The sequence below is a fragment of the Netta rufina genome (genome assembly GCF_964035555.1).
Source record: "Netta rufina genome assembly, chromosome: 11".
Lineage (NCBI taxonomy): Eukaryota > Metazoa > Chordata > Aves > Anseriformes > Anatidae > Netta > Netta rufina.
The window spans coordinates 8,803,919-8,938,941 of NC_140134.1; the positions used below are offsets into that span (position 1 = coordinate 8,803,919).

General features: G+C 41.3%; 7 protein-coding genes across 14 annotated transcripts; 5 read left to right on the plus strand and 2 right to left on the minus strand.

The window, feature by feature from the left end:
• Positions 1-825: 825 nt before the first annotated feature.
• Positions 826-12,524, plus strand: CRABP1 (cellular retinoic acid binding protein 1; the record flags this gene model as incomplete). Its single annotated transcript, XM_084293678.1, has 4 exons — positions 826-895; positions 1,029-1,207; positions 3,991-4,104; positions 12,474-12,524. 4 exons carry the CDS (start codon positions 826-828, stop codon positions 12,522-12,524), a joined length of 414 nt encoding a protein of 137 aa, XP_084149804.1.
• Positions 12,525-34,143: 21,619 nt separating this feature from the next.
• IREB2 (iron responsive element binding protein 2) lies at positions 34,144-58,784 on the plus strand. Of its 5 annotated transcripts, XR_014618743.1 has the most exons (24): positions 34,150-34,206; positions 35,196-35,285; positions 38,479-38,644; positions 39,795-39,932; positions 41,731-41,952; positions 43,534-43,603; positions 44,803-44,986; positions 45,470-45,609; positions 46,342-46,513; positions 47,734-47,834; positions 48,402-48,518; positions 49,655-49,814; positions 50,640-50,775; positions 51,476-51,560; positions 52,137-52,293; positions 52,578-52,702; positions 52,969-53,073; positions 53,346-53,488; positions 54,606-54,753; positions 54,841-54,963; positions 55,647-55,832; positions 56,474-57,643; positions 58,273-58,317; positions 58,458-58,784. XR_014618743.1 is itself a non-coding variant. In XM_084293194.1 (22 exons), the coding sequence occupies exons 2-22, from the start codon at positions 35,256-35,258 to the stop codon at positions 56,582-56,584; spliced, it is 2,814 nt and encodes a 937-aa protein (XP_084149320.1). In that variant the 5' UTR covers positions 34,144-34,206; positions 35,196-35,255; the 3' UTR covers positions 56,585-58,784. The 5 variants fall into 5 exon arrangements, 2 of the variants coding, with proteins under 2 accessions (XP_084149320.1, XP_084149319.1); XR_014618741.1 differs by having other exon boundaries at positions 56,474-58,317; XR_014618742.1 differs by having other exon boundaries at positions 58,273-58,784.
• A 3,471-nt stretch (positions 58,785-62,255) lies between these two features.
• Positions 62,256-67,951, plus strand: HYKK (hydroxylysine kinase). Of its 2 annotated transcripts, none has more exons than XM_084293594.1 (5): positions 62,256-62,721; positions 62,845-63,197; positions 63,838-63,992; positions 66,492-66,675; positions 67,354-67,951. In XM_084293594.1, the coding sequence occupies exons 2-5, from the start codon at positions 62,852-62,854 to the stop codon at positions 67,815-67,817; spliced, it is 1,149 nt and encodes a 382-aa protein (XP_084149720.1). In that variant the 5' UTR covers positions 62,256-62,721; positions 62,845-62,851; the 3' UTR covers positions 67,818-67,951. The 2 variants fall into 2 exon arrangements, with proteins under 2 accessions (XP_084149720.1, XP_084149721.1); XM_084293595.1 differs by having other exon boundaries at positions 62,256-62,488.
• PSMA4 (proteasome 20S subunit alpha 4) lies at positions 67,951-73,461 on the plus strand. Of its 2 annotated transcripts, none has more exons than XM_084293598.1 (9): positions 67,951-68,005; positions 68,359-68,403; positions 68,510-68,552; positions 69,339-69,501; positions 70,849-70,926; positions 71,146-71,234; positions 72,101-72,231; positions 72,442-72,565; positions 73,050-73,461. In XM_084293598.1, exons 2-9 carry the CDS (start codon positions 68,401-68,403, stop codon positions 73,202-73,204), a joined length of 786 nt encoding a protein of 261 aa, XP_084149724.1. In that variant the 5' UTR covers positions 67,951-68,005; positions 68,359-68,400; the 3' UTR covers positions 73,205-73,461. The 2 variants fall into 2 exon arrangements, with proteins under 2 accessions (XP_084149724.1, XP_084149723.1); XM_084293597.1 differs by having other exon boundaries at positions 67,953-68,096.
• Positions 73,462-79,620: 6,159 nt separating this feature from the next.
• CHRNA5 (cholinergic receptor nicotinic alpha 5 subunit) lies at positions 79,621-94,361 on the plus strand (the record flags this gene model as incomplete). Of its 2 annotated transcripts, none has more annotated exons than XM_084293105.1 (6): positions 79,621-79,738; positions 87,764-87,915; positions 88,785-88,829; positions 90,244-90,353; positions 91,343-92,174; positions 94,200-94,361. In XM_084293105.1, the coding sequence occupies 6 exons, from the start codon at positions 79,621-79,623 to the stop codon at positions 94,359-94,361; spliced, it is 1,419 nt and encodes a 472-aa protein (XP_084149231.1). The 2 variants fall into 2 exon arrangements, with proteins under 2 accessions (XP_084149231.1, XP_084149232.1); XM_084293106.1 differs by having other exon boundaries at positions 79,621-79,723.
• A 3,516-nt stretch (positions 94,362-97,877) lies between these two features.
• On the minus strand, positions 97,878-104,846 carry CHRNA3 (cholinergic receptor nicotinic alpha 3 subunit; the record flags this gene model as incomplete). Its single annotated transcript, XM_084293383.1, has 6 exons — positions 104,741-104,846; positions 102,830-102,969; positions 102,708-102,752; positions 101,430-101,539; positions 99,449-100,460; positions 97,878-98,006 (listed from the first exon to the last, which is right to left on the minus strand). The coding sequence occupies exons 1-6, from the start codon at positions 104,793-104,795 to the stop codon at positions 97,878-97,880; spliced, it is 1,491 nt and encodes a 496-aa protein (XP_084149509.1). The 5' UTR covers positions 104,796-104,846.
• A 5,859-nt stretch (positions 104,847-110,705) lies between these two features.
• Positions 110,706-122,719, minus strand: CHRNB4 (cholinergic receptor nicotinic beta 4 subunit; the record flags this gene model as incomplete). Its single annotated transcript, XM_084293382.1, has 6 exons — positions 110,706-110,875; positions 112,944-113,916; positions 116,990-117,099; positions 117,226-117,270; positions 118,125-118,270; positions 122,665-122,719. The coding sequence occupies 6 exons, from the start codon at positions 122,717-122,719 to the stop codon at positions 110,735-110,737; spliced, it is 1,470 nt and encodes a 489-aa protein (XP_084149508.1). The 3' UTR covers positions 110,706-110,734.
• Positions 122,720-135,023: the final 12,304 nt, after the last annotated feature.

Sequence of the window (135,023 nt, forward strand, 5' to 3'; positions counted from 1 at the left end):
AGTACAACTCCTCCTGGGGTGACAAGCAGAGGAAGAGGAGAATGCTGCCTAACCTCTGGCTGACGAAACTCCTAGATCTGTACATTGTCCAGGAGTGAACACATTTTATACATACCTCAAGCAACCAACTCGTCCATTTTACAGAGTGAGGCTAACAAGTGGAGGACGGTTGTGGACGTACCGTGAAGCCGGTTCAGCAGAGCTTTTCCTATAATTACAATACATCTGGCTCTGGTCTGAGTGGGGAATCACAGACCTCTGAGCGTCTGGAGCATTTCCTTATGCACAACAGCAGCAGCAAAACTGCCTTAACCCGCCAAACTCCGCTCCCCTTCAACCAGCCGGGTGGGTAAATCAGCTGCAGTCCAGCATCCCGGACCTGACACCGGGACACTCGAGGCCAGGCACTGGAGGTGCTGCTGATACCGGGCGAGGCGCTCCCCCCGTAGCACACCGCTGGGGGCTGCAGCAGGCGGGGAACACACCTCGGGGGGCTTCCCCAGGGGCCTCGGTAACGACCCGGGGGCGCCTTCCAGCCGGGCAGCCCCACCCCGGCCCCCCTCCGGCGCCCCCAGCCGCGGGCCGATCGATCCCCCCCCCCCTTCCCGGGGAGCCCCCCGGCAGGGCAGGGGGTGGCGCTGGCCGGGGGCTGCGGGGCCGGGCCGGGCCGGGGGGGCTGCCCCTGGCGGGGGCCGGGCCGGGGGCCGGGGGCGTGTGCCCCGTTGTGCTGCCGCCGCCGCGGCCCGCCCCGCTCACAAGGTGCCCGAGCCGCAGCCCGAGCAGCAGCGCCGCGACCCCGCCGCCGTCCGCAGCGCCCGCCCAGCCATGCCCAACTTCGCCGGCACTTGGAAGATGAGGAGCAGCGAGAATTTCGACGAGCTCCTCAAGGCGCTGGGTGAGCCGGGGGACGGGACGGGACGGGGCCCCGGCCCCGGGGGAAGGGGGTAAGGGGCAGCCGCGCTCCGGTGCCCGGTGCTGGGCGAGCTGGAGGCTGAATTCAGGCTCTGCTTCCCCTCCTCTCCGCCCAGGTGTCAACGCCATGCTCAGGAAGGTGGCGGTGGCCGCCGCCTCCAAGCCCCACGTGGAGATCCGCCAGGACGGGGACCAGTTCTACATTAAAACTTCCACCACCGTCCGCACCACCGAGATCAACTTCAAAATCGGAGAGAGCTTCGAGGAGGAGACGGTGGATGGCCGAAAGTGCAGGGTAGGAGGAGAGCGCGCGTGTGTGTGCGTGCGTGGGGTGTCTGTGTGCACACTTACAGACACACAACTGCTGCCCTAGCCATGAGGGATGCTGTGCCCATCCAACAGCGTTACCAATCTCTTCTTAGATAGGACAAACACTCCTGGTGCCAGCATCTCCAAACGGTGCCATCGCTGCCGTCCAACCACTTCATCCTGGGAAACACTCTGGGGGGGTTCATGGTGGTCGCAGCACACTTTTTCCCTCTTCCAGCATTCTCCCTCATGCAGGACAGGGTAGAAATGAAATCTGAAGGCAACAGAGCGTTGCAGGTCCTGAAGGCACAGCTCAGTTCCTTGGCTGGCAGGGTTTTGTACAGTTCTCTTTGCCTCCCTCTGCCTTGGACACCTCAGCTGCGGTGAAAGATCTCCTGTGTCTCCCTCCGTGATGGGAACACAGGGAATGGTGGAATGAGAGAGACCTTAAGAGTCAGGATTTAGTGCACAAGCCTGACATAACTTTTGTACTAAAATCAATCGGACATCTTCACAAGCAGGACCACAGACTATTGGTAGTTTTGGGCTGGAATCATCTCTCGAGTGCATGTCTTCAGTTTGCTGATCAGATAAATCTTTAACAGTGTAAGACAGACTTTCAGCCAGAGTTATAACAGACATAATTACACCATCTCCTTGTGCAGAAGTGCATCAGAGGGCGTTCACTGGAGTGTTTTGGGTTTGATTCTGAGTGTGTGAGCCCCTGCTCCTCTGCCCTTTGTAACCACTTTTGTGGCTGTCGAGGGGATATAATAGTGGTGCTGTCAGTCAGCAGCATCTGACACCGGCTTCTTGCTGGTGTAGATACATGGGATCAGGAGTACTGGAGAAAATCATAGCTGTCTTTGAAAAAAGTTAACAAAGACATGCGTTTGTAATCCTTTGCCCAATTGCTTTGCTCTCACTGACATTTATAAGATTGCCTGAGAGAGAAGAATTTGTAAAGAGTACCAGAACGTAGTCCCAGATAAAGAGTATGGGTTTTAAAATATCTTGTGATATTGAAATAATCTTCTTGCCAAGCTGTAATCTCTGTTGATTCTTGGGCCAGCTTCTGAGACCATTTGAACAATTAAAAATTCAGCATAAATTTGCTATCTTCAGTGCAATTGCTATGACTTTAAACTTACGAAAAAGGGAGACAGATCTTGGGAGATGGTGAAGATTTAGAACATCCACTTCATCTCTAGGATGAGTTATCGTATATTTAACAGTTTGTTCAGGAAATGTTGCTGGCTTTGGTAGTTTATCTTGTTCAGCAAAAGTAGTATTTTAGTGTCTTAGTGCATAATGTGCACACAATAAATGTGACCCGCTTTCTGGAGAAGGATTTATTGCTGCAGATGGAAAAACAATAATTACGGCTGTAAGCTTTGAAAGTTGGAAAAATCTGAAAGAAATGTGTTTTCTGAAGTAGTAAATTTTTTCCATGTGTTGTGAAATTGTTTACAGTCCAGTCTCAGGAATGAGTTGTACGGTTGTGTATATATAATCAAGATGTGGCCACAGTGCAGAAACTGAGAGATAATAAAATAATACTTCAGAATATAATTTGCAATACCTGGCAAAATTGTGAACTGGTGATAGATTGTGATATACTTTATGGAGTGGAGGGTTTTGTTCTGCCAACTAACTTAATCCATTGTTCAGACAGACAAAGAAGAGTCCTACGCAGTTGCACTGAAAGGCATAGCTTCTATAACTGCTGCTTGAGATGGCTTGTCGGCCTAAAAAAAAAGTACTGTTTTGAAAAAAGTATTTATAAAGTGAACAGCTAATTCTAAATCAAAGGAAAGGGGTTTTATTTATTTAATTAATTTCCCCTTGCAAAGTCTGGGATGTGTTAACTTGGATTTATGCATACATATGTGTGCACACAGTATTTGTATATAATCACAGACTAATGAATGTCTCCCATGTGCTAGTTGTAAAGCAATTACTTGCACATTCATTATAGGGCATCCTTCTGCACAGCTGTTCCATTGCACTATAGAATAATAGTTCAATGCTAGAATGAAAAGCAACAGAAAGTCAGGGCTTGCCTATTTGTGAAAGCTAAACAAAATCCTATGTTTTCTTAAATTATTTTTCTGTAGTTTCATAGTCATTATTCAAATGCTTTGAAAAACGCCTGAGGGTGTTTCAATCTCCAGACCCACAGCCTTAAAAAAGAAATATTGCAAACAATAGAATCCTAACAAAGTTTCTTTAATTTAATTGTGATTTATTCTGGTTTGTTAGCACAATATGTGCTTAACATACTGTTAACTTGGCAGAGTGCCATATAGCATGAAAGGTTATAAGAGGCAGATACTGCATTATTTATGACCATAAAATGATACATACAATTCTTGATGCTTTTACACTAAGGGGACGCAGTAGTGATAAATAACATGTCACATCAAACATGTGTTTGGGAATGTGAACACTACATCACATTTTTAAAATATTTTTCACCATTAGGCATTTTATGAAAATGGCTTTTAATTTAGAAACAAATGCTGATCTACACTGAAAAGATACATCTACAATTACTTTGCTATTAATATATACTTACTTCCAGGAAGCCCACTTACACCTTAAGTTTGATTTCACCACTTTCCACTGATGCCTTTTTCCCTTTGCCTTTATCTATGTGTTGCTCCTTTACTGCAGCAATTATTCTCACTACTGCTCATTGCTGTCTCTCTGCCTCATGCTGCTAGAGAATATAATTAATGTTATTCCTAATGGTTTTCTTACCCGCAGAGTTTGGCCACTTGGGAGAATGAAAACAAGATCTATTGCAAACAAACTCTTATTGAGGGAGATGGTCCTAAAACATACTGGACTCGAGAATTAGCTAATGATGAGCTGATTTTGGTAAGAACCTTGAACCCACCCAATGCATGCACCATATTAACAGCTTTCATTACTGTGTAGCATGATGTAGTATTTTTCCTTACCCAAATCTGTCTGGAAAACTGCTGTTTTCAAAATTCTCTGTAGTATAGTTCACACATCAATCTTTCCTTTCTTTTTGATTTTTTAAAGAATGAATGAAAATATATGCAGGTTCTCACTTGCATTTTATTGTTATAGCTTTCATCATACTTTTACTGGTAAAATAATCACAAGTGGGCCACTTCTGCTCCACAATAACGCCAAAGAATTTGCTTGATTTATTGCAGATTTTCTCTGGTGAAAGTGAGATCAAAGCGTTTGACCTCATTTCTGAAGAACCTTCTTCTCCAGAAGGCATGCGTTTAATGTGTTGCTTCTTAAACACAGTCACATGGTGTATAGGAGCGATGTGGCATGTTGTTAGTATGCTCTAATCTCATTTTGTTTATGAAGAACACACAGTTACTCCCTTTCTTTGCCACCCTCCCCAATTCCTTGATCATCTCTGAATGCAGTTCAAAATTGCCCTCATGAGCTTGTCAGAAATCCACCCATTTGCATGTTTGCTGTCAGCCAACATCCCCCCACTCCTGTGTAACTTTACATGTGGCAGCAGGGTTACTTTGAGCATTCTGAGCAGCACCTCTGCAACTGCCTCTCAATTTATGCCATAAATCATATGCAGTTTCTTTATTTATATTGCACTTATTTCTGTTAGAGCTGAGTTCTCTTTACTGAGTATTTCCTCAGTCATCAATTGACTTTAATGCAACAGTATCCAGAACTGGATGCAGACAACAGTTTCTCTGGGTTGCAAGTAGCACAGTTCAGCTAGAGTTCAGAATCATTTTATTCCATGTGTTCTTACAAGTTAATTCTGGGTAAATCAGTAGGTTGAACTCCTGTGCCTCATCAGTTTGGTCACGGAAGGCAAGCTGCTGGAGTGACACGTAAGACATCAAAGCAGGAAGTTTTTATTTTGAACTATCCAACTAATGAAACCCCTGCACTTTAAAAAACAAAAAACAAACCAAAAAAAAACTCACAGATGCTTCTCTAAAGCAGTTGGAGCTCTGTTTTAAAGATTGTATCTAAAACAAAAACAAGACCCAAACCTAACCAAGTATAAATAAAAAGCTTTTAAGGTGTTAATGTTATTCCAGACATCTTGGAACTGTTCACCCACCCCTTAGGAGGAGGTGTATGCTGTTAATGAAATCAGACTGGTTTCCTTTGAATTACTACTGTCATTCTGGATCTTTTTTTTAAATTTTTTTTTTTTATTATTATTATTATTTTTTTCTCCCACTCAACCACTGAAATTCTTTATATTATCCAAAAAGTTTAGGAGACAAAGTACTTTGATCTCTGCTTCATCTTCATATATAGTGGAATGAACAAAATGTATTCTCAGCTATCATTTTTTCAGCCTTCTAACAATTAATTTTTGTAGTTTATTACTTAAACAACAAACTAGTGAGGTAGCTGTTAAACTAAGTGAATTGTTCCCAAGCAAAGCAGGAAAGCCAGTTATAATACTACTGCCTCCTGCAATCAGCAACATGAACTTATCCAGATGGCGAAGGGGAATGATGTTGGTTAAGAAACAAGAGCAATTCAAAGATTATAAAGCCTCCAGCCTTTTTTCTTGCATAATAGAGCCTGTTGAGCTTTTCTGAATGAATTGTTTTTCAAATTAGGATATAAATTAGAAAAACCTCCTTCTTATTAAAATATTTCAAGTTATAGGAACACAAACATAACTTCTGATAAGTTGTTTTACTGGTTAATTGCCTTGCCACTAAAATATACACATTACTTCTAATCTGTACATGTCTAGATTCAACTTCCTGCTGTTACATACCGTGTTCATTAGAAGCTAAATATTATTCCTAATGTTCATTATTGCAAATAATTTTCTTATTATCACCAATGAAGCCACCTCCTAGAAAAACCTTATTTTTGTTAGGCTAAATCACTAGAAGACCTTGATCCCTTCAATGTAAAACAAACTTTCTTTGAATCATTCTTCCAGCCCCTACAATTTATCAATTCACTTTCTAAACTGTGAAGAGTAGAACTGCACATGCCACTTTGCCAGCAACCACACTAGCATCTGATGCAGTAGTGACCCCATCTCCCCACTCTTAGCTGAAATTCTTCTGATTTATATGTAAATACTTTTTTTTCTTTTTTTTTTTTCTTTTTTTCTTTTTTTTTTTTTTTTTCTGGAAACTCTTGCTTAGCTGATCATGATCCCAAGTGATTTTCCTAGTTTCTGATTCCCCAGACCAATCATCTTCCCCTTTTCTGCAAGTTAAGACCATGTTCATTGGTTGCTAAATAGGATTTTACTGTGGCCATTATAAAAACATAGTGTATGTTTCCAAGTGATTGAGATCATTCTTCCTGTTTTTCACTATTTAATATGATTCTGTGATTCCATTTTTCTTTTCTGAAGCCTATTTTATTTTATTAAATATTAGGGCATTGCTAGATCCTCAAGACAAAGTTTCAAGCTCCTTGATGAGACATTTGATGAGATTGAATGTCCAAGTCTTTTAAATGCGCGGGTCAACATGTTCAAAATCTTCTGTCACCCTGGAGCTCGGTAATGAGGTTTTTCTGAGAGTAATGGTGGTAAGTGTGAGGGTCCATTTGGAGAACTTAAGATGGACAAAATTAATCCTTTTGGCAGACCTTCTCTTTAGTGGAAGACAGAAAGGATTAAAGGATGCTATATTTATTGTCTGTAGCTTCTAATCGTAGAACCCCAGAATATTCCTTGCAATCTGTTCTTTGGGCTTTAAAAGGTAAACTACCCAAAGGGTTTGGCTGAGGTGCATCCCTTGACCATGACAGGGAGCAAAGTAGGAATAGGAGCTCTTAGTGGAAAGACTGGGGAATCCCTTTTGATCTCTTGTGTCTCAGCTGTGTTTGGATTTTTCATCACTCCAGTGAAGAAACGTTCAGCTTGGAATTTTATTTTATTATTTTATGTCTTGCTTGGAAATCTGTCTTGTGTCTGAGTCTGCAACCCCTCTTTTTTGTCTTACTTCTTCCAATCTAAGATCATGGTGAGAAGATGTACTGTCTCTGTCTTCCCCCCTTTTCTCCTTCCATCATCCCAGCTTGTTGAGGGTTCTTTAGGACCTGAAATTCACTCTCGTGCAGTTTTGCTGCCCATATCAGTTCAAACGTTTAATGGTTCCCATCTTCACACTTTTCAAACCTTCTTACTTACCTAAGAAATACTTTCTGGTCCTTCACTTTTCCTGAGATACTTTGGTAAAATTTCCACATTTCTATTCTGGCAAAGCTCCCAAAGCTCCCTAAGCAGAAGGAAACCACATTCCTATGAACTTCTAGATGTCTGCAGCTGGGAAAATGTCCTTTATGGAGCAGACCCTGTGATGTAGCAGTTCAGGAACTCTGTAAGGCTGATACTTCTCACACTCCGCTCTTGCTTCTCCAGCCAAATAAATCTTTCAAGAAGTCCTGTCTCCTTCCTAGCTATTACATGCATTTGTAGAGGAAATCAATAAAACTCATATACCATGTGCAAAAAGTTGCAAGAAGGAATCTAAACTGTGTTAGACTGAGGCATTAATGGGAAATAGGCTTGGGGCAACAGGCAGGGGGTGAGGAATGAGTTTTACTCTGCTAATAGTGTCTATATAAATCTTGGAGGTTTGCCACATAATTTTTGATCTAATGTGCCACGTTGCTTAGGGGGTCCATTAAATTATGACATTTCCCTAGTGGAAGGATATATTTTTCTTTCCAACACAGCATGTTAAATAAAATGCATTTTTTAATCCATATTTTAAAAAAAAAAAAAAAATCAGTGTTGAATTGTCATGACTACCACAGAGCTAAAATAAAAACTTTATTACTATATAATTATCAATCTTTTTTGCATCCTGGCAGAAGAATTTCCTTGTGTTCTTCAAAGATACACCCTTGGAGCAATATGATGTTCTTTCATGGCACCTCTGTTCCTCTGGTACACAGATGCTGGGAACAAGCTATTTAGTTAGGGAAGGTTTTCTTTACCTTCAGGTGCTAGTTATGTTTGCCTTTAGTTCTTAGTTCCTTGCAGCATGGAGAGTGAGATTCCTCTTTCTAGTAGCATAAATAATATTTGGCTCACAGTATGGCAGATGTATGTCTGAAGTTCCATTAGAAAAGAGACCTTTCAGCTAAGTGAGGGATTCAGGATCGAGCTCTGCTTTATAAAAAAAAAGGTGCTGCAAATGTGCTAGATCATTGCATCTACTTTAATCAGTGCTGTTAATTATAATCTTGTGGGATGCTCTTGCTGAGATTTCAGCATTTCTGATTTTCAGAAGGACTGAATAATCTAGATGAAAAAGATTACATGGAATATGTAAACAAAGGAGGGTGGAAAGGATAGATCCCCATCAAAGTCCACATCTGCTTGTCTTGACTGTATTCTTGAGTCAGCATATCCTTGTCTACAATTCCACTCTGAAGCCACTTGGATTAGAGCTTGGGCAATCAAAATTGGAATCTAATACAAAAGTACGTTTTTCATTTACTTGTCTAAAAATTAAGACCTGGTATTTAGGCTGTTGTAACATGCTTTTTCATCACTTAACTTTGCTTTTATAGTCTGTAGAGTTTTTGCTCTTGCTGTGTGTTTTTGTCAAGGAAATTAATGAGCTATCAATCACTTGGGTAAGTCAGAAGAACAAAAGGTCTGCTCTTACAAAGTTAAAGGATACTGCTTCCGAAAGTTTGCTATTCAAATGAGAAACATCTATATATTCTGACTTTATCTGCCTTGCTGCTTTCATAGCTGCTCATGCCTCTGTAGAAGTTTAATCTATAAAACAAATATTTTAAAGTGGATGGTTACTGAAGGCTTTAAAAACAGCCTCAGACCACATTTTGCACAGTTGATGTATCACACAGGGGTTCTCAGAATCAATTATAGCAAGGGTCAAAGATCAGAACATTAAGGGGGCAGAGGGGTTCAGGCATGGTTTATATCCTCCTTTCCCTTCCCAGAAAAATCATGGCATAGTTGATTAAAACTGGTGAACTGTGGAACTTAGATGAGTGAGTGAACATTTTTTAAATTATATTGCTGGCTTCTAAAATTAAACATAGCAGGTAAGAAAAGTCAATGAGGATTGGGAAAGATATTTTGCAGCCAAATGCTGAGATTTGTGACGTTCCTAAACCTTGTACAGAACAATGGTAAACTACCTAAGCATTTAACTTTTCTATAGTTCTTGAAGAGTGATCATAGAATCATAGCATGGTTTGGATTGGAAGGGACCTTAAAGATCATGTAGTTCCCACTCCCCTACCATGGGCAGGGATGCCACCCATTAGATCAGTGTATTTAAGTGATGTTAAATTCAACCAGTTAACAAAAGGAGGCTCGCCTCATATGGAAGTCAGCGTGGGACGGTGTAAAGTAATGTCTGCTTTATAGTATGCACGTGTACATATGGAAGTCTGCACATGGATCCATGTAAAGCCTTTTCTGAGAATGGAAAGATACTAATCATTTAAGTAGTATCTTTTCTTTTTCATTTATTTGCTGATGTCTTATGTCTTCCTTTTGAGAGTTGGCTCTGCAAGTTGGTCAGTCATGAACAGATAACATGATTTTTGCATATGGTGGCAGAAGTGATCTTAGCCAGTGATTGTTTCAGTGACAGTTTTCCTGATTATACTGTTCCACTTATCACAAAGGCTCCTTAGCAAATGTTTATAAAGAAGGCCTTATAAAAGCAATTTACTCATACAATTATATACTACTGCTCTGTAATTCTCATTTTATCTGTAATGATATCAGTTGTCATCAGATCTTGAGGGAACTGAGACACGGCAGTTTGTTGGATTATCCCCTTGTGCAGGGCTTTCTTTGCAGTGTGCATTTGGACTCTTAGCCACAGATTATATCAAGCTAAATGAAGAAAACTCTTCCGTAATTGGCAGTCATTGCACATTAAAAACCCTATTTTAGATTCAGATAGAAGTCTGATCTTGTAGCAATTTGTAAATGAGTGGGTCCTTTGCAAGCTGGTGGGAGTGTGGTGTTTGAAAATCCTGCATCTTCTTGTTAGATTTGAATTCAGCTTGGTAGTGTTGCACTCTTTTGAGTTGCAACTTCACCACCAAGTAGCCAGGATTTTTCTCTCTCTTTATTAAAAAGTTCTACTCCCTGAGTCATGGGAACCCCTAAAGTCTGCTTGTTCTGACAGGTACTAGCACTTTTTGCCAGTCTAGAATTAGAACCCTAGATATTAGGCTGCTCCATCCTACCCCTGAATACAAAGATTTAAGTGTGAAGGATATAAGAGTAACAGCCTTTTGATTTGGATCTTCCCCTGAGCTTGGGCCCAGCTGTACAGTAGATGCTTCTGCGATTAACCACAAGAAAAGGAATGCAGCACGTTTGAACGTGTTCCTCCTTGCTTGGTTTAGCAACGTGTAGTGGAGTTTGATCAACACTACTAGTAAGTTACAGTAAGGTAGGGAAACACCTTTTACCTAAGTCCACATTTAAACCATGTACATAACAACAACAATCACAGCTATTTCTTTATGTGCTTCAGCATGGAAGTAAGAGCAGCAGGGACCAAAACTTCAGTGTGCTTAGCAGAATTTGAATGTGCCACAGAAAGACTATCACTGTCAGTGACCTTCTAGTTTATACAGACAATCTCAAGCCCTACATGGTCTTGATTCTGACTTCCTTTCTCTGGCAGAGCTCCTGCTGAAGCAATTTCACATTTGTGTATAATTTTGGAAATGCTGAAGGAAACCATAGTGGGGGTGTTTGCAGCTGGTGCTGCGGGCAGTAGGAAACTAGCCGCATCCTTGAATATTCCTTTTCAAATATTTTCATGTTTAAGTTAAAAATCTTACCATCCAAAATTTTAACAGGTCTTTTTCTTCAGTAAAGTGAACAAAACACATGCCAGAGGTGGTTTTAAAGCCAAATCCCTTCAAAGTGGTGTTGGCCAAAGCAAGCGTAGGAAGCGTTAAAACAAATAAAGTCCAGCTGAATTTTCCTAACACACCGGGGTAGGTCTTAATTATATTTTCAGTGAGACCTTGGCAGTTATTACAGCCAAGCACCCCACCTCACAGCTCATTAGTAGTGAGCTTGAAACTGTCCATGTCAGTGTAGCTGGACATCTACTGTGCATGTAGTCAGTATTTCCTCATTCTTGCACACATATTTCCTTTATGTTTAATTGTTTACTTCAATTTTAGCCTGCCAGACTTGAAATCACATACAAACACTTTGGGTTTAGGTAGCTTTCTCAGGCCGCTGCCACAATCTCTCTCATGCCTAAAGGCCCTGATAACCTCTACTGCAATATTGCTGTCATTGAATTGCCTTTTACTTACAGGACTAGGAGGTGATTTGAAAGCAAGCAAGCAAGCAAACAAAAATGAACCAACAACACCAAAAACAACTCAGGTTTCAGATACATGTGAAACCCTATCTCAGTCAGTATAACATGATATAAGACCAACTCTAGGTACCTGGAAAATCAAGGCACCCTGAGATACTGAATCTGGCATGAGAAATGGGGTGGTAATGGGACATTGTATTAAGTCAGTGACTCTCAGATGTGTAGTGATCAAATATTTACGAGATATCATAATTTTTTCTTAACATGAAATGAGTTTGATCTCCACTACATTTTTTCCATTATGTGACCTCATTTCAGACTCTTTCTGTAGTTAACTAATTCACTGGTTAAGGTCAACATATCCTGAAAGAAGGCTGTGATTGACACTGTCCACATCACAGCTTGGGAGCAAAGGTTTCAATATCTTGGTATGTTGTGTCAACATCTTGCAGCATCATGTTCACAGATCATACATACATATTCACCAACTCTTCAACATTGCTCTACTGACTTCATTTGAACTACTCTGATTTATACCTGCAAATACTAGAGAAGGTGTTTTGAACATGCCTTCTGATCTGAATTCCACCCCCACCATTTCCAGTTCAAAGTGTTGCAAATGTGTCTAAATATAACAGCACTACATTCCAAATTGTCTTTCTTTTCTCATGTTTATTTATAAATGCATGCCATGGAACTATAGAAAAAGGGAATTTCTGGGTCATTTATCATTCTGACAAAATTCATGGTGCCTGGGAAAGAAGGTCACCTACAGTGCATTCCTCTTCTAAAATGACTCCTTTCTTTGCTCTCGTCTGTCAAAAGGCATAGGAAATTGCATTTCTGCTGTAGGACTAGCTACTATAGTAAAAGTAACATTAAAAATGGTGTTAAGCGTTTGCTGATTCTGTCTCTTCTGATTGATTTCTATTTCTTTTCCAGACCTTCGGTGCTGATGATGTTGTGTGCACGAGAATTTATGTAAGAGAGTAAAAAAATCCATTTACTTGTCATCTGGGATGAAGTGGAGAACTGTGAAAAGCCCCAGTGTAATGAGTATCCATGTGTGCTGTTACTAATGCGGTGTTGTATGTGACCGTGTGTGTTATATATGAATCCATATCCTGTTAAGTGTATTTCACTTTATTTTTCATCACAGACACTACTCCTTCTCATTTTTATGCCATCATTTTTTTTGTGTCTGCTTTGTATTCTGTAGTTGTCATTTGCTATGGTTTCATCTATTATTAAACTTATTGGGCATAACTCAGAGCTGTTTCGGGGTGTTTTTAATAGAAGTGCTTTGATTAGGATTGAAACACTTTTTAACCTCTGTTGAAGTCAGTGTGGAGTTTCACTGCTGCTGGCTAGACTTTTGTAAGGCCTTTTGCAGAGCTGCAAGCTGCTTTCTCAAACTGGGATCTCTGCCTCTTCTTTTTTCTGACCTGTCTCCTTTGGAGAGTCACTGAGGAACAATTCCTGTGATTGCTGGGGCTGTGATTCAGTGGAACCAGACAAGGAGAGCTCATTGCCCTCTTTCCAGCTGCATCTGTAAAGAATGACCGAGTAGAGCAACCATTTTTCTTTTTGAATCATCATTGGTTCGCTTTCTGGGTGGAAACACTCATTAACCAAATACAAAACCCAGCTGTATCTACAGGACAAATAACATTGTGATCATGACTAATACTTACTGTCATCACACCCAAGCATCTCAGACATGGTTAGAGAGCCAGAAGAATCTGGTAGACTTTACTTATTTTGGTCACAAAAAAGATAATGCTGGGCAAAGCTGCTTTTCTCCTACCTTCTCACCTATGATGGGGAAAATTTCTGATGGCTTCACTCCCATTCTCAGTATTACAGCTCTCAATTTTGTCAATTCAGTATTTCTTTTGTTGAACAACTGAGTAAATTCACAAATCAGAGCCATAGCTCAGTAATGAAACACCGAATTTAATGTACTTATTCTGGTGCAAAGTTCCAGCCACAGCACTATCAAATGTTAGATTCACTCTGAACAGGCATTCCTATGATGAACCAAGAACTTTCTTGTTCTTCAGTGTGTGAGATATCTAGACATACATGCTAGGAGCACTACTTCGTTCTGTGCAGTCTCCAATCTTATCTGACCAATTTTTAGCTTTGCAAAATCATTTATCAGCTTTGCATTACCCAATCATAGCAGATTTTGAAGAGGTTCAGAGTTAGCAGAGTGTATGTCCTGTTCACTGGGCTGTACTCAGTATTCATAGCAGTAAAATAGGTCCAACTCTTGATCATCTTTGGACATCTGTGGCAAAAAATTACTTTGTCTCTTTGTAGCTCTGCAAAAGAATCCCATTGACGTGATTCTTAAACTGCTGTGGAGAAAATAGCCACCTGTCCTATGTGTCACACAGTGAGCTACAGCAGCACAACAGGAGAGAAACAGGATGTTTTCCATCTACTCTGCTCTCTGACAGGTCACACCTTCTTCATCCAGGATCAGCATTCAAGATGATTTAAGTTCAAGATTATTCAGATTCACATATTGCAGTTGAAGAGAGGGATCTTTTCCTTCCACACTCTAACCTTAAGCCAAGCCCCATTTTCACAATCTTGGTTCAGTTGGTACCAATTAAATATACTGCGTGTCAGCTTGCACTGAAGCATCAACTGCAATGAGTTCACTTTGGTTTGGATTTAGGTCATGCTGCCCACTGATGAGAATGAAACCATAAGGGGGGGAAACAGTGATCTATCTTTATTTTTTATCTTATTTTAAGATACAAATTGTAATTTTTCCCCACATAAATTCCATTTATGGAGTATCTGGACCTGCTTGTGCAATCAGCTATACCAAAGGGACTCCACAAAAAGTGCCAAGCAGAACTAGCTCAAAGCGTCTCAGTGATGTGGACAAAACTGTGTATTGCCACATCAAGGCTGAGAAGAAAAGAGTTCTGTGTTGTAGAGCGTGCTGGCTCATGCCATATCTCTGCATCAGCAGGAGCCTGCCAGCACTGTAGGGTGGGTGCTTTGCTTCCAACTCCTGGGGTGGGTGAGAAGGTGGACGGTGGAGGCTGGTACAAGCAAGAGGGGGCAAGTACCAGAGTCAAGGCTGGTAGGTTCAGGACCCTTTTGCCTTTCCAGAAAATTGGCAACTACCTTTTCTGCCTGTATCTAAAGTAGCCCTCGTGTACACTCTGTGAGGACTCAGCAAAGTATTGGTATGAACCTCACTCACACTGTCTAGAGCCTGTGAGTGCACTTAATGGAAGCAGTGATGTCTATGTCTCATTTCGAGGAAGGATCATGCTAAGCTGTTGTGCCGCTCCAGCAAATATCCTTCAGAAAGCTTTACCACCAATTGGAAAATACCAACTTACGTTTCCATCCAGTTGGCAACTGCTGTCCATGCAGTAAAGCACGAGCTGTGAAACTGGGTTGTAGAGGTTATGATTAAAAACAGACTCTTGAGATATGAGCTGCTCAGCGTAACTGGGAACTTTCCTCTTCCAGGATTTAAACTGTTCCCCCAAGCTCTGTTTACAGTCTGGCAAGAAAGAAGTTCCTTTCTTTAGTAATTTCAGTGTGGAACCTTCACCACTTGATTACCTTTCATGGAGTTACATTAGAGTTACTGGTGCGTGGGTAAATTTGTATGAACAGAATTGGTCCAGAGTTAGTTTTATGGCTCATTCTTGAAACTTTGCAAAGGCCAAATTGCATTTTGTGAGTCCTCCTGGATTTTAAAGCTCTTCCAATCTAGGCACACAAGGATTTGGAATGATTTTGCTGGCCAAAAGCCTTGCAGTCATCTCCTGCCCTTTCTTTCTTTGCTGAGATTAGGCCCCTTGGGAAACATGGGAGTTGAGCAATGCCAGGGTGGCCAACAGAGACAGTTTTATACACTTTTTGGGAAAAAAAAAAAAAAGAATTCACTTCTCTCCAGATGAGGTGATGGAAGCAGAGTGGGGTGGCTGTAGCCAGCATGCACAAAAGCTTGGTGTCACAGTGTCTGAGTGTTAAACAGTTGCTTAGCAGAGTAGGATCCTCAAAGCTTCAGGCGGCCATTCTGTGCACATGGGAGTGAGGGACTTCTATAGACGAAGATGCCAGGACAATGGAGCACCTAAGGATTTACACAGAGGGTTTGTTGCCTACTTGATATCACTTGGCTACCTGAAAAGGGTCCACAGCATTTATGGATACTGTTTTCCACATCCAGATCAAACCGACTGTCTACATCTCTAGGTGTTGAATCAAGCATGTGAGCAAGCAGTAGGGTCTGCTCACAGCTGTGTGTATCAGCAAGCAAGCTGTGCTCCTCCAGAGATGCAGAAACTTCCTTCCCTTCGTGCTGCTGTGTTCTAGATAGCGTGTTGGCCCTTGGCCTGGAAGCAGCCGGTGGTTACAAGCATGTCGTGGTGACAAACAGCTCACCTCTGTCCAGCTGGTGGCTGCTCAGTTGCTGTACAGAAACCACTCACGGCATGTCTGCTGTCTCGCATGTCTCTCTGCCCAAGGAGCTCAACTTCTGAGGTCTGCTGGTGGCCAGTCGTGATGGCCAAATGCCCTTAGGGCTTTGTTGTTGTGAACCGTACAAGTGAGTGTGCTCAGGAACTCTTCTCCGTCATTTTATTCCATCTTGTTATTTATGGTTAAGAGTATCTCTCCACACAAAGCCAGCAGGTTACAGATAACTAAGAAGGTGGGAAGACTTCCTCCCTGGAAGACACTAAAATAGAAATGCCCTGACTTCAGTTGCCTCAGCAGTCCTGCTGCTTTAAGGGGCCAAGGGAGTATTCCATCGCCTAAACATAGGTGCCTGTAGCTGTTTTAGATAACCTGTGTATCCACAAGATCTGCACCAGGCTAGCGTATAACACAGCCTGTGCATGAAATCTGTGCCTTTTTTTGGAGAGGCAGGAGCAGACTGGGGACAAAACGTGAGAGCATTACAACGTAGGTGGCTGTGATTAGGCAGCTGACTCCCAGCCAATGTGTCTGCGGGCTTGGGGCCGTGCTGTGCACTGCACGACTGATGGCAACTGCCTGCCACGGTAAGACAAAGAAGGGGCTATACAGCTATCTGCAGCAACTTGGAGCATGTGTAACATTTCACAAAAACAAAGCTTCTCCACATGAGTGGAATACTAGGATAGAGCAGCCATGTTCTCTTCCCTAGGCAAGAAGAGTTCATTTTAGGATTTTCCTTTGGTTTTCCATACTTTGTTCTCATGCCGCTCTCATAAAACATGTATTGTTTTTCTTTTCTCCATGAAAAATAAACATCCTAACCAGTAAACAGATCAGGCAATGAAGTTGAATTCAAAATAATCCACTGTGGGAAACCCAGCATAGGGAAAAAAAGTCTTAGCCAGAAATGTGATACTGCTTTGAATTGTTCAGTTTGCACATATCTGTCCCAGCAGCTGCTATTGTATGAGAACAGAGCTGTCCCCCTGCATGCCCTGAAGAGCTAGTGCTGCGTTAGCTCAAGGGATCACTTATTGCACTCGTAGTGCAAAGGGATCTGTTCCTGCTGGCAGGAAACTCCAAACGCCACAGGGCTGCAGAATCCGGAGTCTCTGAGTCCTGTTAAAATATGGGCTGTCTGGATATTGTCCTGTCAGAAGTGGAACAACGTAGAGTTTTCTCTTTGATAATACAGATGGCTGGCTGGCTGAGGAGAGTGGTGAAAAAATGCTGGTTTTAATAGTGAAGGCATAGGTGGGAACAGATGTCATAGTCCTTTCTGCTAGTCCCTTCATTTCAACATTCCCCATGTTACCTCCCAGATCACGAAGCCAGTTTGGATCAGAGGCAAAAAAGCCGCACCAGGATTCTTGAACTTTTAATTCACTCTTCCCTGACTCTTGCTGCACTCTGATAAATCCAAGTTCTGAAAGTTCTGAAACTGAAAACTCGTCCTCTGTCTGTCATCCTGCTTCCATCTGAGGCCTGCTGGGGATGCTCCACCAACGTAATCTGTGGCAGGCTCTCAGTTGTTTCTCCATGTTCTCAAAACAAAGAGGAATCTGGCAGCCCCTTGGTTTTATGAGCTTGAGTACAATTCACTGTTAGAATTTGCTGTATGATCACACTGTGACTGGAGAGGAAGATGGCAAGGCTTGAGATGGTTTCCGTGGCAGGCAATGCTTCAATCTAGTACTAGATACTGCAACCTCCTGCACAAACCAGCTGCTCGCTGGGAGACAGCTCACCTGCTCAGGGGGAAAGGAGGTGAGAGTCTCGGTGACTGACTGAATTACAAATTTCTTAAAAGCTCTGTAGATACGTATCTCAGTGTTAATCTTCACAAGATTTCATCATACGTCTGATGAATTCACAAAGTTTTCGAAGGGCTAAAGCTTTCATGTCTAAGTAGCTGCCAGTGCTGGGAGGTAAAGGTGCATCTGGAAATTGAGCGATCCCATGGAAACTGCAGAGAGGAATAGCTGCAGTGGGTAAGAGCAAAGATTCTCTCTCCCTGTGTGTCCACTGCCTAAGGCCCTTCCCTGACACCCTGATGAGCCTGCATATCACTTCAGCAGGCTGGGAGACATACAGCTAGCCTGCCTCTAAACCAGGCCTTGGAAATCTGCATGCTTGTGTCCCATTCTCTCAATTTCCTCACTTTTGCGTGCCACCTACACAGAAAAATGCAGGACCCATCAAAAAGTCAAAGTGGTTTTCCACTGAAACCACCTTTTTAAAAGCACTGAGAATTTTGGGCATCTCAGGCTGGGCTGAGACAAACAGCATCACTGAAATCTGCAATAGTTTTGATGACCAATGACTTACAGCTTTTACCTAATGTGAGTAAAATATAAGCTTTGGTATCCTTTTGTGTTTGGCTTCTGTTCTGCCCCGTGACACAAACCTAGAACATACACCTATGGGGTAAGAGTTTATCTTAGTGTCTCTGGAGAAAGATGAGTAATTTAAAGCAATCTTGATAGAAAGCAGTGTTATCAGCGTGAGTCAGGGAGACCTTTTGAGCAATAATTCATTGTCCATGTAAAAGCTGAGATTCTGGTGCTATTAGGAGGTTACTGATTGCTGAAACTGTTCCTTTCAATTTCTCCTGCTGCAGCTGGGAGATTTTTAAAATGTTCCATATGTGGAAATTTATGCAAAATTGACACTGTGTGACTCTGGTGCACAGTGTGTCTGGAACATCTAAATAATGATTTTAATTTGCAGACGATCCTGCACAGGGTGTGCCAGGACATCAGCAATGACTGCAGTGAGAAGTCTGTGTCTGAAACAAGCACCTAATAACTCTTTTTGCAGCAGTTTTTAACACTGAGCTTATGCAGTCTGTGGCAAGGCTGGAGACTGAGAACATATTGCAGTTATTACAGACCCTGAAGTCCAAGTTCCTTTTTAGACACGTCACCAGTAATGCGTTTTAATCAAAAGTATTTTAGTGAAGGAAATTGGAATCATCTGGACGTGGCTGGCATCGTGTTCTCTCAAGTGTGATTTATTTCCTAATTCCCTTAATGATCTTGATATCAATACTTTGTGATGAGCATGAAGAACACTAAAGGCCTGTAATGTGACCATTAGCTCGGTTTATACAGCAGTGTTACTGTCCTTGGCTTTATTACAGCAGCAGAATCTTTAAAATGGGTCATGAAGCCATAGGGCAGCTATGAGAATGGTCAGAATGCTGTGAAAAGATCATTCTGGGGACACAGCTTTCTTCTTTGCTAGTGTCTAAGTAACAGCAGGGTGAATTAATTCACTGCTTTACTGCCCTCAGTTCATCCTGCTGGAAAAAATACCTAGGACGATACTTTGGGACATGGGGTGGGGAACATAGTGCAATATTTCCCCTCACCCTGTAGCCAGAGTCAGAAGCAGGATGAACACAAAATTACATTTTCAAGGAAGGGAAAAAGTAGGTGAGAAAGGTGTAGTGTGTGCCTGCATGTCTGTGAAACAGCTGTCATGCCAGAGGAACTGGTTTTCACACAGCTCTGGCAGTCATAGCTAAAGCTGAATGCAGTACCTTTTTGCCTTTCTTCCAGTTTGTTAAAAAGTGACCAAATTTGTTTAAAAGTTATTTCAAAAGACAGGCTAAAATGCAGAAGGAGATGTGCAGCTGACACAGCTGCAGTGACAGAAGGGAATGCGATATGCTCCCGTAGGCAGCGCTGTGGTACGGATCATTACCTTGTTGCTCCCAGAGCTCTGTGATTTGAGCACGTCGATCGATGCCGTGGCATACAAGATTTCCTGTACAAAACTCAAACAGCTCTTTCTCCTCTCACCCCAGAGAGCATTCTGTGTGTTATGTCAATAGATAAAAGCGATAAAAATCTAAAGTGTAGTATTTGGAGGCGTAGACAGACCTCAGAATAAAGCCCTGAATCTGTTCCAAGGTAGGGAGGAGGAGAGAGGGAGTTTATAACTTTCTCCATCATTTTTTTTTCTTCTTGTTTTTGGCTGAGGAACAGAATTTAAGGGAGAGATTGAATTCTCTGTCGTAATTAAAAGCCTGGGAAGAGCTTCTTTGTATGCTTTTAAAATTTGATGCAGTTGAACAAATTGCTGTTTAGGTCCCTAAATTGTTTGGCGTTTGCTCATGTTAAGGCAAATTGTGGTTGCATTTACTTTTGACCCCAATACCTTGTGAAAGAGTATGTTGCTCTCTACCAAGTTTAAACATTTGCATGTGATAAATTTGTGTAGTAAGTATAATGGTCTGTTAAATTAAGCTTGAATGTATTCAGAATATGTTAATTTACTTGGAATAAGTAATTGTCGTTTTGCCTGAAGCCTATCATTTGGATGCTGCAATAATTAGGGCGCCCCTTAGCCAGATTTTATCACAGAATAACACAAAGCAAGTAGGTAAGAAAATTGCTGGGTGAGAAGAATAAGCTTATACCTTGAAGAAGACGATACTGGGTTAAATGTAAAAGATTTGTCTCCATAAGCAGACAGGATTTAAATAAATTTTTGGAGCTGATTCAACAGTGGCAGAGTGACAGAGCTCCTCTCAGAGAGCAGCAGCCACAGCTGGGTGGCTGGAGGCAGCAGTGGGCAATGGCCCATGGAGACAGTTGGGGGCAGCCGCTCGTTGCGGCGGATGGAGCAGAAGAATCTGATGGCAGCCTGCTAATGTGCCTCTGGTGAAGAGAACAGTGCACATAAATGGGTCATAAATAGATGAGATCAGCCCCAAATAAATGATGCAAACGTACAAACATCCTGGTGTCTGCTGGCTGGGAACGGTGCGAGTCTCCCTCCTGTTTACCCGGTGCGGGAGGCGTGCAGTCACTGTGAGGCACTGAGGTCTGGGCAGCAGCTTCCTACAGAAGTGCATTAAGGCCTGGCAAGCAGTTTATGAGCATAGTTACCCACACATATAGTAGAGGTGCTTTTTAAAATAACCTTTTCACTCTGTAGATGTGGCTTATGTTCCCACTGGAGCCCAATGAGTCTCTGCAGAAGATGGAAGGAGTTAGCTGGCTTTAGAGGGATATCCGCAGAAACACAATGTGAGGAGACGTATGTCACACCAACGTGAGGCACCGTGGAACAGCAGGGTAGGGAACGCTGTGCGTGGAGCCAGTGCAAATCAGCAGACCAAAACAAGTTGCCTTTGGGCAAGGAAGCAGCTCTTGTTCCTCCTCTGCCCCTGCTTGCGAAAGTCAGGATGTGCCTTTCCCACTATGTCCAGGGGTAAGGCACAGGAATGCAGGAAATGACAGGAAGGTGGGTGGTCAGGGACTGCAGCCATGAGCTGCTAAAATGGAAGGTGTTTGTGTGGGACACATGTTTATCCTTTGGAAATAGATGCAACAGTCTCCTTCGAGTTCCAGGTGCCTTGCCCAGCCCGTTCCCTCCCCTAGTTAAGGCCTCAGACCTGCCGTCAGGATGCTGGATGCTGCTCACTTGAAAGCAAAGGGTGTTACGTGCTCAGAGGCTGCTCAGCACGTGTGGGCCATGTGTGCACACTTCTGCACCGGGAGATCGTGGGGCAAGGTTTGAGGAAAACTACTGGCATGGGCATAGGGAATTTCTTTTAAGGTTCGTCTGTAAAGTACCAACTGCATTTCTGACTATAAAAATAGCAACAGTGCCCTTTGTATACGTGACTTTAAGGGCAGCATTTGTCTTACATTAGTATAATAACTACTGTCTTTGCATTCTTAGTGTTGCAAGAATAGCCAGAAGGCATTCAGCCTGCATGAGGCCTGCGTGAGAGATGCTGTGTTCTCCATAACATGTGGTAAAGTCCGCTATTGTTTCTGGAAATCTTTGTACTTTGAACGCATCATTTAGCTGCCTGATCATTTGTGTGCATGATAAACTGTGTGCTTTGACTACTCTTTTATAAAACTGTGGCTATGAAAATGCAATGGCCTTTTATTTTATTTGGGCAACAAAGTGGTGTACTGCGAGACGCACCCATTTCCCTGCTGGGAAATTACCGGGTGCTTTATGCCCCGGAGCTGACTGTGGGCTGTGTCTGTGCCTTTGCCATTGTTACTCACCATGGGCAGAGGGCACAGGAGGACTAAGCCCTTCTGTTGCCCTGGACTGTGCTGTGCCAGGTGCTCTACAAAGGCAGTTTGAGGATCTCCCAAACTTCAGCGTCTGTATAGGTGCCCGAGGGCACACTCCTTGTCCCTACAGAGTTCCACTGATCTACGTGTGGGTTGCCAGCTCGTATTTTAGTGGAGAGCTGGCGGGACAGGAGCAGGATTAGGGCAGCGCAGAAAAGAAGCCATTCACACAGCCTCATTTCAGGGCCTCCCCTCTGAGCACTCTGCACAGCAAGTCTTTCCTCCAGAGCCACACCATTTCCACTTTGCTGGGTTTTTGGCACAACCTGGGCCTGGTGGAAGAGGCATGGCAGCACTGCCCCATCTGTGCAGTCTGCAGGGTGGGTCTCAGGACAACCTGCACTTGTGTGAAATGAAGCCCTGCTCAGCGTTAATCTGGTGTCACAGCCGAGCGCCTCCAACTTGCTTTGCTCAGCCACGATAGCTGGCTGAGCCCACTAGGCTTCATCTGGTGAAGGATACATGGCTGAAAGATGAAAACAGGGCTTGTTAATTGCCAAGCCACCTGAATCAATAGGGAGCTCTGCACGCTACTTCGCGTGGTCTCCATGGACCCCGTATGAAAGATGAAGGCAGCTGTGACCTCGCTTCACCACCCTTGCCTCAATCAATAGCAACCAGCTTTTAAAGTCCCAAAAGGTGTGATTAAGCCTCTGCTGCATGAAGTTAGCATTTCTTACCATACAGCCCATTGTCCAGAATGAAAGGGCCTAAAAGCCCTTATACCGTGAGGGTTAATGACCAGATGTCCCTGGAAGGAAGCCCATCAGCCCCGGCCCTCAGTGCCAGGAATTACCACAACAGATCTCGTTCCTCTTTGCGTCTGTATCTTAGCTTCAGTGGGCACTCCACTTGAGTAAACAAGTGTATGTGTGCAGGACTAGACCCAGAGGTGTCCTGGAGAGCACTGGAAGGAGAGTTGTGTTCCTCATTTCTGTGGCGTGGAGGATGCTCCTAGTCAATGATAGGAAACATCAGAGGGTTGCAAGTTCAAACCCTTCCATACCTGGGAGGAGGGTGGGGTGTATTTCTAGTCCATATAGCCAGCACTTTCTCTGGACTAGTCCCTCTTACGAAGTGAGTGCTTGCATGAATGTAATAGTGGCCAGCGAGGCTTAAATCAGACTGTCCCCTTGTAAAAGCAAGGCTTTAATAATGCACAAACAGGACGATGTCTGGGGGAAAACACTAAGGACAGGTTTGTGGTTTGCAAGAGCAGATGCACAAGCACCTTTAACAGGAAGGCAACGGGCAGCATTGTTTGGAGAAATGAATGAGGAAGGCAAAAGTTTTTTCATATATGATCTACGTAGCGTGCAGATTTGGCGGTGCTGATACAGACACACCACTCTCCAAGGGCCGTACCGATGTCGCTGTTTTCAGGCAGCAAGCCACCAGTACATTATGCCAACATAAAAGGATCCTTTGAGCAGCTGGCCTTCCTACTTGCATTTTTCTTTCCCCCCCTGTCATTATTGATCCCAGAGCTCAAGAGGCAGTGAGGACATCTCACTCCAATGCTAATACTGATATCTTGTTGTCCACATGGGGTATTATTGACTGGATGTTACTCCACACAATGGGACAGGGAATTTGGTTAGCACAGTGTAACCGGGGTTTGTGGTGATTGCTGAGGTGTCCTTATCAGTCTTCTGTCATTCTCTTGCAGTTGCTAATTAAGGCTTTAATTTTACCTTAGCTGTTTAGCATGTTAAAATTCTGAAAACCTCTGAAAAATATGGATAAACCTCTGGTGCCTATAGCCAGCAGCAGTTTTGCTTTTGGAGAAAGAAAAGCCCTGTAAGGCTGCTTCTCTGCAGTCTGTGCCTTTGCAGGTGAGCTTGTGTGTAAGAACAGGTCGTTAGGGATTTGCTGCTCAAGGATGGAGGCAGAAATAAACTTTTTTCAGGCACAGATGAAGCTGTTCATAATTCAGTTTGAGTGTGAGATTAGTTTCCTCTGAAACACCATCAGAAAGCACTTGTTCACAATCTAGGTCACAGCAATGAAAGCTGTTGGAGAGGCTGACTGAAGGCAATGGGAGTGAGGCTGCAATTACCTGTGTTCAACAGCAGCCTGAGTCTCAGCTGGATGCTTGCAAGGATAAATATTGTGTGGGAACAGAGGTCTGTACCCGTGTAGACTCTTTAGTGGGAAGAAACCGAATTGCGTGTTTAATCAAGTCCACACAATGACTTCGTAATTGTTTTACCTGTGCTATTGCAAATAATCTCTGCTTCTGCTCTTGCTAAAAGTATGCTGAATGCTCATTTTCACAGCTAGCTCGTACTGTGTTTTTCCTACAGTTTTACTTCTTTACCCTGAATAATAGATTTGTGCTTTGAGCTCAGTACCATGAACAAAACCTTGGTACGGATTAACATGACCAGCAGATGATGTGAACAGAAAATCCAGCTAGACTCATTCAGCATAAACAAATATTTTGAGGTGCATTGCTCAGACAGTGATTAGTTTGCCATCTGTAAGTAGAGCTACAGAGGAAATGAAAAAGATGGAGTATGCTGAAAACTGCAGTGGGAAAGAAACTACATCAGGGTACTGATTCATAATGCAGCCGGGAAACGGTGGGGTTTAGACTAGGATCTGCTGGGTTTTAAGATTCTTGCCTCTTTGAGAGTCAGCCCATCTGTGAGATGCTTTTCATGTTGTCAAGTCAGCAGTGGAGTGGAAACTTTTTTTTTTTTTTTTTTTTTTTTTCAAATAGGCAGGAGGAGGGGGAAAACCCTGCATAAAAAAGAAGCTCCCATGAGAGGAAAATATTGCATGTACCTTTTCAAAATCCTTCAGGATGCAGCTGCAGATATTGAAGACAAATGGTTGCTTGAAAATGCCAATAAAGAGAGTAATGGAAACAAGCTATGCCTAAAATTCACCTCAGCCTTAGATTCTGAGAGCAACAAAGATAACAGCATAATTTAGGGCATTGAGTGCACCCTCAGTAAGTTCACAGATGACACCAAGTTAGGTGCGTGTGTCGATCTGCTCGAGGGTAGGAAGGCTCTGCAGGAGGATCTGGATAGGCTGCACCGATGGGCTGAGGTCAACTGCATGAAGTTCAACAAGGCCAAGTGCCGGGTCCTGCACCTGGGGCGCAATAACCCCAAGCAGAGCTACAGGCTGGGAGAGGAATGGTTGGAGAGCTGCCAGGCAGAGAAGGACCTGGGAGTGATGGTGGATAGTTGGCTGAATATGAGCCAGCAGTGTGCTCAGGTGGCCAAGAAGGCCAATGGCATCTGGGCTTGTATAAGAAGCAGTATGACCAGCAGGGCTAGGGAGGTGATCGTCCCCCTGTACTCGGCTCTGGTGAGGCCGCACCTCGAGTACTGTGTTCAGTTTTGGGCCCCTCGCTACAAGGACATCGAGGTGCTTGAGCGGGTGCAGAGAAGGGCGACGAAGCTGGTGAGGGGCCTGGAGAACAAGTCCTACGAGGAGCGGCTGAGGGAGCTGGGCTTGTTCAGCCTGGAGAAGAGGAGGCTCAGGGGCGACCTTATCGCTCTCTACAGATACCTTAAAGGAGGCTGCAGCGAGGTGGGGGTTGTCCTGTTCTCCCACGTGCCTGGTGACAGGACGAGGGGAAATGGGCTAAAGTTGCGCCAGGGGAGGTTCAGGTTGGATGTTAGGAAGAACTTCTTTACCGAAAGGGTTGTGAGGCATTGGAACAGGCTGCCCAGGGAAGTGGTGGAGTCACCATCCCTGGAGGTCTTCAAAAGACTTTTAGATGTAGAGCTTAGCGATACAGTTTAGTGGTGGACTTGTTAGTGTTAGGTCAGAGGTTGGACTCCATGATCTTGAGGTCTCTTCCAACCTAGAGATTCTGTGATTCTGTGATTCTGTGATAATGGAGCCTGTTGATGCACTAGGAGGCTGAAATATACAACAGCTAGAAAGGTAAAGAGTTATTTAGAATCTGAAAGTAATGTGTACAAAAGTCTGAGGTGGCAGATCATTGCTGAGATCATCAACACACAAACAGGAGGTGCTGAATAATGGAAGTACACTATGGCCTCCCGGCCTTCTCTTGCAGGCAGTATGAGGAGCGTCTCCAGTGCCCTCTCCCAAATGAGATATCTCAGCAAACTGTATTAGGTGGAAGATAGTCACAACATTTTCAGAAATACAATTCTTTTTGCCAAGGAACATCAAATAGGGGCCAAACCTTTCTTGTCAGTGATGGAACTTTAGCCAGGAAAATTCCGTAGCGTTAGCGCAGGGTTTTAACTGTAAAAGCAACCACTTATAGAAAACATCCCAGTAATTTGGGCACTCAACAGTATTGCAAGAAAACTGGTTCTAAATTGCTATTTTAGATGATGCTGTGAGCTTCAATCTGATGGTATGGAAGGTGCCTGCTGATGGTAAGAGCTTTTTGATGGCATGGAGATTTCTCCTAAGGCCTAAGAAATGAAGAAAAAATCTGAGAGAAATTAGTCTAAACTCTTCTGAAACAGAATAGAATATGAGTATCACTTCACATCTATGCATCTGATATGTGGCAGGGCAGGAAAGTGTCCAGTTGTCCCACTTCCTCTGCTTTTGAAGGATCCTTGGGACACAAATTCCCTGCAAAGGAATAGAAAGAATATATTCTGAGCTAGCAGTTCTAGAGAGGGGACTGAGAAGATTGAAGGATGGGACACAACAGATAGGAAAACAGAAAGGCCGGTTCATTTCTGTCAAATTCATCACAGGTTTCTTGGATGCTAATGGGGGCACTATCTGAGTCTGGGTAGGCCTGTTCTACATACAACAAATACAGGTGGTCACTGAGCTCTGCTGAGAGCAAGGCTGTAAGTGTACGGGGCACACACCACTGGAGCAGTGGCACTTACAGGCTGCAAACACAGCTAGCAGCCTGTATTAAGTAGGTTAGATCCGTTATCCAAGGAGACCATAGATATATCATGGGAGTCTGTGACCTCCCGGAGAGACATCAACTACTGACCTCGCAAGGATGGCTTAGAAATGATCCTCTAGCCCTTCACGGCCTCTCCTCTCATGTGTTATTGAGAATCTACCTCACACCTGCCCTTGAAACCTCAGCCTGCTCCTTTTGAACTTTCCCTGGTCGCTCACTTAGACTTTCTAACTACACATCTGCAAAACTCCCCAGAGGCACAGCACCGTCCCTCCTCAGGGAACCACCCGTGCCAGGGAGTCTGCAACACACTGGGCAGTGCTGCGGCAGCAGCAGGTCTGTGCTGTGCCACTGCTACTGGCGGCCGCTGGTACTCGGGGCTTCCCCTGCCGTCTGTCACCTCTCAGATGCTAAGGCTGTTGCAGCAGGAGCAGCCTCTGTCCCACACGCACATCCATTTTACAGCGGGGCCTCTGGTTGGAGGCAGCACTCCATTACCTCTAAACAGAAAAATACCACTACCAAGAGAACAAAGGCTTTCAGCTGAGATTAACATTTTATTGCATAGGCGGTAGGTATCAAAGGGCTTTATGGCTCTTCTGGAGGCACTTCAGTCCAGTTGGATTAAAATCAGCACAGCTGTTCCCCAACTGGTTATGAGAATGCTTCCAGCAAGCGCCACATCCTGCTGTCACTGTCCCTCTTCTGGAGGATGCGCCATCCGCTCTGCTTGCTCTTCCTCCTCCTCCCCCTCCTCCTCCTTGCCCCGGGTTTGGTTCAAGCCTAGCAGCCTTCATCCCAGCGTCTTCATCCCAGCGTCCTCCCCATACTTCCCAGCAACAACCTTCAGCACGAAACTGATGAGCAGGGAGCAGGACGTGGGGTTACCAGTGAACAGAATGAAATTGCCCAAAGAAAGCGACGCCATGAGGATGGGAGATGTCAGCCTCCTCTTGCACTCCTCTCCCCTGGACATTGGGCTTGTAGCCAGCGACTCCTCACTTGCCTCAGGGCTGCTCAGCAGAGGCAGCAGGGCAGGCACTGCTTCGTGTGGGCTGCTCTGGAGGTGGGGTGGTGAGGACTGAACAGCCACCACCGACGAACAATTGATTCTGCCTCTGCAGAAAACTTTAGTAGCAATGCAGCAAAGAAGAGGGGCTGAAGACTCAGGCCTCTGACCGCACCTGGAAGCGGGCAGTAGAGCGTGTACATTTAAAAGGGAATACACGAGAGGCCCTGTGCCAAAGAGGCCAGGACAGCAGGGCTGGAGCAGCTCCTCTTCTGCTACAGAGCTGCAGACGGAGGATGCCAGTGGGAAGCAGTGACAGAAGGAGGGTTCGGAGTTTGTCTAAGCTTCTTTGATTGCTCTGCGATGCGCTGCATCAAGTGAGATTCTTGCTGTGCTCTAGCCTGGATTTCACTCCATCTCTAGGATGCAGATGCCATCTGCAGGAGCCACTCGATCCAGCCTCCTGGAGGCCACAATAGCCATGAAGGGAAGCTTTAATTCTAGCAGCTGAAGAGGCGTTAGAGAGGAGACTGCCTGCATCCCGAGAAGGAAGCACAACCTTGTTTGTGGCGTGAGCTGCAATGGCAGATGGCAGCAAAACTGACCTCAGCCAGGGCCTGGGAGTGAGACCGCTTGGCTCAGGCACGCTCTTGTTTTAGGTCATAGATTGTAGATTGCAGGTCTCTCCTGGAAAAGCTTTGGGTTTCCTGCCTCCAGCAAACATGTTTGATAGCATTTAGACAGGAAGACTGTAGTCCCCCAGCTGACTTCCACCCCTGAATACCTCTTGGGTTCTCCTAAATGCACAGGTCTCTGGGACTCTTACCTAAACATGACTCGAGGACCATTTTCTAACATGGATGATATGGTGTTCTTATCTCAAACTAATACTCGGTCTCTGCTAAAGATGGGTATGGTTTTGATTGGTCGCTAGCTTTATGAATTGGATTTTATCTTGCTAAAAGCCTCATTCACTTGCTCTGAATGAGCCAGGTCCCACTAATCAGAAGACAAAATGCAGATAGTGGCTTGTCCTGCTGTGGAGGTTTTGGTGAATGACTGAGGATTGTCAGGTGGGCATAAACTGTCTTCATATTAGAAGTGTTTAATAACAATCAGTAGTTAAAAAGATCTTTAATTCTGTCCATACTCCCCTTGTGCACTAGGGAATTGCAGTGCCTGGTGCTGCAGGGCACAACTTTGCAACCATTCCTGCCAACTGTCTCACTAAATAAACCAATTTTCTCTGTTGTGGGTGTATGAAATGTCTTTCCTGCTGGTGTCCCTCTCTGAAGGCATGGAGCTGTGGCTCTCTGTGGCCCAGATGTGCCCAGCAGCAGTGCCCACTTTTTTCCCTCCAGCTGTGAGAATGCACATGGTGGTACTTGTGAAACTAAGAGCCCTCCTGCAGTGAGTGAGGAAAGCAAGCGATTTGGCTCTCCAGCATACAAGGGAGCAGATGGCAGGTGAGCCCTACCTTCCTGGGGGGGGGGAAATACTTGTGCCCCAAGGTTTTGGGGTGAAAGCTCTGCCAGCAATGTCCAGGCTTGTGAAGCTCCTGAGGTAAGAAAGCCGAACTGTGCCTCCCCCCACAGTTTCCAGCAGCATTTAGGAGAAGGCAACAGATGCCATCCATTTAAAACAAGCATGTCAGTAATAACCACAGCCTGAACCAAAACAGATGTCATCTCTATGGCTGTTAAGCCTGATATTTCACAGACTGCCACAAGCACTGGACAGTGTAGCTTGAGGTTCCCCAGTTGCTTGTACTTCCTGAAATGAAGACCTTGTGCTCACAACTCAGAATCCAGTTAATCTGCCAGCAGCACAGAATATCCCTTCTTCTTCCTGACATCTCTGGGAAAAGACTTTGCATGTTTAGACTCTAATGAGCAACTAGAAAAAGAGATTTTCAAACTCCCAACAATACAGCAGGACCAACAGTACTGTAACCTGAAAATAGATGTCTGCTGATGGAATAATAAAAGTTCATCATCTTATTCTTTTATTACATGATTTATTTGGAAGTAAGCATGTTTACCTTGCTGAATTTCCCCTTTGGTGCTAATAAGCTCTTCACAGCAAGGCTATTTTCCCAGACACCATTTAGACCATGAAATATACTGAGCCCCAGAATTAAGTTTTGAAAAGCAGCTTCCAGAATACTTAAACCACTCTTATACTCAGCCTGAACTTGAGAACAATTCATGTGCTATCTGCAGATATTTATAAGACAGCATTATCATCTGATTTACTGAGAGTCTGCTGAATGTTTGGGAGGGACTTTTAGAGGGGTTTTAGCATTGTGTACATCTGTGTAAATGGCAGCTCCTGCAAGAGATTAAAACAAACTTTTTGACTTCCTGAGTGCCATGATTTCAGAGGAGAATTTACTGAGGCAAATGGAATTGCTATCAGTGAATCAAGTGATAAACACCAGTCTGAGATAATTAATATCCCAGGGGATGAGAAATCAAAGGAGTGTTATTTCTCAGTGGAGCCTAAACATGGGTGAGGAACTCGATTTTCAGTGTCCTTTGTGAAGCTGGCTCATGCAACACAGATTCGTTGCCACACAGTTAGTGTTAGCAGTAAATGCTTTTTCCTCTGGAATTTATTTATTTACTCGTTTTAATACTGGGGATTTTGTGTAGGGATTATTAAACAAAATGCAATTGAAAGTAAAGCTTAAATTCATATTCTTGAAAACTACATGGCAGCACTGAAGATACTGCAATACAAACAAATTACAAAAGCTAAGATGTATCTCAAATCATGTGGTATCAAAACAAAATATTCGGTCGGGTTCTTGCTGAAACATTCAACCTGCCTACGTGTCAGGAAGCTACATTCTTTGTTCGTTTACAGCTAACCTAATTCCTGCAACTTTGCTGGAATTTTATATATATATATATACGGCATGTTCCCATGCCGTATATATATATATATATAATTATAATTATAATTATTTTTTTTTCTTACAGGCTGTCCAATAAAAATTGTATAAACCTTTTCTTTATTTTTTTGTTACTAAAAATATGCTAATGTCAAAAGAGCTTTATGATCCTATTAATTAGCTGCCCCAAGCTACAACTTCAACACAGTCTGTGCATAGATTACTCTATGTTCTACCCATCTCTGTAGATTTACTTGTGCATTTTAGATTCCTGATTGATTGGTCTGACCTCAATTTCCTACACAAGTTTCTCAGGTTTTCATTTTTAAACTCCTACATTCTTGCATATAGAAAATAAACGTCAGTTGTTCTGGTTTTCAATCTACTACAGCTAGATATGGAAATTAAACATTATGCTCTTCCCCTAAATATCCCTTACTGCTTTAGACGGGAGAACTGTGTAAGGTTCACTGCATTCAAGCACTAAATACAGCAGTCACATGAAGCCTGTATGTAGCCAGGATTAAAAGAGATTTGATTCAGAGGCCTCTACTTCAAACTGCTGGACTGATCTGCTTCTCGAGTGGAACGTATGGGAATGGTGTGGCTGCTGCATGGCTGCTCCTACTATTGCCTTTCATCTAGCTTTATAGAAAGGGGAGAAAGGCACAAGCAGAAAAGTGTCTTGCATTACACTGGGTTTTCTCTTTCTTAGCATGATCTCTCTTCTTTATTATACTACTCTGGGACACAGAACTGAAAGCATTATTTAGCTCAGCTTTTCCTGCAACAAAACTACTTTATCCATTTGAAGGTTGAAATACGATGAAGGAGAGCGCTGACATTCTCTGTGTGCACTGGCTGCCTTTTGCAAAAGTAGCACAAAGTGCTTCCTTCTATTTGGATTCTCTTCTTCACTAAGACATTTACATTTAGCCTGCTTCTGTCAGATCCAATTAACTCTAAACCAGCAGTATCTATCCCCATTTTTCTTCTGGGCAAGTCCTTCCTTGAATTTGACTTATTTGGGATGTTAGACTCCAGCTGGGAAATGGAGAAAACATTTTGGAAACTGCAAAAACACCTTTCTTTTTAGACGGTCACATAACACCTTAAAGGACACCCTAATTCTCAAAGAATCACACAGAATGCAGAACAGTGGGGTAACCCAACTGCTACTAAGCAAAGAGAAAGAAAAAAATTCAGTACAAATTAAGACCATGACCAAGTGGCAAAACATTGTGTTAAATCAAAATATATATGGGATTTGCTGTCCAAAAATCCATCTGATTTAATGGATTTGATATTCCTTTCATCTGAGAACGGAACTTAAAAACTAAGCATTTGATAATAAAGGATTTAGCACATGAACAAGAAATAGAGCAAAGTCAGACTTCAGTCAACAGTGGAAGAAAAACAGAAGTCATTTTGCCACTGGCACCCTGTAGACTCAGCCCTGTGAGACTAGAGGTTTCCCTCAGAAAGGAAAACAAGTGGGTCAGCGATGGCGCAGAGCATCCCTGGAGATGCATCTTATCTGAATTTGTCAAGAGACAAAGCTGCCATCATTTGTCTGCCAACGCTTCATCTGCCCCTCGTGTCCCTCCCAGCACTGCCCCCCGAGGCTCCTGCCCACGTCCCCATTCCCACGAGCCAGTGCGTGGCCAGCACGTGTCACAGCCGCCTGCGCCGGGGAGCAGAGGGTGGCCAGCTGCTGTGTGCCAAGGAACAAGGCTGCAGCCCTCCCTGTTTGAGCTTTTAATGAAAAATGACTGCACTGATCCTACAAGGGCAAAAGCTGTAAACAAGATGCCGCACATAAACAATCTGTCTGAAGAACCAGACAGCTTTTGGCATCATGAACTCGCTTTATGTAGCGGAATTGGCGGAGCTCCCCTGGGCAGACGTCTCAGCCAGATCCTCCGCCGTCTTCCCTCCTGCTGATCAGAGCCTGCCCCCTCCCTCAGCAATAATGCAGACAGCACTGCGACCCGGGACAGACAAAAGGATGCCAGAATCATGGTTGCTCAGGTGACTTTGAATAAAACTTTTGCAATCAGTGCCTCAAGCCATTCTGTTACAGCTCAGGATGTCAGTGTCAGCTGAGGTAAAAAGGGATGCAGACAAAAGGTAGTTTGCAATCAGTCAGCGGCCAAGTCACAGACTCTCCTCGGCAGCCTTCCTGGGGGCCTGAGCCCGGTGACAGCCTGCGGGGGGGCTTCGTGCCCCCAGCACTGCCTGGGCCTCGCGGCCGGGAGAAACCAGCACTGCGCCATGGGGCCCACTGTGCTGCCACCTCAGGCACCAGCACCGTTGCGCTGAAGGTCAAGACAAAAATATTCCAGCCCCCAGCTATGGAGGAAGATTGTAATCTGAATGCAAGGAAAGAAGAAATCACGGGGTATGGCAGGAAGAAAACCTCCGCAGCAAGGCTAACATCAGCGGGCGGTGCGGCTGCACCTTGCGCCTGCCTTCCCAGGCGGGCTGCGGGAGCACCTGCGCTTTGTGAGGCGGGTCGATGGGCTGGCACCCACCAGGAGGGTTTGTCACGTCCCTGTTCATTAAAGAACGGGGATGAAAACAACGAGACAGCGGCTGTCTGAAAATGACTTGCCAGAGCTGCCACTGTACATCAATTTCATCCCTGGAGCTCTTCAAAAGACGTTTAGATGTAGAGCTTAGGGATATGGTTTAGTGGGGACTGCTAGCGTTAGGTCAGAGGTTGGACTCGATGATCTTGAGGTCTCTTCCAACCTAGAAATTCTGTGATTCTGTGATTCTGTGATCAGTCGTTCTGGCTTGATTTCACGAGTACTGGTCAAATGCACAGTTCCAAAAATATTTTGGGGATATTCACATTGCTGCTGCTTTTCTCCCTTTCTCCCTGCGGCCGTTAGCCGTTAACCGTTAGCCCTCGGCCGTTAACCGTTACCGCCGGCCGCCAGACAGACCGAGGGTGAGGTGAGGCCGAGCCCCGCCCCCTGCCGGGCAGCCCCGCCCCACCCCGCCCCGCCCCGCCCCGCCCCTCCGCTACCGTCACCGGCCCCACGGGTCCCGCGAGAGCTCGCTGCCCGCCCTCCCCTTTCCCTTCGCTTGCCCACTTCCGCCCGCTTCGCGACATCTCGCGAGACCCCGCGCCCGTTTCCCTGCTGCGCGGCGGCGGCTCTCGCGAGCGGCAGGCGGCCTGGCGGGGCGGGGCGGGGCGGGGCACGGCGTAGTCTCGCGAGAGCTGCGCGGCCCCGCCCGGGCCCGCTCCCCCCGGCGCCGCGCTCCCCCCGCCGCGCTAATATGGTCGCCGGCGATGGACCCTGCCAGGACAGGTCAGTGCGGCGCCCACACGGCCGGGGCCGGCCTCGCCTCCGCCCTCCGCACCGGCGGCACGGGCCCGAGCGCGGGGCTGCGCGGCTGCTCGGCTCCTCGGCCGGGCCGCCCCCTGGCTCCCTGTGTCAGGCCGGGCTGCGGCAGCGCTGCCTCAGGCCTGCGGCGGGCCGGGGGCGGCAGCGCCGGGCCCCGCACCCCCCCCCCCCCCCCCCTTCTCCCCCCCACCTCCCGTTGCCCGCCGCCACCATCTTGGGCCCCGCGGTGCTGCTCGCGGGGCCGGGGCCTGGCGGCGGGGCCCGTTTGGTGCCCGGCCTCTGCCGAGACAAAGGGGCGGCGGCGGCGGGGCCGGCGATGGGTGCTGGGTGCCGGTGCCCCCCGGAGCAGCCCGGTCCCGTCCTGGCCGCAGCCTCTCTCCCCTGCCCCGCGTTGCGGCTCCTCCCGCTCTCGCTGTTCGCAGCCCAAGGGGCTCGGAGGAGCGGCAGTGCTGCGGGCCCTTCGGCTCACTGCCGGTTGAACGAGCCCCAGCCCCTCTGTGAGCCCCCGGCCTTCTCCAGGAGGCGTTTTTCTCCTCTCTTAACGTCTGCCAGGAGGTTTATTTCGGGCTCTTGCTCGCCTGTCATTAGCCAAGCGCTTAATGATTTATGCTTTGTAGTGTATCTGGCTCTTATCTAGGCTGGTAAGGTGCGTTTGTTCTGTCCTGTAGATGGTAAACTGAGACAATAAAGGTCAGACGTGCATGTAGGCTTCTGACTATGCTGATGACTTGCATGACCTGTACATACCTAGTAATATTAAAATTCCTGTTAGTCACATCTCCATCATTAGATGTCTTAATCCACTCGGAAGCTTTTCCATTCATGATTTACTTACAGTCCAAGAGGAACAATTGTTTTGGAAAAACTAGAAATAAAAATCTGGCCTTCTGTCAGTTATCACACCTTCCATTCTTTTGTATCTGCAACTTTTTTTTTTTTTTTTTTTTTTCCAGGAAGCCCTTACCAGCCCGTAATTGAAGCATTAACAAACTATCCACAAAAGAGGTTCTACAATGTCTCGAAGCTTGGAGGCTCCAAGTATGGTAATGATGACTTTTAACAGTTGGCAATTAGAACAGTACCAGTAATAAACATGCACCACTTACTGCTGTAAAACGTTAGGAGATGCAATCGTGAATATGTGGGCTCTTAATAGGTATAGTTGAATGCTTATAATTTTATACTCTATTACTGCCTTGTGAAGCTGATTAATAGCTTAGGGCAGGGGGGATAATATTTCATGCAGCTTTTTTTCATCGAGGGAGAAAGCGCAGCAGGTATCACCAGAGTCTTACTCTAATACTACAGATCCAAATAATTTATCTTTTGTTAAAAAGTACTGAAGTAACTTGAGAACTGGAGTGTAGTGCTTCCAAAAACCTTTTTTTTTTAATTACACCTTTGTCCTGTTTGTTGGTGTGCTAATTTCACCTTAACAGTATTTTCAGATAGTGGATAACTGTGTTTACTGGAATGTAGCTTTTACTGCAGTTGCTGCGGAAGGATGAGTTCTGGTGGTGTACAAACAAATGCTTAGTCTCAGCATGTCATTAGTATGCTATGTGTCACTAAGTGATATGTGCCAAAAAGGTTTTTATTGGGCGTCTGTCTGGTTGCCTCCTAAAAAATAGAAAGCATTTGTGTGTGTGATGGGGGGACGGTTAGAACTGCAGATGGGGAGAGCTATAGATCACTGTCAGCTGGAATAGGTTTTAATCTTGCAGATAATCAAAGCTTACTTTCATTATTTTCTTAAGCTTTCATGTTAAACTCATAAAATACTTAAACAAATAATATATTATTAGAGTTATTTGGGATTTTTTTTCACTTTTACTTTTTTTTTTTTAAATCTGCGTTCCTTAACTAAAAAATTACCAGTGGATATTTCATTTTAAACCTGTATTTGACAGCAGTAATTACTTGCCTGTCCTTAAAAGGGAATAGATGGGAGCTTTTTCCAGGGCAACAATGGCTGCTGCAAATTTTGTGCAACAGCTTTGTGCTCTTGCAAATTCCGACTAATGTAATGCTGCAGTTAATCTTTCAGATAAGCACGTGAGAAGGAGGTAGAATGCTTCTGTTCATGGCTTTGTCTGAGAAGCAGCAGTAGTGTGGTAGCAACAAAGCCAGTCAGTTCTGCTCTAGTTTTTCTGAGCGTCCTTGTGGCTGGAGTGAGAATTTAAACAGAAGATACTGCTTTCTGTCTGGATGAGTGAGTAAAGCTTGGAGCAGTACTGAAAGTAGTTGGAGAAATGTAGAGAAGTAATGTAAACAGAATAGGATAAGAAGGCCTTTCTCTTCCGATGGAGGCTGATGTGCAGGAGGTGGAGGCTTCACATTAATTGCATATTGAAAGCATTTAATTGCAGTGTGGGACAACAACTAATAAGGAATCCATTATCTGGAATTGTTCATTGAATTTATTGCTAGAACATTCATTTTGGCTATTGCTTGTTTGTTCTCTGCCTTGGGGCTTCTGACTATAATCTGACAATAAGTTAATCAGATTTCTAATGTAAATGTTAATTGAATTATTTGCCAATTTGTAAGAAAAATCCGATTTTTCTAGTGTTGAAAACATGAATGAGTTATGGGTAAAATAGTAGCTATGAAGACCTCAGGATGATGTAGGACAGGAGGGACATTGGAGATCTAGGCCCATATCCCTGCTGGCACTAGTGCTAACTGGGAGAGCCTTTCTCACTTGAGCTCCACCAATCTGTGAGGATGGAGATTCCACTGCCTCTCTTGACCCTGTGCTTTGCCATCCTCCCTGTCACATCATCTTCGCTGTATCCTATCACAGTATCCATTCCTGCACCTTCTGACTTTTTTGTGCTTTCAGTGGGCACATCTCAGAGACTTCTCCTTCTCTGCAGTTCCTGTTAGGCTGTAGAAGACAACAGTTGGTTTGCTTTGCTTTCTCCTCTCAGAGTGAGCAAACCAGGTCTCTTACCTGCTCCTGTGTGACAGGAGCTGCAGCTCCATAACAGCCCTAGGAGGCTCTTCTCTGGCTATGCTTGGGGATGTGGCAGATCTCAACAAAACAGAGGCCCAAAGCTGCACACGGCTTTGCAGATAGGACCTTACTGCTGTCTGGTGGGAAGTAATCCCTCCATGGCTGCTACCTGGCCCAACATGCAGTTAGCTCTTACTGCTGCAAGGGCGCCTTGTTTATTGTTTGCAATCCAGGCAAAAGCAAAAGAGTTTGGTTCTGGTTATTTGGCTTTTAAGTGAAGTGGTGGCATTACAGCTGCTTCAGAATAGGTTTGGTGACACTTCTATATTATTTTGATTGACTTGTCTAATTAGACAACAGTAGATGCATGATGAGAACAGTCAGCAAATCCTGTACTGATAGTCCAGAAGTTCATCCGCAAGTTAGGTTGAGACCACCAAATCTTAACTCTCTTGACTAAAACTTGAACTTAACTGTTTAACCCTCTTCTTCCAACTATTTAATATTTCTCACTCTTACCAAGTCATTTGTTTCCTTGAATTATACTGAGAAATATGGTATCTGGAGGAAAATGTGAATTCATCTTTTTTGTTGTTTGTGGGGAATAGTGACACATACTTTTTTTCTACTTCTGCTTTTTTCATTTCCATTTCCAGTTCCCTGGACTTCACCATGCTAGAAAGCTGTTTCTTTCAATACCTTAATCCAGATCATAAACAAAGTAACTGAATAGTGAAATGTTAGCTGTAATGTTTTATGAAATATTTTTATGGCACGTGTGAGGATGGTTTCTGTTCTTTATATCACTGTTTATCAAAGACAAAGAAAATGATGTGACATTAGTTGCTTTTGGCTTGATGTCTCAAGTAATGATGAAATTTACAGGTCGGAAATATTTTTTGGCATATTCTCATTGCTGTTGCCTGTCACCCATTCTGTTTGGTAATCCCGGCTCTAGATGCCTTGCATGCATCTCCTGCTGGCATAGCATACCTCTTAAGTGTCAGTGACTTAACACAGTGCAGTCAAGACATTGGTATCTTCTGTTCAAATTCTGTATGGTAATTCCTCTTCTGCAACGTACACACTCTGCAGCTCGCCTTTCCACATCTTACAACGAAGATCAAACCCAAAAGCAACTGGACAATTGGGTTCCCATAGCTCTCATTCTTCTAATTCCTAGCAAACTGGACCTCTTTAGAAATGTGAAACTGTAACTTAGCAAAACACAGAAGCTTAAGGCTGTTGCACTAACTAAGTCACTTTGCCTACCCTAGATGTTCTGCCTTATTCTATACGAGTGTTGTTTGAATCCAGTATCCGTAATTGTGATGGCTTCTTAGTGAAAGAAACAGATGCTATGAACATTTTAGACTGGAAGACAAAACAGAATAATGTTGAAGTGCCCTTCTGTCCTGCCAGAGTTGTTCTTCAAGATTTTACGTAAGTGGAGTGTGTACTTACATGTGTGCATGAAATACTGTGAAATATCTGTGCAAGCTCACTGAGTAGTAGGTGTACTTCAGCTTGAAAATAGAAGTAGCAGTTAGCCTTTTGATACTGAAATAGCTCTTTCTAAATAGCTCATACGCTGCTGCTGCTGTTCAGCAGATATAACGTAATTGCATGTGATGGAAGAATAGGAGTCGTTCGTATGCTACCCTGGTTTTAGCACAGGTTGGTGAGGACGAAGCTGTTGGCCTACAAGGAACACTTTACAGGATAAGTGCCAAAACACAGATGGAAGTGACAGCATTTTGACTGTAGCCAGATGGCTGGCAGTTCATTGAAATACATAGTTTGTGCTTGAGACAACTGGAGATAACTATTGCTTGCTCCACAAGAATATGTAACCCAGTTCAAAGCATGAAAAATAGATATTTAATAAGTCTCTTAATATATTAACTTTATGTGATTTGAGTATGGCCAAGCTGAAAGGACAGTCCTTCAGCAACTTGCAAATATTAAGTGCAGGATGTCTTGGTGAATCATTATCTAAGTGTTTATGAAAAAGTGAGGAAATTAAAAAAAAATAATAATAATAATAATAATTTTATTAATTTTGTTTAGCAAGCAAAATTAAGAAGACTGATCTAGTACTGTGTTCTCCCTTCAGTTCTGTACTTCAGCTACTCTTACCTATGTAGTAACCAGGGTATCAGCTTCAATAAAATGCCGAGCTTCAGAAATGACAGGTTTTGTAAGAACATTAATACATGCTAACATATTAAAATGTATAGTGTGAGCATTGTTTGCAATACAAGATTTTATAAAGTAATAAGCATCTGAAAATTATGTACATCACATTTCAGAAGCTTAGCAGGACAAAAGAGCAAATATAATTATTTTCTTTAAGGTGTTCTTATACTTTCTGGTATGTTAACTTAAAGCATGCTGTTTGTTGTGAATTAGTACCAACTCCATTAAATTATAAAAATATTTGGACTTCTTTAAAACTTAGAGAATAGAAAAACAGGGTTATATTGTCTGAAACAGAACTCAAATAGGTAGATATAGACTTAGAAAGAAGTTTCTATATTTTAGAGCATTAATGTCTGATGTTACTGTACTACTTTGTTTTTTCTTCTCTAAGTGGAATTCCAGCAATGGTGGATTTTGCTGCCATGAGGGAAGCAGTGAGAAATGCTGGAGGAGATCCTGTGAAAGTCAATCCTGCCTGCCCAACTGATCTCACTGTTGACCATTCTCTGCAGATTGATTTCAGCAAATGGTAACACCTTATTTTTTTGAGGAAATACACGCTTCTATCTGATGCTGAATTGTGGGTTTACTCTGGTCTTTGTATTGTCCCATCCCATTAAATCACTTGTTGTGTCTGGATCCCTGAAAGTAGACTTGCTGGTAGCTGAAAGAGGACCAGATAAAAGTAGCAAAAATAATACTTTAGAAGGAGAAAGAGAATGGTTCTGAGGGATTATAGATGGAGCTGACAGAATATAAATTCTGGGCAGGAGATTGCTGAAGTAAACTAGGTCTGTCATGTTTTCCAGAAGATGATGTCTCAAAAATGAGGTAGAGTGTTTGTCATTTTTGCTTTGCTCTGTTCTTACTGGTAAAACCTTTTGGTAGGTTAACATAATTGTAAGTCCCTTGTCGCAGCTCTGGAGGAACGGCTTTGCAGTTGGATGTATTGAAGGACTGTAATTTCAGCTCGTAAGTTATGACTGTGACTTCATGTAGGTCTTGATTTTGCTACAGATGAAAAACAGTTGTATAGATTTAGGGGAAGAGTGTACTTGGAGTCTGGAAAAGTATTAGGACTAGAAAACTGTCAGCCTGGTTTTCTTCTGACACACACACTGATGTGATGAAAACAGCTTGGGGTTGCCTTGTGGTAGAAACATAATGCTGCAGAAAAGGAAAACCTGATTCAGTGTGTGCTGAAGTTCCCTTCTAGTACCCTCCACCCCTAATCCTCCTTCATCATGGAGCCTTCCCAAAGGTGTGCAGAACCGTGAATTCTTTGCTCCAGGCCTTTTCCCCTGAATTAATAGAATTCACAAACTGGGTATGGTTAATTTGGTTAATGTCTTAGGAGAGTGGAAAGCATGTTGCATATGCAGTGTCAGTCCTGTGGTCTGCCTCCTTGTGTCTGAAGAGACAGTGGACTCAATTACATTTGGGCTAGCCTGAAATTATCAGCAAGACCAAGTACTGACAAGAGGTCTCAGTGTGCTGCTTTGTAATGATAAATCAGGTTTCTGTAGTTTCACTTCTGGAAAGCTTGCAGGAACTCAGCAGCTGCTGGCCTAAGATAAGAAACCCTTCCCTGCAGGTTGGTTTGTGCTGCTTTTTACAGCTTGTATCTCCTGCTGATCAGAGGCTCATGGACTAAGTTGGGATTTAGACAAGGTATCCTCTAAGGCCATGCAGTATTCTGCAGTTAGATAACTACCTATCTTTCTGTGTTAAAGCTGCAGAAAGCAGTGGCTTTACAAATCAATGGTTTCGTAAATAATAATATGTAAGAAGTCATCCATCTTTCACAGCTGGTTTCTTGACTCTCATGGGGAAACTGAATATCCAATAAATAGTGGGTAGTGTGCCATATGGACTTCATTTCAAAAAAAAGCACGACTTTTGTCTTCTGACAGAGTTGATTAGAGCATAAAATGTATCTGAGCTTTTGAGAATTTGTATCAAAAAGCTTAATTAAATAGTAAGTTACATTTCTTTACTTGAAAAAGCTTTGTCATCTTCCTTAATGGATTGTATGAAACATGTATAGTACTACTGTAGAATAAGAAACATGCCAGTCCACTGCTTGCGTGAGGCGCTGCCCACCCATTCCAAGTGTAATGCCCTAAGTTTAGCCTTTGCAACATGTTCTTTTTTTAAACATGATCTTTGATGAACGAATTGATGGAGTTACTTGTCTGGTGTTAATCTTTCAGGAAATTCATTGCAGTTCACTTAACTAGTATAGCGGGGTAATAACTAAGTGAGCTTAAGTGGTTAGGAACAAAACAAACCTCATGTTTAAATGATTCTTCTATTTTATATTACAGTGCAATACAGAATACTCCAAATCCCGGAGGTGGTGAGTCACAGAAGCCAACGGCAAAGCTTTCTCCACTTAAAGTACAGCCTCGGAAGTTACCTTGCAGGGGTCAGACTGGCTGCAAGGGGCCATGTAGTGCTGGAGATTCAAGTCGCAGCTCAGGACAGTTCTCTGCGCAGATTGAAAACACGCCAATCCTCTGTCCTTTTCACCTTCAGCCGGTGCCTGAGTATGAAAACTTACTATTTTAATTACTTGCATCTTTCTGTGTTAGGTACTGCCAGGGACAGTTTAGAGAGACACGTCTTTCTAAACATACTTCTGTACTTCTAGTCACACATTCTGTAGACTGGTTCCAGCATCTAGAAGGTCTGATGTAGCAGGTTTCAGTTAGTCTAAATTAGTCTAATTAGTCTAAATTTTTTAGAAGGATTTCAGTAAACAGTGCAGATGGCCATTTGTGTGACTCATGACTGTCATTTTAAATGACGTTTTGAGACTTAGCTCCTTTCCGTACAAGGACAATAAAGCACAGGAGCGATCCTGTGTAAGTTAGAAAGTAAATGTCAATGAAACATTGTTTCATGGCTCAAAGTAAATTTTCATTTCCCTATGGGAGCTTTGCAGGAGTTTTTGGCTCTCAGCCTACACATTACTTCTCTCTCTGTAGTCTCGCAGTCTTTCTGTCACTGAGTTGAAAGTCAGCATACATCCTGCCTTTGTGTAATGGCACAGAGGAACCTCATCTGTTTGTCTTTTCCAGATTTTCAATATTAACAGATCATTGTGTACTGTTCCATCTATGACAATTACATGTAATCATCCTTCTTTCAGCTGCCACCTCTTTTCTCTGATAGACTATTCAGATGTCTGTCACCTTGTGCCTGACAGGTGTAGAATTTAAAAGCTGATTGTCTTTGTTATTTTATAGATATGCAAATGTTCCTGCTCAGTGCAGGTGCAGTAACACAGAATTAGTGATGTTTTCAGCAATATTGATGTCTCTGGCAGGAAACCAGCAGTAGCATTTGTTAAGCTGAAGGTTGAATGATGACTGTCCCTAAGGGCTTTGCAAAACAATATACCTGCTGACCTTCTGACGCTGCAAAGAAGAAAGGAGGAAGGGTCATGATGTAAAATCAGCCTCTGGAGAACTGAGGATTTTTTTTCCTTCCTGCTGTAAAACAAGTGTATTCCTTCCTTGTCCACCTTCTCAAAGCAGAGGTTATTGCTCTTAAGTTGTGGGTTATTCCATAATGGATAGCAGTATCTTAATTAATATAACTTACAAAAGATAGTTCATGTTAAGAGACTGTACTAATGAGTAATCATGAACAAAAAGTAGTGCCATAGAGGAAAAATATGTGGAGGATAGTTACAATGTCTTAACGTTCTACCCAGTTGCTAAAGGGCTAGTACTGAACATGGAGGGTGTTTTCCACATGAACTAGTGAACACCTTGATTCTTTACAATAGTTGAAATTTGATGTGTGCAACTCAGCAGAACATTAATTAGAGGAAAAAGATTCCTTATACTGTAGTATGTGCTGGGAATAGATCTTATTTTTTGAGATTAAATGCTTGAGGCAAACTACACCTAAAACTATATCTGTTCTCGGCACAGATTAAATCAGTTATTTTTGACTGTTTACAGACACTTTGCTGTAAGGAAGGAATTACCTTTTGTTTTAATAATCCACTTCAAATTTTGCTTTAGGCTTAAACGAGTCTTTTGTCAAACAAGCAGAAATAACTTGTTCTTTTGTACTTTGAAATTATGGTAGTGCTTGTAAACTTACTGTCTTCCTAGGCCTGAGACAGTATTGAAGAATCAAGAGATGGAATTCGGCAGAAATAGAGAGAGACTTCAATTTTTTAAGGTATGTCTGTGAACTTCAAGCTTTGCATGGTGTGTGTTTTGGTTGTTTTGAGATCTTGCTCTGTTCTCTGCTGGTGGTCAGGTTTAGATGATAAAAGAAATGTAGTAATTTGGAAATATCAGATGCTAATTAAATCCGAATTTAATATGTGAACAGAAAATTAGCTAATAATAGGTTTATGGCTTGAAATTTAAAATTGTTTAAAATTGTTAGACTGCAGAGGTTCTAAACATAGGTGTCACTTAAAGGGGAGAAAATATTTCTAATTCTGATTTGAAAAAGTTCACTATTTGATTGGTCTCGCAAATGTGAAGGTAATGGACAGACAAAGTAGATATTTATGAAGCATTAATCTTTTAATGTGTTTTAATGAGCTCTGTGCTGTAGATCTCAATGAGCTTTTGAATAAAAGTTTGCTTTATCCTGTTGAAAATCTCATTGAAGTTAAAGTGTTGAACAGAAGCTGGTATTGAGGCATTGCTACTCTCCAGCTAGGCAGCCGTGCTAGTAGGCATTGTGTTTAATACAAGTCTTCTGTGGCATCAGCATCTTTTTAGTCACGGATCTGCAGGATTGGTATTTGATCCTCATCCACTAATGTTGTTTATGAATTCAATGCAGTGATCCAAAAATCTTTTCATACAAGGAAACTAGGATATTTTTCAGAAAAGCTGCAAATTAGCTTGAATGTTATTGAAAAGGGGAAACTGCCAAGCTGAATTTTGTTACAAGTCTCCGTGGCGGTTTCTTTTATATCTAGCATGCTGAGTTTAAGTGTAGCAAGACACTTCTCTAAATTGCCTGTTCAGTATTATACACAGATGTAAATCCTGAACTGCAATCTGCTAAATATTAATGGTCAGGTTCTGTTGTCCAAATATTAGTCTTAGTTGTGCTTGAAAATTAGTTGCATCAACTGGAAGTTAAGACTTTTGCCCGAAGCCCTGTTTTGGGAAGGCAAGTATGAATTATTGATGCAGCCTTTAACAGGAATTGAATTAATCGATTCAATTGCTAATCATTAAGAATATGTAGAATCCAGGGGGCTCGTGTAACTCATTGACAACTGAGCCACTTATGCAATATAACAGTACTTGCTGTTTATCTATTATCTTTGTCATTTTAGTTGTTTAGTTCTAGTGAGAATTGAATAAGCCTTTGGAAAAAAAAAAATCTTTCTCATTTTGTAAAAATCACAGTGGAGTTCAAAGGTTTTCAAGAATATTTCCATAATTCCACCGGAGACTGGAATGGCGCACCAAGTTAACTTGGAGTATCTGTCAAGAGTTGTTTTTGAAGTTAAAGATTTCCTGTATCCAGATAGTGTGGTTGGCACAGATTCTCATACGACCATGGTAAATGGCTTGGGTATCTTGGGCTGGGGTAAGTATGCGAAGAGTAACTTGATAGCACTTTGAAAGTCATACTAAACTGTTTCCTACTGAATATTTCTGTCTCAAGCATGACAAATTGTCTTGAATTGTTCTTCAAAATGTTTCTTGTTTAATAGTAATCTCAGTTAATCTCATCAATAACTTGATGTAATTTAAAAAGAAAATAGCAAAAAAAAACTGTTGATACTGAAGTGCTTCTTGGACATGCAGTAAAAAAATCTAGAGAAAGGTTTCCTTCCTTATGGGAAATAAATTTAGATGCAGAGGGTTTTGTATTAGGTTGTGAAGTCCAGGAACTTCAGCAGTAGTCTTGCTCAATGTCTTCCATGTACAAATATTTATTGGAAAATATCTGCATTTCTTGCTGTAGCCTTTAGGCTTAACAGGAAGAGCTTTATTAGATTTTTAGAACTTAAAAATATTTAGTCTGTTACTTAAACTGATGAAAACCAACATAATATTCACCTTACAGGTGTTGGGGGGATTGAAACAGAAGCAGTGATGCTGGGGATGCCAGTTACTCTAACTCTGCCAGAGGTGGTTGGGTGCGAACTGACAGGCACAGCCAGCCCACTTGCTACATCCATAGATATTGTTCTAAGCATTACAAAGGTAAGAGTTCAATGCCTTCTCAAAGCAAGTAAAATGTGTTGTGAGTTCCACCATGGGAGAGGTTGAGAAGAAAATAAAATGCTGGGAGGAGTATTTGTGGTATACCTTTAAACATTCCAGTGTTTTTTCTCTGTAGTGGCTTATTTCTAAGTCCTTAAAAAAAAAAAAGTCTGTGCAGTACAGAGGAACACAGAGAAGCCTTAATTCCCTTTTTTCTTCTATTTACAGCATGTAGGCTTCTTCCCTAGCTCAAACTTCTTCTGGATACATTTTTTCTTCTAAAATCCTACTAGACACAAGGCCAATCTATAGTTATAATCTGGTATGACTGAAGAATGTATTTTCTGAAGCCAGGGTTTTGCCAGGTGGCGCAGACTATCCAGATTTAGTAAATGAAAAGCTAGTGTCAAAGCATTTAAGAACTTTGATTGCTTTGAAAATATATTCTGGCATAGTGCTTTGAGAAGCATCTGTATGTTCTTGACTAAGAAATATGAAGAAATCTGCTGCAAATGGAGGTGTGTGTAATCATGTCAAGTTCCAGTCTAGAGAACTTAGTATCTTAATGGGGTTTGGAGGTTGTTTTTTTTTTTTTTTTTTTTTTTTTTTTTCATATGTGGGACTTTGTTTTATTTCAGACAATCATGACTTGCTAATTGCATACTGTTGCAAGAAGTATTGCTTACATTATCTCTTGAGATAACAAATGTTGTTGTGTGTTCTTTTAAACAGCATCTTAGGCAAGCTGATGTTGCCGGAAAATTTGTTGAGTTCTTTGGGAGTGGCGTTTCCCAGCTGTCTGTAGCAGACCGAACCACAATAGCAAATATGTGTCCTGAATATGGTGCTATTCTGAGCTTTTTCCCTGTTGATAATGTGACATTGAAGCACTTAAAGCATACAGGTAAAGATGAAATTTCAGGTACTGGTTCATAGTAATAGTTTCAGATGTGTTAATGCACTTGCAGGAAGCTCCATACTTAGAACCCTGCAGAAGACCACTCTTTGTCTTGGATTTAACATACAAAATCCTGCCATACAATTACGATCCGTGTTGTGGGATATACTAGGATAAAATTTCTATCCTGTAGAATCTCATGGCTTATTTTGTCTCCATGTATTCCCCATATTTAAGTGAGGCTGTAACTTTTGCACATAGAACACTGGGGCATGGCAAACTGACTTGTCCTTGAGGTTTGCATCCAGTCTGGTTCATTTATCTGATACCTAATTTATTAATATTGTGTTGTTTTTGCTGAACTATTCTTTTGACTTTCAGAATCCTTGTTTTTGAAAGCATGTGTAAACTTTAAAGTATAAGAAAATTCTCATTTATATTTTCAAGAATATATGGAACATAAAATGGCTTGGGTTGGAAGGGACATCTGTATATGGAATTAATCCCTTAACCACCTGTAGAATCCTTACGAAATCAACATCTAAAATACTTCTTAAGAAGTGAAACAGCAAAAAACCCACAACATGTTTCTGACTTTCACAGTGATTTTTTTTCCTCTGAAAAGCATTATTTCAGTGACATTTGAAGCTAAGGTAGAAGGATGCCCATTCCTTATCAACATAGAGCAAATGCAGAAAGCCACAGGGTAACAAGCAGCAAAAGCTTATTGACATTAGTAAGCCTCTCTGAAACTGAAGTCTGTTGTTTTTAAGTACTAGTTAGAACATCTTTAATACCAAATATGCTTTGTCTGGTCAGCATAGATCAAACAAAACAGATTTTCTAGTCATTGTCAGTAATATGGAATATTATTGACTAAATACGTGATCTATCTAAAGTCTCAATAGGGGAAGAAATTAATGAACTTAAGGGAAAAATCTGTAAGTGTAGAGCTACAATTGCTAGTGTCGAGACAGCTTATTTTGTTCCTTGATCTAAGAGGGAAAGTTAAATTAATTTGAAAACAAATAAAGAACAAACAAAATGTGTTTTAATTCGTATGTCATTCTTGATATCTCCTAGATGGTGTGATACAGAAGTGGTGTGCCTTGGAAAAAGGACTACTTTGGATGTTTAGGGATAATTTTAGATTGAAACAGTCTCAATTTCTGAGAGCTGTGTTTTGTTTTTATATATTTGACCTTCTCATGTTTGTATTTACTAAGGTTTTGACAAGGCCAAGCTTGAAGTCATGGAAGCATATCTTAAAGCTGTGAAGTTATTTAGAAATGATGAGAGTTCTTCCAGAGAACCTGAGTATTCCCAGGTACGCTTGAAATGATTTGTTTTCTATTCGTTTGTTTCTCTAACAAGTAACAGCGGCTGATTTATGTATCTCCTGCTGTAACTTGTATTGGTTTAATGAAGTTGCATTTAACTCACAATTCTAAACAGGGCATGTTTGCAAAATTTGGGTGGGGGTAGGAGAAAGGGGAAATGATGTTCATTCCAATGAAGAGGTACGTATTTTAATTCCTGTCACTCCCAAGTAACTGTGCAAGTCTTAGGGATGGTAGAAAGTTAGGGGATAATGTTTAAAGCAGTTTGAAGAAGAACCTTTTAAGGTTTGGCTAGACAACATGTTTTTACCCCAAAAGGTTGGACCAGATGATCTCAGAGGTTCCTTCTAACCTGGGCTATGATTTTGTGATTTCTATGATTTTGTGATTGATAGCCTTGTACAGTGAACCATCTTGAAAATGGAAGGCTAGAGTTTTAATGTCTCAGAACACTGGTATTTTAAACAAAACATGTCCTGGGTGTCTCAAAGGAGTGTATTAAATAACGTGGAGCTGGGATTGATTAATGCATGCTTCTTTTCTTTCTTTTTCAGATAGTGCAAATTAGTTTAAGTTCTATAATTCCATATGTCAGTGGCCCCAAGAGATCCCAAGATAGAGTGGCTGTTAATAACATGAAAAGTGACTTCCAAGCCTGCTTAAATGAAAAGGTTTGTACGACAGATGTACTCTTCGAAAGGTACTATAATCCACACAAGTAAATGTTGTTTACTACTTGCACACCTACTGAGCCCTAGTTATTACTATGTGAACAGATAATCTAAAGATATTATTTTCTTGCTTGACAAACATCCCCAGGGTAGAAGCTGGTAAATTGTAGGCATGTTCATCACGAACATAATATTCAAAAATCCTTATTTTCACGATTTATACCATACAGAGGGAAACTTTAGTAATGAATAGTGTAAGCCGGGGAAATGTTTTAATTTCTGTTTTTTTAAAGAGCTGCATTTTACTTGATTTCCTAAGCAGAATTACAAGAGGAAGAAGTCCATCTTGTGTTAAAGGAGATGCAGAAAGACTTAGAAGATTTGAAGCTACCTAGTGGTCTAGGTTTTAAAATTCTGTTTCATCCATCTTAACTTAGCACGGAACTTTTTGCTTGCAGCGTAATTTGACGTCAGAGGAAGTTATTTCACTCTTAAATTGGTATTTTTGGTTTGCAGTAAGCATAAGCATCTAAGAACGTAGATAATACAGAAATGCATGGTCACTTTTAATATTGCTCATTCAAGTTAAGGGCTAGCAACGATATTTGATCAGAAACATTTCCACTTAGAAGTTCCATCAAAATTCTTTGGCTTTAGCATTTCTGGCTTGTAATGAGGTATATAAAATGGAATCATCAGTTGTGGTGGGGAGAGAAATCAGAACAGATTATGGATGACGATGCTGCAGAGCTGGAGGAGCTAGTTAGCATTTAGTTATCCTTTTCAAATTAGTCTTAAGTAGGCATCTAATTCAGAAACAAGCATTATATCAAATGAGATATATTCTTAATATACTCCTAAGAAACTTAAGGAACTGTTCTTTTGTGTGTAGCAAGAAATATGTGACATCAACCATACTTTGACTGGCATTTGTTCACAATTGTTGAAAAGTTAATGTATCTACAAAGAAAGGTTAAGACTGTTATATGTATGGCAAGTGAGGTGTGTGAACTGATCCAAAATCTGCGTAAGGGTTCCTAATGGGACAGCTGATTATTAGTCTGAAATGGGTGTTCACTTGGTCAGGCTGTAATGTCATAATATATAATATTTGCTAACATATTTTTGTTATCTAGACTGGTGTTAAAGGGTTTCAGATTGCAGTTGAGAAACAGAATGACATTGTACCTGTTCAGTATGAAGGAAATGAATACAAGCTATCTCACGGCTGCATTGTCATTGCTGCAGTAATCAGCTGTACCAATAATTGCAATCCATCTGTCATGCTTGCTGCAGGTATGTTGTCTGGTAGCAACCTGATCTTAATGTTGTGCCCATGTTTACACAGCCTTTACCTTCATTTTCGCAAGTTTTCTGTAATGACTTGAAGGTTTCAAATGGTACACTTCTAGCCTTAAAATTCTACGTTCAAGAAGTTAGATAATGCGAGATTTTCTTCAGTAGTATGATCTCAAAATTTGTCATAAAGTAGTTGTAATAATAGTAATTCAAAAATATTTCTATTTGGTAGCATTTCAACAGGTAACCAGGTTTAGTGCTACCTTCAGGCAGATGCCCATTTTGACACAAGTTGGTGCAGAAGGTGGGCTTTGTCATAGATAGTAATAGCTTGAACTGCATGCTTAGCAGCAGAGTCTGGAAGGTAAATCCAGTTTGCTGAACAATTGCTCTGTGCCTTAACAGTTAGGTACTATGTGTTATGTCTTTATAAGATGCATGTAATTTTCCTAGAACGGTTACATCTTCTCAGACCTTGCTTTGTTTCCTTTAAGATCCCTTGTGGCTAAGGCAAGTTTCACTTTGAAGCTGTGTGACCTTTATCAGTAGAAGAGTTCTGTACTGATGGCCAGCTAGAACATGGGAAATATTTTTGTTATAGAAGAGAAAATGGACATCTACAGAGCAGGAATGAGAGCTAAAACCTGAATGATATTGTTACAAATAAAGTAACTTCATTCAGACAAGTAGTTACTTTAATAAATTGGAGGGCCCCATGGCCTTTTTTATGCTTGGTTTAAATAAGCTAGCATCGTGTAAATGTTATTTTAAGGGGTATACAAAACATAAACTGTCTTTTTTTTTTTTTTTTTTGTCTTGTAGGACTTCTGGCCAAAAAAGCTGTTGAAGCTGGCCTAGTGGTAAAGCCCTACATAAGAACAAGTTTATCACCAGGCAGTGGAATGGTTACGCATTACCTCAGTTCAAGTGGAGTATTACCATACCTCAGTAAGCTTGGGTATGTTTTGATTCCTGTTCCATTTGTAATTTCAGAGAAATAGTTCACATGGGTTCTTGTACAGGTTGATAACCATGCTTGTTAGTCACTTTGGGATGGCTAAGTCTTAAGCTTGCTAGTCTGTCATTTTAGCTATGTGTTTATTTAGGGTTGTTTCACTCAATTTTATTCCCACCTTAGAATTGTGTAAAGTTTTACTGTAGCTGAGCTCTGACTTTCAGTAACAATCTACATATGTGTGAGTATCTTTCTCGGGATGTACTAGTTCGTGTATTTTGAAAGTGGAAGCTGGACGTATATTCTTCAGGGCAGTCTGTTAATATTCAGCCTGAATTGGCCTTTTCATACTTTCGTGGGGTGTTTAGCATGCTTTTGGCTACTTGGTAGAAATAATAGTTAGATTAGGTTCATATTTCTCTAATAGTGCCCAGCTGTGCGCTAAGAGGAACATAACTGCCTTTGCTTTGCCAGTATTTAAGGAACTGAAACCTTTTGAGGTATTTTATTTGATTAACCTTGATTGGTTACAAAAATTTTCTTGCGTCAATGAGATGCAATGTCTGCCATTAAATTCCTAAAATGCCTAATTAATAAAGGGGAAGAAAAATCCTCTTAGGGACGACTAATAAAAAGATGCTTTTTGCTAACAAACTGCTCTTAATGATTTAATGTACTTCTTGATTTTTTTTTTTTATTGTAGGTTTGAGGTTGTCGGTTATGGGTGTTCAACCTGTGTTGGAAACACTGCTCCCCTTCCAGAAGCCATCAGGAATGCAATAAAACAGGTAGAGGTCCAAGGCTTGTTGAATACAGAACTTGTTACAGTGTTGAATGACTAAGAAATACAGGAATCTGTAAAGAAAACTTTGTTCTTGGTTTGGACTTAGTAATATTCTCAAGCCTCTGCATTTCAGAGGGAGACCATTGATTGGTGTGTAAAATAAATGTAACGTGGTCTTCATAGCATACAGATACAAACTGTAAGATAAATACATAGGAGCTAACCTTAGGAAGAATGTAATGTGCAAGGAGTTTTAGGAGTTATGTCCTGGATTGATTTGAACCAGTGGTGTCCAAATAGCTGCAGCACTTTTCTCCTGTGAAATAGAAGGAAGAGGTAACAAATTAGACAGGAGTTCACTGAAATGACTGGAGGACACATGAGAGTTGAGAAGAATCCTTTTGATGGTAGGAGGAAGAGAAGGGGTAGCACTGGAGAACAAAGTGCCTTTGTGTTCAAGAATTAGGAAATCTTTTTGAAGTGGAATGCTAAAAGCACATCTTAGTCATGAAAAAAAATAACACAAGCTGTTGTAGTACTATGAAGTCCTGAAAAAGTTACATCTGGATCTGACTTTCAGGGTGATATAATTGCCTGTGGAGTGCTGTCTGGAACAAAGAACTTTGAAGGACGGCTCTGCGACTGTGTCCGTGCCAACTACCTTGCTTCTCCACCGCTAGTAGTTGCTTATGCTATTGCAGGCACTGTTAGAATAGACTTCGAGACTGAGCCTTTGGGTAAGTATTTCCATATGTCTCATATTTCTAATGCATATCTAGAAGAAGTTTCCTCCTGTGCATTTCAGCATAATACAACAGGATATTTGAAGAGAATGCACAGTTACATTTGATGTTGCTAGCAGCTAAAACAAAACATCCACTTAACTGTTTCTTAAATTCCTAAGATTTTTAAATTCTTCGTCTCTGAAGAGCTGAGTGTATGTACATATATGAATATAATGTGTATTAATAATCTAAGTATTTTGCTTCAAAATTGCTTTTCTGTTTAAAACCGTCCTCAGGCACTGGCTTTAATGGCAAAAGTATCTACCTACGAGATATTTGGCCCACCCGAAAAGAGCTACACACAGTGGAGGAAGAGTGTGTGATATCATCCATGTTTAAGGAATTGAAAGAAAAAATGGAGGTAAGAATGGTCTTTTGTTCTAAATAACTTAGAGGGCATTTCATTATAGTTTTATATTCCAGTTGAATGTGATTGGATTGTCAGTTATTTCTATTATGCTAAAGGAGGATTTGACTGATATGGTTACCTATATACTACAAGTTACCTTATTGATATTATTTCACATAACTTAAAAAAAAAAAAAAAAAATCACCGAAAGGTCTTTGCTTTCAGAATGCAAAAAGACTGTAGACAAATTCCTGTTCATTTTGGTTACTTTTATATAGAAGGGAAACAAACGATGGAATTCACTGGAAGCGCCTGAGTCAGCTTTATTTCCCTGGGATTTGAAATCTACTTATATCAGATGTCCTTCCTTTTTCGATAAACTTGTAAGTACATTGGATCTACCCACCAGACTATATGCATTAGATTTAAGTAAGGGAATAGCTGTTCCAGTAAAGCTTTGATGTGTAAGTATCAAATTTGATCATCGCTAATACTTGTCTTCTAAATATTGTTTGTATGTTTGGAACGAGGGGAGCCTGTGCTTTCTCTTCATATGTTGCAGATGCCTGTTATTTCTAAAAGGCTCTTAGAAGAAAAATGGGAGTTATCCATCTTGTTCAGTTCCCCCTCATCACATTTCCCCCTTCTCTTTTAGGCCAAAGAACCAGTTTCACCACAAGCAATTGAAAATGCCCATGTCTTGTTGTATTTGGGAGATTCTGTAACTACAGATCACATATCCCCTGCTGGAAGCATTGCAAGGAGTAGTGCTGCTGCGAAGTATCTGACCAACAAAGGGTATGTTTTTTCATATTAAACAGCTCTGATTATATCAGAGGATTGCTTTACAAGTCAAATAACTGATCATCATTGTTGCTTGTCAATATAAATACCTATCTGCATCAAGCGGAGATTGTACATGGTTAAGCAAAATAGTAATTGCTGCTGGGATTTATAAGTAATCACTTATCTCGTGGTCCTGTCTAGCGTTATATCAAACAACTGAGACCTACTGCAAGAGCTCTTTGTTATAACTGTTGAGGTAACACCTGCTGCCAAATACAGGTCAAAGCAAAAATGACTTCTTAATTTACAAAGTGTGATCTTATGTGAATGTGAGGTTAGAGACTACTCCTGTTATCAGCCTCAGGAAGAGTCGGATAGATGTGTAGAACAGATCAGAAGTTCAAGAAGCATGTATCATTTGAGAAAGTGAAGCCTTGTCTTAGAAATGTAAATTTGGTGCTTTAGCTTATTTCTGCATCAAACAGCATCTTGCAGTGGTAGTACTGGGTGCCTTTCATCTCTTCTGAAATTCTGAAGAGTCCATGTAATGATATCTATTCAGTGTCGCAACTCCACTGAGTATTTTGGAAATTGTTTTGTACTATATTGCGAAGATATATTATTAGTATCAGTGGAGCATGACAAAATAGTACCCTGTGGTGTGGACTCCGTTTTTAACTTGTATTCAGTCTGAATGAGTAGTATTAAAAGAGAATGGATGTTTGCTCCTAAGATGGTGGTTTGATTTAAGAGTAAAGCTGTCATTCTGGTGCAATATTTATTGCTAAACATGCTGTTAGAGGTGAGAGGATAAGTAACCATGCTTTTTGTAAGATAACTCCTGTTTTAAATACCATACTGTTTGTAACACTTGATAATGAAGTTACAGAAAATGCATTTAAAATTTCAGCTTTCATGTAACAATGATTTGCATGTTCATTATATTATTATAATAGTATCATAATTATAATAAAATTAAAACAATTGCATTTGTCAGATAAATAGGTCTTTACCTCTTGTGCTGATAACTTAATGTTTTTGAGATGTTGTGATACTTAAAATCTTAATATCGTTCTAAATAAGGTAATCTTTGAAATGACTGATTCCCTTTTAAATGTTTTTATTGTAGACTCACACCTCGTGAATTCAACTCTTATGGAGCTCGAAGAGGTAATGATGCTGTGATGACAAGAGGTACCTTTGCAAATATCAAGCTTCTGAATAAGTTCATAGGAAAACCAGCTCCTAAAACAATTCATTTTCCATCTGGACAAACGGTAAAAATATTTGTTTTTATAGATACTTTAAAAAATGCGATACGAATTTAGAACTCACTCAAATTATTTCATTTTGTTATTCCACAGCTAGATGTGTTTGAAGCAGCAGAGTTGTACCAGAAAGAAGGCGTTCCTGTAATTATTTTAGCAGGAAAGAAGTATGGACTAGGTAGCTCAAGAGACTGGGCGGCAAAAGGACCTTTTCTACTGGTACTGCTGGTTGTTTTTTGACAGCTGTGTTTTTTGGTGTTTTTTTGGTACCTTAAAAGGAAAAAATAGCTTTGGGTATAAATTTGTTTAGAAACTGTCTCCAACCTCAAATATAATGCCACATTTTGTTTGTAAAAATGTAAGTAATTTCTTTGCTAGAACTTTTGTAGAAGATACTTTGTGGAAGAGTGACTGGTCAGAGGAGTAAATCTGAATTTCATAAACATGTAGCTTACAAACATGTAACTTAGCATCCTAGACTCCAGACATTGAGGTAGAATATTTATCTAGTGTTGGACTCTGTTTGGTTTCTATAGGGATTTTACCATCTAGCTATTATAGACTAATTCCTTGTAATATTCGTAATATATTCGGAGTTAGTCATTCTTGCACAAGTCCGGAGTAATAGAAGCAACTACATTGCATGTGGGACTTTCTCCCTGATAACTACAGCATCGTCACTTCATTCTAAAACTGTTTCATACTGTATAGGCCTGCTCCAGCTTATTTGCTTTTGGCTAGCTATAAAGCTAAAAGATGTTACCTACATACAGGACTCGTACAAAGCACTCTTCTTCACCTTGTATTGCAAGATTTTTTACATAAATTATTTGAAGCTTGCTTTTGTATTTAACTTTAACTCACTACTGTACTGAAATACTAAATTTTGTGTGTTTTTGCAGGGTGTTAAAGCTGTCCTGGCTGAAAGCTACGAGAAGGTCCATAAAAGCCAATTGATTGGAATAGGCATAGCTCCACTTCAGTTTCTTCCTGGGGAAAATCCAAATACTTTGGGTCTCACTGGCAGAGAGCAGTTTTCTATATTGTTCCCTCCAGAGCTGTCGCCTGGAATGACTTTGGATATTAAGGTATTTCTGCAGTATTTTTTCAATTAATTTCTTACTGAACGTGCTCATGATTAATTACTTTCTGTGCTTTCAGTCCTGATGATTGGAGCAGGAAAGAGTATTTGATCTTTGAAAGTAAACTGATACTCTGGCCTAAAGTTTGACCTAGTTATTGAAGTTTACCGAAGTACATATAAACATATTAGGTAACAAGCCTTCCTTCTATGCACTCCTTATGCAGCCTGAAATCCTTGATTTTTAATTTTTTAGCATTGCTTTCCCCCTTTATGGGCACTTTGTTAGGGTAGAATTGAGTCTTAGCTCATTCAGGTTCTTTGAAAGACAAGAGTGAAACTATTTGAGGAGGATTCAGCTTTCCATCCTGTGTAAAGGATCTTTATGGTAAATATAATCTGTCATTTTAAGGAAGTGGCTCTTTGTTGTTATGGGTAGTGTAGTAACAATATATAGCATGTCCCCAACTGGATGGAAGCTGCTAGAGTAGGCTTTGTTCTATTCCCAGAAGTCTCTGTTCTGCAGTGACAGATAATCAAATTGAATTTGCTTGTGTTAGACAAAACTTGGGGTTAGAATACTAAGAATAAGCAAGGGGAGGTGAAAGGAAAACTCTTGATTGTGGTCTCTTTGTTTTTATTTTGAAGACAAGCACTGGAAAAGTGTTCAGCGTGATTGCCTTGTTTGAAAACGACGTGGAGATAACTTTATACAAATATGGTGGAAGTCTAAACTTTGTGGCTCGAAGATTCTTATAGTAACTACTGACTCTATGGGTACCTTGCATTAACTGGTAATCCTGAAAATGCCTTGTGTGAACCCAGGAATCTGTACTGTGGAACTGAAAACAGTCCTAGTGTGCTCAAAGTTACTTCGTCCATGGATGTAAAAGATTGTGAATCATTGTAACTGCAACAAGATCCTTCCTGATTTTAAATAATATTCTAATGGTGCTATTAAACATTGCTAAAATCAACATGTGTGTTGTGGCAGAGAGCTGTAAGTATGGAGGGGATGTTTTATGAGACCATTTTGTAAATAAACTACACGAAATCCGAAACTGATTGTGCTGAAGATTATTATGTAAGTTTTTCTGCAGTTGTTTCCACTTAGTTTTTGCACCTGTAAATCTGTGTACTGCTGTTTGTTGGTTTAAGGGTAGCAGATGGTATGAAATGGTAAAGGCCAGACATTTTTTGGCATCGAAATCTTAGAACAGATCTTCAGTTTTGAATTATCTGCTCTTTAAATTATGGGCTGAGCAAAAGGCAGTCCACAAGGCGCACGGTGTCCTGTATGATAGATCATGATTTACCTTATGGCATTATATCCCTTACGGATTTTAAACTGCTCACACCATGAAGTACTGTGTGCTGGAAATATGAAGTTTGCATGGGCAACATCTCTGCATTTAAGAAAATGCCCACGATGTATTTTGTTCATGCTGATCAAATATAGCACCCTGGCCTTTTGGTAAGCTGCAATTTGTCATGTCTACCTTAAGGTGTGCAGTTTGTCCTTTATGCCATCAGGTTTTTACTGTAATGTTTGATATCATTACCCAAAGTACTTCCCTTTAGAATTTTAACCTTTAAAAAAGTTTATTATGACTGTTTAAATTCCTCTGCTATAAACACAGCATATGTCTAATAAATTCTACTTGTCAAATGTTAACTAGCTGAGATAGCCATACAGCCTTTTACTGCTTTCTAATATGCTGTTAGTTTGCAGCTCTTCTGAACAAGTATCATATTCCCCAGCTGAAGATCTCTGGATACCGAACAAATTGGCTCTTAGCCACTGCAACTCCAATAAATGTAATTATCAGTGTATTGGTGATTAAAAAAATAATCCACTGTGTTTAATAATGTTAACGAAAGATGCACAGTTTCTGCATAAGCGTGTTTGTTTTTATCACTGCAATAATCATTGATTTTTCTAATCGGTGCAAATGAGTCTTTACAGATAGCTTCAAGATAGCTATTTCTGTGCTCCTATATCTTGAACAGCTTCATAGTACCACTTATTATTATGCAGAGAGAACTTCTTTTGAAGGGCAAAGCTGCAATAACTTGCCTATAACTTGTCGAGATTTTGCTTTTAGGTTTTTGCTCTTGATAAACATTGTCTTAAATGTCAAAACTTGTAAGAGGAGTACATTAGCTTTACTCCATGTGCTTTATTTAAATTTATAACCAGACGCTAAGCCAGCTGACTTGCAGACTAAGATGCTATTTAAGGATTTGAATGGTGTAGGTGTGACATGCCTAAAAATATAAAGTAAAAAACCTGACAATTATATCAATACAGTATAATTTCTGGACAGTTCAAATGCTATGTTCCATTTCTTTGGCATAATTCTGATATATCTTCTTATTTTACTAGCCAAAATTCCTTAAGGTTTGAAATTCTATATGCTTCACTAATTTGGCTGTTTTTCTTTTAGTTGAAATGAAAAAAACAACCAATATTCCAGTGACTCATACCATTGGTGGGTACTAAATCAATGCATTTTTGAATACTGTATTCAACTGAATGCTGAATGAGTGTTCTGCGGTATGCTTTTGGCTAATTTTATCAAGAGTTAAGATCTTATTTCTTGTATAACAGCGTCTAATACTTCTTTTTCAGCTCAAGGATATATTCTTAATTGAAGAAAATGCATGTTCATTATTGAGGAGCAAATAAGACTTTAGAGCTGCCAGGTAATGATGCCTCATGCAGATGATAAATGAAAATACATCTACCAAACTCTTGAAAAATTTTTTCTGTAACTGCTTATGCTTGAGTGGGATGCAGCTCCCACCCTCTCTAGTGCAGTAACACTCATTGCTTCAGACGGAGATAGTGATCCAAGCCATTTTAAGGTAAACCAATATTGTGAAGTTATGTGCAATTTCAAGGGCTGTGACTTATCCATGAGTTATTGTCACCAATAAAAGTAGTCATCTCTTTTAAGAGACTTGATGGCTTCATTTATCATAGCAACTACTTGAAATCTGCTGCACTCCTATGCCTTAACATCAATGAACAACAGCTCAAAGCAGAGATGCTGTTAACCTTGAGGCTTATGCTGATAGCATCTCAGTCTCTTGTGCAGACTGATTCCTACCCTTAGGATCTGTACGTATGAAGTGTAGCAGGTGCTGAGAGGAACAGTGCTGCTTGCGTAGCCATCTCCTGCTTCTTGCGTGGTAGTGAACTGCCAGTGAAGAACCCTTGTGTGATTATCCATGGCAACGTGCCTGTCCCTTCTCCCCATGTGCAGCAGTGAACATAACGAAGTCCAGGTCAATAGCTCAGCAGTGAAGGAGGGACATTTGACTTTGAACATAGTGCTAGGAGCCTGTGAGCAACAGTGAAGTTTGCCTTCTGGCAGTGGCAGTATACAATACAGTCTGAGGATTGCTGTGATCACACAAAAAAGCATTGTTCAATCAGACTTCATAGCATCTTAAAACATAGGAGGAAGTGCTCCTTTTTGAGGAAGTGACTGTGTTAGATGTATTTAACCTAGAATTCTGTCTCCAGTTTGATTTGGAGAAGAATCTATTACAGTTTTTCTAAACATTTACTCTGTGCCCTTCCCCCCCTCCAAATGACAAAACTTTGGGATAGTGTTGATGTTTATACACTTTACACTGAAGTTTAAGGACATGAAATTATGTATATTGATAATATTTAAGCGACTGCAAATCTGTCTGCTGTTTAAAGCCAACAAAACAGTCATAAGTTTTAAGTTCAGTAAGTATTGTATAGCTGTATCTTACAAGAAGTTCAGTTGATGACAATTGTGCATAAAATGTTACTGATGCTGTAAATTATTTTTAATAAAGAAAATTGTATCACAGTTCTTGTAGTTACCATCTATTTTTAATAGATCATGTAGAATAAAGTTTAAATGACACTAAGTCTGAAAGTGTAGGGTGAATAAGGAAAAGGGTATCATTATGCATCAGTGTAGTTTTCTCTTTAGGAGTGTCTCGTGGTTTTCCAAAGCATGCTTAATCAGTTTAGAAGAAGGCTTCCTCTGTCAGCTGAGCTCCAGATATCCCTCTGGTTATTAAATCAAATGACTAATGAATAATCTGCTTATTTTTCTTAAGGTAAATATCTACTTCAATTTAGAATGTAGATCAACCCATGTATTAAAGCAGACTGCTGACTAAGGTTACATTTATGGCATGTAGAGCTCACGTATGTGACAAGTTTTTCCAAAGTTGACTTGGGGCTATCTGACATGAGCCTGTCCTCAAAGACTTGCATTCAGAAGAGGCAATTAAACTGGTATCCAATGCAGATGGTAATTTATTTTTTTTTTCTTACAGATAATGGTAGGAGAGGCTGAAGTACAGCTTTAGCCCTGGGGGTTGCCTTATGAATGCAGCATGCTTTCCACCAGAATACCAGGCAGGCAAGAAGCATGCATAACAGTCTTAAATGTTGGCCCTGCTGTCTGGAGACTAAGGCAGGACTAACTGTAAAAGGCACTGTAGTTATTGTTTACAGAGAGAGCGAGGACCTTCTGATTACATACCTTAGTCACAAGCATAGCAAGAATGCTTTCCTGTTATCTCTGTTGCCCTTCTGTCTCAGAAATTGAGAGAGAACCTTCAGTCTTCTAGAGCACCTCTAATCTTAAAAAGCTCATTTGTGATTTCATGGGGCTGGGAGGAAAGGGGAGGCCCCTTGCTGGAAAGCAGCTGTGCATTATGGGGAATCATAGGAACAAAGACTATCCTGGTAACCTTACAGCTTATTCTCTTTATTAACAATCAGACAGTTTATGATTCTGAAATACGGGACCAAATTGAGGTCAGGGTGTGGGACTCTGCAACTAAAAACGACAAGGTTGCAGTGGGATTGCTCGGCACCTGGCGAGCAGTCTCTGAGGCCTTAAAGAGCCGTGTGGGACCACAGTCAGACACGTGTGGTTTGCCAGACGGTGAGGGAGCTGCGGGGTCGTCCACCGATACTTCTGCTACACCATCGCCCCCCCGCCGCTACAGCCATCGCAGGCCTTTGCTGTTCCGCCCCCTGCTGACCTGGACGTGCCTTTTGACCCAGGCCCTATTGGCCCTGAAAAGGAGATGGGTCTGTTTCCCTTCGATCCGGGAAGAATGGAATACATAAAGCCCGAAGGCTGATTGCTTAACAACTTAAAGCAAGACATACTGTTCTGGTGTCTGTAATCAAGAAAAGGAATGGCAAATGGAGACTTAGATGATCTGAGAAAAAATAATGATGTCATGGAATATATGGGAGCACTTCATCCAGGGTTACCAACTCGACTATGCTCCCCCACTCATGGACATTAATAGTAATAGACTTAAAGGATTGTTTGTTAATCAAAAATGGTTGTTTCAATTGATACCTTTTCTGATTGCACATATGTATAGGCGTACTCAGGTTTCTTATGTATATGTAAAAGCAATGTTCTATATATATTTAGAAAGTTTGATGTTTGTGTGTGCGTGATGGTAGAGCATAGACTCCACTTGCACCCAGCGCTGTTTACTTGCCTTTTATAAATATTACTAAATTTGGATTGAGTTGTATCTTCATGTTTAACAGTAGAAACATCTGCTCTAAAATGGGGTGGGAGGAAAAAAGAAAGGACCTTGTCTTTGTTACTTGGAAGAAGTTTCTATCATCTGAATTCCTAAATGCATTAAAATATTCTCAAATGTATTTAACCTTATTCATAACACCGAACTACTGAGACAAGCTTTTTAAACTGATCTACTTAAAAACATTAGGATATTGGCCTTTTCTTCAGATTCCCAGTGCTGTGATTGTTGAACTTTGTTTTTGTCAGGAGGGATTCAGAGGAGGATTCTATACTGAAGGTGTGTATGTGTGGGGGAAGTGAGCTTTGTCAGCAGGAACAAAGTCTTAAAATTCTCTGAGACCGCTCAAGTGTTGCCAGCCTGAGTTCTGGTGCAGTCCAAAGGTCAGAGTCGGCTGATGCATCAAGTTTGTTTTAGGTAAATGATTATAGGTCAAGCCACGACTTTTCCAAATCTTGTGTACTTCTAAAATGATTTAAACACGAACGTGGACCTGTTTCTGGGGCTAGAAGGGACACGTTTGGACAATGTTTGCGGGTTCTGACAGGAAGCTGCAGCTTTCCGCGCTGCTCGAGAGCAACCCCAGGAGGCTGGCAGCGTACGGCCTCGTGCCTGGGAGCTGTGTCCTGGCTGAGGGTTCAGCAGAGGGGCGGCCTGAGGCAGCCCCTCCGCCCCAAGGCCCCGCGGGGCCTCCCCCGACCCGCAGCCCGTGAGGCGCGGCCCCGGCCCGGCGGCTCCAGCGCAGGCGCGGCGGCGGCGGCGCCTCCGTGCTCGGCGGGGCTGCGCTGCCCCGGGGCGGGGGCGCTGCTGCGGGCGGCCACGCGGGGAGGGGAGCGGGGGCAGGCCAGAGGGCCCCGGGCTGAGCCCCCCGGCGTCTGCTCGCTTCGCGGAGCGGAGGCTGCGGCTCGGCGCTTCCAGCAGCCGGGCGGGCGCCGAGAGCTGCGGCTGGAGCGGGCGAGACTCCGCCGTGCGCTCTGCGCCCCCGAGCGCTGGAGCTGGTGGTGGCCGGGCTGAGCGAGCAGGCCTGCTCTGCCGCCAAGTATCCGCAAAAGTCTTGCTTACCTTTCGCGGCTGCGAATCGAGAACTCTCTGGTTAGGAAATCAGTAACTCTGTGCCTTAGGAAGTCGTGCCTGGTTAGCGATGCGCCGGGTTAGGCTGCGACTGGAAAGCAGCCGATAAAAGCGCTGATCGTTAACAATTCTGTGCTGTCTGCTTGCTGAGAACAGATTGGGTGCAGCTCACTTGGGAGGCTGACTTCTGGGGGGCAACAGATAAAGCAGTTGGCAAGGAGCTGTGATATAAGAAACGCGGACTTGCTTAGCGCGTTAGTTTTTTTCCTTGTTTAACACACTCGTCTCCCTTATCTGAACGCAGTTTGTCACAGTAACTGCTGCTTCCGATGTCAGAATGCAGATTGTGTCTTCCAGCATCTCTTTTTTTTTCCTAGAGACACGATGTCGTCTGAAAGCGAGCGCCAACCACAGACGTTGAGCAAACCAGCATTTGATGAAAAGGAAGCAACAGAATTGGTTGACAGGGTGTTTGGATTAAAGGTGTCCTGGATCAGGCCTCTCCCCAGCTATGATGATCAGAATTTCCATGTGCGTGTCTTAAGAAGCAAAGGTGAGGCTGAAGGTGCAGATGAATATGTCCTTAAAATCACCAATTCGGAAGACAGCCAGGAGCCTGACCTCATTGAAGCACAGACACAGGCCATGATATTTCTCAGTGCTGAAGGCTTTCCTTCAGCTACACCTTACCTCACAAAAGACGGTAACATCATGTCTCTGGAGCCAAGAGGTGAGCAATTACAAGGACCTTTACTGCCCTGTTATCACCCTTAACTCAGTGGTAGCTTTGTGACGCACTTGTTGCAATACAGCAGAGGGTTTGGATCAGTGACAGCCCGCATTCTGCTCTGTTGCACTGATGCGAATGTGGAGTAATCTTGGATGATTACTTGCTCGTACGTGAGCGAGCCGGAGCAAGTTGCATGAGAGCCAGTGGTTTTCACCAGGCACTCCATGCTCAGCTTCCACCTCTAGCGGTTCTTGTGCTTGCAGTAGCGGTCTGGTACTTTCTCAAGCCTGTAGCTCCTGATCGATCTCGCCTTTATCTTTTGAACAAGAACTTCCCTGATGAAATATTTACTTTGGGGTGCAGGAATATCATGGTGAGAACATCAGGGTTGAGCTGCCTGTTTAATTCAGAGTGATAATATAGAAAAACCTATAGAGACACCGGAGAACCTTGATCAGAGTAAGAGCAGCGCTGCAAGTGTCAGTAGGTGTGGGCTTGAGGTATGGCACAAGATCTTTGAATGAAATCTGTTTTTTCAGCTACACCTGATTCCTGCACTGGGAGAAACCATTTTGCCTCTTGTGTTAACTAATGCTCAATAGCATGTATTGAAGTGACTGTATTTCTGCTTGCTTGTTAGGTAGCGAGCCTGACAACAAAAAGTACATGGTCAGGCTGCTGACTTACCTGCCGGGTACACCAGTAGCAAAAGTTGCTGCAAAACTTGCTACAAATCCTCAGATTTTCTATGAGATTGGTAAACTAGCTGCCAGTTTGGATAAAGCTCTCACAGAGGTGAGTTTTTGTTGCTCAGGCTTGACAAACTTCAATAGATTTTTCCTCTGTTTCTTCTTGTGTTTGCTGTCAACTTTCCTGACTGTAAAAGTGAAGTTGGTGAATGCAGACTTGAATTCAACTTCCAGGTGCCGGCCCCCATGCTGTAACTGGGGAAGCTGGCTGTTACTATAGCATTTCCCCAGGTAACACAACCAGCCAGTGCTTATGACAGAGTCTCAGGGATCCTTTTGCAATGCATTTTTGTACCTTGAACAGGGATGTAAGTTTTTTGTTTTGTTTTGTTTTGTTTTGCAAAGCTAACCTGTCAGCTATTTCAAGTCTGGCAAATAACAAGACCGAATCCTAGACTGCCTGAACTAAAGCACGTACAGCTTGTTTTGAAGCATTTTTGTAAAAAATGGTGCTCACAACTGGGTGAGCTTTTAATTTGAATTCATTTTGACTTGCTCTCCTGGTCATTAGAACCATGACCAGTTATTGCAGTGGTAGCAGTTGGTTCCTTTTCTATAATGCCACTTGTGCTAGTGAAGAGAGATTTGGGACACTTCTGTCAGTTTCTCTGCTTCCAGTCAAATAATCTGAATGCATAGTAAGTTCTTTCTTTACTCTGTAACTATGCAGAATAATAAAGCTGATAAATCATCCAGTGATTGTTTGATACATCAAAGAACTCTTGAATTATTTATTGCCTTTCATTAACCTTTCCTTCTCATGTTCTGGCTACCAGCTTCAGACAATTATGCGATGTGAATTGCTAGCTTTACCAACCGCATTCCTAAGTCACAGCAGCATTTTTCCATTGGGAAGGATAATTTACTGTTGGCTTTTAAAATTCTGCTCGTGCTCTTATAATGTGATTAAAATAATTTATAAAGACCAGCTGGTCTCAAAAAATGCCTGTGACTTCTCCTGCCCAGTAGGAAGCAGTAGATGTGAGTGCAAATTTTGAAGGGAAATGCTCCTCATGCCCTTAACATAAGGGTTATTATTTACCAAGTTTTGTCATTTAAAAGAAAGAAAATTGCAGTTGTTACTGTCAAAACTCCCAGGTATCATTGACACCAAAAGTAATACCTAAGGTACTGTATTTTCTGATGGCAGATCAGGACGTACAGCCTTTTCTGTCCAGTTAATTGCTTGGTCAGTTGGATAGCAAAGGAATGTCCCATGCTTTGTTTTGTGCACAAAATAATAATTCCACCTTCTCTTGTTGGTGTCTTCTTTTGCCTGGATGCGTCTTTCATTTCCTAAGTGGAAAAAAAGTGGCTGTTGATGGCTTCACAGTGATGAGGGCTCATGAGATTGAGATCTCTGCCTTTTTATTACCTTTCATGCATCTGGTATCTCATAGTTGGCTGGAATATCTGACTTGTGCTGGGGAAATTGCAGTGGTTGCTCACCAGATGGCACCAGATAGCACCAGTGTGGTGCTTTATACAGGGTTAGGGACCCTCTGCAGTGATTTACTTTTTAGGCTTGGTATTGCTCCTTAAATTTTCATATAGCTCTAGTTTTAACTATCATTTAGCTATCTTTAAGTAATAGCCTTAATTCAAAACATTAATTTCTTTTTAAGAGGAAGGCAGCAGCTGTAATGGGAAGTGTTTATATGTGCCCTGTGCAGTGGCAGAATCTGGTTCGCAGGTACCTTAATGAGCGTTAAAGGGTTCAAGGATAAGAGTGGTGTGCAGTGAGAGAGAAGCTTTTCCTCCCAAAAGGTCACTTTCCAAACCACCTTTTTTTACTTCTAGTGAGAGAGAGAGAGAGAGATCCTGTTTGTTTAAAATATTTAGGGTACCTGGATGCACGAAGGCAAAGTCATATACAGCCAATTTGGCTGAACTTCCTTTCCAAACAAGTCAAGTGAGATGCGCATAGCCTACTGCACGTGGGTCAATTTGTTGGGGTCTTTGTGTACTGCAGATCCTGTAGACATTTTCATAAGAATAAACCTGTCAGCAGCTCTGTAAAGTCCTGTCTTCAGGATTTATCATGTGCCAGTGGGTTCTAAGGTTCAACCCCAAAAGCTGCCACCTTTAAGTGCACAGAGTGTTCAGCGTGTGTTCTGACACGCTGGCACAGTTTGTGTCTCTAATCCTTTGGCAGCTTTTTGCAGTGCCAGCTCAGCTGCACAATCCAAACTCTGCCCGTGTGCAGCTCCAGCCTTGGCAAGGCCTCAGAACTGCTAGAAAGTCAGTATCACTTGCAGAAACATTGCAGAAAGTATCAATTTTAAATGAGTTCAGCGACAAAGGACTTAAGATAACTTATGTACCTAAAGAATAGGGGGAAAAAATGTTTTGTGTAGATATTAAGATGCTTGTCTGAAATAATCCGTCAGATTATTCTTTTGCTGGTTGATATAAATGGTCAGTGGTGTGGTGCTTTTCAGCAAGTCTTGCTTGGAACCTGTTAAAAGGGGCTTTGAATCAAGGTGTTTAATCACAGGAACAGGTTTTTAATTATGGCCTATTTTCTCTTGTGCTTTTTCTAAAGAAATTCCATCATCCATCAGTAAAAAGTCTGCACCGAGGCCAGTTCATTTGGAACCTGGCAAACGTCCCTCTTCTAGATCGGTACATTTATGCCCTGGGCCAGAACCAGTATCGTGAAGTTGTGGAACAAGTTATTGAGCAATTTAAAGAGAAAGTCATACCCAAACTAAGCAGTTTTCGAGCCTGTGAGTATTTTATTCTCAGCAAATTATGTTGAACTGAGACACTGAGGTTTCTTACTGAGGGTTCATGGAGAAGGAAAAAAAAAGGCAAAAGAAGCCTCCTTTATCCATAGCACACGTGGAAATACTGTGCTGAATTCTGCAGTGCTGCTGCTGGCAGTGCAGAACTTGCCAGGGGAGCGTGCTGTGCAGTACTGGTAAAGTCAGGTTCAGTTCTTCACCTATCTGCTGAGGTTGTTTCAGTTAAGGTCATGACTTTCATGCTGTTTCATTAGCTTAAGAATATATGGAGTACACTACCTCCTTTCATAAAGGTCTAAGTAAATATTTAATATTTTTCTAAATTCAACTCACAATGATATTGTGGTAACTTGACAATTTGATAGTTTGACAACTCTGCTATTCTAGCATAAAACAGGTGTTACCAGAGTAGAATCAGACCTTGTACCTCTCCCTTGCTGTCTGGCCACCAGTTAGTGGAGTTTCTAGGCCCTTTTTATTTCCTAGGGAGCAGCAAGGCTGTTGATGCCAGCACACAGTGCAGGGGACACTCGTCTGGTTTTGTAGCGGAGTGTTAATTGCAGCCTCTGTGCATCTTTTCACAGCTGTTGCTTTGAGAAACTGGAAAAAAAACGTGCCGATTAATAATTATTTAGTATTATTTGTTTCTTCTGTGTTCAGGTATCAATCACGGAGATCTCAATGACCACAATATTCTGGTGGACTGCACCTCTCCCTCCCAGGGGCCTCCTCAGTACAGGGTGTCCGGCATCCTGGACTTCAGCGACATGAGCTACGGCTATTACGTGTTTGAGGTGGCGATAGCCATGATGTACGCCATGATCGAGAGCGCGGACCCGCTGCGGGTCGGGGGCCACGTCCTGGCCGGCTTTGAGCGCGTGGTGCCGCTGACGGCGGCGGAGCGGGGCGCCCTCTTCCTCCTGGTGTGCGGCCGCTTCGCGCAGTCCCTCGTCATCGCGGCCCACACGGCGCTGGCCTACCCGCAGAACCGCGACTACCTGCTGGTCACGGCGCGCACCGGCTGGCGGCACCTGGCGCGGATGGCCGAGGCGGGGCAGGCCGCCGTCGAGCAGCTCTGGTTTGACACCGCCCGCGCCTACGGGCCCCGGGGGGACGCCGACTGAGGTGGGGGCGCCCCCGGCCCCGCCGTGCCGCAGGTGCGCGGCCGCTGAGCTGAGGGGGCCGCGGGCTGAGGGCGGGCTCCGTGAGGCGGCGCGGGGGCGGCCGTTACGGCCCCTCAGGGCGGGCCCCGCCCTCGGGCGGGCGGCGGCAGCGCGCATGCGCGGCGGCCATTTCCGACGCTGCGGTGAAGGTGCGGGAGCGGTCGTCGCGCCCGGGCCTTCCCCGCCGGCAGGGCCCCGACTCCCCCCCCCCGGGCCCGGCCGGCCCGCAGTGGGCCCGCAGTGAGTGCGGGGGGCGCCGTGACGGGGGCGGCCCCGGGGGGCGGCCCTGAGCCGCGGAGGGAGCGCGCGGGGCCTTCGTCCTCCGGCCGGGGGGGCGGCGGCGATGACTCCGCACTGCGGGCGGGAGGGGTGGGGAGGGCCGGGAAAGGGAAAGGGATCGGGGTTGGGATCGGGATTGGAATTGGGATTGGGATTGGGATCGGGGTTGGGCCCGGTGCCGCTGCCCCGGTAACGCTCCCGCTCCTCGCCGTTTTCCTTGCAGGCCCGCTCGCCGCCCGCCCGCCCGCAGCTCCGCGCCGGCACCATGGTGAGTGGCGGCCCCGCGCGGCGGCGCGTCCCCACGGCGCGGCCTGGTGGGGCGGGCGGTGCCGGGCTGTGACGGGCTGTGACGGGCTGTTTGTTGCTTCTTGCAGTCTCGAAGATACGACTCCAGAACTACCATATTCTCTCCAGAAGGTACTCGTTAACCGCGCTTTTTCCAATGAGCCGTAATTGTTTTAACCCGCTGCTCGGAACCAGGTGTCACGCAGATAAACGCCGCTTCCCCGCGTTTCTGCCCACACGAGATGCAGGAATCAGAGTTACCCGCCCGGAGTAGTGCCCGGTTCTGTATGGACTCCAAAGGTCAAAAGTGGAGGCTTTAAATTCTTTCCTGTTCTGATTCAAGCAGTAATGTGCGTACGTTTCCACCAAATACCACTGATGCATCTTTTTTAAATAATTCAAATAAATCTTTACCGTTCATCTTTTGTTTGAGTGTGGATGGGTTTTGTTACTGCTTTGCCCCCTAGCCCCTAGAACATGCATAGCATCCTGCTGGTGTGATCGCATCTCCCTATTATTCTTTTACGTGCTGAAGCAAGCACTTGCAAATCATTTTTTCCATGTTTTGTAGAAGTGATTGATACAAAATCTAGTATTTTTTTTTTTTCAGTTAAAACTCATTTTGTCTTGTTCTGCTGTTTCAGAGAGTTCTCTATTCTTTTCTGCTTAGTAAATTATTTTTTTCCACACTGACTCTGCCCAAAATTGCCTTTTCAGATTTGTGTTTTTTCTCTCTTCTGACTCCTTCCTATATTTCAAAAAAAATTAATCTGCTAGTGACTGGTGATAGACTGAAGAAATAATCCTAATTTGCACACCAAGCACCTCTCATATTCTTGCATATTTAAATCACCTTTTTGCATATTTGGTCTCATTCAGTGCTATTTTATGGCTGTTATAATTTAAATTGTTTCCTAGGCCGATTGTATCAGGTCGAGTATGCGATGGAAGCAATCGGACATGCGGGTACTTGCTTGGGGATTCTAGCAAACGACGGCGTTCTGCTAGCTGCAGAGAGACGCAACATTCACAAGCTCCTCGATGAAGTTTTTTTTTCAGAGAAAATATACAAACTTAATGAGTAAGTTGAAACGATGACCAGATGTTCACTGATGTTACCGCTAACTCTTCAGACATTTTAGCATTGAGCTTGGATTTATTTGAAATGTTTGTCTTTGTTTTGTTCAGTGCTACAGTTGCGTGTGACTACTTCATCGTTACTGCATTCATTGATTGTTTTAAAGGAGCACTGTGTTTTTATCTCTAAAGAGAATTTTCTAGGAGGAATAGCCTGTTTCTTGTTACTTTCCATACACCATAATGTTGTTACATCTCTTAAACTGAGAGTTCTCAGGTTACAAAATAGCAAGGGGTGGATGGGTAATAGATAATCCACAAATCACTGTGCTGCGTCAGCTCAACATTCTCTTTTACATCTTTTTTTTCACCTAGTATTATTCAAAGAGAGTAAGACAAATCAGGTAAAATGTGCCTTAGCTTTCTCTGCCGCAGCTGTAGCAGAGATGATGTATGTCACTATTGTGACCTTCTAGCTCTATAAAAGTTAAACCTGTCATGGAGCTTCAGCCTTGTTGTATGGTGCATATGAAACACAAACAGGTTTTCATCTGTTGATTTCCCATTCTGATTTATTTTGGAAGCAGCTGGAATTGTAGGAGGTATTGGATTTTTGAGGAGGTGGCAGTATAGTAAGTGCAGTGGATTGGTTGCCTAGGCCGGCTCTTCCATCTTCTTAGCAAAATTAAGAACTTTTCAGAAGAATGTGGATTATTGTCTGGTAGTGAAAATTCTACAGCAGTATCAGATTTGGCAAAAAAAATTAAGACAATTAAGAATTAGATAAGAGGTGTTAATTAAGAAACAGTCAAGGACGCAAATTATATGTTGCTGGAAATGAAGATTAATTTTCAGCTAAAGCAGTTAATAGTGATTTTTGAAGTCATCAATATCTCTAATTCACGTTTATATGAATGCAATGTGTGATTGGTGAATCCCACTGAAGGCTGTCACAGAAGCTGTACGGCTCCTTTAGTATTCTGGCGTGGTGTCTGTGTCAGGTGGTGCCCAGAATAGGTACTTGCATGTAGCTAGTGGCTCTTGTGAAGATCCTCAGGATCTTGTCAACATGGTTAATCGTCTCTGGCATAGTCCTCAGAACCGTATGAGTAGCTGAGCTGCTTGCTTTCTGCTGTCCTGCCAAAACTTTTCTCCTCCTGCCAAAACTGTTATACTTTCAACATACATGTACTCTAAATGCAGGAGCTCAGCAATCTGTTGCATGTGGCAGCTGTGTAGTTTTGATCAGAGAAGCCCAACAGCAGGTAATCTGCTTGAGCTACTGCGTGAAGACAGGAGTATTTCTTGGAGACTGATAGGAATCCAGTTCATTCGTGTGCTTCTCTTGCAGGGATATGGCTTGCAGTGTTGCAGGAATAACTTCCGATGCCAACGTTCTGACAAATGAACTGCGACTGATTGCCCAGAGGTAGGTTTGCTGATAGTTACGTGATTTTACTTGCCTGCGGTGCCAGATTCAGTTCTGTCTATGTATTAAAGCAAAATGAACACGCGCTCAGTAGAATTAAGATTGATTGAACTAAAACAGCTAGATTGGAGAGGCTTTAAGGTAGGAGCTTGCTAAATGTTAAATGTACCAGGATAGTGTTAACAAAATTTTTGAGAACTCTTTTGTCTTTGATACTAGGTATTTGTTACAGTATCAGGAGCCCATTCCTTGTGAGCAGCTGGTAACCGCGCTGTGTGATATCAAGCAGGCCTACACCCAGTTTGGAGGTAAGGAAGTGTGAGGAACCATAGTGCTTTTAAATGTCTAAAGAAAGATTCTGTTATGTAATTTGAAGCGTCTGAGTCTCTGGACAGTTCTACTGAATTCTGCTGTAACAAGTTAAAGCGAGAAGAACTGTAGCCAAATTTAGGAGGGGAACAGGCAGTCATAATTAGTAACAAACTTGATTTGCTATTGAAGATGCTACTTTTTAGTCACAGAGAAACTGATGGCTGAGGTTCAGGCCCAGCGCTTTGAGCGCTCTTGAGTTTAGTGAATGCCTTCCAAAAGACCAACAGAAAATTGTTTGCTGTGTAGCCTTTTAAAAGTTTTGGTCTCTCCATTGTAATGAATAGCAAATATGTTTTTTTCTGCTACATATAGCAGGGTATTAATATTGTAAAACATTAATAATGAAAGAAAAAAGTATTTTGGTGGATTGAGGAACATGTTAGAAAATGGCACTGTAAGGAGTGTTCCTTAGAATGTGAACTGACTATAATGGTGTTTTATGTATATGTAATGTGGAAGAATGACCTTTAATATATTTGCCTTTTGACTCTTATAAGTTAAACGCTTTAACTACGTACTTTAAATGCTGAATTCTGATTTAAAGTTCAGAGATGATAAATTCTAATTGGTGGAGATGGAGATGAGCTGCTTATTGGGGTTAAATGAAATAAACCTCTGCTATTCCCTCCCCCCTTCACTTAGAAAGAAATAATGCTGTAGTGCTTATCTCAAGTAGCAGAAGTGCAGAACAGTCTGTTAAATCCCAGTTCATAGGAAAGGGTTTGACAAAGGAAATCAAAGAAAATAATTGTGACCAATCTTGTTACTAAATTTAGGTTACTAATGGCCTTCTTTCCAACAGGAAAACGTCCTTTTGGTGTTTCACTGCTGTACATTGGCTGGGATAAGCACTATGGATTTCAGCTGTATCAAAGTGATCCTAGTGGAAATTATGGAGGATGGAAAGCCACATGCATTGGGAATAATAGTGCTGTAAGTTCTGTGCTTTTCCTCTCCCCAAAAGTAATGAAAACCAAAAGTACGTAAGTTGCATTGCACTAATTAAATTGAATTGTTGGTCATGAGTACAGAGCAGAAATGGATAACTGTACAAACACAATTACTTGTTTTTTGCCGATAATATCAAAACCTTTTTTGGTTCATTGTCCGATGATACCATTTTAATTTCTGTGGAATTTATAGGCAGCTGTGTCAATGCTAAAACAAGACTACAAAGAAGGGGAAATGACCTTAAAGACTGCGCTTGCGTTAGCCATTAAGGTTCTAAACAAGACCATGGATGTTAGCAAACTCTCTGCAGAGAAAGGTAAGCAGTTCTCCAATTTGGGATAATGCTCTTTCCTTAAAATAAATAAATAAATAAATAAATACTTGTAAATGTCTATATTCCACATGTGGCTTACTGGATTTTTAGTGCTCACGTAAAAAATCTTCAACAATATAGCAGCAATCTTTGTTAACCTTGCTGAGAGGCATACCTATGACTTGGTTGAGGATGATCCACTGTGGTTAGCTCCTAGACCACAGTTCAGGGACTGTAGCTAGGCCACATGGGTGCATTAGCAGAAGTGGCTACGTGTCTGGTGGAAAAATCACTGGAGAGGTATTGGGTGTGCTGCTGCAGAAGAAGACTGCTGCCACCTGGCTCATCATCCAGGCTTTGTTGATTAGGTGGAGGCAGGACAAGAACCTTCTGCTTCGCTGCCAGTTGTAACAAATCTTAACCCGTCTAATGATTGCTCTTTCAAAAGGACAAAATGTAATGCCGCTGTCTGTTCCATATGTTTCAGTTGAAATTGCAACACTGACCAGAGAGAACGGAAAGACAGTAATAAGGGTTCTGAAGCAGAAGGAGGTGGAGCAGTTGATAAAACAACATGAGGAGGAGGAAGCAAAAGCTGAACGTGAAAAGAAGGAAAAAGAACAAAAAGAGAAGGATAAATAGAATCTGAAATCAAATATTCTGTAGATAATACAGGACCTGCTTCAGTAAAAGATAATCTGGATTTCTGTTTTGTAGCAGCCTACAAATACGCCATGAATTTGTATGAAACCAGAATTACTTTTGCTGAACCAGGTCCTTAATCATCATTCAGATAATTGATTTTCCGCTCCTTATATTGACCAATAATTGCTTTAATTCTCGAACACTCTTTCTTTCATCTTCTATTTTTTATTATGGAATAAAATTTAAGAAGAATAGTGATGAGTGTCTTTATTTCTCAGTAATGCCTGGTTATGCACAATCTTGAGGGAGTTAATCGCTTTAAACCATTAAAGGTATATGCTAGTTGGTAAAGAACAAATATGGTGTTAGAATTGTTAGACTTTTGTGTGTGTGCGTGTGGGGGGGTCTTTTAAAGTAGTGAAAGGGGCTCCTAAGTTTGGAAAATCATTCGTGATCACTTCACAAATACTGAAATAAAGTGTGCTGGCATGCCAAGTTTTAATTTTGGCCTATTTTGTTCTATAACAGGCTGTGTCAAACTGATGGTCTTGCAAGCAGTTGTATTTTAAACATGCCCTGTAGCAAATGTGTTCAGTTTAGCATAACCTTTCATGAGTGCATGTGTTTTCTACGAAATTAATCATGTAACACTAGTTAGAGTCACACAAACTAGAAAAACACTTTACAAAGGCCATGGGAAAATGATAAGCTAACTTGTCCAAATACAAATAATTAAATAATAGTGTGCAATTTTTAGGCCACGTTGACTATTTTACATTTTATCCTGAAAAGAAGTATACATGTTTTATATTTAGCTTAGTGTTGCTGATACTTCCCCAAAGAATTCAGTTCCCTTATGTCAGACAACAGCCTAGAAAACTAACCAGTTAACCACTTGAGAAATCATAATATATGTACATGAATTAAAAACCAGAATAACTTTTGTTGAGATTATTATTTTGCATTCAGAATAGGGACAAAAATTTCTGCTAGTTCTGAAAATGATTGGGAATTTATAGAGAAAATGTAAACAAGTTAGTTAAAATTGTTTTACACCCCTTTAAATTGTAAAAAGCAAGATGAAAAGCCCACTCAATTAACCCATTCTTAATCGAGAGGCCTTACCTGCTGTTCTTCAAGCTGTGCTAGTTGATTCAGCCTCTGTGACTGACCCGGATTGATTGTGTGTGTGTGCATGCGCGCGTTATATCCGATGTTGATAGGATTTAATATGACCATTTAAAGCAAGTGAGTGAATCCATACCTTATTTTTAACCTATCCCAGATGTTTTCACTGATAAAATGTACATTGTCAACAGGGCCAGAAATTACCCTTAGTCTCAACAAAACCCATTTTTGAGCTCATTGCTGTAAGGTTTGGTGTTGAGTACAGAGGAAGGAATCTGGCTTGAGGTGTCTGTGCTGCAGCTTGCATAGATGTACTGCGCTCACTTCAGCAACTTCTCTACAGGCAGCGGTGTGGAGTGATGTGGGTTCTAAGCAGGCTGTAGTACTGTTGTTAATTTTGCAAGTCTCAGTGCAGGACAATTGCTTTAGTATTTTATACTCAGTACTTCGTTAGTTTTCAAATTTTATAGCTAATAAAGGTTAGAATTTTTTTTTGCACCTTGTGCAATATTAGATCTTTGCTTCCATATCATAACATAGGAATGATATGTAGCAAGTTCTGAATAGTTGCAGACACCATCCGATGAGTAAGGTTTAATCTCCACTATACATGGAGATTACAATCCTCTTTATAGGACTGTATAAATACCTCAAGCTCCATTTTTATGTAGAAAATATAGTGCCCAATCTTCTTATTCTTTGATGCCATAAATGCAATATTTCAGTGTCTTTTTGCAGATTTCTAAATCAATGGGGATGATTGTTATACCAAGAGCTCAGAATATGCCCTAAAAGTAGCAATGCTGAAAGGGAGCTTTTCCCACCTTGTCAAAGATCACTTGAAACAGAACATGATAGACTCCAGCAATGCTTTCTGTCTTCTAGGAATCCATTAGAGCATTTAAGTCACGGTTCACCAATGTATATAAATCATGCAAGGTAATCTCACTGGTGTGCTACAAATATTACTAGATAGTTTAGGTTGTAAATGTATTAAAATATTTTTTCCTAAGTTATGCTGTTTCTAACGAAAAGGGGAAAATAAATACATGTAGGTCTTTGTTTAAAGAACTGCCAATAGTATTTCTTTGCCAAACACTACGTCGTTTCCTGGTAAAGGGGAGCTTTTCAGATACTGTATTAAACATTGGAATGATTTAAATTTTCTCATCTCTACTCTGTTACGTGTAAGGAAACGTGATAAGTTGTGTAGTTACATTGCATTTTAAAAGGTCTACTTATTGAAAGGTTTTGTTTACTAAAAGTATTGGCAAATATTTAACAAGTGTAATCTTTGAACAGTAATAACCATTTTATTTTTAAAAGCTCCATCTCTACCGAGTGCTATTATTAGCTGATTGTGAGATGAGTCTCTACTGCCTTGGAATATGCAAGTAACTGCAATATTAATAATAAGCTGTACGCTAGCTAACACCCATATCCAAAACTATCAGTAACATTCCGCTAAACCTCACGTCTGATTCTTGTCTGTATCTGAGCCTAGGACAGTAAGCAGATGCTGGAGATTTTCTGTTGGATTGAATCTTCCTGGGACATTCTGACATCTGATGCAAATTTCTTACCTGTTTTTCCTAGAAATAGAGCAGCCTTTGACTGCTCAGGCCTACTGTGTTGATTCTGGCTTTGTGTGTTTAAAAAAAAATCACCGCTATCTGTGCCTTTTCTGGGAGTGGTTTGGGGATAAGTCGTAAGAACAGAAAAATGATTCTGGCGATACATTTCTTTGCTAATCAAATGATCTTCCTGTTCTTTGTATTTATTTATTTATTGGGTGTATGTAGTGTTTATGTAGAATTTACAGTGTATTACATAAGTATTTCAAATATTTAGCTATTGCTGTGGATTAAGTGTTATTTTAACACCAGAACTTCATGTGGTGCTGTGGAAGGTGACAAATTTTTCAAATTAGGTAGAAGTATTTACTTGAAATTGTTTGCATAATATGATGTTAGTAAACTTAAAGACTGGATAGTTTATATCTCACTTGACTGCATGATAGAACTTGCTAGGACAGGTACTCACACATAGATTGTCCTAATAAATTGTAATGTGCTTTGTTACTCTTAAGTAGTTTAACGGATAATGAAACTACTGCTTCTCCAGTAATACCTGTGCTGTCTCTTGCATTTGTCGGTGTTTAGGAAAAAAAAAAGTTAGCTTGTTTTCTAGATTAATGTATTCTGTTCAAATAAAGTCAATTCAACTTCTAAGACTGCTTCTTATGTGTGATTTACTGTATTGTGCACTGAAAGATAGAAGATTCCTTTAGATACCTATTCATCTGAATGTTTGTCTTGGTGTAGTTAAAAAACAAACAAACAAAAACACCACCCACATTAAGATGCTAAAGAACATGTTAAATTTGACTGCTTTTTCTATTTTGTAATGGATTCTCAAGGTCATTATTCTTTCAGTTCATAATCTTAAAACTAGGGATAATACTTCTCTGCCATGTGGTGAGAAAGAATATGCTAATTATTACAAAGCGTTTAAATGTAATGCTTTTAGAGGCCACAGAGCTGTATGTGATGCATGGTTTATACATAGCTATGTATACACAAAACATTTAAGTCCTGAGTTAATACACTCAGGTACAGCAGAAAATTGAGAAGTGTTGTAGTTTCAGACCAGATGAGGTTCTAGGACTTCTTTATATGTCTTTCATGTCCTTTAAAGAAAATTTTTCATTACAGTTTTTTCTGTAGTAGAAGTTCTCCTCATTTTAAAGTTTTAAATGCAGTTATTTCTATTATAATATGAAGAACTGATAAAATAACTTATCTGAAAGAACTCATGAGTACCCTTTGCTGGCTATATAGCTCTTGGCTTTCATCTAGAGAAAACTCAGCTTCATAGAAAATTTTTGAAATATTCTGATTTCACAAAGAAAACTGAACAGCTTGCTATTTTTATCTGTGATTAACTCAGCATTCAGCTTTCCAGTTAAAGTACTCTTTGGTGCACAGTAAAAGCTGCCATCAGCCAATTTACTGGAGATTCACAGAACATGCTTCTGTGGGGACCTTCAGACGTCAGCTCCCACTGAGAAGGACCCTTTGAAAGATACCAGACGTTACTCGTGTAATTGTTTTGCTTTTCACTTAACATGATGCTCTCAGTATTAACGTTTTGCTCCAAGCTCAAAGCAGAAGGAAAAAAATTGGTTTCTTATTTATTACTACTCTTTTTCTGTAACAGTAATAATGACATAATTAACGTATGCCAGATGATGTTACATAAAATATTTAGCAAAACGTTGGGCATGTAACCTAGACAGTTTAATCCTTTTTTATCTTAGAGCATCTGTTTTTTCTAGCTAGGACGCAGCTGCAAACAAATTCATGGTTATGTAATAAAACCAGTGTGCTACGTCCTGCATGTTTGAGTGGCAGCTATCTTTAGCACTGATAACTAAACGTCATGGCTCTGAAATGCATTTATTGTGATGCACATATGCTGTTAATAGAAGTAAGGATTTTACATGACAACCTTATGGTAGGAATAGCAGGTGCAGTGCAGTGGTGGACCAGTTGCCATCCAAAACTACAGATTTCCAATTTCTGTAGAAACAATGCCCAGTAATTTTGGAGTACTTGGAAAACATCAAAACTCCAGTGTAATACAAAAGAATAGAATGCTTGTGGCTTTTTTTTTCCTTTTCATTGCTTTTTTTTTTTTTTTTTTTTTTTTTTTGGTGCCACACTTTGAGCTAGAATATGTTTTTATTTATTGTAAAATCTTGGGTTGGCCACTGCATGCACACTGAGCATTTCAAAATAAGAGTCACACGCTGCATCCTTTAACACACACACACGTTTTGATTGTGCATGCAATATATAAATGAATTCTTGATATACAGCACGAGCGTATTCACCGCAGAGCCTTCTGATCAATACAACATGCCACCAGAAGTGTGCTGGAGAAACTGCTGCGTAAGCACCCGTTTTTCAGATGGCTTGTACCGACTGCATTGTGTCTTGCACTGACACGCATAGCCTAAATATGGCTGCAGGACAATAAGACAATACAGAAAAAGATGACTAAAAATTAGGAGTGTGATTGAAATGCTGAAGCACTCCATTTTGATTGATGAACAGATTCATAGTGTACAGAAATAGATAACTATTCTTCTATAAAGCGAATACTTGATACAGAGAATTTTGATAATTGACAATGTGCTTAATGAAATTACTTCTTAGGATAATGTTCAGTTTAGGAAGTCTAAAGTTGTAATAAATAATCCGAGTTGAGCAAGGTCCATTTTTTCTGAGCAGTCTGCTCCCTAGCTCTTCATGTAGCAGATGATGAGCACCGGGTTCAGCCATTAGCCCCTCTCTCCAAATCTTTTCTCTGTGTAAAGTTAAAAATCTTCACAAACAGTGCCTTAAAGATGAAAAAATGTATTGCTTAATGCCAGCTGCTTCCATTTTCTGTGGAAATGTGTAGACTCTGTACGTTAACATCAGGATGATTTAGGAAGATCACTCATATTTCACAGCTGGTGCTTTTAAAGCTGTCCTTCCTAACAGCTTTTATTCACAAGGGCCTGGCATAAGGTTTGTGTTTTCTGCATCCGTTAAATTTGCCGGATATTCATAATACGCAAGAAGAGGGGAATACCCTGGGTCTTTTTAGCTTGCATCAGCTTATCTATTTCTGATGACGACTCCTAAAACATTCCGATTTAGAAACTCAGAAGAAGCCGCTAAGTTTTTTGTATGGAACGGAGGTTAAAAAGTCCTTTGCTCAGGAATCTTTCCCTGAAATTTGGTCAAAAGCACCCTCCCAGACGCCCCTGTCACCAGAGCCGAGCTCTGCGCTGCCCCGGGCCGCTTTACCTGGCTCATTCACCGCTCGCAGCGATCGCGGCTCAGCCCCAGCCCTCCGGGAGCCCCTCTGCGACCGGGGCAGCGGCCGGGAGGTGCCCGAGGTTCCCTCAGGGGCACCCGCCAGCCCCCCGCCTGCCGCGCACCGGCTCCCTCACGGGACGCGTCTCCTCCGGGCAGCCCGGGGCACTCCGAGCCGGCGTCTCCCGACCCACCCGGGGCCGGGCCGCCGGGGGAAGGGGCCCGGGAGGGCGCCTGCCGGGGGCTCGTCCCCTGGCGGAGGGGCGGGGAGGGCGCTGCCCCCCACCGGCCCCGCGCCCGCCCCTCGCGCCCCCTCACGGCTCCCCGGCGGGGCGGGGCCAGCGGCGCCCGTCGGGAGCGGAGCCGAGCCCGGTGCCCGCCGCGGGGCGCTGAGGTGGCGGGAGCCGCGTCCGAGCCATGGCCGAGCCGGGTGCTCGGCGGCGCTGCGGCCGCCCCCTGCTCCTCCTCGCCTGCCTCTTCGCGACCGTCCTCGGCAAGCCCGGAGCCGGCCCCGCTGGCCGTGCCCCCTATGCCGGTAAGGCGCCCCGCGGGGTGAGCGCAGCCCTCTCGAAGCCCGGGCGGGAGCTGCTCACCGGGACGGGCGCTGAGGGGACCGGGGCGGGCTCTGAGGGGGTCCGGGAGCCGCTCGGGTGCGGCGGGGCTGAGGCCAAGCGCGGCCCCTGAGGAGCGCTGAGGAGCCCGGCGGAGGGGACGGGAGAGCCCGGCGGGCAGCGCTGCCGAGGCGCTGAAGCGGCTGTGCCCTGCAGCCCCGCTCCTGTCACCCCTCGCACAGCCGCCACCCCGGGGCCGTGGAGCTCGCCTTGAGCCGGCGGGAGGGCAAACTTCGCCCAGCCCGAGCCGGTCACCGCAGCGGGCGGTGATCCTGCACGTCTGGAGCGCGGTCACGGCTGTCTGAAGTCCCGACTGCAGTATTCAGGAGCAGAAAGGGAATTCGTGAAGAATAAAATGGACTCTTCTGAGTGTTAGCGCAAAGTTTAGGGAGTGTGGTTTAGGGCCAGTGAATTGCTTTGGCGTCTTGTTTTTAGTTCAGCACGCAAAACTGCGATCTGTTACTGCGAAATATGGTTTAGAAGGCGAGTCCTGGTCAGTTGTTAATGCAGCAGTGCTTTTCATCTCTGTGAGAGGTCTTGCGAAGTGCCATTGCTGTGGGGCATTATGTGGTGTATGCAAGTACCTGCAGCCACGTTACACCAAACCTGGCCTTTTGGCACAAGGCAGGAGTTGTAACTTTGAGAACGCACCGTACGAGGTAAGCATAAAGCTGCCTTTTCACGGCGTTTGATCTAAAATGAAATGAGATTTGCTGTTAAGCTTAGGAGACATTACTGCTGCCTGTTATTAAGGTATGGGCCAAACTGAAATAATAACCTCAGTAAGTGCAGTTGACATACCGGTAAAATTATTTTAGGCTGCTGTTTTGCAGCAATCATTGTAATGAGTAGAAGTGAATTATGGATGTGACTTTGTTTTGATGATACTTCAAAAGCAAATTAAAATAAATTTGCTGTTTCCTTTAGTTAATAGTTTGGTGATGGACTAACCTTTTATCCTGGATCACTCTGATTTGACAAGACAAAGCATGAGCTGATTTAATATACAGCCAAATCATAAGTTCTGTTCCTTGCTGTGTATCTTAAACGAGCAGGCGAGATTTAAATGCATGGATGGAGCCGGGACTTAACCAGCACCCAGAGCACCGCTGTGCCATGTGTGGGGCTGTGCTGGTGTCTCCTTGGGAGCTCCTTCACCCCAATGTACGCCGCTCAGCTTGGCACAACTGATCCTTCTCGTAACCAACGGGGAGCTGCAGGCCTTCCTCCTTGGAAGAGGCTCTTGGGTTGTTTTTTTGTTGTTTTGTTTTTATTTTTTACTCTTTATATATTTTTTCTTTCTTTGGAGATTTTTAGGAAGAAAAATGTGAACACTAATTTGTGGAGAAACATTGATTTGTGAGGATAAGGAAAAGGAAGTACTTGGGTACTTTCCCACTTTCCACAGTGGTTAAACCTGGTTTTTATTTGATATATTCCGAAATCTCCCACTCTGCCTCTGCTTTTATCAGTTTCTGAGTAACTGTGAGCCATGGTTTATATGTTCTAGTGTGTACAAGACTGGAATCAAGCTGCATGAGCAAAATGCTGTTGTGGGCAGAAGGTAATGCCAGCATGCAACTTTTGTAGCACCCAGGGCTGTGCTGGCAACTTGTCAAAAGCCCAAGGCCTGTGTCCTATTTGCATAAAGATTTACATCCATTGATATATTGTTTACTTAGGTTTGCTTCCTCTAAATTAAATCTGTATGAATAAATGGCTTGACCTTTAAGATTCTATGTACTCGCTCTTCCTTTTACTCCCTGTGCTCTCCACACTTGCTGTGTAAATGTCTTCTGCTGCTTGCACGCAGCATTCCTCAGTGCTGCCTTTGTGTTTCCTCCTCAGTCCTTGCTGGCAGGTCAACAGTTGGATGAGAACGATGCACGTCTCCTATGGTGAGCTGAGGCTAGAAGTGGCCTAAGAGAGGTGACAGACTCCTGCATCTCTTGAATCCAACAGAAAAGGGCCCAGTGGCTTCTAAGATACCAGAACTCCTTCCCTGAGGCTCTGCCCATGCTTCTAGGCAGCCTGTTCATAAATGTGCCCTCTCTGCCAGGCAGGGAGGAGGATCGGAGTTCTCTTATCTGAAAATGGAGCAGAGTGTGGGTGCCAGTGGACTCATAAGGAAGCGCCCTGCACCTGTAGATGGTGCTTCATCAGGAGACTGCCTCTGGCCATGGCTTTGCTGGAGAGCACAGGAAGGTGTTTGGCACATCCGTGTACTTAGCGCACAGCTTGGGTGTTGGGAAAGGGGCAGTTTGTGCTCCAAACAGCACGTCTGAAGAGTGCCACGACAGGGAAGGGGCAGTCTGCAGCTGATCGTGTGTTTCCCAATTAACTGCAAGCTGCGTGGCCATACAGTATGCTGATCTGTTATTTATAGAACTTGCACATGCATTCGTTAATGTGAGCAGTAATTATCCCTTGATAATAAGCTGTTAGGAGATAGTCTGGTTGTACTTTTCAACTACCAAGCAGGAAACTTTCATCTTTTAAATTAAAATTGAATGTAAGAAATATCTTTCCTGCTTTCTGTCTGTGTACTTCTGTCCCTAGTGGTTAGGGCCAAGCAACATCACAGTTCAAAATCCCTGGGAGTTTCATGCCTGCAATAAGGGTGCTGCTGCTGGTTGGCAGCTTATTGCTGTCCTAGGTATGAGAGAAAGTAGAAATCCTCCCAGGAACTTGAAAACCCTGAAATAAATGGAAAATTGTAAAAGTTACTGCAGTAGCTGGTGGCTATAAGGGATGTCGTAGCACACAGTGACAGGAACATAGGACTGTTACCTTTGAGGTACCCAGATAGTGTCTGAAAAGAAGAAAGCAGAACAATTCTGCACAAAGAGCCACCAAGAAGCAATGGTTAAGAATAGCTGCTTTTCGTGTGCTGGTGGGGTTTGGTTTGGCTTCGGTGAGTTTTCTGTGCTTGTGGTGGTGTTTGGCTTTATTTCTTAGCCAGGGAAGAACAAAAGGCCCATAGGAAGCTCAGAACACAGGGACTTTGGGCTCTTGCTGAGTAAACTGGGCAGAGTTGGTGGTCATCCTGCTTCAACTTAGGGGCATCCTAATAACAGCTGTTCTGTGCTTTCTGGATGCTTATTGCTAACTGGGTACTTGAACTTTCAGCAGCTGCCAGCAATCTGTTCACTAAGGCACAGAAGGAGAAGTAGGGAAAAATACTGACAGTCATGCAGAAACTGGCTCGATCATTTTAAAGGGGGGGGGGGGGGGGATCAATGAAAAGACTAACATAATAAATTGAGCATAAAATGTGTTCACACCTCTTCTGATCAGTGAAGTGGTGGCAGGAGGTTCTTGAAAATGCAAAGAAAGCTTTAGACAGAAAGAGATCTGTGTAGTTACTATTGAAAATCATCTTGTTCTGCTTTTTCCTGTCTGCTGCATTATGAACGTGGCTTGCTGTTAAAGTCATCACCAGCTACCCAAACACTGTGGTGCGACCAGGGCTGTAAACTTAGAGGAAAAACACAAATGCTGAATGTAGAAAAAATTGGAGTTTATTGGAAAGATGGAAACGTATTTTAATTTCTCTCCAAACGACCACTGAACAGTTTTAGAATAAGGTGTAAACTGTTGCTGTTGCACTTGTAGCCTTCAAGGTGCTTCCTTTGTTATAAATCATGTAAAATGTACTAAACAAAATAGATTATCACCTTAAAAATGCAAGTGCACGGAAAGTACACTTAGTAGTGTTATTTTCATTGTAGTGATATTTGGTTATGTATCTGCATTAAGAATACGTATTTATTTGAAATGTGCACCTTAACATTAGGTTCCTAAAAGGTGACCCCTTACCCATCTCCCCTGGACCATGAATCTCATCTCCAGGCACACCAGGTGGCGATCCAAGGACAACCTGAGGTTGCTACTGCTCAGTTCTATCAATTAGGAAATGCTTTGACTTAAGTCATTTATTCCTGGAGTTCCCACGTGTTCTTTTTCTAAGGAAGTGTATGTGTTTTGTCACTACTATTATTACTGCTTGCAATTTAGCAAACAGGATGCTTCAACTACAAACTGTGACAAAGTTGGTGGCTTTCTGTTTTAAATCATGAGCGTGCTTTGCAGAGAGAAACTTTTGGCCAACTAGCAGCTCCATGACTGAGGGCTCTTTGTGTTCTTGGCATGGAATCACTGAAAAGATTGAGTGGGGAAGAGTTTCAGGTGTAAGTAGTAGTAGACATTGTCACTGGGTTTGTCATGGAACAGGATGGCTACTGCCTTGGGTTCAGGACACAGAACTTAACTGACGTCAGCCCAAGTAAAGTCATGTAAGCACAGGGGTGCTCAGAATGGCCCTTCAGAGGCTACAAAACCTTCCCAGAGGGTGGGGCAGTTTGCTGGTGGCAGAGCTGGGGGCTTCCATCTCCTCGCTCTCTGGTTCAGGGTGAGACTCATGCTGCGGATTGTTTGCTTGCTAATCACGCTACTCATAGGTTTTATCCTCTTTTTGCTCACCTCCGACCGGTGTAGCCAGCCTGCTGTCCTAAGCCATTAACTGTATTTCCCCTTTCACTCCTTCTGTACTTGTTTTCTGTTTAGCACCAGTTCTTCAGAATCTTTTTCTTGGTGCTAACACCAGTAACAAACTTAAGCAGTTACATACCTTGTAATCCTAAAAGCATACAGCCACACAGAAAGGAGAACTTGAACACCTGCAATTTGTGTGATGGGTGAGATGTGTGGTCCTAGGAAATAAAATATCCAAAGGTGGGGGGTTATTTACTTTATTTTTTGCCAGCTCTTGTTATGCTTTTACCATCTCCAGCCTGCCCACGGAGCTCTCCTGGATGGAAGCTCCTCTTAGCAGGCAGCATGCCCCAGTGTAGCAGGAAGCACAGCAGCTAACCAAAAGTCTGGGAGGAGCATGGATATTGCTGTGAAAGAAAGAAGTCTGAGAAAACTAGTTGGATGATATTGTTAGCAAATGTGGTCATCTTATTAATTGGTGAGTATACTGTAGGTCCAAGTGAAAAATGTTTGAAAACACTTTTTTTTTTTTTTTTTTTTTAAGCCAGGAAAAGCATTAAGGGAGCACGTCCTTGTTTAGCACAGCATAAGAGAAGCTGCCCCTGGACAGCGTGTACCCTGAAGGTGCTGTGCTGGTGTACCAGAGGTCGTCTTACAGGAACATGGAAACTGTGGCAGTGCAGCTCTGCCTCTGCATTGCTTCAAGGTCAATTATCAGAGAGAGAATACCCAGCTGTGTCGTCACTGCAGATTGTTCAGAAATGCAGTACGGTGTCCTAACTGTAAAAGGGAAATGTAATTAATGCTAATACAAAACCCAGGGATTTATGAAACATTAGGCTGAAATATATACGAAACTATTCATAATTCAGGAAATTGGGATATAGAAATAAAGAAATTAAGTTGTATCCTCAGGAAGTATTCTTTCAGGTGTCTGCAAAAAGCAGGACCTGGCAAATCCATGTAGTTACAAATAAGAAGTTGTCCCTGGCTAACGAGGGTACTTGGAGCTTGTAAGGTATTGGTACAAACAAGTACACCTTAACCCAATAGCTGTGATGGGTTGCATGCATGCAATGCCGTGTTGCCGCATCCTTCTGGGCAGCAATCCTTATGTCCGAAGTGTTTCCATGCGTCCAGCACAGCAGCAGCCAGGTTACAGGGTGAGCTGCCCCTTTGCTCCCTGCCCCTCCGCGTCCCCGTGGCAGCACACGGGTAATGGGGCAGGCAGCTGTGCAGCACACACAGGTAACAGCTCAAGGACCACCGATGTGGTGTTTGCCGATGAGTGAAGTACTGCGTAAACAGAGGGGAGTTTTGGAACAGGAGGGTGGGCTGTGTGAAAACCCAAGTGCTGATTTGGCACGCAACAAGAGCTGTTCAGCCGCACCTTAGCATACGGTGGGATTTCCAGGGAAAGGGATCCTGCTGTTCCTGCTTTGCTGATCCTTTCTGAAGCCACAATTCTGCTTTTATCCCGACTTGGAAATTTCAGGCACAAGCCAGTTTGGGCTCATAATGCTGTTTCTCCTGGGCTGTCCCAGAGCTGCAGTGCAGGAGGCAGGGAGCCCTCACAGGGCTGGGCTGGCAGCACAGCACTGTGATGGATGGCAGGAAATGAAAAACTTGGGTGCCCTAGGTGCCTAGGCCCAGCTGAATTGATGCCCTGATGGGGTTAGGCAGTCAAATGCAAGCCCTCGAACTGTTGATCAAGTTGTGAGGCGGATCTTGAGAACTGTGTTAAAGTGAGAGCTGGTGTGCAGTGTGGTGCTACCTGCCCAGGTTCAGCTCAGTAATCTGAGGCAAGTGTGAAAGCTCAGTCTTCTTGTGTCTGACAGTCTGTGGTTCGCTGAATGTTTATGATAATAAACTTCAAATAGAAATTGTTTATTTAACTGACCCTTTTGTTTTCTTTCCCTTCTTCAATGAAAAAGCCTAAATACCATGACTGATTTTTCTGCATGTGTCATTCACTACTTTATGTCTGCTATGTACACCAAATTCACCTCCTTGCCAAACAAAATAATGTTAATCTTTTAAATCTCTACTCATGTGGATGTCTGCCTCTGTTTTTAATCCAGTTATGCCATTTCTGGTGCTTTTCTATTCTTGATGCATCTTTTTTTAGACTGGTAGTGAGCACATCATTTCTAGAAAGGTCGTGCCATGCATGTATGTCATGTCAGTTGGGTTAAATCCCGTCAGTGAGCAGCAAAAATCCTTTCCTAAAGCAGGTGCTCCTGTCTCCTGCTTCTTGCTCTGAACTCGGCCTGGGCATTGGAGGCCCTCCCGAAGCCGTTCTGGTCAGGGCGATGCCTGCAGCTTGCGCTGCTTCTGGAGGCAGTGCTCTTGTTCCACGCTGCCTTCACCTGAAAGCTCTTCTTACACAGGTTATTTTCTGGGTACAGATCTTTCCTCCTCTCTCCCCGAATCTTCCCCATGTTCATCCTTGTCATGTTATTTAGGGTATATAATTTTTGACATCGTGTCTCATAACAGAGAAACGTGAAGCTTTACCCTAGATTGGGTAGCAGTGTTTCTACTGATTGTACTTCAGTGAGACAACAGGGGTAAAGGACTCAACTCTTGTGGGTCCTTTAAGATAAAGGACAGCCGTTGCTTGATGGAGTACCAAGGATGACTTAGATACCTGCTTTCAAATGTGGGCTGGTCTCTGCCTGCAGTTCCTACATTTACAGTGCTTTTATCCAAAGCTCTTCCAGGTGTTCTGTTTGCTGTTCTTTGCAAACTGCCCACAAAGATTTTTGGCTGTTCTGGGCCATCAATTGGTCTCCAGGCCTTGAGATGGATCCTTGTGTACTCAGAAAATGAGCTAACTGCATGCTATTACTCAAAAAGAAAGGTGCCTTTCAGTCTATAAAACGTTAGCATAAATAGAGGAATCACTGGTAAATAGATTAGCACCTGTTTTTAAAGTACAAAACGGAGGGGGGAGGGGGAAGAGCTCTTATGCATCATAGATGCATAGCCATGAGAAGAAGTAAGGCGTGGAACATGAAGATGATTGTATTTCAAACAGGAGCACAAGTTATGCGATATACTGAAGACCTGTATAGTGTGGGTGCAGGTTTTAGGAAGTGCTACCTTGGTTTAGAATGATAAAACTTCGGTCCCATATACGTTTTCAGTTGTAGAGGCTTTCTGTAATTACACGACACCAGATCAATGACATAAGTGCGTTTTGCCTTTATTATTGTTAACGTTATCCTTGTGTTCATGAGTCATAGATTTAAAGACTGCGATAGTGGTATGGAGATGCTAATAAAAGCAGGTAAGCAATACATATGCACAACGTTGGCCACAACTTCCAGATGAAAGGGGATGAGATGAGAAATTTAATACTGCATAAACATAATTGCAGCTGTTTGGACACAGGAAGGCAGATGTACTCTGTTCATTTAAATCAATGTTAATAAGTTATTTTTGTTGTATAGGCATATCTGAACCATCTTTTATTGCTAAAAGTGAAGATCGCTTGTTTAAACACTTATTTGAAGACTATCAAAGATGGGTTCGTCCAGTGGAACACTTGAATGATACAATAAAAATCAAGTTTGGTCTTGCAATCTCTCAGCTAGTAGATGTGGTATGTATTTACTTTTTTCCCTACTTATTACAATTTTTGAATGCAGTATGAGGTGAATTAAGTGTGCATATTTTAGCTTAAATATGGTAGATTAAACATTTAAAATGATTATAAGCATAATGAGAAATACATTGTAGAAGGGGGCATGAAGAAGTGTTGACAAATTAATTGAGAAAACAAGGGGCTTTTATGTTTAGTAGTTTTCAGCCGCCCCCCCCCCCCCCAAAAAAAAAAAAAAAAAAAGTGAGCGAAATGCTTAATAAGCCTAGGGAATTGTGTTTTAATATACTTATTCACTAGGAAAACAACAACAACAAAAAAAAAGCCAAATTTTAGAGCCTTATTTGTCAACTCTTTTTTAAAATTCAGTAACACTTGCAAATACTACTCCTTTTTTTTCCCCTTCCTAACCAGGAAAAAATAAACAATATCCCTGAAAGCCTTCAAATACATTGCTTCCATAGTAAGAAAGATTATCTCTTGGCATTACTTATCATGTAAAAAAGATGAACCAGATTTTGTTTTCTGAAACTTTTAACTTCAGAATATTCTTCTCATGTTGAATACATTAGTTATGGCTGCAAGAGGAGTTTTTCATCTTATAGCTCTTTTCCTCTTAGAAAATCAGTAAGACTGCATGAAATACAGTCAAAATAAAATGAAGGGAGGAAAGAGACACAGAAGAGGAAAAATACAGCTTTTAAAAAAGTAAAGTGTAAAAGGCTCTCATATAAATGTACTTACCAAAGACTGGAATGTTTTTAGAAGTGTTTTCTGTATTTAAAATTACAAACCTGTATGAACTATAGAGGTTAGTTACTATGAATGTGCTGTGCAATCTTTTTCATAAATGCACTTAATTTTTATAGGATGAGAAAAATCAATTGATGACAACAAATGTCTGGTTGAAACAGGTATGTGTAAAATATGAGTAAAAAAATCTGAAGTTTCATAACTGCAAATCAAAAGTCGGAAGTAACGTTGTTAAATATTTATGTATTGAGAACTTAAGTGCATAAATTCTTGTTTTATGTATTATCTTTACAAAATGTCCCTAGAAATGCTTTAAAGGATTAATTGCTATAAAAGCCAGTTAAAAAAAAAAAAAAAAAAAAAAAAAAAAAAAAAAAAGTAAATTGGGAGGAAGAAAAAGTACCTGATTAAAAGAAACCTGACACTGCACTGCATGGCTATTTAACAGACCAAGGCATGTGTATACCCATGAAAGTTACTGCTTTGGTACATAAGCTTTCTTTTAAAAACTGTGTTAAGAAAAGTATGATGGATTTGTGTAATCTTTTGTATTATTGTTTAATGTATTTCTGTTGTCAGAAGCTGGATAACTACCACTGAAAAATTTCAGAGTTGTATATGCTTGCTACAGAAAGCTACTTTTTCCTCTTAAGAAAATTTGTTTATCATCAGGAGAAAGCCTTAAGCCTGATAATAATCAAAGTCCAACAGTACAGTTAGTGGCCACTGTGAGCTTGGGAAATGCTTCTCACAAATCATTCTCAATTTAAGTTTGAGGAATGGTTGCAGACCCTAATTGTACTTACATGATAACTAAATTATTTTTATTTGGGCATCTGCCTTTTGTTTTTCTTGGTTCTTCACATTCTCTTCTTCTCCAATAACTAAGTTCAGGCATTTATTTTCCGGAAAACTTTGTTGCTACTTAGCAAGTATGAGATAGGAATATGTTGATGAGAAAACTGTTCTCTCTGTGTAATTTCTGCAAAACTTGTTGCAGTTAAACCAGTTCAAATGAAGTAAGAACTGACCTGACTGTGTTTAAAATTATGTCTTATGTCTAACTCTTAGAAACTTCCATTTTTTTTTTTCTTCTTGAGATTTTAATTCAAATATAAAAATACCAAAATACTACTATGTTTTTAATGGTGTTATTTTTAGCATTGCTGGTGGAAATAGGACAGTGAGTTTTTTCTGTTTGTTTTGATGAAAAACTTTATATTGCTTCTGATCACTTTGCAAATTTCTCGATGTTCATTCAGAACCTGTTTTTTTTTCCTCCAAATTTAACTGTTTCAGCTTATAATACCTTTTATTTGAGTAAATATGCTCTGAAAAATGAATTTAATATTTTAAGGTCTCTGCAGAAGTACTGTGAATTGGCTCTTATAACAGAAAACAAACATGATGATATCGGTTGTCTGTTCAGCATATTCAGTGTTGTATGCTTTAGAAGAGTTTTAAAAGTTTCATGCATTTATTTATTTCAAATTGCCTTTATATCTGTTTTCATCAGATCTTGTCCTGCCTAAATAAACTTCACAATTATGATTTTTTCATTTCATGCATCTACAGGAATGGATAGATGTAAAATTAAGATGGAATCCTGAAGACTATGCTGGTATAACATCTATTCGTGTCCCATCAGATTCTATTTGGATTCCAGACATTGTGTTGTATGACAAGTAAGATTTTAATCTTTTCATATAAAATACATTTAGTCTTTCTCACTTTACCATCCAAGCTGCATGTACAGGGCTCGCTGAATGGACCTGCATGTACATTTAGTAGAGCTAAGAATGTGTAGAAGACATTAGAATTTGCCTCCAAATGCATATTGATTTTGTTGCTATGTAAAATGCAAGTTTTGGTTTGCTTCTGTATAGCATTTCCAGTCTTTGAAAAGTTTATTTCCACTTATTCATATTAACTCTTTGTTAATTAGAAGACAACGTCTTGCACAGTGTTGGGTACAAACTAATAGTGTAGAGGGAGTGTGTGATGGGAGACGATTAATCAACTCATGCTGTTTTAAGTCATATTCAGCATGGATTTAAAATGAAGGACCCTCAACTGTAAGTTTGTTTTCTGTAAAGTAATGGATCCCAGAAGAAATAAATTTTGAATGAGCCTTTCTGCTTAATTCAGGTGCGTGTACAACACTTTTACTTTTTATGACTTGCTGAGATGAGAAAAGCTGTTACACTGATTATAACTTCAAGTTTGGAGGTGGCACCAAGTATTATCTGTCTAGAGTGTTGTTTTTTTTCTTGAATGATAATGATTTTATGAAATTTAAATATATTTATGCTGTATTAGCAATAGAAACATTGGAGTTTGGTCATGGGGCTAAAAGTCAGGATTTTTACAATCCCTTGCTTTAATCATCAGAACCACCAACAGTTGTACAGATATTTTCATGACTTGAAAATGTTCTTCACTATTGAAAATCTGTCTACCTGTATGAGATTCAGGTTTAAAAACCAAACCAAAACAAAAACAAACAAACAAACAAAAACCACCCACCAAAAAACAACCAAAAAAACTTGAGAAGTGGACTCTGCAATACAAAATTTTGAAGGAGCAAACAGCTGAAATGACATTAATGAAACATATTTTCCTATTTAAAACACACACACTCCATCATAAATGCATACATATATCTCTTTTTCAGTGCAGATGGACGTTTTGAGGGAACGTCTACAAAAACTGTGGTAAAATATGATGGCTCCATTGCTTGGACTCCACCAGCAAACTATAAAAGTTCTTGTACTATTGATGTAACCTTCTTTCCTTTTGACCTCCAAAACTGCTCTATGAAATTTGGTTCCTGGACTTACGATGGCTCACAAGTTGATATAATTCTAGAAGATTATGATGTTGACAAGAGAGACTTTTTTGATAATGGAGAATGGGAAATAGTGACTGCAACAGGGAGCAAAGGAAATAGAACTGACGGATGCTGCTGGTATCCCTTTGTTACATATTCGTTTATAATTAGACGTCTGCCACTCTTTTACACATTGTTTCTCATTATTCCTTGTATTGGACTTTCATTTCTAACTGTCCTTGTCTTCTATCTTCCTTCAAATGAAGGTGAAAAAATTTCCCTTTGCACTTCAGTCCTGGTATCTTTGACTGTTTTTCTTCTTGTCATTGAAGAGATTATTCCATCATCTTCTAAAGTTATCCCACTTATAGGAGAGTACTTGGTGTTTACTATGATATTTGTGACATTGTCCATTGTGATAACTGTCTTTGCTATCAATATTCATCATCGCTCTTCGTCTACACACAATGCTATGGCACCTTGGGTTCGCAAGATATTTCTTCACAAGCTTCCCAAGCTGCTTTGCATGAGAAGTCACGTAGATAGATACTTTGCGCAGAAGGAGGAAACAGGAAATATGAACGGATCAGAATCATCTAGGAACACCTTGGAAGCAGCTCTAGATTCTATCCGGTATATTACGAGGCATGTTATGAAGGAAAATGAAGTTCGTGAGGTGGGTGTATTAGTCATATTACACTAATCTTGTTAGAAGTAGAAATTAAACAAATAATGGTTTGCTAAGTGGTTGCATATTAAATACAAGCTAGGATTTCCAATTTTTGTACTTCATGGGAAGTAAGTATGCTACAATATGGAGATAGTGGGCTGTCCTTAGATTCTTTAAGTACTTCTCTCTCTCTCTTTTTTTTTTTTTTTTTTTTTTAGGAATAAACTCATGTTAATTTTACATTTTCAGTCACTTGTCTGTTATAAGAGCATGTACTGTTAACATCCAGCAGCACTGCAGGTATTTTCATGTTGAAAGAAATAGGTATTTATCATTTTAATTTTGTACCTGAAGGCTACCTGAAACATATGTTTGGTTTACGTCTTCACAATAAATACTGCTAAGTCTTATTTTGGAGCTTTTGATTCCAAATAAAAGCATTTTTTTTTTTTTAATTCCATAATTTGTATTATTTCAAATACAGGCTATTACTGTGTATTAGCCATTTTGTGCTGAGACTGCACATGGACTCAACAATCATAAGAGGTTTCCTGTAGCCCTATCATTATTGGTTTTTAATTATATTGAAAGATGTCTGAGGGTTGTTTTTTCAGTCTGTACACTTGCACTCTGAACTATCCTTAGTGGGTATTTACACCACGCAGGTAAGAGCATTATGAATTTATTTTCTTTCCTTGCTTTGAAACTGGCACCACTGGAGCATGAGAGATCGACCTGCTATTTTCAGGCCAGTATAGAAATACAGAAGTTTGCTGCCTGGTCTCATGATGTTGCTACATGTTTCCGACAGTGAAGTCTGAGCTTCTTTCAATTTACACAGAAATGATTGTCTTCAGAAGTTGCTAGTTGTTGAGAGGTATGTGCTCCTATGCTAGTCTAGGAGTAAGCTAACTCCTCTGATGCAGCTTCTCAGGACTCTGTTATCGCAAGAGATACAGCCTGGATTTTGAATAACTGTGCTATCTACTGTACTGGTATATCCACTGTACTGTTAAAACAGGATCAGTGTATATGCAATGCATTGTATATCCATGCCTTGTTTATACAAGGCGAAAAGAGTAGTTTGCTATTAAATATATAATTTCCAGTAAAATGATAGTTTTCTTTCTTACTGAGCCTACTCTGACTATGAGTGACAAGAAAGATGATAGCTTTTTTTGTTTTGTTTTGGTGAAGTGTTGTTGTGACTCTAAACCTTAGAACTGAATACATAGATGATAGGGGGACTCACCTGTGTTTTGTTATTTGGCCTCCAGAGGATGCAAGTTTTACCTGCAGAAAGTTGTTAGCCCTGATTGTTGAAAATAAAATGTACACAACTGGTGTTGTAGCCTTGCCTCTTAGGAAGCAGTAGGCCTGGGAAATGCAGACAGCTCCATTTCAAATGAAACATACTTGTTTGGCAGGGTTTTAATTTTCTTGTGTAACTATATTACACATACTTGCAACACTGTGTGTAGATAGGAGTGATCCTATCAAAAAGGAAAAGAGTTTTGAAAGTACTGTAAGTGTTCTCCCTGGTGTGTAATTCCCTGCAGTGATAACATAAGTTTTCAGGTTTTGTATATAACAGTAGACACAGCTATTGTATTAATCTTATACAACTTTTGCATCTAGCTCCTGCCTGGGAACTCTACTTTGTGATGAGGCTGTGGCATGAATCCTAAATCCTTCTATGTTATAAAATTGCTTACAGGTTTTTCTCTATATATAGCTGAGGATGTGCAATGCTTGTCAGGGTCAGTCGCTCCATTAAAATCTAGTATTTGTGCTGTATGGTTTACTAGTCATAAAGAGAAGTTTGTTCCTGCTCTAGGTTATAGTGTGATTCTTATATGTAGTGTGTGTGTTTGTGTGTGTAAATATAAAAGAGGAGTTATCAAATTGACCTGATTAGGAGGGGGAAGCAAATGTGAAGTGGTTAACTATTGCAGGGTTTGATGCTTGATGCTGTATTTTTACCTGTTCCTGCATGTACTGAACAGCTCTTATATGTTCTTTGTTTTTTAGGTTGTTGAAGACTGGAAATTTATTGCTCAGGTGCTTGATCGAATGTTCTTATGGACTTTTCTTCTGGTTTCAATAATTGGATCACTTGTGTTATTTATTCCGGTTATTCATAAATGGGCAAGTATAATAGTACCTATGCACATAGGCAGTACAAATGCATAAAATAGTTTTGGATCTGTCTCTTGCTGACATCCTTCTCTAAAAAGTTTGCAGTAACTCTGTTTCCATGCATGTTCTTTATAGGCATGTTTCTGATAAGAAAAAAAAGGAAAAACCCCAAGCCATAAAATTGTTTTGATGTTAAAGCATGACATATAGGACACCCAGAAGTCAATTTACTTAGTGCCAGTCTACTAATATACTTCTAAATCAGGTCAGGCTCTAAAGAACCTTTTCAAGCACTTGCATGTATATGTCAGAAACAGTATATACTGACACCTACTGAGAAGTAGAAGGATTTAAAAATTTGTAATGATGATTGCTGTAGTCTTATTATTAAATTACTATGCAAATTGTTCTATTGCATATTAAATGTTCGCAGATACTTACACAGTAGAGTTGCTTATTTCAATTTATTATAGTATGCAAAGGTGAATTTGTATTGGCATCAGCTGTCTTCAGTGTATTGTAATTGTACGGAGTTTCTACAGCATAAATGAAAAATGATGATAAAAATACCATCTGAACTTTATGCGTATTCAGCATACAAATAGTGATTTGGCTGTGTTGTGTCTTCGTAAATTTTCAGTGGAATTTGCTGCTGAACTTAAAACCTTTTTAACTCTATCATACTAATGTGAACACATAACACAGTAGGCCTTAAAATGCTTACAGGATACATGGATATTGAGATCTCTGTATCAGCTATGGAAAGAGAGGCAAAGGCAATTAAATGAGGTGTCCAAGTTGCACAATTGTTCTAACAGGTCAGAACATTCATATTTCTTTATTCTTGATGAAGATTGTGATACTAATCTTAGTTGCAAACATGTTGCTTTTTCCCAACCTTGTTTGCTTTGCATAATTAAGTTTTGGAGCACAAATAGCAGGAATTTGAAGAATGCATTTCTGAAGGAAATAGGCTGAAAATTCATATGCCATATAACAAAGTACAGATGACTAAATTTTCATATCTGTTAAACAGAATTTAGAAAATTACCTTTATAGGTTCTCTCACTTACAGAATCACATATAACTGAACAGTAAGGACTTAAAGCTTTCCATCCTTTCTTTTTTTTTTCCTCTGTGTTAAAACTAAATAACGTGTGTTTATATATTGCAACTTTTTAATTATATCATTAAAATATATTTTAATAATGAATTTAAATTCAAATTAATTTCAATGCCACTTTTAAGAAAAGTTTTATTTCTGAAAGAGACGAGATAGTGTTTTCCTACACCTAAGTTTTGATAGTTACTTACGATCTTATTTTATAACATGTTTGTATCCTGCAAGACTAATGGAGTAATGTAAAGGAAGAACAAATGTTGGTAAGTTTTTTGTTTGGTTAAATTCTCAGACCAATAATAGCATGTTTAGGTGAAACGTTTAATGTAAATTGTTATATTGCTAATAATGTAAGTAATAGTAGTTATGAATTTGGGGAAAAGATATATTTTTCCTCTCTCTATCACCTTTAGAATAGCTCTATTTGACATTGCATTGATTATAGTACTGATTGCTAATGTCATAACTTATATATAACTGGAAGTTTATTTCAAATTCTTTCGCCTGCAGAATGTTCTTGGTTTTGTATAGCTTCTTCAGTCTCATGGGCAGGGAAATGATGCCAACCAATGTTCTATTTTTTTAATATATATTTTTTTAAAATCTAATTTCAAATAATTATGATTGAAAAAGGAATCTCTTCTTCAGATATACGATTACATATGTCATTAGATATCAGTATATTCTGTATTTCCACAATAACTTATTTTAAAGTAGAATTTAAATGATTATCTAATTTAATCCATTAATTAAATTTTTAACTTTCTCAGTATTACTAAGACTAATGCATCAGTAACTTTGTGTGAAAATGAGAAGTGCTTTAGTTATCTTCTTTTCTCTTCAAAATCAAAATTTCTTTTTATAGTCCTCCTTGTTTTTGAATTGCTTATTGAAATTTATCTGAACAGAAAACAAAGTAAGGAAAGGTATGGACTAGCTATATATATATATATATATATATATATGTATGTATATATATATATATATATATATATATATAATATTTAACACCCTTACTGCATCTTTTTGTTAAATGATGGTTGGAGACTGCCCAATTATATCATGAGATGTTTGGCAGTTTATTGGCAATGGAGTCCCAATCTTTATCCTAGTAACTAACAATTTCTGCAAATCCTTGAAATTCTTTAAGGTGTTTCTATAATCATACAATATGTTCAGATTAGAAAGATGATGCTCAAATCCTTGGGGTCTCCAGCCCATCCTCAGGTGTGTTTGAAATGAAAAAAAATAAAAAAATAATAAAAAAAATTGACCCAGAAGCATGCACCTCTACTTATGTAACTTGTTTCTGAATGTGCTGAATTGTACCTAATGCTGCTTTATATGGCTTTTGTTACTCAGTCAAAATAAATGGGAAAAAAATCACTATTTTCAACAGCTTCATTCTCTTTATTTTCGTAACAGTTACATCATTTGATACCACTGCATTTCTAAAAAGTTTCCAGTTTGGTATGGAGAGAATGGTTCATATCTTTACAAAACTTTTTCTCATTACAGTATTTTGTTGCATGTTTTATTCATTATTATTATTAAATGATTTGCAGATATTAATTAAAAAAAAAAAAAAAGATAAGTAATATACCCAAGAGACAATTTTAACATACTTTACAGGAATATTTAATATCTACATGCCTTCTGTTATAATAAAACACTGTGCAGGATGTTTCTGTATCCAAAATATCATACCGCATTTTGATACTTTGCGTTACACAATGCCTGCTTCTTACTGTGTTTGATTTGTATAGTTTTAAACATTATTAGGTTTAGATAACTTTGACAGACTCCTCATGCAGTGACAATACGGGGATACACAGACACTACATGACAATGCTTTAATTACCATCATCTATCACTCACCTATTTCTTCTGTAATAAATGTGCCCATAGTCCTTTGTTCCTACAGTTTGCATCAGTTTATACACTAGGTGGCAATGTTATGCATTCAAGCAATTTGGTATGTATGCTTTCTAAATCATTTCATCCTCACGAGGGCATTCCTTAAACTAAATATGAACTTACTCCCAGAAGATCCTGTCAGGAATTAAAGGTACTTAACACCAGACAAAGTTGCCCAAAGTATTCTACCTGTCTTGACTCTCAGAATATTCATGCAATTTTCAGTTTCTTTACTAGCTTTTAAAACATCCATGGAAAGTTTAATGTATGATCTGCATCTTTTCCAATTATTTTAAAAAATAGCTGGCAAGCATACTGCATATTACTTTGGAATTAGCTGTCATAATCGTTCAAAATATTTTTTTCATGTTTTCACATTTTTGAATAAAGACTTCTTGGTAAAGCAAAGTTGAGGCCAAGAAAGATCCTTATACTACTACTGAAACACATAGAGAGATCAGATGCTTGGGTAGGAGTGCAGAGTTTGGTTGGCAAAAGTTTTATTTGACTTCACAATATAACATTTTGAATTTTTACATTTCATCTCCAGCCATCAAAGGTTGTAAAAACAATCCTGCTGTTCCTAGAATACATACCAGGATGAAAACCCATAGAAAAATACGATCAATTACCATGGCAACATATTTCCAGTCATCCTGAATCTGAAAAATAGATCAAATAGCAAGTAAGCAAGTTTATTAGAAAAATAAGTTGCATTAGCTGTTAGGAGCATTTCATATAGCAAGCACAGATTTTTTTTCCATATGTAGGTTTTCTTTCATGTATTACAACTTTCATGTTGCTGTTCTTGTTGATAAATTAATTAATCTTGAAGAAGCTTTGTTTGAATATGCTATTAAAGTGTTAAAGCCAAAAGCTGTTTCTTCAAATACAAGGAGTTGTTCACCAAGACACTAAACATGAAGAAGTACAATTTCTCCTCTGTATGTTAATCCTGAAAGTGAAAAGCCTTACATTCTTAAGTGATCAGGTTTGCGCAGAAAAAGCTTACTGAAGAAGACTGTTCCTATTGCTCTTTAAGCAGCATGTAGCAAAGATTAATTGGTATATACTTATTTGATATGTTTCCTATGTAATACTGAAATTTTACCATGTTCTCTTGCAAGATGTAAAACTAATCTCCTTACCTCACATTTAAGAGGGAATGAAGTTTCCAGTTTTTTTTTCCAGTGGACATTACAACAGGAGTGACACTGAATGTATATGTATTTATGTATGTTACATATTAATAGTAACTACATTATGTGATCATTTTAGGTACTCTTCAGATCATAATCTAAATTTAGATTTAAATTTTTCTTCAGGAAGGGTAATATGAAATGGAATTTTTTTTGTTGTTTTGTTTTTGAAGTCTTTTGAAGCTGTTCTTGAACACAGACTTTATAAAAAAAAAAAACATTTTCTGTATCAAGTATTCTAAAGTATTCTAAATCAAGTTCTAATCTCAGCATAAAAAAACTAACTTCATTCTAACTTTGAGTGCCTTACTGCATAGGATTTAGATTCAGTGATGATTGTAGTGGTGTGGTTGCTGTTCTTAGAATGTTTAAGGAATGCTGATACAGTTTTTGTTTTGTTTTTTTAGTGCATCAAGATGCAGATTTATGAACGGTGATGGTCCCTATCTTACAGCAATTGTCTCATTTCACTTAATTACTTTATTCCACAGCAGCAGAATAGGAAATGTCTTCACTGTGAAGGAAGTTTAAGTCTGATTCTCTCTATTAATGGTCAGGTGTAGGGAGAATGTAACTTTCTAAGGGCACAGAAACAGCAAATTCCACTGTTAAGATTATAATTTGGAAAATCTACACTATAAATCCTGTAGGAGTTGATACTGAGCTGGCTGTCTAGTTACCCTAACATGCTTCACCCTGTGTATGTGTTGTCAATGAAAAGAATACAACAGAGCTTCTCACCAAACTTACCTACGTTCAAAGTCGCATATATTCGTAATATGGCTTGTGTAATTTACTTGTATAAAATAACGGTGTTGTTTTTTTTAAAGATATCTTTTTTCTTACAAAATATATTAATTGCAAATACTGTCCGCAGTTTGAGTAATAGTAAAATATATTCTTACCTCTTTTGCTTCATTCTGCATTTTCATATTTTCTGCAATGTATTTAACACTTTCAATAGCATCTCTCATTTCTGGTGACAGAACTGAAAATGAAAACAGAGGATCTAGGGATTCAGAGCTTGAACTTCTTGTGAGATTGCCACTGAAATCCGAGAACTTCATTCTCTGATACTGGCAACAGCTGCATGCTGTATCTTGACATACAAAGCCATCTTTGCAGCATTTGGTTTCAGAACTGTTGAAGCAATTTAAGTTTGAAAACTCAGACAGGTAAAATGGTTTTGACTTATGATTAGTCTCTTCATCGCTGGCAGGCCTTGTCATAAACATGATCCTGGGAAGTAAGTTCAAGAAGATGGTTCTCACCCACACAGGCATTGTGTGTGTCTTGGGTGTTCTGTAGTGTACATTAAGTACAAATACCGTAATGACAATAGACAGAGTTACAAATATCATGGTGAAAAGGAGATATTCCCCAATCAGTGGAATTACCAGGGACGTAGAAGGTATAGTCTCCGTGATAACAAGTAGAAACACTGTTAAAGATAGAAGGACTGATATACAGAGTGTCACTTTCTCACCACAGTCTGAAGGCAAATAGAAAACTAATACAGTCAGAAAAGAAATCAGTAGACATGGAATAATCATGTTGATAGTGTAAAATAAAGGTAAGCGCCTAATATAAAGAGAGTATGTGATGTCTGCATATATCTCTTCACAGCAGTTATATTTGATGTCATGTTTATAACCAGGAGCTTTAATAATAGCCCATTCTCCACTCTCCCAGTAATCTTTCAGGTTCATTGTAGAGCCAATTAAAACCAAGTCAATCTTGGCTTTATCGTAAGACCAGGAACCAAACTTCATGGTGCAGTTCTGATAGTCAAATGGGAAGTAGGTTACATCTATTTTACACGAGCTTTTAAATATAGCTGGGGGTATCCAGGTCACATCACCTGTGTATTTCAGTAGGGCCTTTGTCTTGTCATCGACCTGGAAATCCCCAACTGCACTGTAAAGCAAATAAAAATAACAGTCAGAATGCAACTGATCAGGTAGTTTCATATAAACAGTTCATGTACATTAAATCTTTAATCTGGTTTGTGAAAGGCAGCAGTTACATGCTGATGTGGAACTGAACTGCATATGCAGCACTAAATTTTCACAGTTAAAAATTAAAATAAACAGCTGTGTAAATTTACCGTGGAGAATTTGAAAGGCAATATTCTCTTTTACAGGAACAGGTCTCAGTGCAGTCAATATACAAAACAGCAAATGTGAGATCAAGCAAGTCAGAACCCAAGGGCTAAGAGGATGTGCAGCTGGTATTTCCACCTCATCTGTGGACCATGGAGGTAGTAACTATAGATAGAGGGATTAGGGTTTGGGTGTATCTTTGCCTAAGTAGCATATTGGTGTATTTTTTCTTTAAGTCCCACATTGTTATCTTGATCTTGTGACAATTTCATTTGTTCATGTGAAAAAGTAAACCCAAAAAGGTAGTTAAACTTATTTAGGTCTGCAGTTAGAAAAGGACTGTACAAAGGCATAGAGGTAAGAACAGCAGTAGGGAGATGTGGGATGTTGAAAAGCAGTCTTTTTCAGCAAGTTCAGTGAACTTGCTGTTTGTTTGTTTGTTTGTTTTTTAAATAATAAATATCCTCCCTTCTTCCTAAAGAATACAGTCACAGAATGGTTTGGGTTCAAAGATCCTTTAAGATCACCCACTTCCAAACCCCTTGCCATGGGCAGGGACCCCTCCCACCAGCCCAGGCTGCCCAAAGCCCCATCCAGCCTGGCCTCGAACACTTCCAGGGATGGGGCAGCCACAGCTTCTCTGGGCAGCCTGTGCCAGTCCCTTGCCACCCTCATTGTAAAGAATTTCTTCCTTATGTCTGATCTAAATATACTCTCTTTTAGTTTAAAACCATTACCCCTGAATTAAGCTTGAATTAAGAAGATAAACATGCAAGAGTCTTACTTGTTATATAAAACAATATCTGGCTTCCAGATCTGGCCAGATGGTACTCGGATAAATTCAGCACCTCCATAGTCCGCTGGATTCCACCGGAGCTTGTAATCATTCCAAATCTAATTATGGAAGAAGCGAGCCTACATTAGGTTTGTGATGAAATTGAAATTCTGTGGACCAAAGTCAAAACAAGTGCTGTCATATTGATTTTAGGGTTGTTTTATTCCGGACACTACAATGATTAGATGTTTCTTAGTTAAACGTGGATGTTTAGCATTTATTCACATGAAGACCATGGGCCCATGGGGCTAAGTATGACTTAGGCACGTACGAGTCCTTGTACAAGGAATGTGTACCCAATAGATGAAAAAAAAGATGAAAGTGTAGGATGGGAATAGTAATTTAGGTCTCAAGAAGCCAGGTCCACTGTTAAATGGTGAACACGAATTGTTAGGTAGCTCCAATGCTAGACGAGAGCATTGAATGAAGGACCCCCACAGCAGATGGGTTGGGAAAAGCTGCAGGTGGCCTCATTCAGCTAAGTAAGTCTCGTTCGTTAGTGCTCGTTAAGCCCCAGTTTAACCAATTTGAATATTAAGCTGAAGCTAGATATTAAGTTGGTTATTAAGCTGCTATTTACAACAGTAATTGTTTGAATTTTTAACCTATAAAGTTCCTTGTAAGTGAAGTTGATGCTTTTGCTTTGTTTTCACTTCTGTGGTGGCTAAACGGCATGGCCGGGTGAGGGACCTCCACGCTGGGGTGTTTCCTCTGTTCATTTTCCTAACCACCAAGACGCTACTCTGGGGATTCCTGAGGGGAAAAAATGTATTTGGAGGCGCATTAAGTGTAGGAGGGTTGAGGCTGCAGCTGCCAGCTCTGCCCCTGGGCTCCACAGCTGCCTCCCGCGGTGGGCCCCGCTGCTACGCGCTGTGGCAGCCACAGCCGCTGGCAGAGGAGGGCGGCGGGGCGGCAGCGGGGCTGGCGGCCGGTCGTGAGGGGCAGGAAGGGCCAGAAGCGCCTCCGGGCTCCTCGGGCCGGCGGCCGCTGGCGGAGGCGCTGAGGCGCCGGGCGAGCCGCAGGGGGGCGGCAACACTCCCGGTACGGCACCGGGGCTGAGGGGAGCGGCGGGGCCCGGGGCCCGGTGCGGGTCCCGCCCGTCTCCCTTCGACGCCTACCGGGGGCTGCGGTGTTCCCCTGAGGGGCGGGGGCCGGGAGGGCTGAGGTGGCCCCGGCGGGAGCGGGGAGTCCCGCCGCGCTGTGGGGAGGGCGGCGAGCCCTACTTACGTGCTTGAGCCACAGGTTGGTTTCCATTATCTGGTTGACTTCGTCCTGTAAAACAGAGCTGCGTCGGGAACGGTGCCGGCCCTAGCCTGGCCCGCAGGCGCCCCGGCGGGCCGCGTACTCACCACCTTCACCAGCTGGGACATGGACACCTCGAAGTGGATGATGACGGGGTCCGAGACGTTCTTCACGGGCCGGACGAACTGGTTGTAGTTCTTGAAGAGGGCCGCGTACAGCCGGTGTTCGGCCTCGGAGCCGCCGCAGCCTGCGGGGGCACGGCGCGGTGAGCGGGCACGGGGCCTGGCGCCCGCTCCCCTCACGGCCCCGGGGAGGCCCGCACGGCGGCCACCCGTGACAGGCTTTTCTCACATGCATCTCCCCAAATTAGCTCCAAAGACAGAGTGAAGGGGTTACTGAGGAGTTCGAGGTGCAAAACCGCGTTTCCCCCCACAGGTCTAGGCCCCCAGGCCTGCGGGAGCCGCAGGGGTGCGGAGCTGAGGAAGGGGCGAGCAGAACCTCACAGACCGGGCAGTGTGGGAGCTGCTGGAGGGCTTGCAAAAGATTCCAAACAAAGGGTAACTTTCTGCTTTCTAGCCCTAGTGATGTTGGTGTGATAATAGTGATGATAGCAGGGTGCTTGTTGAAATATGCAAATAAGGATTAAAATTGATTAACCATTGTATTCAGCGTTGTTCAGTGCATACAACGAAATGTGGTAATTACCCATTTGTTACTCTAAATAATGTTTATTTGCAGTATACACCTTTTCTACGTTTTGCTGCTGATACTGCTGCTCATGGTGCCTTGTGGCTGATGGGAAAGCTGTAAGCTGGACTCGTTGAACCACAGGCTCCTTCAGCTGTTTACAGTGAGGTAGGTGTGAGAGCCTGTGTTTCAAACTACATCTTTATTCCCAGATGTAGCTAGACAACAAGCATCCTGGCAACTGGACGGTATTCAAAAGTCAGTGCCCTTTTCTTTTTTAAAGGCACTGCTGGACAGCACATTTTCTAGTACTCCAACCTAAAATAAATAAATAAATAAAAATAATAAACAACAACTATTTTTGTATTATTTGGCAAAGACACAGACCTTAAGTCTGTTGAACAAACTCTACAGTTCCTCTGGAGCACAAATACAAATCTAGAGATATTTGCAAAGACACTTAATATATTTTCCTCCAGGCTAGTGTTTTGCAAGGGGATAAATACAGGGGAAGCAGAAGTATCTGCAGGTGGCTGATCTGTTAGCAGATGGCATTTGTAAGAGCTTTTCTCACCCTCAGAAAAAAGGTTCCCCTCATGTCAAGCTGTATTCAGTGAAAACTTCAAAGACAATTTTATTTTCAGATTAGTGAAATCACTAAGCCAACTTGCTAATTAAAAAATGAACACACTTCTTTGATACTTTTTAACTGCTAGCCTTACCCTAATTATTTTTTGTTATCTCTCAGATTGAGACTTCCTGGAAGAAATACTCAATCTTCTAGATGAATCGTGTTAAAGCTAGATTGTAACTACACTTTACTATAGTCAAACCCAAATTGCCAGACTTTTTATGTGTCACCACCGATCTGATTAATCTAGCACCTGCTTTATCTAGAGAATAAGTGTATTAATATTTTTTCTTTTGAATGTAAATGTTTCTGTGCTTTATATATCTGCAGATATAATGCATGCTGTTTGCAGCACATATTTAATGCTTTTTAATGTTGTTTCTTTCTTCTAGTCCTTCAGTACTCTACAATATAACAAACCAAATCTTTACATGTATGGTGCACTCCGTAATGTTAAAATGGCTCTGTATGTCTTGTTCGGCATCTTGATTCAGAACTACTTAACCACTTCATAAGAAGGAATTAAAAAACCACAAAACACAATGTAACAAAAAGCTGGGGTAGGATTCTGTACGTTTCTTTCATTAGTTTGCAATAAGCTTCAACATTTCTTAAAATAATTGGCACCAAAGCCATCTTCTGCTCACCTCTTTAGCCCCCCCTTTACCAACAAAGAAAAAACAAATTAAGGATCACTCACCTTGAGAGAGAATGCAAAGAGCAGCGGTTAGAAGGAGAGCCTGTATGCTCTCCATGGTGTTATGAATTACTGTCTGTCGACAGAGGCTGCTGAAGATGAGCTGAGCTGCGAGGATTGTATGAGCATAGGAAGTACGGGCAGCTCCGCTCCTCCGATGTGTGAAATGCCTGGAAGCAGCAGACGGCAGGACCCTGAGTGCAGTTCTGCGCAGTGAGCTCCCATTAGACTTGCTGTGCTGCCCCCTTTCCAGCTACTCGGACTGTCAGAGCATTGAAAACAGCAAATAAATTGCAGACAGAATAGATGTTATTGTAGGCAAAGACCAGTGTCCTGGAAAGATTAATAGGCAAGAGTCCATAGTCCATTAATAGGCAAGAGTCCAGTGTGTAAACGAACCTGGTACTCTGACGAGGCTGAAGATTTTTCCCGTTAGCTGTTATAGAGGATTTTTCTTTAAAAAATTCTCATGACAAGCTACTAGGAGAAGTTTAGTTAATGAAAATCTTATAATTGAATTGTGTCGAAATGGATATCGGTATTAGGGACACCTGATTTAGCAGTGAATTGAGATCATGAGACCTGAATTTCCAATTATGCTTTTAATGTTGATTTTTTTTTTCCTGACTGTGTCTCATCCTTGGAGGTGGTAGTGCTAGGTGCTTTACTGTAGCCTGGTTCTTCACAGTATAAGAAGGATGTTGCTGTTCCCAGGGGTAATTCAGCACAAGCATAACTTCCCAGAAATCTAAGCCCAGAGTGATACACACAGCAGCCAGGGTCTGGCAAGAGACGGGTTAGAGTTGGAGGCAAAATTTAACCAAAGCACTTGAGAATAACTGTTGGTGGACCATCCCTGCTTTAAGGGGTTATAAAGGTGGAATTTGGGAAGGGGAATAAGAGCATAGGATCCCAGCCTGATCCCATAAAACCCTGTTGTTGAAGGGAAAGGAGATGGGGGAGAATGGGACACTGTATTTGAAGTTCTGGTGAAGGTTACTCTCACACCATAACCCTGTCTAGAAGAGATCCTGGAGGCTGTAAATTCTCACTGCTGAGGAAATAGATTCAATCTTTTCCTATTGTCACGTATTTTCTTTGTGAAGTTAAAAATCAAAACAAAAATGACCCAAAACAAACAAAAAAAACCCTGAAGTTCCTGACAGGATCTCTTTTAGCAGAGTTTTTATAGTAAAAAATCTTCAGGGGAGAGAATACTGCATCAGTCAAGAGAGAGAAGTGGGAATATAGTTTTTGTTTGTTTTTTCTTGGCATGTTTTTCTGAATTTAGGCCTTTTAGTAGGAACATGTAGCTGAAGTTGAGGTGTAAGGGATTGCCTTTTTCCTCTTGCCTGGGAAAGGCTTACTGCCAGGGATCATCCCATATCAGCCTTTCAGAGCCATCAGTGTTTGGTTTGTTTCCTCTTCAGTCAAAATCACGGTTTGCAAAGTGGTTCATTCCCCAGGTGCCCATCAGCTTCTTTATAAACTTGTATCTCGCTTTTTGCCTCCCCCTGGCATGGCCAGGTGGCGCAAGACTCCTGCTCGCAGAGCTTGCTGGACTCATCTGGGCAGCGGGCGTGGAGGGAGGAGGGAGATGGAAGCGGTGAGAGGGGAGCGGAGTGCGGTGGGAGGCAGCCCCTGGTGGGTGCTTCTCTCTCTGTTGTTAGGGAAGGATAAATGACGACCCCATTTGGCGCTGTGTTAAGAGGCAGTGCTGAGAGAATGAGCGTCAGGCTGGGTTCAGCTGCTCTTGGCACAGAGCTTGTTTATCCAGTTTCTGTCTCTCAGAGCATCATTCACTCCATCCCCAGACACAAGCTCTCATGATAATTTCTGTAATTCTATTAGCTTAGAGGAAATAGGCTTTACTGTCCATTTGATTTTATTATTTTTTTCCAGAGAACTCAGCCGTTTGGTCTTGCAGCTTAACCCTTTGTGAACACATTTTCTTGCCTTGCCAGGACATTGAGATTAACTGTTTTCCCTTTCTGCCTTCTTGGTTTCCATGAAAGGGCAGCATTATGACTGGGATTTTTGTTTGATTGAGTCCTAACCAGAAATGAGCTAAAGCTTCAAAGATCAGATCCTAGCCTGTGTTCCCCAAAAGTCTGTATCTAAAGCTGAGGAGTTTGGAAATGGCTGGTCTGCAGAGGCAGTGAAGAGCCACTGTATCCAGAGGTACAGGCATTTTAGCTTAATTTGCCTAGTTGCTGACATTTCCAGCTGTGTTTGTATGCGTAGATGTTTTATCTCTAACATTATGTGATGAAGCTCCTGGTGAAATCAGCTCAGATGTGAGGTAGGATTATTTTTCTGTCCAGGGAGAGTGATACAATAAGAACACGTCACCATGACTGCATTGCAGAAGTACATAGAAGAATCTGTATGGACAGGGGAAAGCTCATTCCCCCAAGAATATCTGCAGTAACAAACTTTGTAGCCTTTGCTTTTTAATGATCGTGCTACTTTGAAATGGCTTCCTTTTTGTTAAGATTTGTTAAGATCAAATCTTGATCAAATCAGGTGATGAGGAAAAGAATACCCTCACACCATACTAGGGAATGGAGGGGACGTCATCAGAACCTTTTCTTCACCAGAAGGGAAGCAACAGCTGGTTGTGCACTTTCATTGAAACAGTTTTAGTGGAAAATATGTTTTGAATGACCACATTCTTCCTTTTTTAATGAAAGTATTGCTGTAAAAACCTTGAAAAGTAGGAAAGTTAAAGTTTATTTTGTTTGATGAACTGGGACCTTATCATATTCATATTATCCTGCAAGAATACATTTTTAATGTTTCAATTTCTCTGGAAAATTTCTGGTTTTGAAATTTTGTCAAGAAATCAAGATGGAAAACCCTGTGATTCTTTGACAAGTTAATCTGGGATGGTTTATGTCTTACGTAGGCAGAGCTGCTGAGAGGCAAAAATAGCATTTACCAATTTGAAACCACAGTTTTAAGAGGTCAAAATTTTGTAAAATTTTGTGAAATTTTAGCAATTTGGGTGAAATTTCCCATTCTGAAGTTTGCTATGAGAGTTACTTCTGAAAACTTGACAAAAATGCCAAAGTGGTTTCTGAGAACATAACCTGAGAAAAGCATATCGCTTTACTTGTGATTAAACAGGAGTACGGCAGCCATGGAAAGTCCCAGAGCTCACCATATCTTGAGTGAGGAGCTCGAGCCCTGAAGGGATCTTCCTGGGGCCAGGGTTGTGCCTTCTGAAAGCCCTTTCTGGGTTTGTCAAGTCGAGGCCTGGATTTGCCTGAGCTCCATGGTGGCTGCCAGCTGAGCTGCCAGATCCTTTTGGAAGCTCTCGGCTGCGCCAGGGGGGTATCGGAGCTGAAGGCTGCAGTTACAGAGCCGAGTGTTACCCATCGCTGCTGCTCACAGGATCAGACTGAGTGAGACAGGAGCACTGGGGGCCTCGTTCAGATGCGTTCAGGCAGTGCGGGGTGGATGAGGCGAGAGGGTAAGTATTGGTAGGAGACTGATGGAGGCTGTGAGAGCCAGACGGAGCCGCAGTGCTCTTGGTGGGGGTGGAAAGAGGTCTCTGCTCTCAGCATCTGCCTACTGATGGGCTGCAGGGTCTGAGGACCACTCGCTGCAGCCTCACTTGCTTGGATGGGTGAGTCCCTCTCCCTCCTGCCCTGCAGGTGGGTGCAGTGGTTGGAGACAGTGTTCAAGTCTGTGCTCGTCTGTGCTGTCCCTTCCAGACTGGCTGTTCAGAGTTGTTGTGGGATTTAAAGCAGCTTCACCTTTATACTGTGCAGCACCAGCAGCTGCTCTGGCTTCCCTCTGGCTTCTCTGTAAGCAGAAAAGGCTGCGTAGCAGCTGTGACAGTGTGTGCACATGTGCTTGTAGTGTTCTGTGCCACGGCAGCTTCTGGAGTATAACCCAACATGGGGGTGTGCCTCCCTGCAGGGCACAGGCTCCCCTCTCCCCTCTGCTCCCTTGGGGCTGTGTGGGCTCCATCTCATCTCACAGCTATGAGCAGTCTCACAGTTGGCTGGAGCCAAATAGCTCTGCTATTCGGGTTTAAGAGGGAGAAGACAGTTAAGAGGAAGAAGGCATGGAGGAAGGTTTGAACCCTTCCAACTCTACACCACCCACCGGGCACCATGGGAAATTCCCGGAACAGTTAATGTTCGGGGGGGACCGAAGCATTGGCACCCTCTGGGAGAGGAGGATGAGGCAGCTCCTGTGGTTCCAGGGCACACCAGCACTAATAGGGCCGTCCCACAGGCCTCCTTCACCCTCCTGCCCTGTCCTTCAGGGCACAGCTTGAGGACACAGCATAAGTGGACTGGAAGGGAGGATGACAGTGTTACAGCCATTCCTTCCTCTAGCCTACAGCCTAGGAGAGAGGCTGCTGCTGCTCACGGAGCCTTCCCCACCCCACTTCTGTTGCTTTTTCACTGCATCTTTCCTAAGCTGCTGTGTTGCAGTGCTCAGGCCCCTGGGGAAGGCTGCCCCTTCAAGCACTCCAGCTGCAGGTGGTGGCACTGGGAGCAGTGGGGCTGCAGCAGGGAGCAGGACTGGCAGCAGTGCTGGGAGTGTTCAGCACAAGGGCTAGGAGTGAACGTAGGGATCAGCAGAGGTCCTGGAGTATCTCTGAACAGTTGGGAAGGCCTCTGTGTGACTGGTGTGGCGTGTTGAAATGTGTACTTGTCTGTAGCTGCTAGGGAATGGTGATCTAGGTAGGGATGTCGCTTAGGGCATGATGGATGAGGGCAAATAAACCAGAGGTGTTTTCACCAGCAGCTTGCTGATTAATACACATTTAAGTGTCTGCTAATCTTCTCCTGGGACAGGTTGGCCTCAGGTCCCTTTCAGAAGAACTAGTAGGTGTTAACAGTTTGTTCACCAGTCGCTAGTTGTACCTATCAGTGGTGGTAAAATTGTTCTGTGTCCTGACAGCGTCCCTAGCAAAAGCTGCAGTTGGTTTAGTTTGAATCAGCAGCCCATTGCTCTTTGTGGAGGATATGAGCTGGCTGGGACAAAGTTTGGTGAGATTGTTCTGTGGTGGGAGTCTCAGGCCCTGATCTGCCCTTTGCTGAAGGCTTACAGACTGTCCATGTGCTAGCTCATGATAGCTTTCATAGCTAATTTGTTGAGGGTGGTATTTAAACCTGCGTAAACATCTTCTCAGCAAAATGCACAGGTCTGCTTGTTCTCAGGTGTCTAGCCTGATTCCAGCCACCTTTCACAGTTGTTGTGTCCTCTAGATGCTCTGCTGGACTTTCTTTCAGCCTTTAGATTCGTGAAAGCGTCTGTAACCCCCACTTACACGAGCTGTTAAACTTGCAGGAACATTTCAGGACTAAATCTATATAAAGGAGAAATTTTACATTTTATTTATATTTTATCACTGAACAGAGCATATAAACGTTTGTTAATGATATGTTAATTTAGCCTCTGCTGTTTGATCTAGTAGCAGAGATGGCAAGATGAGAAACTTATTAGTGGTTACCTCAGAAGTGGCTCTGTTTCTCAGTTCGGTCTTAAATATCACACTCAAAGCAGCTAAACAGTGATTCCACCTGTCAAGCTCTTTATAAATCAGACACAAATAGTTTGATGCATTTGAAAGAACTAAATACCTTCTTTGAAGTATGGACAGTGCAGTATTCTAAGGAAAGAAAATGGCTTTCCTGAAGCAATGTATATAAAATTCCTTTTAATAAATAATCCCTGTGAGCCAAGCTGGCATATTGTACAGTAAATGCCTTTCTCGGTAATGTTCAGACGTCAAATAATTGAAAAAAGGGCCAAGATGCCACCAGAAGAACTGAACTTGTTGGAAAAAAAAAGAAATGTTTTTGGATTTTTTCCTATCACAATGACCTAGCAAGTCAAGTTCTACTTTCCACATCCCTACCATAAATCTGATGTGAGAGCAACTCAGCTGACATCAGTCCGGATTTAACAGAGGGGAAACAGAGCCAAAAGAGACCCAGCATCTATGTAGGCATTGACAATTTTAAATAACAACTAAGGGTTCACGGCAGCAATGGGGTTTTGAAAAAGTGGCTGCAGAAATAATCCAGCAGTCCCCAGGACACAAACAAGGACGAATATCCAGAGAAACAGCCTGTCCACTACCATGGCAACATACTTCCAATCTTCAATGACCTGGAAAAAAAAAAAAAAGCCAATTAAAGGTATTAGCAATTTGTCATATCCTTTTGCTTTTCCTCTTGCTGATGCAGAGTCTTTGATTATGAAAACAAAAGGAAATAAATCTCAAGGTTCAGGGAATAAAATCACTTTAGACTTGGGAAGGATTCTGTCTCCTGCAACCATTCTGAGCAGTGGAGAAAAATACTGTAAATTTATCTAAGATGTTTTTGGTGCGTCAGTGCCTGGTATCAGTCCGGAAGGACCCACGCTACAATCCAATTAAGGAATTTTTTCTTTAATTTTAGGTTGCAGATGCTGTTAATCTCAGTGGACAAATACAAACAGTATTTACTGCTGTTAAACAAGGTTAGCTTCTGAGCTCTTATCAGCAGTCTTCTTAACCAAGGGTTTTAATGTGTATTAGTACTGTTGTTTTTATTAAAATCCCTTTGGCCTTGCATGTGTTGAAACACAACGTGAGCCTTTGTTTCTGTTCTCAACCTGAAGTGACTTTGAGGCTATTATTGTAAAGGATGAATATATCAATCTTCATTTGCATCTCCTCTGTCATTGATTCTAGTTACGTGTGGGACATCATCACCTCAGTGACTTTACCATGCTCGTCAATTATCTCACGTCTTACATTAGAACATTATATAGATTTCTTTCAGCGCACCCTTCTAATTTCCACTGCTGCTAATGGGAATTGTGCACTTCTGAAAAGAGGCTATAGGAAATGTACATGAGCGGTTGTTATCAGAGCGTGATAATGAAGGAAGATAGCAGAAATTAAGTTTATGAATCCAGAAAACAGTGATATGTAATATCAGAAAACCCTGTGTAAAAAGCATTCAATTATTTTTTAATGCATGAAATACCCTCGGAAATTGTTCTTAGTCTCAAGTGGAGCCTCTGTAGATCCTTTAATATATGACGTATTCTTGCATGAGTTTCTGAGCTATTAGAATATTTTTTTTCCTGCTCTGTAAATCATGCTTCTGTTCAGGCAGTTCCAATATGTATAGGCTCATGTCTAACATTAACTCCTGATCTTCTTTATTTATATTGACAGTAATTTCAGTTAATAGAAAACATGAACTACTCAGCAGCATGTTCCTCAAGGGACTTCTGCAATATCAGAAGCCAGACTATAAAATTATTTAGTCTGCTGGGCTGAAGAGAGAGAGCGCAGCAGGAATAGAGAACCTAGAGTCTGAGTGGGATCTGGGACTGAGCGGGGTCACAGAGAGGATGCCTGACAGTTTTTCCTAACGGTGGTCTAAACAAATCCCAACCACCTGAGTTTTTACAAGCATTATGTGCAGTGTATTTATATCAGCTTCAGCGTGCCAGCTAGTTACACATGAGCAGGGCATGTGAACAGGACACCAGCAACACTGCTTAAACATGTCTTGAATCCTGTACTTCTCATAGCTGATAACAAGTCTCCCTTAACTCAAATGGAAGAAGTAACATCTCTGCTGGCATTAGGGTCTTGATTCTACCCACTGTATTTGCCATAACAGAGCAACATAATGTCTTGCTCAGTTATGGACAGAGATCTTAGGGCGAAGAAGATGTCTGCAAGTTGTTTCCCAATTTTACTAAATCCTTCTTCTGTGCCCACTTAGGTAAATTAAAGCTTGAGCTGCAGGTATGTTGTTTTTGGTTAACATGGGCTGATCAGGTTCAAGTCTTTCTGAATACATTGGGGGAAAATATTCTTAAATGGCATTCTCCCAGACCTGGAACTCAGTATTTCCCCCCCCCCTGCTAGACATTACTTGAATGTCACAATGCAGCTTTTTGAGGATGTTTCATGATTTACTGGGTAACCACCATTCTCTTTTCTTTTTAGAAACATCCGAGTTACTTTCTAGGAAAGCATTGGCTTTACTGAGTTACTGTTCATGAAGTTGTTTTAATGGCAAACGTTATTTTGTCTGATAACCTGTGGGTAGAATCTCTAAAATCTTCAAGCTAGCTAGGGAATTCAAATCTCCTTCCTGAAGAACAGCATGCTACAGAGGACAAGGGATGAAGTTTGGAAAGACCGGGATGATTTCTGATTTTTACTTACACTTTGGTCATTGTCATCACTTTTCATGTGCTCTGCTATAAAACTGACTCCATCAATTGCTTCTTGGACTTCAGGAGAAAATTTCATGCCTGATCTTAACCTGAAATCTTGATGGTTGCTGACATTGTCAAGAGTCTCAGTGATTTTCATATCATATTTTTTGGCAGAAGCTGTGTTCACAAAGTAGGTAGAGTTCTTGTACAAGACGGCTGGGTCCATGGAAAGATTCTCTGCTCTTGTCTTTTTGCAGTTGCACAGCTTTTGCCGTGGAGAATTATTTTCTGGACGCTTCATGAACAGATAGGCTGGGAGTCTTTCAAGGAAAACCAGTTTTACCCAAGGAGGCATAGTGTGAGTACTTGGAGATCTGTGGTGGACATTGAGTACGCAGACACTGGTAACTATTGAGAAGGTGACTAGAACCATTGTAAACATGAGATACTTCCCAATTAGCGGAACATCCAGAGATGTTGGAGGGACAATTTTGGAGATCAGCAGTAAGAACACAGTCAAGGCAAGCAACACAGATATGCATAAGGTCATTTTTTCACCACAGTCTGAAGGCAAGTAGAACACCAGGATGGCTAAGGAAGTAATTAGCACACAGGGAATGATAAGATTGATGGTATAGAAAAGAGGTTTCCTTTTAATAATGAAGTCGTATGTCACATCGACATAATTGGGATCCAAAGGATTTACAGTCCTTCTTCCAGGGAGTGCTACAATGTCCCATTCTCCACTGGGTGTGAAGTCGTCCATGCTTGCCATGGATGTTTTTAGTACCATATCAATTTCTGTATGATCATATGTCCAAGACCGGAACTTTAAGGTGCAGTTTTGTTGATCAAATGGGAAATGTTTAACCTCGATCTTGCAGGCACTCTTGTAAATGGCTGGAGGCAACCAGCGAATGCTTCCATTGTTCTGTACAATGACATTTGTGTACAGTGAAACTTCGTACGTGCCATCGGCGCTAATGAAACAAGGGAAAAGAAAAAGGAGAGAAGACCAGCAAACATTAAAAGGGAAAACACAGTTCAAAACAGAAAAACTTGCATTCTTTGTCTTGTGGGCCTCAGTTGTTGCTGTAATTAAAGCTTAGGAAGATTTCAGTTTTGAAATCTATGTTGTAGGCAGCTATAATTTGATAGGGAGATTAAAGTATGCATTTCTCCCAGTTAGAGAACTGATATTTTGTCCGATGCTTACGGAAAATTATTTTCATAAAATGGTTATTAAATAATAAATTTGCATGTCCATTTTGTCGAAAGAACTGAAAGTGCTTTTAAATATTTTTTACAGTAATTAGGGTTTACAATGTCTTTGAAGGCTGAGTAAAAATGAGATCATCCAGCAAGAAAACAGAGGTACCTTTGGTCTGGAGCACAGCCACTGCTAAGAGCACACAGCAACGCTCCTAAGTGACTTAGGCAAGGAAATAAGGATGTGCAGTGCTAGTTAGAAATGCAGGGAGAGTGCAGGCAGAGGAAATGTAATTATATAGTTTATAATTGATCGGCTTGTTCCAGTTAATGCTTACATATTACAAAACCAGACCAGACAAGCCACAGGGTTCTTAATGCCCACAAATGATGTTGGTTTTGTGTCTCCTCCAAATGCTGAGCTTACACCAGGAGAGTCTCCTGTGTTATGCTGGGTCCTTTAATTCAGGGAGAGGATCATTATCAGTCAGTAGTCAGTACGGTTTCTTTTCCAGTGTTTCTGGGCAAACAACATGGGATTGTTTATCCTATGAAGTATGCTGAGGCAGAAGTGTGGTCAATTGTGAGAAATTTCCTTGAAATCTAGTGTTTGGTAGTGTATTCACTGCATCTTTTCAAGCATGCTATGCGATGCCTTTCAAACTCAGCCAGTCCTGCTAACCAAGGAAATTGTAACAGGAGGGAGGAGGAACTTTCAGTGACTCTTTATTGATGGAAGAGGAAACTCAATTGCTGTTATTAAAACTGGGTTAGACACTTGTTAGGCTGCAAAAGTGAGTCTGGACTAGATATATCCCATTTCCTTTTGGATAAACAGCTACATTTGTAAGGAAGCTCATACAATTTAGAGACAATATGTTATCTGCACAACTAAAATACCAAAGTCAAAGTGTAAACAGAGGAAGTTCAACTGACTGTGATTAGATAGCACCCTTTTACTCCAATGGGAAATTTGCTCCTTGGGAGTTAATAAGAAAGTCTAGTGAATCACCTGTCTGTTGACAAGTCATAAAAATAGAGCTGTTTCTGTACTAAGGTTGATTTTTCTGAGCAAAAAATCAGTGCAAGCATCCAAGGCTTGGCACGTGTATAGCTGCCCTCCAGATTGGTTACACTTGGCGATGCAAAGACGTCCCGGAGCCTAGCACTGCTGAGCTGAGACCCTTGCAGCTAATTTGTGTAGGCAGTGAAACAACTAAGTGCAGAAGTGAGAGGCTACAGTGTGTAAGGGTCTTTAGTTGGTTGCCAGTCTGTGTGTGTGTGTGTATTTAGTTAGTTATTTATTTTTAGTAAAGAAACTATTTTGTCTCTCACATGTCTCTATTTCCCTGAGTTAGATTTACAGTTAAGCCATAATACTGCATAGACTTCTGGGCTGAGAATATGCAGGTGCTTTTGCTTGCTGCCCCTGCCTGAGCTCTGAGACCAAGCTGGTGGTGCTCTCTCAGTGTCCTCTGCAGCCCCCTGTGCCGCCTGCATTTGGACAGAGCTGTGTGGTGCAGGAATGATCGTCTGTTTTCCTTGTAGGGACTGTGCTGGACTGACTGCTGCCTACAAAACACTGCTCCAGCAGAAGAAAGTTACAGGGGGATTGGTCCTTACCTAAAACTTTAATTTCAAGCTTTGTACTGATGTAAAAAAACAAAAACAAAAACAAAACAAACAAACAAACAAAAAAAACCACCAATATGGTGTTGCTAAAAGCTTGTTTCTGTACATTTAGGAAGCCTTTAAAAAATGTTCCTTTCCCTTCTTACAATCCACTAAATGATACTATTTGGGGAAAAGGAAGAAAGACGCCGGGGGCGGGGACACAATTTAGCAGAACAAGATTTGATGAGGCAGAGTACATCCTAATCCACTAGCTGAATTATTTTGTGACTAATACAATAGTTTTTAGTATTTAAATATTTCTCAAATCTGATTTCCAGTAGTAGGATTCCAGGGACTTAATTCAGTTATATATAAACTTCCTAGGTTTCCCATCTGTACATGTTAGTAAACCATCTTGCGTTCATGAATTCATCAGTTTTCAAAGTATCATGAAAGTGTATTATAAGTTTTGGTTATTGTGGTGTTTGTTTGTTTTCCAAAAAAATGGTATTACCTACTTCAACATTTTGCTAGAGACTTAAAAACAAAACCCAAAAATATCAGCAGTTGTTTGAAAGAAAAATCGAACTATGTTCTAGCTCCAAGGTTTTATTTTTCTTAGTACCGTGAAGCAGTGGGGTCAAATGTTGACAGATTCGTTATATATTCTTATAATTGACTTTTGAATGCTTTATGAAAATAGAATATAATCTGGTTTTGAAAGTTAATATTAACTCATGGAGTTCTGTTGTCTGTGAGCTTGAAGCAGGTTTATGTCCTGGAGTCTGTGGTGGAAGGAGAGAAGAAGTAGGAGATAAAAATCTAGCACAGTGCCTAAGATGTCTGATAGAATTCCAGCTGTCTTTGTTGAAACCTGGTCAGCGTGCAGCTGTGCTTGTTCTTAAAATTCATTCTTTCCAAGCTTTCCAAGTAGTCTAAGCTGATAAAGCCTTGTGTCTCAGTTGTGAGCCTTTTCATCGATCTGGTGTTGTAACAACTCATGCTGCAGACTTGCCCCAGATCTGCTAGAATCTCTCTGCCTAGAGTCCCAATTTTGCTGAAATGATCTTTAAGGCCAGTACCTCTGCCAGATATACTTGATACTGGCTAAAAGGTCTACCCTTTAGTTTCAGACTTGTCAGACCTACATCATTGGTTCTGATGCTTTTTTCTCAATCTGTGGTTAACATTTTGTTCACCATCTGTATAAATTAGGGATGTTTTACTTACTTATTGTAAAGCACAATGTCTGGCAGCCAGATGTGTTTTGCAGGTATTCTCAGCGTATTTATTCCTTCATAGTCAGAAGGCTTCCAAGCCAAACGATAATCAATCCACTCCTAGGAGAAGAATTATATGTTATCGATGGGAGGATCCAGACCATCACAAACAAAACAATCACTGTGATGTAGTGAAAGCAGTGCTGTTTGTGCTTTGCAAGGACGTGCCTCTGTGGGTTTTGTTACCTGGTTCAGCCAGACATTTGTAGTCATGATCTGTTCCCGTTCATTCTGCAGGGGAAGAGACAGAGAAAAGCTGTCCTCTGAAATGTTCCATTTTATTGCAGTAATAAGATTTATTCTTTCTAGCCTTTCAAGGATATTTCCAACTGTACAGAATGATTTTGCGTGGTGTATTTCAAAACAGGCAGTTCTCTACTGGTAGATGCCTGGCTTTGTGCACATACTGGTAATGTATTGTCACCCCACAAGCAGGTAGCTCCAAGTGGCTTTTAACAAGGACAGTTGTGACTGGTGTGAATGCCACTCCTTGGGAACAATTTCTCCCCTGCAAGCTGACTTTTTTTCCCCCATGGGTCTGATTTGAAACAGGAGGCAAACTTTCGCCACCAAAAAGCTCTAAAAGAATTTGTGTAAAGTTTATGTAAGGTTTGCCACGTAAGCTCTTATCTAGGAGGTTCATCTTCATGGAACTAGTAGGAGTTTCTACCAGAAAACCTTATAGTGGTCTTTCGGTACCAAAGGGGGCCTACAAGAAATCTGGAAAGGGAATGCTTTGTCAGGGAGTGCAGTGATAGCTCAAGGAGTAATGGCAAGCAGTGACATTATGTGCACAGCCCAGGAGAGATCCTGACCTGGTGTAACTCACTGCAGCCTTACTGAATCCGGAGAAGGATCTTGATTATTGATCAGTGGGATTGTATTGGATGAAGATCTGTCTGCTGTCCTTAGGCATAGATTGTTGTAGCTGCGTTCTGAAATAAAACCTGCAAACTGCACGTATGGGCCCTGCGTGTTATGCAAAGTAGAAAATAGTGGGGACAGACTAACACCAGTCTGGCTTTTACTTAAGAGTGCTGTGTCCATAGTAATGAACTAAAAGGTGTAGCTTAATGTGAGCTTACCACGCTGATGAGCTGTGCCAAGGAAACCTGCAGTTCTATAGATACCAACTGGGATGAGTTGACAGCCGGGCGAATTAACTTATTGTACCTGTCAGGACTCAGTAGGTGGTTCATTAACTTTTCTTCAGCATCTGCCGCGGTGCTTCCTGTAAAACATCACGGAACGGGCTTACAGAAGGGACACCAAGTGGCATGATGTAGAGATCATGGAACACCTGTGCATCCGATCATCTTCATGAAGCAATGAGGGCTTTTGATTTTCTAAAGACTGTCGTTTTGCAGGAGCAGAAGGATGTGGTGCTTGCACCAGTATCTGTTCTGCTGAAGCTGACTGTCTTTCACAGAGCATAGATCAAAATCAGATAGTTCAGGGCACTATGTGTTTGTGTTTGTTTTTGTTTTCCCCACAGTAAAATGCAAAGCTCAGGTTGATAGGTACTTTGGGGAGTGCATTCAGAAACTAGGAGGAAACCCACCTTCTTAATAACACAGGAAGAATGTTTCAAAGATCTAAATGGAGGGAGTCTGGGTGTGACTTTTCTCTTCGTTGTCACAGGAGACAAGGAAAGAGTTGCAGGCACAGGAACAAATTGGAAGACTCTGGTCTGCGTAGGGAAAACCAGAGGATGAGCTGCAGGAGTCATAGGGTATTTTTAAGGATTGGGAGCTCTTTGGTGGCCAGTGATGTTTCTGTTTCAGAATAATTTTATATGAAATCCAGAGGCACTAATATATGCCTTACTTTATGTGTAAAATCAAACCTGATTTATGGACTAGCACAAATGCTTTAAATCTTAGGCAGCTAAAGCTGGAGTCCAGTAACTGCAAAATACAGGATCTGCAAGCTGCTGTCAAACAAGCCTGAACGTTCCCTGTGGAGCAGGATGGCTTATGGCACAGCTCCAGAGGTGACTGGGTCCCATGTTCTCATGTTTGCTTTTTTATGGCATGGTAGTGGACTTTTCAAACCAGTGTCGACCACGTAATAATACTGATGACGAAGGTTCTGGTAACAACCTACCAGCAGTATCGTCTCTTTGCAGGAGAGCGATTCTGCTCTATGTAGAGTAATTCTGTGTTGTGTGGTACACCTGGCAGTGATGGACACAGGCGTTAATGAAAACAGATTCTAGTCCAGTGAATAGCGTGATTAGGAAAGGGCACCTAACAACCCTAGAAATTGCAGAAATTAAAAGCGTGTCTCTACAGCATATTTGCTTCCATGTGAACTGGGCTGTAAGTTGCTAGAGGGAACAAATCTCTCTTGAAACGTGGTAATTTTGAATTACACTCAGATATAAAAATACCTTAAGAACTTGTTTCTGATCCAGTATGAAGTGGGGAGACATGGAAGAAAATTTCATCAAACGGATCTTTCATATCTAAGAACAGCTTTTACTCAAGCTGTGGGGAAAGGATGAGATAAACAGCAGGCATGCTTTAATTCTCTTAAAAGGAGTATGTGCTACGTCATTGGTAGCACAGATTTTGTCACACATCCTTAACTGTAATAGGGTCCTCTAGAATAGGCTTCTCAAGTACATCCCAAGCCATTTGGGAAAACATCTGTGTTTGTTGGGGTGGTTGGTTTTGTGATTCACACTTGCTTTGTACTCCTGCACAAGTCATTATGAAAACCTTAGTATCATGTGATATTTTAATGTTATATTTATCCCCAATGTAAGCCTGCCTAATCAAAGGCTTATCAAGCTAGAGCTATGTTGATCCTTGCTAAGCTCCAGATTCTTTTTTTTTTTTTTTTTGTATTGCAATTAAGATGGAGCTAAAGTTTATACTGTGTAGAAAATGGGGCTTCATTCCAGGAATGGATTGTTTTGTGTTTACAGGGATAGCTGAAAAGCCTCATGGTAGCTAAAGAGATAATCTTGATTAGTTATTTTTATTTTATTTTTAATTTTTAAGCAAATATTTGTGTTGCTACTGCATATATAAGTGACATAAACTGACTGCTATAATTAAAATATAAATAAATTGTCATTTGGGTTGTTTCATATAGTGGTTGCTGAATGTTGCTAGCACAGAGAGTGAATTCTTGTTTGAATTTTTAAATATGGTTTCCCTGTGTTCCCATCTTTCTGTAGTTATTCTAGTGTATGGAGTGTTTGCCTAAGCAGTGAGAAAAGTGGAAACTGCAGAATATTTACAGAAACCTAATTCTGAAGGTACAGTAGTCACTGCTTGTTCTCTGAAACCTGATTTGGGAAGTCGTGGTCATCTGGTCTGCAAATCACAACATACTGTGGGTCTCCATGTCTGATGAGAACAGCTCAGATTTCGAAGTACTGACTTTGTCAATAAACTTTATGCAGCTGAATGACTGCCATGACTTAATTATAAAAACAGCCTGTTAAATAATGAAGCCCTTTGAGATACTGTTCTCTGTTCTTAGGGAAGGGGTTTCTATAATGAAGAATTATTAACAAAATTGCCACACCATCCCAACTTTTAAAGAACTTAATCATCAAAAATTAAGGTCAGAGGGGCTACTCTACCTCACTCAGCTGCCTGTATCACATGCCGCTAGATGTCAGCAGTGCCCTGCCTTAAAGGTTGCCAGGTCTAATCTGCCTGTAAATAAAGTGTAAAAATGAGTGGCTCTTGAATAATTTTTATAATCTACTTTCCATTACCAATCTTATAGTAACCAGATGGCACCTAATGAAAACAAAATTGTCCTTATATGTATTTCATGATGTCAGTGGTTGCGCATTTGAAAACTCCTGTTTTTCTCCTCAGAGTTAAAAGAAATGCAAGCGTACTTTTTCCCCTCGCAAACTCCTTTTCTCCAAATAGCAGTAATCACCACAAATGTTGCAGGGAGTAAAACGTTGCTTTTAGAGAAATGATTTTAACAATAATGATGAAGCAGCCCTAATTTGGGGGTAAAGTGTATTTGTGTACTGAAAGTAATAGGGAAAACACATTGGGGTGGATCCTGAGCTAGTGAAATTTTCATAGCTTCACTGAACATGCTACACATCTCCTCCATGACAAGGAAAGCAAATTACCCCATAAATTGCAGCACAGATTCTGCAATAAATTCGTATTCTCTTTGTAGGGGTATTACTGTTAAAAACAAACTGCTTTAGCATGCTTTCAATTTCACAGTAGAAGAAACAAAAACAGGCTTGATTCAATACTCTGTGCAAACTTTACTTTTTACATGGTCAAAGTTAAATATAAAAAATGCAACAACTGCTCAGTCTGTGCTGTACTGCTTATTTTCAGTGTAGTGACAAATAAGTTGGCATGATTTCCCCAGAACAGAATAAGGAGCAGTGTCGACAAATATAGGCAAGTGCACTGTTACCACTATCTAAACTATAGAATTTAACAGAAGACATGCTTCCCCCATTTCCCTAACCAGTTATTTTAATAACTGTTGAAATAATAATAGTTTAGAAATAATGTATTGCACAACCTATTGTCATTTTGGTCTTTCCTCTTTTGCAAATGACTTATGTTGACAATGGTGACATACCAAATTCCCATCTATAATTGGGAAAGAGCAAGTAGGATGCAGCAATAAGACAATCCTATTATCTTCTCTGAAATTACTTAGTGATGTTGTTACTTCTCAGTGTACTCCTGAGTAAAAAGATTTACATGGCGTCTCAGGACAATGCACACTACTTTGGAATGCTTATTGTTCCTAAGCAAGTAATAGTGAATTTACTGTATTTTACAGCGTATTTTAACTTCTGCAGTGCAATTAATGCAAATAAAAAGGAAATGCTGATGGATTCAAAAATGTGTAATCTAAAGTAGGCCCTCACCCTGCAGTTGTTACAAAGCAGATGTTTTCTGAAGTACAGAAGAAACAAAACTGCAGGTTGACTAGGTACATATAGGAAAATGTGATTTTTGTCCCAGTTCACTTTCTGCCAGTTTCACTCCGAACGCTTCAGTGGAGTCTCTCCATGGGAAGATGCTCCCAAGGTAAATGCACTATTGTGTGCTGCTGTTGAGCTGTGCGTGTTGGCTAAAACATAGGCAAGAAATCCTGACAGGCTGAAGAAAATGTTCTTAATGTATGTTTACATTTTTAAATATATATTTATGTATTCTAATTGAATTTAAACATTAATTATGTATGAATCAAACAATTAGGAAATAAGAACTTTGCAAATACACAAGCTTGAGTCAATAATTGTACAGAGGGGGGAGATCTCTCTCATTTATGCTTTATGTCTTGGTTAATTTTTTCTTTTTTTCACTCTAAACGCAACGCCTGCTTTTCCTGTCACAGATTATCCTGGGAGCATCTAAAGGAACATTCTTTACTGGTTATCAATGTCATCTCCTACTGCTCTGTCATTTTATGTCCAACTTACATATGCATCGTAGTGGATTTGTTGATACCGAATGAGCCAGAAACAACACTAAAACAATCAATTTCATGCATTTTCGTAAAGTCTGCAGCCTACTGAGGTGGTAGTTACGAATGGTATCATCTATCTCCTAGCCCTGAAAGCTAACACTGTTTTGCAAACTGTATCTGAAAGAAAAGATCACTTACCGTTAAAATAATAGGAGCCCACTACAAAGAGAAAGAGGGTGTATGCATTCCTCATGGCAACAAGAAGAAGAGGTGGATTACTGTTCTTCAATTAAGACAGCTGGCAGTAGGCTCTGTTGTCAGGGTTGCACAAGGAAGAGATGTAAAAGCAAACCTGGATCTTGGAGGTATTAAATCCCTGGAAAGAGACAGACAGTAGGACCTGGCAGAAGCATTCTGCAAAGTGGAGTTTTCATAAGCGTAGTGGTCCCTCCCCCTTTGCAGCTGTTTAAAGAGCTTTGTGGAGAGGAAAAGCACATAAGAAGAGGAACATAATGTGATAATGTCGAATAAGAGGAAATGAAAGAGCAAGCTAAGGAACATGATCTGCAAAACACAACTGCTTAATTCATGCTACTAGATAACATTTAGAAGGATTTCTGGTTAATAAATGCAGTGGGTGGGAATAGCTATGTGGGAAGAGCTGGATATAACTTTGTGCCATAAGAACTTTTAGTAAAAGTCATGTCAATGAATTGCAGCCCTAGCAGAAACTTATCTTCTGTGTTAAGAGAAACAGTCGACTGCCTGTTTACAGCCCTCTTCCACTCCAAGGCCTGCACATGTGATCTCTATAAACTAGAACTCTAAAAGGCTTTCTGGGAGCAGCTGGAGAGGAAGGGGGAATCTGCTGTCATTAGCATTTGACTGAATTTGTAGAAGAAAGCAAATGCAGCTTGGTGAGAAATAGCCAATAGCCATAAAGACATTCCAGAGCAGTGTTAGAGAAATCTTAAGGAAGTTATCATTTATAGCTGAAGGGTTCAGCAGAGTATAGAGTATCATGTTTTGGGATTTGCCATGGGAAGAGGTATAGAAAGAAGGGATAAGAAGAGTTTAGGTGTCCTTTGCAAGCACTGTATGGCAGACTGAAGTTCCTGGTTAGAAAACATAAGTTAATCTTCTAGTTATTATCTTATCCTCATATTGAGATTCCTCTCTGCATATGGTGGCCGCAGGATGCAGTTCTGAGCTCGTCCCATCTCCCAGCAGTCTAACTCCCAGTGGAGGCATTATTTATTTATTTATATATATATATATATATATTTATATATATATATATATATATTTACCAGCATAACCCATGTATGTACCAGACCCTTAATCTTTACTTCTGCATCAAGCACAGTTGCTTTCTAACTGGAGCTATTTGGAGAAGGGCAACTGCTGCTATTTTGAGGCAAGCTGTTGGTGTAGCATTGAGCAATTCATTGCCTTTCCTTTAAGCACTGTAGCCACCACCTATTTTTTTATTTGTCACTAAAAAAGCCAGTGCAATCCAAGTGATTGCGTGTGAATGGACTAACTGCAATGAAAACTTCAAAAGCTGGAGGAAAGCAGAGAAAGCGCATGTTGAAATTGAGCTTTCCTACAGCAAATTGTTCTATTTTAATAGTAACAAACTCTAGTAAGTATGTGCCAAGGAAAGTGTTTATGCTGAGCCCTTCACTTCTGGCTCCTCACCATGGTTTGCTTCGCTTGTACCTCATCATAGGCCTCTACCAGCTGACTTTGCTACGCTCTTGTGCCCACTGCTAAGCAATGTTGAATGGGGAATTGCTCTCAAGGGACTATGCCTTTAGTTGTTATGGGTATGGTTGAACAAAGTACCAGTCTGTTGGGGAAGAAGGACTGCAGCTGTTTCTCTGTTTTTACTTTCTGATATATGACCTATTTATCCTCAAAGGCAAATCTTACATCTGCCAACCCAACCTCTGTGCTTCAGCAGCAGTCACAGGAGTAACAGATGTATGCACCCTGAAGCCATTGCACTTGTACCATGTACACTGCTTGATGCTTGAGAGTTGAATAGCAGCTCAAGGTATAAGAAAACTGACTGGGACAGATTCACCAAACTGGCGGGTGGTCACAGAGCCAGAGTCACAGATTGTGCACTGATTTTTGCTGCTGAAGCTGGACAGGAAGAATGACCACAGCTGTGTTCCTTCTTTTTGGCCATATTCTTTCCTCTGCAATTCATGTCTGTTCATTCTTACCAACAGGTCACTGAAGGGCTTCCTTGGTCACTTGTGCTATGCAATACTTTTTCCTAGGGTGATATTATAGAATTCCACTTGTTCATTACGTTGATATCCTGAAATGACAAATCTTTTCCTAGACAGTAGCATATGCACTATTCTGGATTTGCATGTTAATACACTGTGCAAGCATGGGGATAGCATGGCAGACAGACATCCACTCGGGATTGTTCCTGGTGCTGCAATGCTTTGCATGTCTTAAGTCTTAAAGCTTTTAGGTACATGAGGAAGATAGCCAAGTGCACAAGAAAACTGGCAGATCCTTTCCATGGATTTGTCACAGTGATTTGAAGTTTCCACTTGTATTAGGAAAGAAGCAGTCAGAAATGCTGGACCTTCCAAAGCAGAAGCAGCCTGGAGTGCAGTTGCTCACCTTAGTGAGGTAGGTACAGATAGAGGGATATCACCGGACAAATAAATGCTTCCAGGTAGAAAGCAACAATTAATTTCCAGCAGTGGTGACACTGAAATGAATTTCAGGGCTGAGCTCATGTCTAAACTGTATCAGTAAGGGACTTCGGATCATCTTCTAAAATACCGGCCTTACAAAACACAGAAGACTGTCTTTATGTTGTGCTTGCAGAATAGCTGTCACTTGCTGGCTGAAAATTGCTACAGAAGATGTCAACTAATGGCAAACTTTGTTTTTCTAGCACCTTACATTGAAGTGAACTTCAGTGATACCTGTCAAGGTCTTGGCTCATCTCATCAACATCGAGGCATACTTGGCTTTCTGATCAGTTGAAAAATGGAACTTCTGATACGTGAGTTCTCCAGATAGCTGTTGTGGCCCCCTGTAGTTAAAATCATAGTTTTGCCTAGTCAACACTTTTTAAACAAGCTCATTAGAACAGCAGTGTTGGGGTTAACATTCTCCCTTTTTGGAATATTTTTTTCCCTGCAAGCCTACTTAGAGTTCCATTAGAGATGTGTGATACCAGAATCGTACCAGATTGGTACCTGAGCCATACTGGTTGCTGATGCTTTTGAGATAAGTTGTACTGCTGTAAACTCACTGAAGAAGGTCACACGACAGCACTGGTAAGTCTGCAGAGCAAAACAAAACTGTAGCACTGTAGTTCCATTAACTGTCAGCTAGATGACATTAGCTAGGTCCTCCTGCCAGACAACTATTGGTAGGAAGCAGTGAGTGGGGCATGGATGCATGGAGTATTTGGTATGTTGTAATTTAAAACTTTGGAATTTAATAAGCTCCTTTTTCTTGTCCTCCCCCCCCCCCCCCCTTTTTTTTTTTGTGATTAGTAGATGTTTTGTATGGGATAATTAGTTTTCATCCAGAGGTATACTCTATGGTGGTGGACCATGCCTACATGTGAAATAATGTCATAAAGTCCACTTCCTACAGCACCTCTATATTTATATTAGCCTTCCAAAATGGGATTTGACTAACATGGACAAGTCTTTGTGATAGGCTGTCTTCAGGCATTTTGCCATTCTATCACACTTTTGTAAATGACAGTGTGAAACAGGGCTGTGGATGCTACCAATTTTCAGATAAATAACACTCCTTTCATGTTTTGAATGATGATGATACTGTATGTTGATGCCTGATGTATCATCACATTACAGTCTGCTCCAAACCAACAAAATGTTCCAGAGAATAGCACTAATAGCACTGTTACAATAACACAAATGATGCGTACAAATGATTCAGTAGCAATGGGTGTGATTCTGTCTCTCCTTGTCAAAATATGAATGATCAAGGATCAATGAAAAAGCCACCTTTCTACTTTAGGAATATGTCTGATGGTAGACAAAGTCACTTCTGGAAAAAAATGTTTTCCTTTTTCTGGTTTATTTTTTAAAGTCATCACCATATGCTTTATGAGCTAGCAGGTGGGTTATGTTTGTAGATTCTTTGAGGCAGTAATAGTAAAGCATCTGACACTAAATGATTATTATCAACATCTTAAACCTCCAAACTGCACAAGTGTAACAGGTTCAGAGTGTTTTCTAAAGCACTGCAGAAGCAGCAGCTGAGGGTGTGTTATGCTATTTTGGAGCTGATGCTTTTATTTTTATCAGTCTTTTTTGTTTCCTCTTATATGCTTTGAGATTCATTGCAGGCTTGCCTGTTACACATAGAGCCCAATGTTTCAGCTCTGTGCTGAACAGTACCAGTATAATAATAAGCCAGTTTCACGATGTCTTAATGTATCCACTGAAAGTGTAAATTTTCAAATAAACACATATTTATATTGCTTTTTAAAGTACATCTGAGATTGTATGTTTGTTGGGATTCAGGAGGTTTGAAGTGGGAGTGAACTAGTGCTATATTCAAAAGAGGAGTCTGCTGTTGGATACATCATCTTGGACATGTCTGGGTAGATTCAGGAGCTGGAAAATGTTTGATGAAATGTTTGAGGATAGTCTTATAATTTAGCCCACTGGCTTCCCTGTATGGGGACAAAACAGTTGAGTCTAATGTTATCAGTTGTATGGGAAACTCAAAGCTGTATTTTTCTCCTGCTGTGGTGATCTGTTACCTTGGATATGGTAGAAATGAGAAGCCCGTGTTCATTGTTCACTCGTGTAGCCCAGATTAGTCAGTGTTTGTGAGTCGTTTAATCCAAACTTTGTGATGCTGTAACTATTTATCTCCATTAAATCACTCCTCGTATAAACTGTACCATAGAGGGATTAAGCCCAGATGAGCAATTAGATCTTTAGGGGGATAACCTCATTGAAACACTCTATATCAAACCCCTAAACAGCATTACTGAATTGACACCAAGACATTGTTTGAAATGTTTTTATTCTGAAGTAAAGATACTACATAGTGAAGATTAAAAAAAAAAAAGCAAATTTATAAATATGTGGCAGAATTTTCATATTGTATGACAGTGTGATTGTTCAAGTGAGTTGAATAAATCTTAAAAGATAAAAATATCTGTAGAAACCATCCTCTGTATAGATTTTGATTATCTTGAGCAAAGACAGGCAGTTTATAGGGATTTCACTGTAATAATATTTCCTGGTTATCAAACTGAAAATTTAGTGGAGGCTAAAGAAAGAAATGGAGATGAATGTTATCACTAACATAGTGAGAGACTTTTCTAGCTGAAAAATCATGAATAGAATCTGAAAGAAACTCAGAAATAAGACTGAATTCTAGCTCTGTTTGTGTTATGTAAAATTCCAACTGATAGGAAAAAAAAAAAAAAAAAAAGATGAGAGATTTGGGGATTGACCCTAATTTTTCTTCTTGACTATACAAAATAACGACTGAATAAAATATAGATTTCTCCACTATGTATGCCATGCTTATGTCACTGGCAGAAAAGATGTTCCCAAAATCTAGATAGAAATTTCCTTCAAGTTTACTTAGGGGAAGTCTCTAGGGGATATGAAGGAAAAGTACAAAACATCTTTTAAAAGATTGTAAACATGTTTGGTGTTGTGGTAATGGAAATAATCTTGCACTTGTTGAAAAGTGGGATGGTGTAACGTCACGAGGAGGAGAGGGGAGGTGGACCTATGAAAGTGCCGCTCCAAAACAAGGCCCAGTACCAGAAATCTAGGTAGCCAGTTCATGTAAGGCAATGTTGTCCTCAGAAAGAGATCTTATTGATTTCTTTAAAAACATACGGCTGACATGCACAAAAGAGGGAGATGAACTAAAATTCCAACTTGGGGAAGGCGCTTTTAAGGCTTCAGTAGATCGAGTCTCTCTCAGTGGAAAATGCAATCTGGGAGAAGATTCTAAGTAGGGTAGTCCCCAGCTGGCTGACTGCAGTAAAATGCCACATTTTGTATTGATTCGCTGTACGTTTCTTGGTCCATATCATGATGCTCATCTCGTTCCTTAAGATATGTAGAGGATATGGGTCAGGTAGCTCTGTGACCATTTCTGTCTGTGTTATGCCGCAGCAGCTGAAATATCCTGGGGAGTTAATTGCCACCCATCAATAACTCTCATGACCTCAGTTATTGTCTTCCCTCCAACCTCCTCCGTTTGAAGGCTGTGGTAAACACCCTGATGTCGTTTATATCTGAAAATTTTCCAAATTCCTTCTTTCAGGAGGCTTTCAATTTGTATAGAGCAAAGAAACTCTATCTTGGTGCTTAAATTCAATTCGGTGATATCAGGTGCTCTAGAAATATCTTCAGATAGTTGCATTGTCTTTTCCAAGACTGCATCTGTGCTCATTCATGTAAGTCTGTCAGCTGCCTTTGCTATTGCTGACTGCAAGTTTTTGCTGATATGTGCTGCAGCTCTTGCCTGAGTTTGAAATATGCTCTTAGGGGTTATGTTCTTACAGGTGGTGGTTTGGTCACTGATTTTAGCTCTCCTCAGGGTCTCATCCATGAGCTTTGGTCAGTTGTTCTTTCCTGATCACTGATGCAATCTCTCTCTTCATTTAATTCCCTAAATTAATATCTAGAATGAATTTGATGCTTACCTCAGAAAGGCTCACATTAGCTCAGAAGCTCTTCCCTGACTTTGGTAGGGGTATCACTCTGGTGGCAGACAGTTATACATTCTTTTAAAACATTGTAAATGAAGCCCTGATCATTTCTGTAATGCCTGTATTTTTTCTGAAACTAATAAAAAGGGGCTAAATATATGGATGTTTAAGAACACATTTTAGCCAATACCAATATGCTCCTGTATGCAATATAAGCATTTCTGTGGGCTTGCACTTTTTGAAGTACAATCTCTAAAAGTAAATTCCAGGAGTAAGTAGTGATATTTCTTCTGTTTATCTACCTTGCTATATTATTCCAGCTAAGAAACCATGCTTTACTACTGCTGTTTTCTGCATAATTTCTACCAGTTGTGGTAAGTTATTGAGAAGAGCTCTACTGACTACAAAAAGTAGGTGTTATGAGTAAATCACATGCAATATTTTCAATCCAAATGCGTGTGGAATTTAATGGTGCAGGGCCAGACCTACAGGTCATGCTCACTGTAGTGTGGTGCGAGGTTTATCTCGGAGGTTGGCAGATTTTGCACCAGACAGAATTGTATTAGGAAAATCCCTGTCTACTTGGCAGTAAAATAATTTTTCTTCTCAAGATGCCTCTATATTTTGCAGGGTGCTAATAGCAATAGAAAGCTCTCTGCTTCACAAATGGCCATTTGGAAAACCTAGAAGAGCTGTGGTGCAGAGCACATCATTGCAACATGTGAAGAATTTTCCTTGATTTTTGAACATCTCTCTTCTTCACTGGGGTAGAACTGCCCATTGCTACCTCCTTCCTTGCTTTCACTGTGTTGGGGCCATCCCAGGTTAGTAATGGCTGTTTTGTACACTGGGGCATTCAGATAACCTGTGTGCCAGGAAAAAGAAAAACAAAACACAGCTCTTTGTAGTGGACTCCAAAGGTTTCGATTTCACACCCATGCTGAAGGGAGTCAGAGCACCCGTATCTGCCTGTCCCAGCAAACAGAGGGAAAGGAGAACAGTGAATGGCAATTGTGCTGTTTGACATTTACCTTTTTATTTAGAGGTGCTGCATTTCAAGATGAGTAATTTGGAAAGTGCAAAAAATAGAGGGGTTTAGGATACAAGACTGAGAGCCAAAGGCAGGGGCTTAGCTCTCAGCTCTACCATGAGTCTCCAGGGCCTTGTCTAGATAAATACCATCGCTGTTCGGTGCTCCAGCTTCCCCGGTTGTAAAGCAAAGATAAGGATTGTCAGAGAATTAACTAATGTTTGTAAAAGGCTAGGATGGCGAGGAATGAAAAGGAATCATAAAAACAGAAGGAAGCCCAGCATTACTGTGGCTTTCACACTTAATTTCTAATACCACTGAGGTTTTTGCTTGTTGTTTAATACATGCACTGAAGCAGGGAAGGAAGAGCTATCAGAAGAGATGCTTGCCTCCCTCTTGTTGGTGCCCTGCCTCCCCATGGCAGCTGAATAGGTCAGCTCTGAGTTGGTCAGGGAGCGTTCCTAAGGGTTGTCACAGATCTTCCCCCAGTGGCTCACATGGCTGTGAAATCTCTGCTGGCTACTCTGCAGTGGCAGCAAGCTAGATGCTACCTGCTCCTTACCAAAGGGCACTAACAGGGAGCAAACACTAAGAAGTATTTCATCAGAGAGCTCTGTTGTTAGCTACAGAGAGCTTTCTGGATTTATTTCCAAATTGATTTGCAGATCTTGAAGGGGATTGAAGGTCTGGAATGGATATATTGGCTCTATCTGTCATGAAGCTAACCTGGCAATAAATACTGCTTCATCAGGGCTGGTAGTCACTGAAGTCGTTTTAACTTTGTAATCCCTTTGTTTGTTTTTTTTTCTTCTTCTTGAAGACAAAACCCCAGATGTGGCTATAGCGATGAACACATCTTGAGCAATAGCCTGCATTATCACTGCTTCAAAGGGAAGATCATTAAAATCACATTAAGAGTTGGCAGAAGCCCATTAAAGGGCTGGGGACTCGCTGGACTTCCAGCTTCAACATTTCAGGCTTCTGCACTTATCAAGTACACAGGCTTTCAGTGCAGCACTGGGGGTTGTTAACGAGATTCCTTTTTATTTTAATTATTGTGGCAGGACATAAGCTGTACTTTATTTGCAGGTGAGGTTTAACAAAGTTTTGGGGGAGGCCATACAGTTTATGGCTGCTGCCAGTGAGAGCTGGATCCCTGTTTGGAGTCAGCTGTAGCCCAGCAGAAAGCCGTCTCGTGGCTCTTCCGTGAGACCTTCCTGTGCGGAGCTCTTTGGATCACACACAGCAATGAGAACAAATATTAAGTCTGTGTAAGAAAGCAGAAACAGCTACTGCTTCTGCCTCTGGCAGATACTGAAACTGAATGTGAAGACAGTGGCAAGGGTCTGAGAAGAGTGAAGTGGATAATTCCAGAACAGTTGTCTTACAGGAGCATAGAAATTCAAAGCAGAAATTTTTTGGTTTGGTTTGACAGAACGCAGCCTACTGTGATTTTTATGTCAGACCTTCTTAGAGGCACTGACAAAGCTGGCTAATGATTGGAAAGTATTTAACATATAGCATGGATGTTTTCGATGTCTCTCAACTCTTTAAAAATTAAACATGCTAATTGCAAGGAAATATGGCCAGGACAGATGTATAGGGCATGTGGTTCTGTAAATATAGGAGTGCAATAAGCTTAAAAATTTCAGTATGAGTGACTTCCCTTGAGGTAATTTAAAAGGTATTTGGTATTATTTTGGGATTATTTGGGGAGTGAGAGTGCATTGAACTATCTCCATATGCATAGCTGGGCAGCATTTCATTTAAAAAAGCCTCCCAGATTTTTTTCAGTCACCTGTCTCTGGCAGGCTGTCTGTGGAAGCAGCATTTGTGCCTGCTCCTAACAATTCTTTAAAACTCCGTGTGACCTGGCCTCACTGATCAAAATGATGAAATGTAAACAAAGAAACAGCAGATGGCAACCGAGAGTTTGACTTCTAGTGAACACAGTGCAATAATAAAATGCTTATAAAGGAAAATTGTGCAAGATAATGAAGTATTTCCATGTTTTTGGATTTGCAAATTAAGTATTTGTATATCAGCTAACAAAAACATTTTAGAGACATATTCCTGACAGCTTTTTTTTTTTTTTTTCTTTTTCTTTTTTTCTGGTTGTATTACTTGATCTACTAAAAGATGCTATCACCCCCTGCAAGCCTTGCTTCATATAAATCTTGCGAACCTTTCCCAAACACCTGTCCTCTGTCATTTCCTCTGACCTTTCTTCTGGTTTGGTCTAGTAGGAAAAACTGAAAGAATAGGAAACCATCTAGAAAAACATTCTAAATGAGATTCTATATTTTTTTTCCAAGCCAAAAATAGGGCTCCCTTGTTTACTAGACAATAACCTATTATCTCAGTTTTGCACATCAGTAGATATTTAATGGAGGGATATGAGCATCCAAAGACAGGCACTTCTATTGTTTTTTTTTTGTAATCTAGAGCAAGAATGCACAGTTGAATTTTGATTTTTAAGTATGTGAAGTTTTTAAAGCTCCACTAATGTCCCAAATTTTATTTCTCTCCTTTGCCTTACCTAGCATGCCACAGCCAAATTTGTTATTTCCAAATCAAAGGAAGCAGTTCCTTCTGTCTATTCAAATTTGCTTTTTGTAAGCTCTTTTAGTGCCTCTGGTCCTATCATCTGTGGAAAGAAATAATTTGTGCTGACATCATATAATTGCCCTGAAGAAAAAATATGTTGCATATCACCAAGTAAAGGGAGAAATTTATCTATAATTTAGGACAACAGTAGGGTTTAATTCAAAGAGTCTTAGAGCATCTTGCATACTGACAGTTTCTACTGTCTTGGGATTCTGTTATGTGGGCATAATAAGATATGACTGAAAGGAAATCATTATGAAGACCTCAGTTTTGTAACTATTTCTAAGGCTTATTATCCTTTGTGGCAGCTGTGCTTTTGAGAACTCTGCAATCATTTGTTTTAACAAGGAAAAGACCCCCCCACAAATTACTGACGTTCAGGGAGGTTCTGATAAGGAGCAACAGGCAAGGTTTGCCTCTCCAGTGGCAAGCCAGTGTGACAGCCTGCAGTGAGTCTCTGGACTCTCGGTGGTTGTTCATAGCTCCCTAGCCTGCCAGGCCTGTGCTCGGGGCCCTGCCTTCAGCACAGCACTGCACTGCTGCAGACTTTTGCAATGGCCTTGAGACATCCACTTACTCTTCATTTTCAGGCTTGTAATGTCCCTGGGGAGCTCTGTCTGGCAGCGACTCTGACCATATCTTTACCTTCCCTGTGAACCTTATCATATCTGCATTTTTTCCCTGCAGGTAGCTAGCATGGTCCTCTGCACCGGGGCTGCTGCACAGATGCTTGCGTCTACCCAGAGGAAGGAAGCTGGAGCTGGATTTCGGTGTGAACCAGCTAGAGGTGGCACTGAGAGAACACACAAAGTTCAGAGCCGTAGTTCTAAACTCCAGGCCCGCAGCACAGGGTGCTGTCTCTTTGGCGGGCTGCTGTCCTGCAGCTGTGCTCTCTTCCTGCGCTACTCACTGCTAGAGGAATACCAGAAGGGCAGCTTTTGGCATTCCTTGTGTGGTATCCCTCTGTTCTAGGATATTTTTCAGGTAGTAAACTGTGGGATTTGGGGCGAGACTTGCTTTTTGCTTTAATATTTTATGTTGTGTATCTGTTCCTTGCATTTAGCACATTTCACATGCATGTCTGATCACTGGCTTTGCAGTGCTGTGTACAATAACAGCTTTTAAAAGTGCTGCAGAGTGATGGATGCTATGTGTAGTCTGGATTGCACAATAGCCATGTGTGTTTGGGAACAGGCCACCTCTTCCCTGCTGCCAGTGCCTTGTGCAGGCTGAATAAGTAACAGCGTGCTTTGACTAAGCTTTGCAGCTAAGCTTTTTCTGAAAAGCGGAGCCAGTTAAGCCCAGGGTGGCTGTTTCCAGGGCTCTTGTTGCAGAAGTCTTGCATCCACCTTTCATCATGCAGTTTAGAGCTCATGGTACCCATGTGCCTTGGCTGCGTTAATCAACACCGCAGCTCTCCTTGTAAGGCTTTTCTTCTACTGGAGATGATGAGTCCCTGTTTAATACTAACACACACGTTTGAGGCACACATTTGCCAGGCAGTTGAAGCACAACTGGTCCTCTTTTACAGATCGGGAGACTGAAAGTGAGAGATTGAAATTAAGGCAAATCATGTAGCTAATCAGTGACAAAATTGGGTTTAGTATCAGAATGTCATTCTCAGTTCTCAAAAATTGTCACGTATCTGTGGTGCTTCCTTAGAGAGGGGAATGGATTTGTATCAAATCCAAACCTTCCCAATCTTTGAGAGAAAAGCTTCCTTGACCTGTTCCTCAGTCCTAGCAGAGGACTGTGACTGGTTTCAGTAGGGTCTGCCGATAAATAAACGACAGGTTTGCTGTAAGGTTCCGTATGCTAATGCACAGCAGATGGAATGATCTATGTTCTTCATTCCTGCATGTGTCAATGGAGGCATGGGATTATTCACTTCATAAGAATTTTACAATTATGTATTTGTGTGACAACTGTAGATACGTAGACTCTAAAAGCAGAACACATTATCTGTGCCCTCCCTGCTATAGACCGCAGGATTCGTACCTCTCACATACAACTTAAGTTGATCTAGAACATAACGGCAAAACTTCTGCTTTTCCAATTAGACAATATCCATATCCTTAAATTGCAGAGTTCTGATGCTTAATTATTTTGTTGAAATTTTGCACTTTATTTCTAGATTTCAGCCACTGCATATCATTACGTCCTTGTCAAAGACCCTTTCATATTCTTAAATATCCCCAACTAGATAAGTTTTAG

Bases quoted from the DNA above. Each gene is read 5' to 3' on its own strand.
- IREB2 (XM_084293193.1), top strand. The intron at 43,604-44,802 runs GTATGTCTGTGA...TAAAAATCACAG, and splicing joins AGAGACTTCAATTTTTTAAG to TGGAGTTCAAAGGTTTTCAA. The intron at 44,987-45,469 runs GTAAGTATGCGA...TTCACCTTACAG, and splicing joins CTTGGGTATCTTGGGCTGGG to GTGTTGGGGGGATTGAAACA.
- HYKK (XM_084293594.1), top strand. From the start codon at position 62,852: ATGTCGTCTGAAAGCGAGCGCCAACCACAGACGTTGAGCAAACCAGCA. The intron at 63,993-66,491 runs GTGAGTTTTTGT...CTTTTTCTAAAG, and splicing joins TGGATAAAGCTCTCACAGAG to AAATTCCATCATCCATCAGT. The intron at 66,676-67,353 runs GTGAGTATTTTA...TTCTGTGTTCAG, and splicing joins ACTAAGCAGTTTTCGAGCCT to GTATCAATCACGGAGATCTC.
- PSMA4 (XM_084293598.1), top strand. The intron at 68,553-69,338 runs GTACTCGTTAAC...ATTGTTTCCTAG, and splicing joins TACCATATTCTCTCCAGAAG to GCCGATTGTATCAGGTCGAG. The intron at 70,927-71,145 runs GTAGGTTTGCTG...CTTTGATACTAG, and splicing joins CTGCGACTGATTGCCCAGAG to GTATTTGTTACAGTATCAGG.